The 144,179-nt window shown below is 38.0% G+C and overlaps 3 long non-coding RNA genes across 7 annotated transcripts; 2 read left to right on the plus strand and 1 right to left on the minus strand.

Annotated features, from left to right (window-relative positions):
- Positions 1 to 2,070: 2,070 nt before the first annotated feature.
- LOC131921920 (uncharacterized) lies at positions 2,071 to 10,819 on the minus strand. The gene is made up of 3 exons (XR_009382147.1): positions 10,715 to 10,819; positions 10,101 to 10,411; positions 2,071 to 2,319 (listed from the first exon to the last, which is right to left on the minus strand). It is a non-coding gene; the product is annotated as an uncharacterized LOC131921920 (long non-coding RNA).
- Positions 10,820 to 24,320: 13,501 nt separating this feature from the next.
- On the plus strand, positions 24,321 to 57,291 carry LOC131921743 (uncharacterized). Of its 4 annotated transcripts, none has more exons than XR_009382080.1 (5): positions 24,321 to 24,638; positions 26,930 to 27,246; positions 31,106 to 31,256; positions 33,197 to 33,369; positions 57,092 to 57,291. It is a non-coding gene; the product is annotated as an uncharacterized LOC131921743 (long non-coding RNA). The 4 variants fall into 4 exon arrangements; XR_009382078.1 differs by having other exon boundaries at positions 31,110 to 31,256; XR_009382079.1 differs by having other exon boundaries at positions 31,110 to 31,256; positions 33,221 to 33,369.
- A 5,883-nt stretch (positions 57,292 to 63,174) lies between these two features.
- Positions 63,175 to 80,950, plus strand: LOC131921600 (uncharacterized). 2 transcript variants are annotated; one of them, XR_009382031.1, is made up of 5 exons: positions 63,175 to 63,219; positions 69,045 to 69,190; positions 69,529 to 69,761; positions 72,116 to 72,363; positions 80,733 to 80,950. It is a non-coding gene; the product is annotated as an uncharacterized LOC131921600 (long non-coding RNA). The 2 variants fall into 2 exon arrangements; XR_009382032.1 differs by lacking the exon at positions 69,045 to 69,190.
- Positions 80,951 to 144,179: the final 63,229 nt, after the last annotated feature.

Consider the following 144,179-nt stretch of genomic DNA (forward strand, 5'->3'; position numbering starts at 1 on the left):
CCTAATGGCTGCACAAAAGGGAGTTCAACATGTTTGGAGTCTGCTCCTGCCTGAGGCATTGGCTGAGTAGGGCTCGGTGACAACCCTGTGTGGCCTTGGTCCTCCTGCTTTCTGCGGAAGCACACTCCAGTGGGCCCGCACTGAAGAGAAGAATGGAGCTACAGCCCAGAGTGGGGGAAGTATTAAGTAGACGACTTAACACCTAAATTCTACTGTAAACCATGCGCTCATGTAGTTCAGGCTCAAAATATTTGTACAGAACTTGGAAGAAATCCAGGTGGTCCCCAAACAGCAGCAATGATGGAGAGTCCCCTCGTGATGGACCCCTCAGTTTGTCCCTGTAGAATGTCTGATCAGAGCCTTCCAACAGCTGGGTAGCTTGAAAATTGCAGACATTTTGTGGAGAGTGAATTGCTTGCTTGCATTGCGGCCCTAATGTACTATTTTCCTGGATACTCAGAGTCTGAGATGTGCTAATTCATTGATGTGGATCAAAACGTTAACATTTTAGATTCAGTCATAAAGTGAAACATCTAGGGAAGTTTTAGATTATTTATTTTACAAGTCCTTGAAGTTGATGCTAGAGTAAGGCTTGTTTCGTCCTCATTGTGCCACTCTTTGTCAAAATATTGTACGTAAAGGCACAAGAATAAATGTCCACCACATATTCTTTCATCATCCAACAAAAATTTAGATGATTAGTCCATGTCATCCAAAGACAGTGTTGTTCTGCAAGCATGCTTTGCATTCTACATGCTGTATCAGTTCACTATGATTGTGTTAAAGACGAGGAAGAGAACCATCTATTTAGTTGTATGTATTAGAAAAAACATTTAAAATTTATTTCAAATCTTATTTTTAAATTACTCAGAGACTTGTATGTTTACTTTGCTTTAAATGTATTTTAAATTACTCAGAGACTTTTATGGTTACTTAAAAAGGAACTTCTATGAGAAAAGAGCAGACTGATTGGATTCTTAGCCCAGAGGGAAGAACTGACTGGCTTACAGTGTTGTAGAAACAAAAAGAATGAAAAATTTTAAGACAGGCTTCATGTGTCTATTGTAAGAGATCCACCCCCCAAAACCCCCATGGCCAAAAGCCTAGGAGATACTATGGAGCTATGCACTAGAGATAGACCAGTCATCTGAGAGGCTGCGCTAGTCACACTTTAAAATGAATTCCAAAATGAGAAAGCATCATAATGAAAAACCTGTTCATTCAGCTGATAGCACTCTAGTGGATGTAAGTGTTTTATCCATTTTTTTTTTTTTGGTCTGAAGTAGTGTTTTAATACATCTGATGTTTCCCTACTAAAGAATGATGGTTCAGAAATAACAGCTCATGTTGAATAGAAGAAGGGATTGTATTATGAACCACTCCTTCCTTTGGAATTTTAGCCATGTTTACTCCATAGATGTTTAATCAGATGATATATAGCATCTTGGAGGGCTAACAAAAACAGAGCCATCACTGGGCGGTGGTGGCGCACGCCTTTAATCCCAGCACTCAGGAAGCAGAGCCAGGCGGATCTCTGTGAATTTGAGGCCAACTTGGGCTACAGAGTGAGTTCCAGGGAAGGTGCAAAGCTACACAGAGAAACCCTGTCTCGGAAAAACAACAACAACAAAAACCCAACAACAAAACAAAACAAAACAAAACAAAACAAAACAAAACAAAACAAAAAACTACCTAAAAAACCCCAAACAAACAAACAAACAAACCCCCCGAAAACAAAAAACAAAAACAGAGCCATCTAGTGGCAACTGACCCCACTCAGTCATGTCATTTGAAATGTCTGGGAGCTATGGTCAAGAGTTTGAATGCCTTCTTTAGTGACTTGACCATCACAAGAAAGAGCAACTTAGTATGGTGCCTGGAACATTTGCTGTGAACAACAGTGCAAAAGGAATAGAAACACATTCTACGGTGTTATACAAAGGCTCTCGTATAGACTGCTGGGAACTCCTTGTTCAGTATTGCTTATTTTGGAAATACTCATTTCAGTTAAAGGTTATGTACTTAATCACTGTTGTGTTTGAATTTTTTTCCTCTTGATGTAATAAGCCATTAGTCTTAATGAAGTTTATTCTTAATTTAAGCAGACAGAGACTTCAAAGAGAAGAGGGCGGGGTTGCCAGTGAGTGAGACACGATGGCCAAGTTGATATAAAAACCAGCAAAACAGGGCAGGAAAATATCAACATGTGTTGTGCAATCAATCATTGTACTGCGTCAATAAGAGTGAGTCCATCTTGAATATACCCAAATATAGCTGAAGCAAATATGGAATGTTGTAAATCCCAAATGTAAGTTGTATCTGAAAATAAGGCAAATGGTAATATATTTAGTGATTGAAAATTTGTGCAAATCACAATAAGGCAAAACTATTTTGTGTTGTGGGATATAGTCCGTCCTAAAACTTAGGCATCTGGAATTATTTTTAAAGGACCATACTATTAAATCTTTGGAAATAGAGAATTTTCTTTTTAATGGGAAATCTGTATTTGATTGTAAAGATGGAACATTATGTCCTTGGCCTGGCTGCTTTTGAATTGTAGGCTTAACATATAGTAGAGGCTAGGGTTCCCATAAATTTATTTCAGGCGTGAAAGCCTGGAGGAATAAATGCATACATGCGGATAGAAGAGCATAGTAATGTTATATCTCCTACTATCATAATGAATTCCATATAAGCAACACCTTCAGACTCCCCCCAACCCTCTGCCTTTTGGGTGGGACATTGTGAGTACAATACAAGTCAATGATGGCCGTAATTAGCCACTGGCAGAGCAAGCTGTATAAAGAGATGCAAAATAGCTCGGTGGCAAGTTTATGTATCAAAACAGCCTGTCCAGCCACAATATTTTTCTTTTTCAAGAGAAGGAAATCATGTAACACTCAGACAAAATGAATGTGTAATCCATGTAGCAACTTTAAAAAGAGAGCTGGAAGTTCAGATAAAATTCCATTTTTTTTTAAAAGGCGACTTCTTTTAATTTTAGAAACTTATTTGAGAGAGTAGTACAAGATGTTCAGTGCTGGCCAGTCTTCAATAATGATGGACAAAGATGAACCAGAAAGGTAGCAATAAACACATGAGAATGGAGAATAAGATGGTTATGTCACTGGTCCATGAGTATGTGAACTCTTCCAACTGTTCCCAAAGGTACTGCCTTTCTTTATAGCTTAGGTCATGGTTTTAAAGAAAATATAGGATTGGATTTTTGAGAACTAATGTAGGGTTATTTTTGTTTTGTTTTCTGTTAGAAATTTTCAGTCCTGCTTAACTGAATGTGTCTTAAATCCAATTAGAGAAATGTTGGTTACCATGGTGATATGAGTGCCAGTGTCGCACCCTTAGAGTTATTGTGCCATGCTGGTTATTGTGGTGGTTCATAGGCATCATAGCTGGGTGGGACTGCTGGTTGCTTCCCTCCTATAGATGCTTGCCTGGCACCTTCTGGTATCATGAAAGCTAGTTCTAAGGAAAGAGATCTTCAGGTATGATCCAGCTTGGATCCTTTGAGTCCTATGCCTAAAGTGAATGCATCTTCAGTAACAGGGACCTCTGGTAGGCAACCAAGGGCAGCAGGATTAGCCTATGTTTTGGGAATCTCTTAGACTTCTCTTACCAACAACTCATACTAGGACTTCTCATACCTGGTACTGGGGTTTTTGTTAGATTATCTATGGCTCTTGGGGGGACGCATTGACAACCCAGGTGGGAACATTTCATTTAAGTTATATATGTATGTGTATACCCATATACGTATATGCATTATATGCAAATTTAGGTAAATAAATTATATGATTGCTTATTACTTTTTCAGACATCTTTATGGTTATTTTACCCTCCTTCCTCCCTCTCTCTCTATACACCTTCTTCTTTTTTCCTCCCTTCTATTTTCCCATTTCCCCTTTCATATTACTTTTATCCTGCTGTTTGTCTCTCTATTTCTCCCCCATCCCCAATCATCTCTTTTTACTTTTCTAGCTTCTGAAGTGACTTTAGGGTACAGACTCACATCTGAAGTTGTGGAGTTAGGAACCACAGATGAGATGGAAAGGTAACATTTGCCTTTCTGGGTTTGGGTTACATTACTCAATATGATCTTTTCTAGTTCTATTTATTTGGCTACAGATTTCATTTTTCTTTATTGCTTAATAGTATTTTGTCAGTTGAAGGACTATTAGACTATTTCCCTTTTCTACTTATTCTGAATATATTTGCTATAAACATGACTGAGCAAGTACCTGTGGAGTAGGATGCTGAGTTGTGTGGGCATATGTCGAGGAGTGGTGTAGTTGGGTCATATGGTAGATTTATTTTTAGCTTTTTGAAGGTTGTCTATATTGATTTCTAAGTGGCTAGACAAGTTTGCAATCTCACAGTGCATGAGGGCTCCCTTTCCCTAACATCCTCTCCAGCATTTTTGTTAGTTGTTTTGTTAATCTTTTCCATTCTGAGTATAACAAAACAAATCTCAAAGTTGTTTTGATTTTCATTTCCCTAATTGCTAGGGACCATGAATGTCTTGGGGGATGTTTATTAGCTATTCTTCTCTCTTCTCCTGCTCCCCCTGCTCTTCCCCCTGCTCCTCCCCCTGCTCCTCCTCCTGCTCCTGCTCCTCCTCCTCCTCCTCCTCCTCCTCCTCCTCCTCCTCCTCCTCCTCCTCCTCCTCCTCCTCCTCTTCTTCTTCTTCTTCTTCTTCTTCTTCTTCTTCTTCTTCTTCTTCTTCTCCTCCTTCTCCTCCTCCACCTTCTTCATTTTATTTCTTCTCTCTGTTCAGTTCTGTAGCCCATTTTTGAATGGGTCATTGTTTTTTTTTTACTCTGATTTTTAGTTTTCTATATATTATGGATATTAATCCTCTGTTAGATAGATAGCTGGCAAAGATTCTCTCCTATTCTGTGGGTTTCCTCCTCACTTGATCAATTGTTTCTTTAGCTGAACAGAAAAATTTAATTTTACTAGCTCCTACTTGTCAATTGCTGACATTCTTCCATCTTGGGCAAATGAGGACCTAGTCAGAAATAACTTTTCTAGAGCCACATCCTGTAGAGTACAGTCTATGTTTTCTTATAGCAGTTTTAGTGTTTCAGGTCTGTATTGAGGTCTTTGGTCCATTTCAAATTAGTTATTGTGCAAGATGATAGATATGGATCTAACTTCATTCTTCTACATGTAGATACCTCGTTTTCTGAGAACTATTTGTTTAGGGTGTCTTCATTCCTTCAGTGTATGTTTTGACATCCTTGACAAATATTAAATGGATATAATTACATACATTTATGCTTGAGTCTTGTATTTTGTTCTATTGGTTTACATATCTGTTTTTATGTCAGTACTATACTGTTTTATTACAACGCTCTGTAATAAAACTTGAAAACGTCGTGATAATTCTTCCAGAATTATTCTTTTTCTTTAGGATTGCTTTGGCTATTGGGGTCTTTTGAAGTTTCATTTGAATTTTAGGAGAGAGTTTCTATTTCTGTGAAGAATAAGATAGGAATCTTGATTGGTATTGCATCAAATCTATAAATGGCTTCTGGTAGAATGGTAATTTTTCACAATTTAATTCTACTTATCCATGAACATGGTATGTCTTTCCATTTTCTGGAGTCTTTATATCTTTATTCATATATTTAAAGTTTTCATAGTAGAGGTCTTTTGTGGGTTAGCTTTATAGATACTTTATTTTCTGAAGCTGTCTTTATTCATATATTTAAAGTTTTCATAGTAGAGGCCTTTTTTGGGTTAGCTTTATAGACACTTTATTTTTTGAAGATGTTGTAGATGGGAGTATGTCCTTGATCTTTTCTCAGTCTCTTTGTTGTGGTGTATAGAAAAACTATTGGTTTTGTAAGTTGATCTTGTAGCCTGACACCTTGCCTAAATTGTTGACCATGGAAACATTCAGAAATGTTTTCTGGTAGAATTTTTGGGATCTCTTATATGAAATGTCATCTTCTGTGGTGGTTTAAAAGAAAATGGCCCCCAAAGGGAGTTGTACTATAAGGAGGTGTGGCTTTGTTGGAGGAAGTGTGTCACTGTGGGGGCAGACTTTGAGGCCTCTTCTCTCAGTGTGACAGTCAGTTGATGTCCTGTTGCGTCTGAGTCAAGATGTAGAGCTCTCAGCTCCAGCACCACATCTGCCTGCAGGCCACCATGCTCCCCACTGTGGTGACCTCTGAAGCTGTAACTGTAAATGTTTTCTGTATGAGAGTTGCCGTGGTCATGGTGTCTCTTCACAGCAATAGTAAACCCTAACTAAGACATCTTCAAATAAGGATAGTTTGACCTCTTTTACAATTTGTATACCTTTAATTTCTTCCTTTTGTCTTATTGCTTCAGCCAGTGCTTTGAGTACAATATTGAAAAGGAATGGAAATAGTGGTGTGTCCTGTCTTGTTCCTAATTTCAGTGGGATTGCTTCAGGTATTTTTTCATTTAGAAAGATGTCTGTGAGTTTCTCAAATATCCCTTTTATTATGATGAGACATGCTCTTCAGTCCAACTTTCTCTAGGACTTTTTAATCATAAAGTCATGCTGAATTTTGTCAGAGGTCTTTTCTAAATCTATTGAGATGATCATGGGATTTTTGTCTTTAAGTCCGTTTATGTGATTTATTACATGTACTAACTTGTGTATGTTGAGCCAACCTTATGTTTCTGGAATAAAGCCAACGGTCATAGTGAGTGCTCTTTTTGATGTAAATCTGTATTTAATTTGAAAATATTTTATTTAGAAATTTTGAATCTATGTTCATCATGGACAGTGGCCTATAGTTTTCCTTTTTTTGTGTGTCTTTAGCTAGTTTGGGTGTTAGAGTAACACTGGCTGTATAGAAAGACTTTGTCATTTTCTTTCTATTTTTTGGAATAATTTAAGAATTATTAATCTTTAGATCTGTGGAAGTCTGGTAGAATTCTGTTATGAATCCATATGTGCCTGGACTTATTTTTTTTTAGTTTGAAGTTTTTTGTTTTTAAATTATAGTTTCAATTTCTTCATCTGTTTGCTGTAGGTTTATGTTATTGATCTCTTCACGGTTTAATTTTGGTGACTTGACTGACTGTAGAGATTCATGTATTTCTTTCAGATTTTTCAACTTGTTAGGATACAGGTTTTTTAAATATTCCCTTATAATTTTTTGAATTTCTTTAGTGTCTGTTGTGATGTTTCCCTGTTCACTTCTGATTCTGTTAATTTGGGTCTTTGTATTTTTTCTTCTGATTAGTTGGGCTAAGAGTTGTGGATCTTGTTTATCTTCTCCAAGAACCAGATCTTAGATTCACTGGTATTCGTATTTGTTTGTTTGTTTTATTTACCTAATTTCTGCTTTGATTTTATTATTTCTTGCTGTCTACTGGTTTGGGGTTTTTAAAAAATTTGTTTTTCTCAAGTTTTGGATTGCATCATTAAGTCACTTATTTGTCCTCTGTCTGATTTTGTAGTGTAAGAATTTTAGAGCTATAACTTTTCCTCATAGGACTTCTTTTAATGCATCTCAGAAGTTTTGAAATATTGTGTTTTTATTTTCACTTAGTTCCAGGATTCTTTTTTCATTTCTTTTTCTTTTTGACTCATTCATTGTTAAATAATGAGTTTTTAGCTGGGCGGTGGTGGCACTCGCCTTTAATCCCAGCACTCAGGAGGCAGAGCCAGGTAGATCTCTGTGAGTTCTAGGCCAGCCTAGTCTACAGAGAGAGAGCCAGGACAGGAACCAAAACAACATGAAGAAACCCTGACTAGAAAACAACAACAACAACAACAACAACAACAACAACAAAAATGAGTTGTTTAATACCCACAAGTTTGTGTAGTTACTAGGGACATACTTGCTGTCAATTTTAAGTTTTATTGTGTTAAGGTCAGATAGGAGGTATAGATCTTTTTCAAATCTTTCTGAATTTGCTATGATTTCTTTTGTGTGCCTGAATGTGATCTATTTTTGAGGAGCTAGTGTGAGCTGATAACTAGAATGTATATATTTTGGGGTTTGGGTGGAATATTCTGCAGCTATCCGATCAATTTGATGTATGATGTTTCTTAGTCCTGATGTCTCTTTATTTATTTGTTTTGTACAGGTGACCTGTCTATTAGAGAAAGTGAGGCATTGAAACATTCTATTAATCTGTTGACATTAATCCTTGTCTTTAATTCTGATGGTACACTTCTTATGAAATTGGATGTTCCAGAGTTTAGGACATACTTGTTTAGGATAGTAATGCCATCTTGGCTGATTGTTACTTTGATTAGGATGCAGTATCCTTTATCTCTTCTGATTATTTTTGTTTGAAGTTTGTTTTGTCAGATAATAGAATAATAATGCCTGCTTGCTTCCTGATCTCATTTGATTGGAATCTATTTGTCTATCCTTTCACTTTAGGGTGGTACCTATTCTTAAAGCTGAGCTTCTTGTATACAACAGACTGGTGGATTTTGTTTCTTGATCTACTCAGACAACCTGTGTTTTTTTGATTTGAAAAGTCAAATCAAATATATATTAATATATAAGTAATATATATATTAATATATAAAGTTAATATATAAAGTCACTGGAAAGTGTGTATTGATTGAATTGTGCTGTATGTTTTGCTGCTGATGGTGTGTTCTCAGTGGTACTTTGTGTTTTAGTAATTGCAGCATTATTTGCTTCCATAGTCTCTTGGTTATGCTTCTTCCTTTCTTCAGTATGAAGGACTGCTTCCTATATTTAGTTTAGGCTTGGTTTGATGAGCGTAATTTTTTAAGAATATTCATATCATAGACAGGATTTTTTTCCCCTTAGATTGTGGCAGATAATTTTGTGAGGTACAGTAGTCTAGGTTTGGAGTCATGGTCTTTAGAACTTTGAATGCATTGCTGCAGACTCTCTGACTTTCAAAGTTTCTATTAAGAAATCCGCTATTGTTTTCATGGATTTTCCTTTATATGCAACTAATGTTTTTAATCTTAGCCTTCAACACTCTTTTTGTTCTTGTTCTGTATACTCAGTATTTTAACTATGAAATGTCACGGGGAGTTTCTTTTCTGATCTTGTTTAGTTTGGGTTTTGTGTGCTTTTTGTATCTTAGTTTGGGGAGGTTCTCTTCTATGATGTTGGTCATGATGGAGCCTATGCCATTGATCTAAGATTCTTTCTGCTCATTTATCCCTACAATTTAGAGCTTTGCTCTTTTCATCATCTTTCACATTCCTTTTTTTCTTCTTCTTTTTGTTTTTTACTTTTATTGACTCATTGTGGATTTCACATCATGAATTCTGATTCTACTTATCTCCCTGTCCCCTTGAATCTGCCCCCTGCCCTTGTAACCCTCCCCACAACCAAATTTAAAACAAAAATTCAAACCTAAACAAAACAAAGAGACAAAACAAACCAAAACCAAAATGAAAAACAGAAGAAGAAGGAGGAGGAGAAGGAGGAGGAGGAGGAGGAGGAGGAGGAGGAGGAGGAGGAGAAGAAGAAGAAGAAGAAGAAGAAGAAGAAGAAGAAGAAGAAGAAGAAGCAGCTGGTCATGGAAGCTGCAGTGTGGCTCCTCCAGACACACAATTTACCCTTTAGCCTGTTCATCTTTACTTGCAAGTGTTCATTGCCGCACGTCATTGATCTGGCTTGAGGACTCTGGTTTCTGCTATATCACCAATAATGGGCTCTCCCTGGGGCTCCTCTTGGATATCCTGTTGTCCTGTGTCATGAAGATCCTGCTCTTTTGGATCTGTAGGTGCATCCCCTTCACGTGCTCCAGCAGTTCATAGATTCAGTGGGTGTTGGGGTGGGCCAACTCATAGCCCTGGTTCTGGGCCTGGGTGGTAGCTGGGCTGGTCAGCTTTTAGGTTTGTCACTACCCAGGTGAGTTCTCTAGTACTACCTTGGCTAGCTCACCCGGAGCAGCCTTCAAGAAGGAGCAGGCCAGTTCTGCTCTCAGGCCCTCAGATCCTGGTCCCCCTCACTCATACCGCCAGGACCAGCTCTACTGTTTTGCCCAGGTAAGGTGCAGGGCCCTCTCTCCCGATGGTTAAAGGGAGAGGGAGACTGTGAAGGGGTGGGGTTATCAGCTCTCCTGCTGTCACCTCCTCAGGGCTGGCTTACCTGTGACCCTGACAACGGGGTCAACTCTAGTGTGCTGCCAAGATGGGAAGCAGAGGTTGCTTTCTCACGCGCTACAGCCGGTGAGGGTCAGGGTGAGCTCTCCCACTCTTGCGACGCCAGGGCCAGCTCTCTCACCTGCCTCAAGGGGTAATGGGTGATGTGGAGAAGGACGTCTTTCTCTTATCCATGGCACCACATGGCAGATAGGGGGTGGAGTGGGATCAGTTCTCTCGCTCTTCTGCCATCAGGGTCATTCACCTGCCTCCCAACCACAGAGTCAGCTCTCATGGCTTTCCAGGTGAAGTGCATGCCTATGAATAGTGGGGCCATTTTCCCCAAGTGCAGGGGTGAGTACTTCCCTGAGGGTTAGGACCAGCTCACTTGCTGCAATATTCAGTGAGGAGCAGGACCAGCCATCCCAGGGCCAGTGAAGGGTGTGCCAGCTCAGCACAGCATGGTTCCAATGACCCCAGTGCTAACATGGGTCATGGACATCACCACAGACCCCAGCTGCAGCAAGTCCATGGACCCAGACATGGCTCTTGGCAGTAGCTCAGGCCCAGATGTCACCATGGCCCTGGTGGCAACCCAGGTCCCTCAAATTAGCATGGCACCTGGGAAATCAACATGGTCCCAGGTTTCTGACCAGACCCCGGAGCATCAGCATAGCCTTCAGTGGCAACTGGAGCCATAGACACCACCCTAGACTCCAGACTCCATCCAGGGCCATGAATCCAGACATGACCCTAGGTAGTGGCCTGTCCCTTGATGTCTGCATGGCTCCAGATAACAGCACTAGTCACCCAGATCAGCATGACTCTGGGTGTGCATGGTCCTTAGAACTTGACATTGTCCAAGGTGGCCCACCAGACCCCAGTCATCCACAAGGCCCTTGGTGACAACAGAAGCCCCAGACATCAACTCACTCTGGCTGCTGTAGGGCCCCAGAATCCAGACATGGCCCTCTACAGCAGCCTTGGTCTGGAGGACACCATGACCCCAGATGACAGCACAGGCCACTCAGATCAGGATGTCTATGGTAGCAGCATGGCTCCTGGACACCCTCACGGCCACAGGTTGCGGCCTAGACCCCAGGCATCTATGATCTCTCACATTTCTTATATGTTGCTTTCATGTGTTAATTTTTTCCACACTCTTTGCTTGTTTGATCTAGTTCCTTTACCTTGTCATTATTAGTTCTGATGTTCTATATTCTGCTTGATTAATTCTAGTTACAAATCTTGCCATTAAGTTTTCTAGTTGGGTTATTGGGATTTTCATTCCTATCTTCATTTCAGCTCGTATCTTCTTCAGTGTTTCTGTAGATGTAATTCTAAACAGTCTTATTAAATAAGAAACACAGAGCCAAATAAAGAGTTAAAAGCCCAAGAGGTCAGAGCACTAGCGAATAGCCTTTAGCTTGCCAGTTTCTTAGTTTATTTTTTATTTTTATTTTATTTTATAATTTAATTTAATTTTACATATCAGCCACGGATTCCCTTGTTGTTCCCCCCTCGCGCCACCCCCTCCCCCAGTTTCTTAGTTTAAATCAGCCTTATGTTAATGTTTTTTGAGGGAGAATCATTTAGATGTTTATTCCTTTAAGTTCGTTAAACTGTTTCTTTTTTCAACTCCTAGCATTCTTTGAACAAGTTTATGATTGTTCTTTTAAATTCTTTGTGCAACTAGGGGTTCATCTAGGTAATTCTTATTGGTGAACACTTCTGTAGGACTGGTGGATTTTTGAGGTAGAAGACCTTTTATTTTTGACCTTTCCTGTTGTTCATATTTTCATGATGAGCTCTGGGCATGTAGACTTCTTTTGTTGGTTCTGTATCTCGTACAGACACAGCAAGCCGAGACAGCACACATGTACGGGCTGGGTTGGACTTGATGGTTGCACATGGTTTAGGTGGAGTGAAGTCAGGTAGACACTGGTGCCTGGGCTGATGTACAGAACATGCATTCTGGTGCTAGCCTAGAGTTTTGGGGGAGCAAATATTGGGGTTGGACCATGGTTATGGAAGGTGGGATTAAGTGAACTCAGCTGGCTAGATTCTTGCTCAGGATGTGCAGGACCTGGCTGGGCTGGGAGGCTGGATGAGGTATATATGGGGCCTGTCAGTTGTGAGTGGAAGGAGCAGAGCTGTTCTGATAGGCCAGGGCGCTGGATGTGGGTCCTGGTACAGTAATTAGCTTTTGAAAGTTGTCACTTTAAGCTTAAGAATTTAGGTTTATTCATGGTCAAGAAATGTTTGTCTTTCAAATACCACTGCACATTTTAGAGTCAAATATCATGCAATCTTAAATAATCTTATCAGGCAAAGTGGAAGACAGAGGGTTAAATAGCTTGTCAATGATCATACTGATGGAAAAATAGAAATGTTTTGCAAATGGAGGAAACAGTAGAAAAATAAAGTTGAAGTTCTAAAAAGTGTTTGAAATTCAGATAGTTTCCTTAGAGACATTTTTAAACAAGATTATCAAACTGTAGTCATCTACCTCCTGATAACACAGACTTAATTTTAATATCTTTGCTGCATGGAACTTAGTCTGAAATTCAGATGCTCAGATATCTTGTTCAGGATTAAAAAGAATCTCTTTCAAAAGAATAAGATACAGAATTATAAAGGAGACTTTGGGGGCCATTCTAAACATTTAAATAAAATCCAAATCTTGTAATAATTATGTAGAAAATTTAATGCGTGAAATCATTTCCTTATATGATGAAGCTATTTAGACAATGTCACTCTACAAAATATTCAAAATGCTTTTCATTCTAAGGCTTTTTATTACTTTCTGTTGTAAGCAACAATGACATCAGAACTTAGGAACAGACTTTCCAAAGATTGTCTCTGCACTTTCAAGTCAGCTGAGGAGAAAACACACTTTCCTTTGTCATGTAAGACAAGGTATTTACAGGTTCCAGAGCACCAGGTATTTTCTTCCCCCCAGGATGGCATTATTATGGCTACCATAATTACCAGTTTAACTTCTTTGGTTTATGAGATACCTTCAGTTTCATCACAAATGGAGATGGACCCTGAAAAAGATGAAAATATATGTATAATTGAGTAATTTATGAGATTGGAGAAATGCTAAAATCAGGAACTTTGGAAGAGATGACTTGGGCTGGTATTGGATTCTAGACTAATTATTTAAGTCTACATGGTAAGAGACTGATACTAAAGAAAATAATGGGAGGTGCCATAGTTGATCTATAGCTCACACTTAACTGCTCCTAGCGTTGTAGGCAAAATTTATACCATCTGGGTTTCTCTCCAAACACAGTTCTGATTATACACAAAGTGGATGAAATTTTAAGTCATCATCCAAGTAATCCAGCGGAATTAAAGCCAACCTCTATAGACAAGTCAACTTAAAAATCTGCACTTCCTCTCATCAAACTCTGTTCTTCATGAGCTTCCTGTAGGTTCTGTGAATGAGCAAGACCTTTTATTTCGCACCTCTTCTCATTCTCAGAATGACTTAGCATGCAGAATATAATTTAAAAGTGGTCTAACTTGAATGACTCTTACTTTGATACATATTTTAAAGTGAGAGTATGGAGCTATAGCATTCATTAGTCTGTTGTGCTGATAAGGACATTGTCACAGGTTTAGTGGTTCAAAATAACACAAATGTGTTCTTTAATTCTAGAGATCTGAAACGTGAATACATACATACATATATATGTATATATATATATATATATATATGTACACACACATACACACACACATATATAATTCTCACCAGCAATAGATGAGCATTTCCCTTACTTCACATCCTTGACAACATTTCATTTGTTTTATTGATCTTAGCTATTCTGACAGGTGTAAGATGAAATCTCAAAGTAATTTTGATTTACATTTCCCTGATGGCTAAGGATGTTGAAGTTTTCTTAAAGTGTTTCTCAGCCATTTGAGTTTCCTCTTTTGAGTATTCTCTGTTTAGATCTGTACCGCATTTTTAATTGGGTTATTTGTTTTCTTTTTTAAAAAGCTTATTCTTTTCTCATACATTACATTCTGACCACAGTTTTCCCTCCTGCCTCTCCTCTCTTTCCTCCACCTCCCCTCTCCCCCAGACCTACTCCTCTTCCTTTTCCCTTCAGAAAAGAGCAGCCCTCCAGGGACTTCAACCAAACATGGCATAACAAATTACAGTAAGAGTAGGCACATACTCACAGCCTTTGCTCCCACTGTTAGGAGTACCATAAGAACACCAAGCTACACAACCATAACGTATAATGCAGAGGACCTAAGTCAGACTCATACAGGCTCCCTGATTGTCAGTTCAGTCTCTGTGAGCCCCTATGAGCCCTGGTTAGTTGATGTCTGTGGGCCATGTTTCTGTGGTGTCCTTGATCCCTCTGGCTCCAACAATCCTTCCTCCCCCTCTTCTGTGGGATTCCTGGAGCTCTACCTGATGGTAGTGTAGAATGGATGAACTAGGCTGCTTCTAAGAAACAAACTGTTCTGTTAGAGCCATTGTGTTACATTGGCTATATTGCAGACCTGAATGACACACCAAATAAAATCCATTTCCCTGAACCAACTGCTACAAATGTCACCAAAAATTGTATAATATTTTAAAACAATGGAGGCAAATTTTCTTTCATATCAACAAGTTCTTTAGCCCAATTTCTGTTAATACTATTTTCCCATTGTGCGTTCAGAAAATGTGCAGTGCAGATACACAGCGGGAAATCCACGGCTTCTCACCTTTGTAACTGAGTGCATGACTTCAGATCCTCGACCTCAGTGCTGCCTCCTCTGGAAGCTTGAACAATTATTTAACAAACCGATGTAAAAGCAGATGCTTAATCCCATTGCAGAAGAACAGTAGGATTACAGTTACATTAAAAAAAAAATGTCAGAAGCCTTGGCATTTTTTCCAAGGAAGGAAAGAACATGGTAACTAAAAGAGTGATGGGAACAAAAACCAAAACACAATAAAGAAAGTTAGGAAAAAGACAGAGTATTTTTAAAAGTAAGTGAAAAATGTAAAGATGTGGTGATTTTATCACCAAAACAATGAAGCAGCAGAATAAGTCATAGGAGGCAAATGATAGTTATACAGAAAGTACAAAAATTTAAGAGAGTTTGAAGAAAACCAGATGTAGGAGAATAAAAGTACAAAACCCAACATTGGGCAATGCAAGAGAAAGTCTAGTAAAATGGTGGAGTGAACGTGAGCCAGAAATTCAACGAAGGTTAAAATAATGTTTGTTTTGATTAGCCTTAATAACAGAAAGGGTCTTACAGCCTTCGTATAGTTTTCCATCTCAAACAACCACAACAAATTTATGGCCAGTTCTACAATGCCGAAGACATCCAGCCACTCCTAAAACTTTCTTCTACATATGGAATTGGAAGAGAACTTTGAGAGTTTATTGTTCTATGTTTTCTTGAGTGAGCAGAGATGAGGTATTTTCAGATATATAAAATTAGCAAGCCATGTTCTCTTGGCCCTAAGAAATGGACAAATACAGGGTGGCATAACATTTGGCTAATCACACTGATGGAGATGGGCTGAAAACAGTGAGGCTGCTTGCCTGGAACAGTGGATATGTGCCCTGCCCGCAGGCAGACAGATTAGATGACATTTTTTGGGGTCCTTTATAGTTTTGAAATTACCATTAAGATTGTAATCTGGAAATGGTTCATTTCCCAGCTGGTGGATCAACTGACTATTCTCTGAGTTGAACAAGATAGTTTCCAATTATTTGCATCGATTAGGGAAATAGTGGCATGGGATGAATAAAGCAGCATGCTGGGAACATCCAAGTAGAATTTTATTTTTCTTTGAAGCTGTAGTTAAGTGGTACTTAAGAAGTTCTAAACAAAGATGTCTTTTCAGATTAAACCAGTTCTTTGGTATCACTGACCTTGTCTAACTCTATCTTCATTTATCGGCCAGTATAGAGACTTTAGATTAAAGAAATAATTACTGAAACGAGATTCGAAATGCAGTGCCAAGTCCAAACACAGGGCTTCCCAAACTTTTATCTTGTCCTATTTCTTATTCAAAGAAATTACCAGATTTCTGGACAGAGCCATGATACCTGAAAGACATTGTGCTCATCATCAACATATGGGCATTCAAATGTTCACCAAAATTAATTGGTAAAGAGTTGTTTCATCAGGCTGTTCTTACAGCTTCTATAAAGCAGTAAAAACAGATTTTTCAATAAAGCCAAACGAGCGCAGTTATCTTTAAAAATTTAAAGGGAAGAATTTCACAGTGACGGTTATTTGAGATATATTTGAACTTACATACATTTATGTTCCCAAAACTTGCCAATTAAATAAAAAACATTACCAGGAATTCACATGGTATATTATACCACAAGAGCCAGACTATTTTGGAAAATGAAATCCCTTGCAGGAGTATGTTAGCATACTAAAAATCTTGGTGACCACTGGTTCAGGGAGTCCACTGATTGATGTGCCATACAGTAAGCCTAGTGATGTAATTGCTGCATTGATTACTAGAATTCTTCATGTTTCTCTGGTCCCAGGCTACAATTGCCTGGTCTGTGTTCAGACGCTCCCATGGACATTCTACCTGATTCAAAGCCAAAGCTAGCATTCTTACAACTGTAGGTTACTGTTACTGACCCTTTCTATTGTTGTTCTCTCTTGGCTCATTGTGCTCTAGTTGTACCAGGTAGTTTGCGGTTTCTCACACATATCAAGCATTCCCTTCCTGGAAGGATATGGACATCACTTTCTCCTCACACTTTCTTTGAGGATCCATTCAAAAACATCACATTCCTTAATCTTCCTGTGTAAAAGAATTAGGTGTACCTTATTCAAGGTTCCCGTCATTCTGGTTGAACTTTTGTCTGTGACAGTGACTGATTTTCAGAAGGTAAGAGTTTTATTTGGCTACCTGGACAGCTACAATGCTTAGAACAGTGTGTAGTAAATGTTCTCTCTCTGTATTTATTGAACAAATGAATTCAAGGCATTTATATGTGAAGCCCAAGTGGGAATTAATCATTTATTTATAATGTTGTCTTTATAGATTCTGTGACAAGTCATAGCTATCCTTAAGGAAACGTCATTTTTTTCCATATTGTTCCCCCTGTCAGTGAGGGACCATCCAACCAGTTTCCAAACATTCAGAGTGGTCTTAATATATATATATATATATATATATATATATATATATATATATATATATATTTATGTGTGTGTGTGTGTGTGTATTATTATTATACTACCCTGCATCATCTTGTTCCTTCTTTGTGTTTATGCCATATATGCCATATATTCAGGCTCTTTTATGGTTATGAATCTTGCTTCCTGCTTCTTTTTTACCATAATGTATTAAAGTTGTATTTTATGACCTTGTTTTAACATTTTAACACAGAAAATGTGTTCAAACATATGCACAGAGGAAACCATTTTCTTTCACTTAAAAGTTCATTGTTTAGTTTTGATCTTAAAAGAAATTAAAACATTCTCATAGGCTTAAAATAGCCTGGAATGTAGATGCCGCATCTACTGTGACTAATCTATAAGTTATTACTTGTTTATCAGCTATCTCATTGCTTTGAAAGTTGCCATAATCACCTGTGGCAGTCTAGCATCTCTCAGGCTGTGGGTTCTCTGGGCAAGACTGATGCACACTCTATGAGCATGATGGTCTCTAACTACAGTCAGTCTCATGGTGTATCTAAAAATACTTAGAGTGCTGTAGATTTCTTAACTAAAGCATGCGATGTCCATGCTTATTTCTGAAACTTGCCATCCTGTGAAACTCACAGTTCTCCTTATATTTATAGACCTTTTGTGACAGCCTCTTGGTTAGTAATTTCTCCCAGGATAAATAAGAAACAAAAACTGAAAAAGACTTTCATTCCTGGAAAAAAATGTGTGAACTGGCAAAATGAAGGTTACTAAAGAGAAATGTCCAATTTCCTAGAATTGCTGAAGACCATGTAGTTGGGGCCACAACAATGGTGATAATTAGTCACCGGCATCATCCCCCCACCATGTACTAAGTCCCCACTCTCTTTCAACCACTGGGTTGCTTAGCTCAGTCTTTTCACAAATTGGTCCTAATAGGTAATTGTTATTGTTGATCATCACAGTTGATGGATGAAGGAATGAAAATTCTAACAATGAACTTTTCCACAATCATGTGACAAGACCAGGACCCAGATGGTTTTTGTTCATTGCCATAATGCATGTTTTGAACCTCACTTATTTGCCTTTCATTTTCCCCATGTTTCTTCAGAGCTATGGAAAAGTTTCATAGAAATTTGATAATTTTTGGTCATAGCTATGATGACATAGGTTGGGGGAAACTCCACTGAGAAATGCCATGTGTATTAGATCTTTGAGAGTGCTATGGGAACCTGTCAGAACGTGATGATTTAATTTTCTTTCTCTTGACTGGTTGTGGATTTGCTGAACAAAAGGAGAAAAAAGAATCCCATTTCTTTCATTGTCTGGCCTTGTCTTGCTCCGAAGTCATTTTTTTTTTTTCTAAATATGAACTTGTTTTAATTTTGGGAAAGTATTGTTAGAAATATCTTCCCTAATACGTGACAGTTTTATTTAGACAGCATGTATTTAATGGGAGTCTATGATGTGTATGATGCTCCGCTGAATCTCAGGAGGGACGACTGGATCATGCTAATGTCCCTGTGGTCTGGGATCCATCTCATTTCAACAGCCACATAACCCAACCTCGATGTTACTCAAACATTTCTGGCAGTCGCATAAGAAAATGAAAAGGAACAAATAATTTTTAAGGTATTTATTTATTTCAATGAGTGTGTGTGGATGCAAGTATGTGATTTCCATGGTGCACGTGTGGTTGTTAGTCTCCCTTTCTTCGGCTGTACGATATAGACTAGCTGGTCTATAAACTTCTGGGAGATCCTCCCATCTTTACCTCCAACCTTGCAATAGAAGTCCTGGGATTGGTGATGTGCACCACTACCTCTGGCTTTTTTTTTTTTTTGGAGACAGGGTTTCTCTGTGTAGCTTTGCACCTTTCCTGGAACTCACTCTGTAGACCAGGCTGGCCTCGAACTCACAGAGATCCGCCTGGCTCTGCCTCCCGAGTGCTGGGATTAAAGGCGTGTGCCACCACCGCCAGCGCTGCCTCTGGCTTTTTAAAGATGAGGATTCTGCAGATCAAACTCAGGTCATCAAGCTTGGCAGCAAGAACCTTTACCTGCTGTGTCATCTCACCTGCCCCTCTAATTCAGTTTATATTAATGAAAATCGTATAAAATTTAAAAAGTCACTTCCGTAGATGAACTCATCACATTTCAAGGGCTCAGTAATCATTTATGGCTGGCGAGTATTTCATTGCCCATCACTCACCTTATAACTTCAACATGATTTATGTCTTTTTTAACAAATTTCAACCAAGAAGGCACATTCCACGTCATGATTTGTAGTTTGCCTACAATGGACATATTCTGGATTCAGTATGGTGATATTTCACCCAATTGGTTTAAGTCAGATAGATAATTCTGTTCTTTTGTGTGTATGCTGTGATAGCAAAAGGTAGTTCAAGTTAAAGTATTTATTCTTTTAGAACATTAAGTTTATTTTTAACATTGTTAAAGTATTCTACATTCTTCTCTCTTATTTACCCTAACTCTTTCTACTTCTACATTTAGAAATAAGAAAAAAATAATTATAAAGGGCTATAAATCAAAATAAATTTGGAATGTTTCCCCATCGCTCTCAAAATCTTTTAAATGCCATTGGTAATCTCCAGCCATTAGTAACATAAATATTATCCATTACTAGAAAATGACAGATGTGAAAAAATATTTTCTTAGCTGCTATTCTTTGGGGTTTTGCCAAATGCTACTTTGGGTTTTGGGGCTTGATGTTACGAATATATACGCTCTGTGATTCATGCTTTTTGTGATAAATTTCCCTGGATGATCTTCAAGATGGGAGTCGGGATTACAGGAGACTTGACACAGGATGCTATCTATATATGATGTGGGGAGCCAGACACTGGGATGCGAGCAAGTGAATCTTCCATTTTAGGAAGTTTCTGGAGCCATTTGATGCTTAATTCCATACGGACATTGAACAAAATTTTAATCCTTCTTGCATATATGCAGAGCCTAGAACAGGGTACAGTGTGATTTTTCTCTACCTTCCTTTGGTGGTTGGACTGCCCTTAGTATCTGATATTAGTTTATCACTTTTTTTGAGAAAATCAATTTTGTATTTGAGCTATCTAGGTAGAATAAAGCACCCTGAACTCATTCTAGTTTATTAAGGGACTATAGCAGCACTTCTGTTTCTAAAGAATGATTAAGTCCAAGACAAATTAGGTCCCAGCCTAGTGACATGAACCTTTTTGGTCTGAAATTTGGGCCTTTCTGGTATGAAACTTTATAAACTGAGATGTAAGGTTTTGACAGAAACATTGATTTACCTTGATCCTTTTTTTAAACCTCTGTTGTTTTTTAAGAATGTTAACTATTAGATTAATAGCTAGAGGTAGTGGAGGACTCAGGCAAAACAAGGTATTCTAGACATGAGAGGGGCCCATTGCACGCATCAACCCATCACTCCACATCAGCTCCCAGCATCATCAACAGAAGCAGGAGCTGGAAGAGGTTGAAGTATGTACCCTACATTAGTTGAAAAATCTACCCCATGCAGGAGCATCCATAGACCTGTAACTATTTTCTGCTTATGCTTGGCTGGCGTGTGATCTCTTCTAGATGTAATTAACTTTATTATTGCTGTTATTAATAAAAAACCGCTAGCCATATCACAGTATCAGACCCCATTCTTCATTTGATCTGTCCGAATTACAGCTGTCCCCTTACGTCTTTCTTTCCCAGTCCTAGCCACAAGAATAATTATACTTTTAACTGTCTGAACCGTAAACACAACCTTCTTTGACCTAGCCGGAGGAGGGGACCCTATTCTCTGTCAACACCTATTTTGATTCTTCAGTCACCCAGAAGTATATATTCTAAGTCTCCCAGGCTTTGGGATTATTTCCCACATTGTAACCTACTATTCAGATGAAAAGGAACCATTTGGATATATAGGTAGAGTATGAGCTATGATACCTGTTGGCTTTTTAGGATTTATTGTATGAGCTCACCACATATTTACAGTAGGTCTTGATGTAGACACCTGAGCTTTCTTTACATCAGCTACAGTAATTTTTGCAATTCCAACTGGAGTAAAAGTTTTCAGTTGACTTACTACACTCCATGGAGGAAATGTTAAAGGTTCCCTGCACTGTAATTGCATGCATAAGATCTGCATAAGATCAAGCCTTGTAAAGTCTCAGTGTGGAGAGGGGAGGGGCTTACAAAGTCCCACCATTAGCTAAAATGCTATTGGCAGTTGATACCTGCTGGGGAGCTAGAGTGGAGCCCTATGCACATGCTGGCAGCACTGAGTGGACTTGGTGGGTTTAAAAAGGTATGTAAAGTTAGGAGAGGAAAGTTTAGTGGGTATATGGGAGGAGTTGGAGCAGAGGGAGCTTGGTATGAATTTGATCAAAACACATTATGCTCATGTAAGAAATTCCTAAAGAATACATTTCTTATAAGGGACAAACCTAAAAGGAAATCTCAGCTTTCAGACGGAGTAAATGGGAGTTTAATTTTTTTTCCCATTTGGAATTGCTAGGTACAGTAATACTGATTCCACTCCTCATTGTACTCGAATTATAGACATCACTGGGATGCCACTATGAAATGTCTAAAATTCCTTTCTGTAAGCTCTACCTATTTTTAGTGAAAGACTGGCCTGAATTTCCTGGGTTTCTTGGGTGAAGATATTTGGTGTTCATGACAAAGCTGCTCTTTTTCCAAGCACTTCCTGGGTACCCTCCAGTTTCAGTCTTTGATCGTTGGACGGCTTGGGTCCCTTGTGTTCATCACTCACGTCTCCTTTGAAAACTCTCATCTACTTCCATAGTTTCATACTCGGTGATTTCAATGGAATCTATGTACTAAAACTCATTCCTTATGAAAATAACTAAAAAAAAAAAGGTTTTTGTTTTAATGGAACTGAGCAAATGAAGCCAGAAAGCTTGGTGAGAGGGTTTCACTGTCTTTAGGCTATCTTATGTTTGGATACCTAGAAATTGCAACACTAATTTTCAAGAGTCACATTTTGATTTTTATTGCTTTTTCTTAGAGGTATTGTTTCTTGACCTCCTCTTATTACTGCGCTTCAATCTCTCTAAGCTGCTGAAACCTTAGTTTCTCCATTGAAACCCATCATGTCTTGCATTTCTAACTCATTTAACATGGGACACCCTTATGAAAAAATTTATTATCAACTAATTATGGGAAATTGGCCCATATTATTATATACACAGAGGAAGACCATGATCTTCTATCTTCAAGCTAAAGGTTCATGAGGCCCAGTAGTTTAATTCTAGCCTGCATACGAAGTACATAGAATAAGGCATCCTATTCCAAGGGTAGGAAAAGACTTATGTCCCACCCCAAGCAAGTATGTAAGAAGTGAATGAGTCCTCATCTCCTGTTTTTCTTTTGTAAATGATATTCAGATTCTCAGTGGATTAGATGATGCCCATTCATTGGGGTTGGCAATCTACTGCATATCCTGATTCAAGTGCTCATCTTATAGATGCATCCATAACTAATGTTTTATCTTCATTTGGTTGTTGGTCAAACTAACATATAAAATTAACTGCTTAAACTGACATGAAATTTAATTTGTCACTAAGTAATCTAAATAAGAATATTAGTCTCAGAGTCTCTGTTTGGGAGGCAATGTTTGATAAGACATGGTCATGAGCTTAGACCACTTCTTATTTAGTCTTATGAGTATCATCTGAAATGATTTTTTTAAACTTTTAACTGACAAAGTAAAAATCCACCAAGTTTTATAATTAATTAGCACTAAATATTGATAAAGTTAACCATTTTACTTCATTCTTTTCATGAAAAGACTGAAATCAATATCAATATAACTGAACTGACAGGATTCTCAAGGCACATGCCATGGCATCTTAACATTTCCCATTTGTTTTTATCTTTTCCAGAGATCTGGGTCTAATCTTAGCTATTGTGGAAAAGATAACTTATGACATTAGTTAAAAGTCATGTTTTGTTTCCCATAGTCTTAGGTTGTTTAATGCTCACAAAAGCCCTCTCAAAAACAAACAAACAAACAAACAAACAAAACAAAAAAACATTGTTGACTAGCTAAGTTGATCAATTCTAGGAAAATTGGAAAGAGGTAATAATAAATTTAATTTGTGACAACCACAACAGCCCACTCAATAAAGACACAGGTCATGGTTGAAGGTTCCTCCAATTTTGTCAGAAGACTTTGCTATTGCCTGTGCTTCCAACAGCGTGACAGGGTTCATTAGTTTATGGAAGTAACCCTAGAGGATCAAGGGAAGCTAACTATTGCTACTAAAGGTCTATTTTCACACTTTTCTCTACATTTCTAGAGTTGATTCCCAGAATGCCACAGTGACCATCTGAACAAACAGGTCCACACTAAGCACAGGTGTTGGCGGCTGAAGGCATTTGCCTTAACCTTATCTTTTTTTTTTTAACCTCCTCTTCTTCTACTTCCCCATTATCATCTTCTTCATTCTCCCCCTCCCTTTCTCTTCCTTCTTTTTATCTTATTCTTCCTCCTTGTTGAAGCACTGTATCTTTGGCCAAAAGAGTGCTATTGTGGTTGAGAAAAATCTCAACTGTTGACATTTTCACACTGGCAATCTCCATAAAATATATTGGCTTGATTTTTTCCATTTCAATTTTCTGACAGTCACTGGTTATTTATACGGATCCTAAAATTCTTTACTTGACCCACAAAGAAACTACTTTCTGGAATAGTCTCTTACAACAGTTTGAAAGTGAGTCCAGATGCCTCAGGTTGCTCTGATTATGTGCCTCAATGCATTTATGAATCTGAATTTATTTAATGCCAAAACAATGAAAATTTTGGTTGTAATATTTAAAAATCTCATAAAAATATTATAACTCCTAAGGAGAACATTTAACTATTTCATAAAAAGCTTAAGGCGTGTGAGAAAATCTAATCAAAACATCTAGGTAGTATAAAATTTAGAAGATAAAAATAAAATGCAGCAAAATCTTTGCATTCACTTTATACCAACAATTCAATGATGTATTTTTCCTTTTAATATTTATCTGTTATCTTGTTTTTATAATTTACTTTAAATTATAAACAGGGTAAAGTAACAGACTAGAAGTGGGCTGCATGTGGACTGGTAAGAGAAGAGTTAGAATAAGAAAAATAAAAATGACATTAAGAGGACCAGCTTTGGAAATGGACATGGGTGGTGACGTTTAACAGAAGTGGAGAGAAATGGGCAGGTGCTGCCCAGGAAAGAAGGGAGTCTGGTTCAACACAGCTTCAACTGCAGAGCTCCCAGGAAGGATGAGAGAGAGTGGAAGTCTCAGCTCAGAGGCACACATGTGATCCTTCCGAACAGACTGTCTTATTTGTCCTATCCTCAGCACAAGCCCACAGCCCTCAGTGATTTCTTCAGCAGGTGGGTCAAAAAGGAAAAGGAATCCCATGTCATTACTCTATATGACTTGGAGAACAGTGATCCAGCATCAACTCGAGAGCCTATTGTTTAATACTGAGCTCTGAGGGAACAAGCCCAAGTCTGGGATCCTGAATTTATCCTACCACAGACCCAGGATGTGAAATAACCCTAGGAAGCAGTTGTGGAGAGTAGGAGGGCTGGCCATTGTCAAGATGAAATGTGCCAGGGTCAGGAGACTGAGTTTAGTCAGTGAAATACACAGAGACAGGTCTCATCAATGAAGAATAACCCTAGAGTTTGATAGCCCTAAGCTCAATGCTGCCTGGAGCCACTTATTTATCATATACTACTGGAGAGCCCAGAAGCTCTGGACATCCATGGCTGTATCTCTCTAGCTTGGTAATTAATGTGAGATCTTGAGAGCACAAAGACATATCCTCTACCTGTCTAGATCTCAGAGCTATGGTTACAACCCATCCTCCAGAAAATCTGGGAGACAACCTTCAACCAAAATACTCAACCTAGGAGGTGTGATTTGAGGAGTATTGGGTGAAAGAGACAACCTACTCAACTCACAAATTACAAAGTATGAGACCTGCAGAGGCCCCTGTTACTTAGAAAAGGAAGGACAAGTCTGGTGGATATTAGACACTTGTCCAAAGTAGACACAACAGTAGGAAAGGATAAATTGCAGGCAAGATAAGAATCAACAGTTGAACTGATGCCCCCAAGCCATGCATGTAACTGGAAGTTTCTAGCTTTTGAGGACCCAGAAAGAAACTTCCAACACTTAATATTTCTTTTTCCTTTTTTGTTTCTCTCGGAGCTGAGGACTGAACCCAGGACCTTGTGCTTGCCCTGGGCTAAATCTACCACTGAGCTAAATCCCCAACCCTCTTTTTCTTTTTTCATTGTTGCCTTTATGCCTCTCCTTTTATTCTCCCTTTCCTATACTTTTAGTAGTATTTTTACTCTATTGTAATAAAAATTTAGATTAAACAAATTTCACTTCATACATTCCTCTAATTTTATTAATATATTTAAAAAATACCAGGCAAGCCACTTTTTCTTTTTTATCTTTTCCTTATTTTTTCTTCTTTGGTCCCTGTGTCTCATTCTCTTTTCTTTCCTCTATGCGTTCATTTCTGTATTTTGTATAGTGTGATGTGGTTGCTGCTATAGGAGGTTTCTTCCCCCTCTCTCTCTAAGTGGCCCTGAGGATTGAGCACATAGAGTAGGATATTCAATGAGAAGATCTTCATATAAAACTAGAAGAGATATCCAAACATAATGATGTTCAACTTACCAAACAGAAACATAAGCATCACAAAACAAATTAGACACCGTGATTCCTCCAAAGGACTATAACTGCTGAGTTAGAAGAGTCTGTAATAGATAGCATGTCAGATGAGGATTTTAAAAAACCTACTAGTGAAAAATAATCAACAAACTCAAAGAGGCTATGAATAAGCATACAAATTCAATTCAGAATCTGGAGAGGGAGATCAGGTGAAAAAGTCAGAAAAATGAATAAAAATTCTAACCAATTATAAATCTTGCAACTTATGGTGACTGGCCTGTCCATATATGCCAAATGGTGTAATGTTGGCACTAATATCTTGGAAGTAACCAACAACGTCTGATTGGACTTAAGTGCTATTCAATATGGGGGAACTTATGCCTGGTATTGCAAATCTAGCCAAGAATTTATGACTAAAGAGGTTATCTACTCTACAGGATAAATATGACAGTATATAAAAAAACATAAAGATGAAAAAAAACCCCTCATATTCCCTTAGTCCTGAGGTATAGCCCGTTATGTTAGCCATTTCACATGCACTTGCTAAAAACTTGGAATGTAGCTAGTGTGAAATGAAAATGATTGCTTATATAAAATACTCATCAAACACCACAGACTTAGTTTGAAAAATAAGAGTGCAAAATATTCTACCAATGTTTTACAAATTGATCACAGAGTGAAATAACATTTTAAAATGTTGAGTTAAGTATGTTAACTTTACCCATTAAAACAAATTTTACTTGTCTCTCAGTTTTCAATTAGAGAATTAGATATTTAAAAATTAGACATTAGAAAATTAAAAATTATGTATGTAGCTTGTATCAAGCTTCTACTAGACTGGACAGTGTTGGTTTATAATGGATCTGCACTGTATACAATACATTATATATAATGCATCTTTTCCTATGCATAAGAAGAGAATCTGCAACTACAACTTTATTAAACAAACAATTCCTAACTGCACCCTAAATACTTACCCTTATATCTACAGATAAGTGCGTCTCTCACTCTGCAGCAAAGAAGCCTCTCTATTCTGCAAGCAGAGACCACTACAGAACACCACAACTGGTCAAAATAAAGAGAACAGCTGATCATGGGTTGCCCAGCCTCAAAGGATATGCCAATAATACATTGCAATTCCTGTATCTGAAGCTCAGGGAACCTTGTGGAAGAGGAGGTGGAAAGATAAGATTGTGAGGACCAGAGTACCAGGCAACCTGTTGTGACATTGTGACTCCTAGAAAAGACTGGGATATTTCAATCATGACACCTGAACAATATGGCTGCCTACAAAAGACCTGAACAAAGGTAGCAACATGCTAATGTGGTTGAGGTAGGAGTAGTGTGGGGGAAGCATCCCTAGACAAAGAGCTACAGCTGGCTGAGGAAGGCTGAGAGCTGAGAATTAGTGTTCTTCAGGGATGAGCCTTGAAACTGATTATTCAATACCAAGTGGTCAGCCATGAAATGATATACACACAATGAACACTAAATGGACTCAGCAGGTTGTAGCTACATATTGATGCAATCACACACACACACACACACACACACACACACACACACATGCGTGTGCACACATATAATGCATATGTATGCATTATAATATATATAGTAATTAAAGAAAAGAGGCCACAAATTTGAAAGAGATTGAGGAGGGGGAGATGGTAGGGGTTTGAGGGAGGAAGAGAAAAGAGGGAGGTGTAACTATATTTTAATTGAAAAATAATTAAAAACTTAAAAAATGTTGTAGGCTAGGAACATGGCTCAGTGGGTATAAGCACTTGCTGCACAACCATGAATACCTGAATTTAAATTCTCTCAGGACCTTCATAAAAAGCTGACCCTGACAGTTTGTGCCTGAAACCTCAACACTGAAGGCAGAGGCAGGCGAATATAAAGCTTGCTGGCTAGCCAGTCTGCTCAAAACAGGAGTGTAAGCATAGTTCAGTAAAGACGCTTGTCTCAAGGCAAAAGACTGTCAAGGATGAAGGAAGACATCAAGTGTCCTGCTCTACACTACATGTATTTACCACTTACTCATCAACACATTGATGTACATTAAACACACACACACACACATACACACACACACACACACACACACACACACACACACACTTGTGATTAACCTGTGTTTTAACAACTTTTTTTTTTTTAATCTACAAGATTACCAAGAACATTTCCTAATGCTGCTAAACGATTTTCTTAGGCATCCTTTTAAAGCATGAAAAAGCATTCTATCTATTCCACTGACAGTAGTATATTTAGTCAACAAATTCCTTATTTGGGACATTAAGGTTGTTCCTAGTGTTAACTTCAAGATGGATATGACTGTATGTAACTCTTTCTCTGTATCAGTTTATTTATTAGAAAAGCATTCCCAGACATGGAATTACTGTGAACTTTTTGAACATTTAAAAGTCTTTAATTAATTTTAATTAATTATTAAGGCCAACTTTTCCCTGGAAAAGCTGTCTCTTGGTTGTTATACTCTCAATAAGGACGATGAAGGGTGTTCTTTGTTTCTGCTGCATCCTTTATCTTTTTCAATTTTTCTAAGGGATTTAGCTTGGTTTCAGAGAAGGAGAATTTCACAGTTTCATGTAAAATAGTTAAGTATTTTTAAAATGATTTACGTTTTCTGGAAAACCTTATAGTCTGTAAGATGTTCGGTTATTCTGATATATCTTGTAGTAGCTTGAAATTACTTTGGGTGCAAGTTCTAAGTGGCTAATGAGTTAATGGTGTAGGATGTGGAAGAATTAAGCAAGTCCAATGCCCTACAAAAGATTCTATTTCATATTTCTAAAAAATGTGTTTAAAATAATTAGTCTTTCAAGTTTGAATTTTTTCTTTTTCTCTTCCTTCCTTCCTTCTTTTCTTTCTTTCTTTCTTTCTTTCTTTCTTTCTTTCTTTCTTTCTTTCTTTCTTTCTTTCTTCCTTTCTTTCTTTTCAAGACAGGGTTTCCCTGTGTAGTCCTGTCTGTCCTGGATCTCGCTCTGTAGACCAGATAGATCATACCAGCCTCAGAACTCATAGAGATCCACCTGCCTCTGCCTCCTGAGTGCTGGGATTAAAGGCGTGGGCCACCACCGTCCAGCTGGTAGTTTGGATTTTGAGCAACTACTTCCCTCACATTTTCTGCCATAACCATTCTGTACGGTTTCCCCCCCTCTGAACTCTCAAGCAAAAATGTCTTTAAAAGCCTCTTCCTGTGTTAATGTGCAAAATAAACAGCGCTCCGCTGGAGCTCAGGGGCTGCTGGAGTGGAATTTACACCAGTGTGTTCTCTGAATAGTGGAACATGTGTTTCTGTCACATCAGACGCAGGCCGATCTGATAAGTGTACCCAACTGCTTTGCTGTTTCAGTGATTCTGAGTTATTCTGGTGGACATTTCTCATAGCTGCAGGCAGAAGCAGGGACACAGTTGGGTTTGGCTGTCCTGGCTGCTTCTCACTTCTTACCGGTTTGCCTAAGGTCCTGGAGCACCGTGTGCCTCAGCCGGCATATATAGCAGGTGTTGGTTGTGGTCCAGGCTGAATCCCGTCATCAGAGCACAGGAAATGCAAGCACATATCATGTCTTTGTGCTTGCTGGCTTTGATTTCTCTTTGCCTTCCTGAGTGTTCCTACTATTTGGAGAACTTGAAGTTGAAAATTGCCATTTTGAGGTAGGGATGTGGGAAGAGGAACAATTATTCCAAAGCAATAGTGACCACAGCAGTTTCCAAAAGTAGCACCATTGCTTCTTCGTGCATATGTGATTTTAATTGACTTGTAATAAACTCAACTGCTTATGGGGATTCCTAAGGATTTTGTTGTAGCTGTATGAGATGAGCAGGTATCTTAAAAATGCATTTTGGATATAATAAAAGTTGCAATAGTGACTTTTCACAGGGGATAGAAAGGTACACGTGAAGGAGACATTCATCTTTTCAAGTGGCAAGCCCTGGCCAAACATCCAGCACACACAGCAAAGTTGTCATGCCAGGTCCTTATCTCCTTGTGTTTTTCCCACTGTTCTGTGACACCCTTCTTTTAGAGATGAATTATAGACATGTAGCGATGATTTCTTTTCCTGATGTATTTCCATCTCAAATACAAACTGATAACAAAAACCAGAGAGAAAAAAGTGTCTTGTGTTCTCTGACATGAGCATAGGGAAAAACAGGAAAATTATATTTAATTTAAAAATGTTGTAGTAAAAATCAGCAAAATGGCAAAATCTAATTATCAAGGAACGAAACCTTCTGTGTATCAGTACGAGAGTGCTCACATCGTTGGTTGTGTTGCACAACTTTTAAAAATGTCAGAGTCACTGATTTTCTTCTTTTGCCCGTACTTGTTAACCAATTATTTTTTCAGTCAACTAAGCATTTTTTTTCCTGGAATGATAAACACTGAATATGACTAGCAACAGGGACGAGTAGTAAAAATCAATAAATTCATCAATTCTTACATTCAATGGCATTAAGGATTTTCTGTGGTATATGTCTGATAGGAACTGAGCAAAAACAGTAGGAAACTCTTTTTAAAAAAGATTTATTTATTTGTCTTTGTATATGGGTGTTTTGCCAGAAAACTTTTCCCTATCACATACACCCCACACACAAGTGCACACACACACACACACACACACACACGCACACACAGAGTCATGTGTATGCCTGGGAGTTAAAAAGGAGATGTCAGATACTTTAGAACTGGAAAACTGGAATTACAGATGATTGTGAACCACCATGTGAGTGTTGGGACTAGAATCCAGCTCCTCTGTAAGAGCAGACAGTGCTCTTAACGATTGAGCCATCTCTCCAGCCCCAATAAAAACCAAAAGTGTTATGTTAGCTTTGATGAATTTACAATCTGAACAGAGAAAGTATGATCTTTCAGATCATTGCAAATGATGCTATGTGTGCTAGTTAAACATTTTCATTAGTGATAGTGCAAAGATCAAAGAAACATTAGAAATTACACTCCGAAGGACTAAAAAGATGAACGTCTTTTTACTGTTGTTATGAAAATAGATAATCTGGCAATGGACCCTAGTTGTGTCTATTTAATTACTTATTCCATTAATGCCTCTTGAGAGCTTGTTTGGAGATTTTGGCTGAAGAGGGTAGCTATCTGTATATCTTTGGACTAAGACCAGTTCTCCTCTGTAAGACAGGGACACAAATGGATGGAGCGGTGAGGGAGAAGAGAACACCTTCCAAGCCCTCCAGATCACTGAATCAACCCTGGCAATCAATGGTGTGGAAGGTGTTTCAGCTAGATTGCCTTCATATACTCTATAATATCCCTTTTAAGTTTTCAGGTAAGATATATAACCTTAGTGATTTTGTTATCGTGGGGATTTTGAACTAGGATGTGAATATTATGAATACTTGTGAAGAGACACTGTGACCAAGGCAGTGTATAATGGAAACATGGCTTTCAGTGTTAGAGGGTTAACTGGTGATCAACATGGTGGAGAACATGGTGATAGGTAGGCATGGCACTTGAGCTAAGAAGTAGCTGATAGCTTACATCTGATCTGGAAGCAGGCAGTGGGGATAGAGGGGGAGGGAGAGGGAGAGAGAGAAGAAGGAGAGAGGGAGAAGAAGGAGAGAGAGAAAGAGAGAGAGAGAGAGAGAGAGAGAGAGAGAGAGAGAGAGAGAGAGAGAGAGAGATTGAAAGCATGGACTCCTTAAGACGGTTTTAATGCTTCAATAAATTCTTCAGTTCCAGATTCTCCCCCACTCCAATTTCTACATTTTACTATCTAGGAAACTGAGGAACAAAAAAACCCCCGAGAAACTTTGTGAGGTCCTAGTCAGATGTGGCTGATATTTGAATTAAACTCAGCTCCCAGACCACTGAGCTACTGTAGCTTTCACAGAACAGTTTCAGAGATGGGCTGGTGGATCAGCGTAGGTCTGTACTGCTGGCCTGCCTTTTGTGCAAGATTTTGTTGCAATGCTTTAAGTTTATAGTTGTGATTTCTTGATTTCTTGCTCAAAACTGCTTTATGGCTTACCGAGAGAAGGCATGGACAGTTATGTGGCATTTTTCTGTACTGTGAAAATGCTTCTCAGAGGAGATAGGAAGATTTCGTAACTTAGAAATATGTAAAAGACAGTATATTGTGGTTTGCACCTCTCCCTCTGACTCTGTCCCTGCCCCTCAACTCTATCCTGGGCCTTCCATGGTTCCTGGTGTCCTTCCGGGTTTTTTGTTTTGTTTTATTGTTGTTTTTTTCCCCCCTCTCCTTAAAGAATTCTTCTCAGCAGTTCTCATTCTTGCCTGTGTTTTCTTGACAAAGACTGCTAGGAAAGCAGCATTTGAAAACTTCAGAATGGCCTCCAATCTCCTGCCTTATCTTTGATATTTTGCACACTGAGTTAAAATATTGCTACATTTGTGGCCTGGGATCGTCTCTGCTAATTCCATATGAAGTCAGATTGCCAAAGAACTCTTCGAACTCCCCTAGTGAATTTGCTTGGTGAGCGGTTCTGGACTTGGCGTTTTAATCTCTCCATCAGGATCAATGTGATCCCGTGCTAAAGCCAAGGCCAAATGGGATAAGCCGTTGAACTTTCTCCCCGGTTTTGCGTGGCTCGTTGAAACATGTAACCTTTCTAGGCTCGGTTTCTGCTTTGGAGAGGAATCTGAAGTCCAAGCAGATGTTTCTTTCCTTTTTTTTTTTTTTTTTTTGAAAACTTCTTTTTCATTTCACTAGGCAGAGTGTCAAAAAAGCAACTGGGGGTACATGAGGCAGGAGGGGGAAGGTCACTGTTTTCTTCGCTAACATTGCAACATGAGAGCTTTGGTGTTTGTTTGATTCTTATTTTCTGCCAGTTGGGCTGCTGAGAAGAAGTGGTTGATTCTAAAGACTTCCTTCATGTGTCAACCCTGGCTATAGAATGAAGGTATTTGAAGAAAAAGGCGGCACGGCAGCCACCCCGATCCCTTTAGATTGGGGAGGGATAAAACCTCGAAGCGAGCAGCTGCCACATTTTAGGGCTTTTCTATCTGATGCTGTCGATGTAAATGGGCCCCTTCTTCCAAAAAATAATACTCTGTTTCGTTTTTGTCACTGTAAATTATGAGTAAACAGTAGCCAAGAGGCTGCTCTTCTAAGGCCGTCCTGCTTCTTCTTAGAGGAAGGATCACGCTCACGTTATCTTTAACTGTAGGTGACATTTATAGAAAACTTTATGGTTCTGTCATTTCACATGGCCGGCTAACAAGCCCCTTAAAACACTTGTCCTCTAGTAACCTCCAGCGTTTGGCCCTCAGCTTCAAGACAGCGTGGACAGCCTATCAGACTGACGGTGATGCTGGAGGAGAGGATGCTCTGGGTTGGTTGGAATATGCCTTTCTCTGCCTGAAGACAAACCTTAGAAACCAACCACCTACTCATCTTCTCTATAAACCGATGGACAACGGTAAATAATCCTCTCTCGAATTGTGTGGGCATAAGCGTAACCGTGAAAGCAAAGTATCAAGGGCACGTTTATACACATTTCATGGTTGGGAGGGATCCTTGCTATGAAACTGCCAAGAGTTGTTGGTTATTATGGCCAAGAATCACCACCAAATTTGAGGGAAAAGTAAGTTTAAATTCCACTTATCCCCCTCGTTTTGTCCTTTTCTAGCATCCAACATTAGTTTTTCATCCTTTAGCCATTAGGTGGAGGGAACATTTCTGAATCCTTGACTTATTTGATGCTATGATAGGTACCGGATGTCACAGGGGTTCTGTCTTTCTCTCCGCGTTAGCATCGCGCAGCCAGCATTTAAGACGTCCTGTTAGCAAGGCTTTCTCGACTCTCAGGCTTCTGGCGGAATTGTTCTAAAGGACAAGTTGAGGGAACGACACTGGTTCCTTCTTAAAAGAGCTCCAGGTGATTTTGTGGGAACAAGGTTGAGAACCACAAAGCAGCTGGAAGCTTTCCAGGTTGTTACATACATTAGCCATTTTGATGAGAACAGATTGAGCCCTCAGCTGCCTGAAGGACGGCAAAACAAAAACTTAGCCATCCCCCTTTCAGTAGGCTTTAAATTGTATAGTTTATAAGATGAGAATTTTAAATGAAACTAAGATTAAAAAAAACCCTGTGCTTTATTCTTCGTAATCAAAATGAACAGATATAGGTCACCGTTTCAATTAAGTTTGCTTTCTGGCCAAGATGGCAATTTACAACGGACATAAGAAACTTCTTGTAAATTTGATCTGATGATTTCCTCTCTTTACCTGAGCTAGCTTGAGTTTCTTCTATTATCTGAACTGAACAGATTTCTGCTCAAATGTAAAATAAATACCATGTTTTTTAGACATGAGGAATTGAGGTCTGTGATCAGAAATTCCTAAAGACTTCATCCAAAGGCTGAGTAGAAGAATTTAGATTGATGGGAGACAGAAGAGAATTTTGGTGTAGGAAGTAATTCACCGATTTGTCTAGATACTTTCATAGACAGTGAAGCAAAAATTTTAATTATGAAAATCCAGATTCCTTATCTAAACTCTGTGGCAGGTAAAGCTATAGTAACTAGTAACTATCACAATGTTGTTATTTCTTAACAAGGATTTTAGAGATTGGTGATATGAAATCTGCCTCTATTTTGATCATTTTTATACTTTCAACTATTTAGTTTTATATTGACAATATTAGTATTTTTTTCGGTGATGGTTTGAAATTGTGGATTACTAACTTGAGTTATGAACTCCTTGAAGGTAGTTTTATGTCTTAAATTTGTTTTTACTTTGCAATGTGCTGGGACCGTGCATGGTAAAGTCTTCTCAAATGACTTTTAAATGGGAGAAGGGAGTGAAATAGTGGATATATGCAAGTTGGGAAACTAACTAAGCAGCAATTAGTTGAACACAATATTCACAAGGATGAAAGTGGAATGCTGAGTTGGTACCGTGTCACTCCAAGTTCGGGAAGCCAAGATCTGGAATGATACAGTGAGAAGAACAAGTAAGAGGTTCTGGTAGTCACTGGGAGAGCATTAAGTCCAAACTTCACAGTCTGTCTGAATGCACATTATAGAGTCTAGCCTGTTACCAAAAAACTTAAGGTCTAGACTCAAACATTCTCAGTTTAAATTCTACCTCAGCTGTTCACCAGCATGATGATCTTGAATACGATACCTTCCAGAATCCATTTTATATGTGTAAATGATGAATTTCATCAAACTCATCTAGACCTATGGAAAGATTTTGAGAAGACAGTGTACAGTACATATATTAAGAAGCTATTATTTTTATAATATTGTATAAATTTTATATTATACTCTCATGGATTCCTGAAACAAAACAAAACACAACTTTCAGTGAAGTATTTAATTGAGCAGTCATTTACTCATGTTTTAGGTACACTCAGTCTACTTCTCCTTGGCCCACTGTAAGTTGTTAAAGACTAAAAAGACAAGACACAAAGTGGGGATTACTTAAAGCTTCTTGGTTTTGTGAGCGGTAATATGATGTGGTATAATGAGTGAGGGATTAACATTCTGTGTTGGAGGTTTAAATTCTAGCACAGACATGGATGCCTCCCGTTTTCTTAAATGCCGAGTGTGGGTCTGGATTCTCTATTGGCTCACCTCTCCCAACATTGCTGAAAAGAAACAGTGGTAGAAACCATGAAAAAAGCAATTTCTAAATTGTAAAAAGCTGTCCCACGTAACTATGAAAATGAGAGAGAGAGAGAGAGAGAGAGAGAGAGAGAGAGAGAGAGAGAGAGAGAGAGAGAGAACTGTTTTATTAATCTACTAGATAATTTGGAATCAGAGTGCCAAGGGCCTAATCATTCAGGTCCAGGCCAGTAGCAATAAGTGGACCACGTGATATCGTGACAAAAAAGGTACCTTTCAATTTGCTGTATCTTTTCTAAGGCCTTAGCAATAAACAGTCAGTCTTGAGAAAAACATGACGCTCAAGAGCATTTTTGGATGGACAAGATGACAAAAGCTAAAAAGAATATCATGAATTTATAAATGACATCAGAATTCACACTTGAGAATGAGGGGTTAAGCAAATTATTGCTTTATTTAAAGATGATTACCTACCTTGGGGCTGGTGTGTTTATAAAGCGAACCAAGAGCATTTCGTTTCTGTTTGCTTTTGTTTAGGTTTGTTTTTTCCGTTGTCTCGCCCTGGGTCGAAAGAGAGTCTGCACATAATAGGAATGGCATGGAGCTATTTAAAAAAAAATGTGACCAGAGGAGGAGCTAGCGTTGAAGAGCAGTCAGCACAGAAATAAACAGTATCTACTTTCATGACTTGAGTTTAGTAACAGTCAGATGCACAGAGAGCTTCCCACCCAACACAGGCAGAGAATCACTGCCCCCCTTCACCCCCTAACTCTCTGCACGTGCACCTATTGACACGTGTGTGCCCAGTGACAGCAACATTCACTTTCCACCCCCAGGTTTGGATCCACTTTCTTTCTGGAAATATATCAAAGTCAGTCTTCAGCCTGTGGTTGCAAGTGCAGGAGAGTTTAGTCATAGCTCGATCCAACTTCTGAACAATGATATTAAGCTTATGATTTCTGAAATGTTTACGTTAGCTCTGGCCACGCTGTTTACTGCGATTGTTGACACTAACACTGTTCCGTCCAGATGAGCGAACACGATCGGCAACCAAGATTGTTTTGTGTTGTAAGTTCTCCTTTGCAGATGTCCTTAAGCTAATGAAAGCCAGAGCGTATTTCTTTTTCTAATCACATGATCAGGGAGCCAAGGTTGTTAGGGACTTGTAGCAGAGCTTGATTTCTCAAGGTTAGCAAGTTATGGGGAGAAAATAATGCAAGGCATCCTTAGACATTGCCTTAGTGAATTAAGCGGTAGCTTGCTTTCTTGAGTGTATTCCTAAGAGGCTCCTCAAAACCTGTGTGTAGAAAAACACTGCATTTTTAGCAGTGTCTGCTTTGCTATTTCTTTTTAAACTCCAAGGATAATAATTGCTTTTGGTATGTGAAGCAAGTACTGAATTCAAGTAGTTTTCAATCAGAGGGGGAAAAAAATACTGCTTTATTTTCATACTTTTGGCTCTGGTAGACATGGTTTGGAGCATACACGGCTGGTCTTAGAAACATGCATAGAAAGAGCCTTGCTTCCTTTCTCCTTTTGGCTTTCATTTGTTTAGTATTATACTAATGGATAAGTTGGGCCAACTAAAGAGACAGCAAAAGAGGCAAGTTAAGACAAGGGTGATTTTAATTAACTAACTCTTTCTAAAGCTGCTGAAATTGGCCCCTTGCATTGGCTACACTTTGCCATTAGAACCAGACAGAGCCTCAAAAATCATGAACTTTCTTTTTACACAAGAATTTTTGAAAGTGAGTTTTTAAAAGAAGAAACAGTGTGTTTACAAGGCTATTGTTACTGCCCTTGAGAGATAGGTAGACTGTTTCATCTTTACTTGAAACATTAAACGAGAGTGTTGGAGGACCACATGGACCTTATTCCCCGATGGAAGACAAGATTACAATGGGATCTTGCTACAGAAAACAAAAACAAGTTTTCAATCTTCATTCCAGGGAAATTATTGCTTCATACCAGGATGATAACAATGCACAGGAAGTTGGATTGCAGATTGAGTTCCACTATAAGGGGACTTGAAGCATATACAAAATATGGGTTCTGCTTTGGCCATCGCTTGAAGCAAAGACTGTTGTATGCAACACATAACTGATTCTTCTTTGCATATTACTGTAAAAAATAGATAAGTCTTTTGTGTTGAACCTACTTGATACATCTAGTCAAGTATTTTTTCTCTAAAATCTTTTGTGTTTTAGTTGTTAACATACATGATTTTCTCTCTAGCATATAATGTGATAAATACTTAGAAAAATTGTATTTACTTGTCCTATCAATGGTGTCAGTGTTCTCCAGTGTAAGTGTCTTCATGGGTGAGAATCTTTCTAGGTGCCTAATTGTTACAGGGATACTTGTTACATCACTGGAAGAGTGTAAGGCATTTTGCACATCTGTGGCAAAGGACGAATTTTTTTTTTTTTTTTTTTTTTTTTGGTTTTTCGAGACAGGGTTTCTCTGTGTAGCTTTGCGCCTTTTCCTGGAACTCACTTGGTAGCCCAGGCTGGCCTCGAACTCACAGAGATCCGCCTGTCTCTGCCTCCCGAGTGCTGGGATTAAAGGCGTGAGCCACCACCGCCCGGCAAGGACAAATGTTTTTCTCCCACTTTATTTCCCGTTCTTTCTAGCAGCCCAACAAATTGCTTTCCTTTCCTTTGCTTCCTTCCCTCCTTCCTTCTTTCCTTTCTTCCTCCCTCCCTTCCTTCCTTTCTTTCTCCCTCTCCCACCAGTATTGGAGATTAAATCTAGGGGATTCCTGCATGTTAGGGAAGTGCTTTACCATGGGCTGTATCCCCAATCTTTCTTTGTGATAGGTATTATGTTTTACTATGTCTGTAGATGCAGAACTGGCTCATACATAGGTTTGTGGTTTTTTTCATGTAAAGTGGAACTTAAATTGCTAAACAATGGAGCTGGGTCTTAATCCAAGTTCTATTTGTGGATGCCTCTTTCCCTTGTTCTAATTAGAAAACAGTGATAAGACAGTTCTCATGTAAACTCCAAATGCTGTAGTTTGCACTGTGCAGATCATCTTTTTTGGGTTGAAAGAAATGTTTCTATTCTAGATGCTCTGTCTGTAAATCCCCGTATTTGCAGACTTTTGCTTTCAATTGATGTTTTCAGTCAGCAAAATTACTTATGCAGATAATTTGGAAGGGTTTTCAAAGAAAAAAATGAGCCTTAAGTCATAACCTCAAATGTTTTATGTATATGTCTATATGTGGTTGATGAGATTTATCACTAGATATACATATTTGGTATGGATATGTGAAGCGTGTAAGTGTTCACAAAAATGTTATCATCTATGCTGTTTTTTTTTTAGCTTTAACTAATTAAAACTCATTAAGAGTGACCACTTCTGTTACCGTTTAATATTTTATTTAAGTTTATTTTTCCCTGAAATATTTTATGGTTTTAATCATGGGAAAGCTTCACAGTCATTTTGAATCTGATGAGTTCTGTATTTTTAGATCCCCGCATCTCATTGTCATTCAGGAGGCTGTGGCTTCTTGCATCTATCAAGGGATAGCCCTGTAACCATGCCATGATGTTTGCATCATTGAAAGAGGTTTGAACCGTTGCCATAATATATGCACAATCAAGTTAATAGGCACAGTAAATGCATCACAGGACAATATGGTTTTCAATGTAGAGTCCTGCACCCTCTTTTTTGTTAAAAAAAAAAAGAAAAGGCAAAAGAATTACTACCTGAGCTCTTGGAAGTTAAGCAAGCACATACCCAAAGAGGAAAAACATACTGGTAACTGGAGAAGCCCAAACATCAGTTAGGTAAAAAAATAATATTCTCAACATCCAAAACAAGTAGCCAAAGTGCAGTAAGGCATCAAGGAAGCTCCAACTCTGTATAACAAAATGCCTCAGATTCCAGAGGAAATCCACTTTGGTTATTGTATTATAAAATCACATATTTATCCACTGTTAATAACCAAGTCTAACATTCCACGCTAAGGACCAAAGCCCTTCATTTTTCTTGTTGAAATGTTGGAATGATTTTTTTGTGGGGGGGCACTACTAAAAATGAAAACAAAAAGTGCTTCTCAACACCAGAATGATGCGCCGCTTTCACTCCCTGCAGGCTCCCTGTTAATGCTCAGCATTACCTGTTGCTCTTGACCTCATCGTTCTGAGAGGAGAGTCTAGCTTATGGGCCAAACTTCCTAGAGGAACACTAGGTCCTACTCTTTGCAAATAGAGTTCCATTTAGTCCTGGCAGCACAAAGCTTTCTGGTTCAAAGAAAAGACTCTTCTAAGACTTCTTGGACACCGAGTAACTCTTACAAAACAACATTTTGATGAATTAAGTGTAAATGAATCAGAAACATATGGATTAAATTTCCTTTGAAATATGCATGCCTTTTCTGAATTAGGGGTAAAATGTTTGGCAAAATGTATTTTGCTAAACCCAAAATACTATTAGAACACTCAATATTTTCCTGGGCCCCCAAATTATACTGGAGTCTATTTTCTTTAACAATTAATTCATGTTTAGGCTTAATACCATTAAAAATAATAATAAAAGAAAATAGCTTTAGTGTGATCTCTAGTTACTTCCTTGGGTATGTGTTTTCTTGAGAAATTGATAAAACCCCTCAGAAGTCTGTGTCCAACTTTCTATTTGTATTTTCTTTCGGCAGAAGAAAAATGCATTCTGTGTTCCTGTCACTAATTACGCAATCTCAATTTCACACCTTATTCAAACTTATAAGTACCGTGTAAACTGTCTAGAAATTTCCTCCATGCTGTGGTCATTTGGAAGTTCATAGATCAGAAAGACTTTTGAATACATGGAAGAGGGAGATGTCAGCTCCCAAGTTTGTAGAGGTGACTTAGTGAGGTCCAGTGAGCCTGCGTAGCTCTGCACCCCTTCTGGTTCAGTCAAGATGCCCACTCTTGCCTGTCCTCCTCACTGCCATACAAGAGAAGAGGAAGTCAGCGTAGTTGATTTTACTAAGTTTCAGGATCCTCTTTCTACCTCTGACTTAATCTGTCTCTTTGCAGGAGTTTATGCTGGGAGGGGAAAGAAACATAGGTATTCATTGCATTATCTCTGTTGTGTGCATTGCTGGGTTTAGTCCTGGATTTAAACTACAGAGTTCTACAGTAAGGGCACAAGACTCCCCAGCTTGCTTTGGGTATGCTTTTATCTTTTGTTCTCTAGGCCATAAGCAAACAAGTCTTCTTCATTTTCTCTTGTGAACCAATCCTCCCTCTCCAGGGCCTCTGTACATTCTGTTCTCTTAGCTTAGAACATTTGGTACCTACCACCTCCCAGCCATCCCTGGCTAGTCAAACTTTGCTTGCATGTCCAGTGCAAATGTTACCCTCCAGAAAGGTCTTGCTTAAGCAGATGGGTCCCTCTTTTTTATGGTTGTTCAACTTAGTACTCAACAAAGAACCTGGAACACAGAAGACACTGAATAAATATTTACTGAGTAAATGAGCAAAAGTGAGGCCTTAGGTGGTCTTGTCCTTCTTTAGGGTTGTGGCAGAAGTAAATTCAAGTAAAAAATATGAAGAAATATATAATATTTAGCTCCTTTGTTTTTTAAAATTCTGGTTTACTTTAAGAATTAATTGTTTTATCTTAGCATTTTCCCCAAATATTCCAAAATACAATAAATTGAAATTCAGCTTTTTTTTTTTAAAGCTGATTGTTTCTAATCCAGCTTTACAAGATGTTTTTATTTTGTAGGGCTGAATTTGCAAGTCTGGGACCATATTATCTTGAATGCATGTTTTCTCACCTGAGAAAGCTAAGCAGAATCAGGAATGGTGAGCACTTAGGCGGAAAATTTGAATTTGCAGGGCAAGTGTTTGGAGGTTGTCCATTTTTATGAATGGCTGTACTTAAAGTTAGTAAACTGGTATTTGGTTTTATTTTCCAAGGTATGTTCCATAGGAACTTACTCCTGTGGGATGCTATTGGTTGTAGAATGGCGAGAGATTCTCAATTAAATTGTTTCAGAAAGCTCTGGAATAAACAATGATGAACAGATTATTTTTTCTCCACAAAATTCTCAGCAGATAATTACATATTAATTTCCTTTGCAATTTAAAAAATAGCATAGAGGATGCAGTTTCTTGCATTTTTTGTTTAAATATAAGCGTTTGTGTGATTGTGTGTGTGTGTGTGTGTGTGTGTGTGTGTGTGTGTGTGTACCTGCATGTGTAAGCTGGAAGTTGAGGTTGGGTGTCTTTCTCAAACTCCCATTACTGTACTTTTTGGGACAAGATACTTCACAAAACCTGGAGCCCACCAATTCAGCTAGGCTGGCTGGCCAGCAAGGGCAAGGGATCCTCCCATCTTTACCTTTCCAGTGCTGGAATTACAGGTTCACGTTGCCACATCTGGCTTCTATTCTGGTTATCTTTGCTCAGATTGCACTTGCTTGCACACTAAGCCCTTTATTGACTGGGCTATATCTGCAGCCCCTTAGGACTTTCTTTTAATAGATTAAAATATAGAACATCAAGATGGAGTCAGGACTGCAAAGAATAAACTGGTCAATAGCATGTAGAAAAGAAATAGAGCAGAAACAGAAGTGGTCACTGGTACCTTCCAGAATGTGAAGCCTAGCTCATGAAATCTCTGACAGCTCCAATGAGGAGTCTAGGCCAAAGCCTGCCCATCAGAAGTATCTTAAATTAGGCTGACATGCTGGACCTTTGTGACCAATTAGCACAAGGTGGTTGGCTGTTATTATCCTGAGAATACTGTGACTTCAATTCAAAAGATGAGGCGGATCCAAAGGCATTAGCAGGTATTACTTTCTGACTAGCCACAACCTTAGAGCCAGTATGCATTTCTCTCCTTGCACTGGAGTCTTAGGGTCCACTTCATACCCATTTTGACCTCTCTTCCTATTGATGAACTTGGAAGAGGAGGCATAGAAAGACAAACTGATATTATCATTGTCCCTGGAGCTCTGTTTGCTATCCCTTTCTTCTACCACTGTCCATTCTATCTTCTCTTTGCTTGCATGCCTCACCCCTGGTTATGCAGCTTTGTTAATGGTTCACTTCATCTCTTTCCACCCAGGATTGCTGCAGTTGTCCTCAAAAGACCATGACGGGACAAGGAATACTAAGTACTTGTGTGATATTTTTCTTTGTGTTCTGACAAATAAAGCTTGCCTGAGATCAGAGGGCAGAGCTAGCCACTAGTTAACCATAGAGGCTAGGCAGTGGTGGCACACACTGTTAATCCCTGCACTTGGGAGGAGGAAGCAGGAAGATCAGGAGTTTAAGGCCACCCTGGGCTACACGAGATTGAACCAGTCTAAAGGAGAAACAGCTGGGCGGTGGTGGTGTACGCCTTTAATCCCAGCACTAGGGAGGTGGAGACAGAAATATAAGGGGGGTGGAGACAGGTGCTCGGGCCCATTTGGTCTGAGAATTCAAAGAGGTAAGGAGTTTCTAGTGATTGCTGCTCTGCTTCTCTGATCTTTCAGCTTTCACTCCCTATATCTGAGTCCAGGTTTTAATTTAATAAAACTAATTAGGATCGTGCTTCAAGTACTCAACTAGATTGTGTGAATTCCACAGGTACTCTTCTCTGCATCCGTGGTGTATGGGCTGTTTTCTTCCCGTTGTTGATCAAAATTGACAAATGCAGTTACTCTTGCATTCGATCTGTGGATACAGTTGTGGCCTTTAGTTCTCTGGCAACCTTTGTTGTGACTTGTAAAAGGAAGCCCTTTTTGAGGACCAAGAATTCTAAGGCTGCAGAGTCCAGAGGTATAGGGAACAGAAAATGATCCACTGAATGATGGTAAAGGGTCATTTCTACTTCTAACCCCTGGTATCCATACTCATAAATTGTTTTTTTAATGGGACACAGTATCTCTAATTTAACATATTTTCTTTTTGGTAAATGGTCTCATATGCTTACAGAAGACATTCTGCCATGGTTTCAACAAGTCTTTGTGGTGTTCTATGAGGCATGCTGCCACAGGATGGCTTGGGATACAAACAGAAGAATTCATCACTATGGTCCCATTTCTGCAACTCCTTCACTGTGAAGTGGGGCTCCTGGTCAGGTGTCATGTTGTACATCTATGAAACAGATAATCCAAAAGCCCCAGATAGTAGTATTGGCTGAAGATATGTGTTCAGGAAAGGCTTACAACCGAGATTTTCCCCAGTTCAAAAGGTGACTTCAAACCCTAGGTGACCTCAAACTGGTGATCTTCCTCCCACCTCATCTTCTCCAGCATTTGCCTCCTGGCATGGAATAGCCCAACCATTCTCATATTTCTTTAGTAAATTTTGTAACGAAGAATAGTGGAGTTGGTAAAGTTCTTGGACAAAATCAAGAATGTACATCTTTTTTATTATACACAGATACACGAATATTGTTCTGATATACTTTCTTGATTGGTTTATAAAAGGATATATTTGCAAAGTCAACAGATACATAAAATGCATCTGGGTTTGTGCTCTAATGATATCACACATAATAAATAGTATTTTGTAGTCTATCACTGTTATCCGCGGGCTAACAAGTTTCTGCAGGAACTGGAATAGAAGTCAAACACAAAAATGTTATGGACTTCTAATCTTTCTTTTTGGCACTTAATCTGGTATCATTTTTTTTTTTGCTTTTTTTTTTTTTTTAGAAAATTGGACAAGTAGAATTTTTGCTTGGCTTTCTCAGTGAAGACATATTTTACCTAAATGCCAAAACCCTGTTTTGGATTGGAGGATTATTCCAACTAGTAAATAAGTGACTTTCAATGGTTTATTCAGGGGCCAGGGAAATGTCCAACAATTGTTTCCACTCAATGATATACTCCGTGGATTCGTTGCTTAAGTTTTCTGTCTGTCCATACTGTACAGTCATCTTAGCCATAGGCCATAGGTTCCTTTGAAAAGGACTGAGACAATCACAATAGCACATAGTTTCTGTGGTATTACCTTGTCTTTTCTCCAAGAGACCCAACCACAAATTCACTAGCAATTTTTGTTTGTAGAAATAGATTCAGGTTTGGGAATTAAACAAGGGACCATGACATTTGAATGGGCAATGGTTCTCATACTAATATTTGTTTATTCTTATGAACTTCCTTTGAATGATTATTCTTTTAAGGCAATTTTAAGGTAAAATTTACGTAGTCCTATTTCAAATCTGAAATTGGATACATTTTAATGGTATAAACACCACAATTGTAAGGAACAATAGTACTCCCCAATTTTTTTGAGTTATGTTGATAATCATTCTTCACCCTCATCTTCAACACTTGGCAGCCATTACTCTGCACTCTGTTAGGATAGGTTTCTTTTAAACATGTGTATAAATGGACTATTGGAATCTGCTCATTTTACTTAGCACAATACTTTCTGTACATAAATATATATATATAAGTTGTGGCATGCATCAGTAATTCCTTCATTCCTTTTGTAAAGTAGTGTTCCACTGAATGAGTATTTCACAGTTATAATCCTGAATAAAAATGCTATGTGTTTTTCAGTAAATTTTTGTGTTAAAAAACACTTTTCTGTTCATAGTGTTTGCATGCATGTATGTCTGTGAACCACAGATGGGCAGTACCCATGGAGGTGGGAAGAGGGCATCAGATCCTGTGGAACTGGATTTATGGAAGGTTGTGAGACACCATGTTGGTGCTGGAAATTGAACAGATTGAAACTCTTTGGTTTGTTTGTTTGTTTGTTTTTTGAGACAGGGTTTCTCTGTGTAGCCTTGGCTGGCGGTAATGGTGCACACCTTTAATTTGAGGCCAGTTTGGTTTATGGAGTGGGTTCTAGGACAACCAGGGGTACACAGAGAAACTCTATGTCAAAAAACTAAAAACAAAACAAACAAACAAAAACAAAAAACAACAACAATAACACACTCACTTTTCATCTTTTCTGAATAAATACTTCAAGATAGAATTCCTGTATTCTATAGCAAGTTATGCCCAACTTTATATGAAACCATCAAACTTGTTTTTTCCCCTTCAGCAATAAATAAGTATGGTGATATTTTATTTGTGCTGACATGTGATTTTATTTGTATGTTAACAAATAAAGTTGCCTGGGGGTTAGAGCTAATAGCAAGCCATTTAGCAGAAGTCTGGCAGTGGTAGCACATACCCTTAATCTGATCACATGGCAGCCAAAGTCTGTGTGTTCAAGGACACAGCCAGCTTGGTGACACATGCCTTTAATCCAAGTACCAACCGTAGAGACCTGGAGGTCTGTATAGACAGGCAGTGACAAAGAAGTCATGTGGTTGGGTTTGGAACCAATGAGAGGGCAGAACAGAAAGTTAATAAAAATACAGACATACAGGAAGTAGGTCTCTTTCTCAGGGGAAAGACAACAGCGACAGCAAGGGGTAAGAAGACGGTCTTAGCTCTTGGCTTCTGCTCGATCTCTGGGCTTTTAACTCTGCATTTGGCTCTGTGTTTCTTTTTTAATAAGACTGTTCAGAATTACATTTACAAATAAGGATTCTAATTGTGCTGCATCCATTCCAACATTAGTGTTATTATGATTCTGCTTTCCTGGTGGGTATGCCATGGTATCTCATAGTGATTTTAATTTTTTTTTAAAGGACTAATGAAGCTAAGGCTTTCCCCATGGGCTTCTAAGCCATTTGTGTATCTTCTTTTTCCATGTTTGAATAAAGAATTTTCTGTTTTCATTACTGAATTGTAATAATTACACATTTTGAAACATGGCACTTAAGAACTCATACATGATTTTGAAGAATCTTGCTCTCAGTGTCTTAGATACTTTTCTGTTATTGCAATTAAAATATTCCAAAAAAAGCAACTTAAGGAAGAGAGAGTTTATTTTGGCTCATGATTTCAGGGTACAATGCATTGTGATGGGAGAGTCATCGCAACAGGAGCTTGAGGCTGCTAGTTATACTGTGATCTCAGTCAGGAAGCAGATGGTTTGTGCTCTGTTTACTTTCTCTTTTTCAATGAAGCCCAGGGAATTGTACTACTCACAGTAGGTTTGTGGGTGGGTCTTCCTCCCTCAATTAGCCTAATCAAGACAATTCTCCCGGTATGTCCAGAGGCCTATCTTCTGGCTGATGATAGGATCTTATCAAGTTTACAATGGAGCTTATATGTCACACTTAGTAATTTTGAAAAAGCACAAGATATTATTCATTGTAATGGTCAGTTTATTAATTCATTCTTTTATAATTCGTACTTGCATTGTAGGGGCTATTTGTCAAGGAGAAGGTCATAACATTTTTTCCTTTACACTCTCTTATAGTATTATAGTTTTAATATTTGTAGTTATTATGACCCATTTTCAAGTTACAGTGTGAACTAAAGGTAGAGACTCTTATTTTTATTTTGCAAACATATACTGAAAATGCCAACACAATCTGTTGTGGAATACTCCATTACATTATGTAAAGATATGTCACTGTGATTGGTTTAATAAAAAGCTAAATGGCCAATAGCTAGGAAGGATTTTTGAGGCAGAGAGAATGCAGGGAAGAAGAAGGCAGAGTCACCATCCAGATGCAGAGGAAGCATGACATGTAGAACATGAGGTAACAAGCTATGAGCCATGTGGCAACACGTAAATTAATAGAAATGGGTTAATTTAAGTTATAAAAGCTAGTTGGAAACAAGCCTAAGCTATCGGCTGAGCTTTCATAATTAACAAGTCTTTGTGTTGTTATTTGGGAGATAGCAGGTGGGACAGAAAAATCTGCCTACAACAATCTGTAGAAAATTTATATTGCTATTTTTACATCTATTTTAAATAGTTAGATTCTGGCTCTTAATATGATGAATATAGTCTTGTCTTGTGGTAGATAAGAATACCCTTAACTGGCATTTCTTGCTTTTAAAGAGTTCCATCATCTTCATTAGTACCAAAGAGTCAAATTCTGTAATGGTATCTCTTATCACCAAGTCTTATCTGTAAAGGAGGGCCAGTATGAACTTCTCAATGATAATGGCCTTTCCATCAGTTTATGTAAATAGATTTTGTTAGTAGTATATATTCCAGGACTTCTTACAGTACAGAACCCTTTGATGGATTCTTAGGTCTTACAGAATATAGACGTTCCAACATACCTGTTTCTTGTAAATTTTTAAATCCTTTTCTGTTCCATCAGCTATGGAAATCTAGACAATTCAAATTTGCTTAACATGATCATCTCTTTCTCTGATCTTCCAGGAGCCACCATAGCTACAAATTGACCCTACCTCCTAGAACTCTTCCATAGTGCTGTCTATATCCAAAGGCAGTGTCCCAAAGCCAATTAACATTCAATAAATTTAGTTATATGATCCAGACTCTTTGACCAAGCATCTTCAGAATCCACACAATAGGTTATTGACTTACTGTTGCAACTATTTTTGGATAAGCCCCCCATCCACCTAATACTCTTATTAAGCCAAGTTTGCCATACTGATGCCTCTTAATATGATGTATTCATGTCCTAGCATAGAGAAGAAGAGAGATAGAGTTATTTCTCCGACAGTGTTTTCTGCAAGTTGGTCTTATATGGGTGAAGTCCTGAGTCTCAATAGGGAAGGAGAGGGAATACTTGTATGTTCTGAGTTTAAGAGTAATATGGGGGAGCATCTACCTAGATATTCCCATTTCATGCATCCAGTATCCTCAAGTCAGGTGTATTAATTTTGGCACAGCAAACTTGTCTCGGTTTGACATTCAGTTTTCTTCAAAGTAAGAGACTTCATCACTGAGTTCTGAGTCTGGATGTTAGCTTTTCTTGCTCTCTTACCACAGGGGAAAAGGAATAAGTACCATTTTACAAGCTGCTAAGGAGACCCTATAGATTCCATATTTAATTTCTGTTTTGTTAACTACTTTCCAATTTTTAGTAACTCCTCATAGAGTCAATGTGATTTAATAACTGTCAGTTGGTTCCACTAATTTTGTGTGCATAACTTAGCATACCAGAACCCTACTCTTCACAGGTACAGTTCCTGGAGTTTTGGGCATTGGCACCTTCAGCTAGGGGACATCTACATCATGTATATGACCAGGGATGGGCCAGGCCATCAGTTACTTAGTTCCCAAACTCCTTTTGCTGTTTGCTCTCTTGAATTACTGATTTTTCCTCTTAGTTGAATTCTCTGGGAGCAGATGGTAATCCAGAATTAAGTAGAAAAGATGAATTGGAGATTATCACCTGTAAAAGAAATAGTAAGAAATAAAATTGGGCAGTAGGAAGTAGGATTATGACATAAAACCTGGAAAACTCTCTTAGTTCAGTAAGGACTCTGAAACTAAGATTGCTTTATCAGAGGAACATCCATACTAAGTAAGTCAGTACTTTACAACAGTTTTATTCAACATGAGATGAGAACAATCTGGAGAAAATGCTCATACAATCATGAAGAATTTGACAAGGGTAGGTGTCTTAGGGTTTCTATTGCTGTGAAGAGACATCATGACCATGTCAATTCTTATAAAGAAAAAATTTAATTGTGGTGGCTGGCTTATAGTTCAGAGGTTTAGTCCATTATCATCACGGCAGGAAGCAAGGCAGCATGCAGGTAGACATGGTACTAGAGAAGGAGCTGAGAGTTCTTACATCTTGAATCACAGGCAACATGAAGTGGTCTGAGACTAAGCATGGCTTGAGCATATATGAGACCTCAAAGCCCCCCTCAACAGTGACACTCCCTCCAACAAGACCACACCTACTCCAACAAGGCCCCACCTCCTAATAGTGCCACTGCCTTTCAAACAACCACAGTAGGCTTGTAGCTAACTGCGTTCCTTGGGTCCCAGCAAAGCATTTTTTTTTTCTTGAAATGGGATATGAGTTCACATCCCAAGGCCTTCCATCCCTTCTGGTTTAGTGTCTATGGAATATACTTATATCTTGGGCTTAAGAGATTATAATTCCATTAGTTCTATTCTTTGGAGCAACAGTAAGATATCTTAGCATGTCCATCATAGCCATGATTGATATTAACACAACTTAGAACAATTTGCATAATGGCACAGCTTTTGGGCATAACTAGATGCTTTATGCTTACAGTAAAACTCTATTTTCTACTCAAAACATAAATAAAACTATTTCTTTTCCCTAGTTGCAAATACAGTGCTGAGGGGCCCCTATGTTTATTTATGACATTGTCCTTGAAGACAGTTCTGCCCAGCGAATTTTTTTTTTCTCAGTTTTATTACCTTGTCACCTCAGTGCTGGATCAATATTCTCTTTCTCTTCTGACTTGAAAGAAAGAAATAACTATTGCCAGGTTGTGATTTGGGGGAGATCTTATAATATTCCCCTTGGAAAGCTGTTGGGGTGAGAGTAGGAAGTAGAATTCACTCCACTCTCTGGAAATCATCATGGGACCTCCTCCTGTCTGTGCAGACATTCCTGAATACTTTGCCTTTCCTTCCTACTCTTGTGCTAATCAAGAACTTACTTATTTTGTTATATATGTTTTTATTGGGATTTTGACCTTTGAAAGTCATTCTTATATCATTACTTTTGAGGCAACTATGGTCCTTTTCTGGAAAGAAATTAAAAGAAATTTAATCAGCAATTTAATTCATAAATTTTTTTTATTAAAACCTATGATATTTGAACCTTCATATCAATGACATTTTTGTGAACAAAAAAGAGGTACATAGGGAAATGGGGCACAATTCTGAATCTGGACAATGGAGTAAAGGCGTATTATAATGTTTTGTTTTTCTCCTTACATATGGTTGTTTTTCAAGGCAATAAAAATAATGACTCCATAGCCAGGGGCAGAGTTTGACACCAAAACAAGAATCATAAATGCAGGCAGGAATTTTGAAATGGGAACTGAAAATATTAATGAAACCGAATTAGAAGGTGCAGGGTGCATGTGCACATGTGTGTCATCAAGTTTTAATTCTGAGTCTGTATTTTAGAACTTCTCATTAGAGAATATGCATTCTAACTGTTTTAGATCATTGAGACCATGACATCCTTTTGTTTATTTTCAGTTAACATTCATGTCAAAATAATTGTTGTCTTGCTTTCAAATTGCTTCTAAAATAATTAGGAACATGAGTCATTATTTTTCATTCAACCCTGCAAGAAAAGACTGATATATTTTAGTCTCAAGCTGAATAACACAATGAAAACCTCAGGTCCATGCCAGAGGATTTGTAGGCAAATTAGATCAATAATACTAACTGCTATCTGTTCTTTTTTCTTTCAAATAATCACAATGCTTTTTAGAACTCTGATTATAGTTTCATGATTTTTTTTTCTAATTTTTGTTTAGCAGATGTGCTTTTAAGTTATTCAATATAATTTTAGGCACAAGATGGGAGCTATTAACTAAGTAGGTTTGGCTAGTTAGAGAAATATGGATTTAACTCTTGTTTTAAAAGTCTTTATTTAGATCTTGTGCAAAAAAATCACATGTGCACACATATATATATATACACACAGACACACACAGATACACTAATGTGAACATTTGTTGAAACTCTAATATCACCCTTAATATGATGCTTTTGAATACTTTCTTTTTCTTTCTTTCTTTCTTTCTTTTCTTTTTTTTTTTCAAGACAGGGTTTCTCCATGTAACAGTCCTGGCTGTCCTGGAACTTGATTTGTAGACCAGGCCGGCCTGGAGCTGATCTGCTTGCCTCTGTCTCCTGAGTGCTAGGATTAACTGAGTGTGCCACCACCAGCTAGCTTTTGAATATTTCAGTTGTCTGCATGATCCCTTAAGTATTGACTTTTAGTGGTATAGAACGTTATTTATCTTCCTCATAAGTAAAGAGAATGGCTTTATAACATAGGATTTTCATCAGTAGATTAGATTTTCAAGATGGGGAGCTTTCAGCGTTTTTGTTGATATGTTGGGAAATCTACCATGCTTGTCTTAGTATCTTTACACTGGCTTTAAAGCTAGACTCTGCATAACAACTATGGGAACACTGTTCTCCACGGCTCCTTAGACCCCTGGGAGGCCTGCTCTTCTCTGAAGGGAAATGGAGCAGCAGATCTGGGGGAGAGGGAAGAATGGTGGGGCTGGGAGGGACTGGGAGGAGTGGAGGGAGGGGAAACTACAGTCCTGATGTAATGTATGAGAGAAGAATAAATTAAAAAAAAAGTAAAGAAAGGCCAACTGGACACCTCTATCTAAAAAAAAAAAAAAACCCAAAAACCAAAAAAATAAAAACAACAAAAACAAAAAGCACACACCCCCAAAACAGAAAAACAAATCAAAACAAACAAAGAAAAAACAAAGCCATCACCCCTGAGGACATAAAGTTATCTGAGTAAACATTTTTATCACTGAATCATTCTTTTCACAAAGAGAACATATGCTTTGGTAAATTCTAAGTTTTCTTCAGAGAGCCTTCAATTAGTATTTTGTGAATTAATAATTTGTTGATAACTAGCCTGTCTCTCCATATTTTTACATAATTAAAAAAATGAAATAGTTTTTATTTTTTAATTATGTAAAATTAAATACCTCTGGTCTATCTAAAGGTAAAAGATGTGCTATTTTTTTCCATTTTTGTAAATAAAACGTAAATTTTGGGGCAAGGTAGTACAGCTTCCCTTTTTGGTCCTTTCCCATTCATTCTTTTCTTATAATAAGAATATTTTATTCAGTATGGTGCTAAGGAGCAGCAGGCTGGGCACTGGCTATAATACTGCCTGAGTATTTAAAAAAGTATTTATTTTGCTTTGCTAGGATCTATGAGGTATTTTATGAACTATTTTATCATTGAACAGAAGACCAGAGGCATAACCTCGAGGAAGATGTATATGCATAATTTTACATGGTCAGAGGATAGTTCTATGGTCCAGTTTACATCTCATCTTGATGAGTCACACAGTGCACAGCTTTTACTTTTGTGTTTGGGGGGCTTACTGATTTCATGTAAAGTAGTTGTAAACAAGAAGTAGATTTTTTTAAAAATAAAAATGAGTATAAAGTTAAAAGAATTAAACTATTCATTTAATTTCTATTTCTTTATATATATATATATATATATATATATATATATATATATATATATATATATATTTTAAATTTAGGGATACAGCCCACATACATGTGAACTATTTCCAATACATATTTCTTAAACTTTTTAAAAATTATTACTTAAGAAAGAAAAGACTAACAGGAACATCAAGTTTTTAATGCCTCTGCAATGGTGTTTGTACAAAGAGGGGTGTAATGCCTGTCGTGAATATACAAGGTTTAGAAACTGTGCTATTGCAATGAAGCATGGATGTGTCTTTTTCTTTTTCAGAAAAGCACGCGTCTAATAAAACACAAATAAATTTCAATAGAAACAGTAGTGAAGTAGGCCATACTCTCAGACATAAGAAGATAAAAAGTAGCATTTTATGACTTTAACACATAGAACATTTATGATTAACAGTGTGTGATACGTGTTTAAATAAAATTTTTGAGATAAAGATTTATTATTAATTAATGTTTTCCTTGGTAACATTTAATACTGCCATTTAATTTTGCTTACTCCTAGGTGCCGATATGCTTATTAAATTTAACTTGAATCATACTAAAAAACAACTGTGGATTTGTCTTCACTTCCCTTATCATTTCAAATGTTGTCTCATAAAGTAGATTATGTTTTGTGATTTGTAAGTTGTTTCTTCTTAGTGTAAAATTGATTGTACAGTTTAATTTACATGAAACATATTGTATCCATTCAAAAATATTTTCTAATCTCCTTTTCTGCTTAGTAAGATGTCTCTGTAAATATTTATGAGTTTGCCCTTTAAAGCCAAACAAAAAAGAACTTTTAAAATTCAAAGCAAAACTCAACAAAAGAAACAAATTAGGAAAGTATTTTTTTTTCTTGGCAAGAGATTTCTTTGTGAATTTTTGGCTTAGAATGCTATTGAAAATTGCAACATATTATTCTGCTGGAGCAAGGGCTTCCCTCTTCCTTCCTCCAATGTGCTTCTGGATACTGGTTCTGATCTCTCTGTTTATTTTTGTGCAAAGATGACAGGATGCATTTATATTGATCAACTCATAAACCCAAACAGCAACAACAAAAAACTATTCCTACGCAAGCAGTGGTAGTTTTGTGAACAGTTCATTTTCAAGGCTGTAAATCTGGTTGACTTCTTTACTATTGTGTTCAAATTTCTCATATTTTTACTTTGTCTCACTTCCACTACTCCTGACAGTATTGACTATTAACATGTCACAGGACATGCCTAGTTCATCAATGTTGGAAGCAAGACAAAATCTACTTCACCTATCACGCATCTGCATTCCTAATTCTTTCTGAACTTGGTATCCACAAATGATCTTATACATGATGCTATAACGTCCTGCCAGCTTTTTTCAAAGAACATATCTAATGACTATTTCTGCTGAAGCAATGCGTTATCTTTATGTATCCATCACATTTAGAATTGGTTTTTTGTTGACATGTCATGCCTAGCTGCTATGGTTTGTTTGAATGTGTTCTGTCAAAGGTCACATGTTGCTATCTTAACACCCAGTGTGGCTTTTGGCAGGTAGAGTCCAATGGGAGGTTATTATGTCATGAGGGTTCCAATCCAGTAAAAAGATAAATCTTGCTCTCAGCGGGGTACACATTCTCAGTGGAGTGGATTAGCTAGAACAACTGACCCTTTTTGTCCCTTTCTTTTGTCTATGTTTTCACTTCTACTTTCCTGATTCTCCCCAGTAGCTAAATGGGCATTGTCCTGTTGAGCTCCCTAGTTTCCAGAACCATGAGCCCAAATAAAAACTCCCTTTCTTTATAAATCGTCTAGTCTTGGTATTTTGTTAGGTAGCAGTTGTTTGGCCCTTTGAAGGTGTAAGAAGAAAGGACATGATCTGGAAAGGGGGGTTTATTAAAGAGGAATGAATATAGAAGCCATCTCTAATGTGTTGTGTTTATATAGGTCAGCATGAAAGACCAGGAGCCACAGTGATGCTCAGTGATGCTTAATACCTAAGCTTTCAGAATGGGTTACAGATGTTTTATGATGTCTAAGGATCAATATACAGGCCTCTAATATTTTTGGAATGTTTTTAACTTAATAAACAAAATTCTATGCAAATAGAATTATGGAGCATAAGACACTGTCTTAGTTAGGATTCTATTGCTGTGAAGAGACCATGGCAACTCTTGTAAAGGAAGAACATTTAATTGGGGTGGCTCACTTACATTTTCAGAGGTTTAGTCCATTATCATCATGGTATGACATGGTGGCCTGAAGGCAGACATGGTGCTGGAGCTGAGAGTCCTACATCTTGACAGGCAGGCAACAGAAAGTGCTCTGAGACATGGATGGTTTCTTGAGCATATATGAAACCTCAGAGCCCACCTCCACAGTGACACACTTTCTCCAACAAGATTACACCTACGTCAACAAGGCTATACCTCCTAATAGTGTCACTCCCTATGGGGACCATTTTCTTTCAAACCACCACAGACACCTTCAGGAAGAAGACTCTCTTTAAGTACCATTTTGGAATCTTCTTTCCTGAAAGTCTTTGATGGTATATAAATGGAAAGGCCGAAAAGTTCTTTTAAGAGTTGCAATATATTTTACTTACTGATAATAATATATAGAAATTAAGTAATATAATAATATACTTAAAATAATTCTAAATACTGTAATCATTTTGCACAGTTTTGTTTGGCTGGGATATAAAACATATAGATACATACATATATACATACAAACATATGAACACTATATATATATATATATATATATATATATATATATATGTATATATATATGCTTACACAGACACACACAGTCTCACACACACACATACATACATACATGAATAAAAAGGAGGACATGACTGATCCCAGGTATGGTGGAGGAGAAGGTTTTTTTGTAGATATGAGGAGAGTTCAGCCAGAGGCATTTGGAAGGATCCAGACTTAAAGGGGCCAGCAGAACAGACTGGGCCATAAGCGGAGAAAGGTGGGGGGAGCGAGAGAAGAAGAGAAGAGAGAGGACATTGAAGAGAGGACAGATGGATGAAGAGACAGGCCAAAGGCCAAGAGAGGAAGAGAACGAGGAGGTCAAGAGAGAGCATGAATGAAATGGATGGGTTAGAGAGGAATCAGAGGGGGAGCCGAGCCACAAAGCTGGAGAGGTTTAAGGCAGGGAGTGGGGTGGGAAGTGCTGGGAGGAGTCACGGTGCTGAGTCTTGAATATAGTATCACACACACACACACACACACACACACACACACACACTTTTTTTTTCTACTCTCATTGCCGTCTTTCGACTTCCCACTTTCTGCTGTGCTTCAGGCTCTTTGACGACACTCCTGTTCGATTTAATACAATTTCACTTACATTTATGGACTGAGTCATTGTGGGTTTGTTATCACTGTCTGATTTGCTTCAAAGCTCTTGTCCCTCTCCGCTTTCCGTCATACCCACTCTCAGCACGGTGGTTTGGGTAAGTAGGCTTCTTCACACAAACCCCGCCTCCCTCACTTCCTGCCCCATCTCTTCCTTGATTTACCCATCTGTGTTAATGGAGTGGTTGGAGTGGGACCGTTTCTTCTTACAGGGTGTGCTTGTTGGTATTGTTTTCCTTTCCCTGGTCGCTTGTGTTTTGTTTTTTTTTGTTTGTTTGTTTTTTGTTTTTTTTGTTTTTGTTTTTTGTTTTTTGGCTCTTCTATCCTAGGTATGTGGCTTAATGCCAAGGGGTAACCGTAGCTCCTAAGGAGAAACTCAATCATGTGGGCACTTTCTAACTCAGTTATACTTTTTTACCTGGTGGTCTCAGGCTGGCCTCATAACTCAGGTGCTTCTTTCCTCACCTGCAGAGAAAGCTGACAAGCTTCAAGACAATCCAGCCGTCCCTCTGGGGCTTGCCGCTGTGGACATACACCAGCCACCTATGCCTAGCAGCACTGGGGAGACCGTAGCTTTCCTCTAACGAGTATTACACCTGCTCTAATGTCTGCATTATTTGACACTGGAGCAGATGTCAATCGACATTTTACTCCTGTAGAAGCACCAGGGAAAAAAGGTGGTCTTCTATTAGGAATTAATCACTTTAATCAAAGCACAGGAATGTAGTTAAGTATTCATGCCACCGTATTTCAGTACTGCCCCTTTCTCTGGCTCCCCGCACCTCAGCAATGATTGTTTTTATTCAAACTGAACATCCCAGAACTCTCCATTCCTTGAAGAATTCTGCTTGTGCCAGATTTCTGTAAGGTAGACAAGGATCAGTTCTAAATGAATAAGGTCTATAAAATTGGTCTCAGACTTTTTTTATTGCCTCTTTTAAGCCAAATTACTCCAGGAAGAGCTAGCTAAACTTAGAGTTGCAAAGACTTATTAAGATATGGAAAATATTGCTAAATTTGTGTGTCAGAGGCATCACTGGTGGTGTAGGATTTATGAATGACATAAGTGTCTTTAATCATTTTTATGTTCTTTTCTTCTTCTGAGTAAAATCTTCAGAGATGATAGAAGGGGAGAAATACACTGAAGTCTAGATAAACTTGATTCCATGGAGAGAACTTATTTTCATAAACTAGAAACAAATGGGACTTTCTGTATGGAGTTTTCACTTCTTTCTTTATTATTTATCATGGCAGAAGGACAAAGAAACACAAGCTGGGTAAACTGAGGGAAGAATCACCAATCCAGCTGTGAATAAAGGTGTCATACAGAGGAACTGAACAGCCCAGAGCACATGCAAGCAGTTTACTGAGCAAGTCTACAGATACTGATACTCAAGTGCACTAGGAAGCATTTTGGCATCAAAAGCCAGGACTAGTAGGTGGAATAGGAAAGAATCAAGGTAGGCCTTAATCCAGAGGCAAGATGGAGGATGGCCAGTTCAAGATCCCTAATTTGGTAGGAAGCCAACCAGCATGACTTGCTCCTGGGAAAGGGGGTTAAGCAGCGAAAATATCTCTGTTTTATATAGGGACCTAAGGTGAAAAGGATCATAGCCAGTGGTTCTCAACCTGTGGATCATGACTCCTTTGGGAGTCACATATCAGATATCTTATATATCAGTCAGATATTTACATTAAGAATTCGTAACAGTAGCAAAATTACAGTTATGAACTAGCAACGAAATAATTTTATGGTTGGGAGTCGCCACAACCTGAGGAATTGTACTGCAGTGATATATTGTATCCCCCCAATATATTGTGTAACCTAATAAAACTTATGTGAGGATTAGAGGAAAAAGCCAGCCACTATATTAAACATAGAAGTCAGGCAATGGTAGCACATGCTTTTAATCCTAGCATTTGGGAGGCAGAAATCCATTGGGATCTTTTTGAGTTCAAGGCCACAACTGGGGAGCAGAGCCAGGAATGGTGACACACACCTTTAATCCCAGCACTAACCATAGAGGTCTAGAGGTCTGTACAGACAGACAAGAAGTGATATAGCTGGGAGGAGAGAGGAAGTGAGATGTAGAACAGAAAGACATATAGGCATGGATATACAGGAAGTAGGTCTCTTTGGCTGAGGATTTCCAAGTGGTAAGAACATGGCTGGCTTCTTTCTGCTTTTTTGATCTCTCAGTTTTTACCCCAGTATCTGGCTCTGGATTTTTTATTGATAAGACCATTTAGTAATTTGTCTTACACTGTACTAAAGGGTGGCAGCTTTGGGAAGGTTGAGAATCACTGTCTGATTCATAACTAAGGTTACCATGGAAGGTGCATGAAAGAGTTGGGAATGATCTGGGATGAGACACATGGTCTCATTTCTGTCCAACTGGCATCTTAACTCTAAAGGTAAGGTCTGAGTCTGAGTTGTGCTGTGGGGAAGTCTTGACCAAAGTGCCAGAGCAACAACAACATGCAAACAAGGCTCGTATAAGGAGATTAAATTGCTTTTTCTCCTCTTTACTTTCAGTTTCACAGAATATAATTTCAAAGTGAAAGAGTTCACCAATGCCTGTAATTGACCAGGAGGAAAGACTTCATCTGACTGTAGACGATTAGCTTGTTTTCATTTCCTTAGGAGTAAACAATGTAGGAACCCTTGGGTGACTTCCAGAAAGTGCTAGCGGACAACGAGAGAGGCAACACTTGGAGATGACCAGTTTGACCGAAGGTCCACCATAATAATTCAGTTAGAGAAACAGCTTCCTAGATTCTTATCTGCTTGTTAATGGGTTGGGGTGGCAATACACTGACAGTGCACAATGTGTACCTGCTCAAGAAGAACGTCTTTAGTGAGCACGTTGGCTTCTTTCCAGTTGCTTTTCACCTTCAGTTGGTTAAATCATCATCTCTTTGGATGTTAGCACATTTCTCTTGGCCAAGCGGTGTCATTGTTTCTGTGCATCAGCAGCTCCACCGCCATCGTGAAACTTTCCGCCCCTTTCTCTGTTGTTAAAGGGCTGCTTAGATACTGTCCACTTAGTACGTCATTTCTGTATTAGTTTTGTTCGTAGAAATAAAATGATCAGGAAACTCAGGAGTTAAAGCTGCTATCATATGTCCAAGTTTTTTATTTTTTTGTTAATGTTATTAAGAAGAATATAGTTTTGGTTTGAGTGTGAGATTAGAACAACTTTTATGATTTTTCTGGTTGAAGAGGTAAAAGACTTTTGGATTTAGAACTAATAAATTATTGAAGAAGTTAGCACTTACCAAAGTGAGCACTGCTGGCTAAAAAGTTCAAAGTGCTGAAAGGTGCAATGAAGACTGCTGGGAGAGAAAATTCATTAGCATTCTCATCCAGTGATGGCTCACGCTTGCTTCAACACTATCCTGTTATGTCCACTGGTTTCATAGTGGCAGGACTATATTTGGTGTAACCAATTGCTTTGTGATTGGATTGGAAGTACCCTACCCTCAGATGAGAGGGAATATACATCTGGTACCATAAACGTAGTCAAAAACCTCTGTCTAGGGAGGCCATGGGCCCAAGGGGGAACATATCACCATTATGTCACTAAATGGACATGCTGTTTATTTCTTTCTACATATTTATGTTTATATCCATAGACTAGTGCTTCCATCAACCTAGTAAGCATTGAGAGTTTGAAGATTCCTTCCAGTTCCAGTTCGCCCTCTGTGTGTTGTGTTTACCTTTGAAGATGGGAGCTCTCAGCTTCTGTGTCTGTTGCCATTCCTACCTCTTGCTGCCACGATGGAGTCTTATCCCTCTGGAACTATAAACCCAAATAAACTCTTCCTTCTATAAAATGCCTTGGTCATGGCGTTTTAGCACAGCAACAAAAAATTAACTAACTCATCATGTTTTATATTAGGATCCTTCAAATGATCCCAACTTGATTTCGCTACCATTGAAGTCAGTTTGGGAATGAAGTTATGAGGAGAATTTGACAAATACTTGCCTTTCAGTGATGTCCCTGCAAGCAGGGTGGTAGAGTTAGATGATTTTTTTTTTGAAATTGGCAAATGTACCCCATGGATTCCATGGTCTGTTAGTCATTCAAAGCCCTTAGATTCAACAACATCCCCAGTCCAGTGGTTTATATTCTGCCTGATTTTATTTAGAAAAATGATTTTTCCCAATGGGGTCAATGATGGATTCAAAAATATGTTCTTGGTTGTAGTTAGCATCTCATGTTGGACTACCTGATCTGTTTCTGGAATATTTACTAAAGAATGCATGCCATGTGAAATAGTAATTACTTCATTATCTCACTATTTGTTTTAAATAATCTAGTTATCATTAGGTCAATAAACCAAATCTTTTGACTTAAACATTGTAACTTTAGTTTCAACATTGAATCAAAGTAATTTGATACAGAATCTCCCTAGAACAGAAGTATTTTCTAGAATACTCCCTAATGAAAATAATGTAACCACCATAGTCTGTTGAATGCATACCATATGTCACGATTAAAGTAATTGTTTTGCAAATAATTATTTGATTCTTTTGATACTCCTATGAGTTAGTTACTATTAACACCACATTTTTTTGTTGTTTTGTTTTTGTACATAGCTTTCTTCTTCTTTTTTCCCTTTAATTGAAAATTCATGTATTATATTCCGATCATTGTTCCCCCTCTTCCATCTTTTCCCAGATCCTCTGTACCTCCCCACCCATCTAACTCCAGGCCTCTCTCTTAAGAAAACAAACAGACAAAAATGCAAGCAAACCAGAATTAAAAACAAACATACAAACAAACAAACATAAAAAACACAACACAACACACACACACACACATACACACACACACACAAAGCAAAATCCATAAAAACACAAAATTGAAAACCATAATATACAAGCCAAATACCAGTAAGATGAAAAATACCCAAACAAAGCAATATGAGACAAAAAAATTCTACAAAAACACCATTGAGTTCCTTTTGTGTTGGCCATTTACTGCCAGGCAAGGTGCTTATCCTTAAGTGTGGTTTATCTATCCAACGAGACTCCATTGGAGAAAACTGATTTTTTCCTTTGCAAGCAGTCTTCAGCTGGACATAGCTTTTTGGTTAGGGGTGTGAGATCATAATTCCACATTTTACAGAAGAAACTGAGTCTTCACATAAGTGGCCTGAGATGCTAAGTGGCAAAACCAGAAACCCAATCTTTTCTAATTTTAGGAACCTAAACTCTTACTACCACCCTTTTTACTCTTGTTATTACTTTAAAAAGCCTTTTCTTCTGAATATTTCATTACTAGAGCATATGTATTATTTTTCTGTTGCTACTTTAGCAAATAACTACCAATTAGTGTCTTAACTAACACCCATTTATCATTCATGGGAGTCTGATTTGGTCTTGCCGGGCTAACTAACCTCTTGGGGTCAGCACATCTTATTTCCCTTCTGGAAGTTCTAGGAGAGAATTCGTTACCTTCATCTGGCTAACTTCTAGAGGCCAGTCACACCGAGGCACGTGGCTCCTCCACCTCCAAAGCCACTGTGTCATGTCCCTCTGGCCAACCTTCTGGAACTTTCTTCCTCTGACCACGGCTTGCAGAGGTTTAAGGACGTTTACAGTTGGGCTGTGGATAAATGAATAATACAAAAATCTCCCTAGTTCAAGGTTCTTAGTCACATCTATAACATCCATTTTGACATCTAGGGAAATATAATATTGGTAGCTTCTGGGGCTGATTTAGAGTCTAGATCTCTGTGAGACGTTTTGGTACTCGCTGTATTCTAGGGATCTATTTTTGTAAATAAAATTTCAACAAGCATTAAATTGTACTGCAGCCAAAGCAAAGGGGCAAACAAGGACCTGTGAACCTTCATTAACTGCAAGGCCCTCGGCAGGATTATTATTGACAATTTCCCCTTTAGCACTGGACAGTGGACCTGTGTACGTGGTTCACTTCTCCCTGAACTGTATGTTTCCATTGGTGTTACCATCATCGCTTTCAAAACCACTCTGAAGGATAATTTATATCCATTAATAACCACTCATTTATGTATATACTCCAGTGGAGTTTTATCGAACCTGGTTTATTTCCATATTTAAACATCTAATTAAAATATGGTATACACATAGAAGGGAATATTACATAAGAGTGGGGCTTGAGGAATTTTCACAGACTGAACTCATTGGCATAATGATCCTTCAGGTATTTTCCTTCATTCTCAAAAGGTCCCTCATGGCCTGTTGTGGTCATTTCCCAATCTCCGCCATCGGCCCCTGAAACCATGCACTGATTCTTAACAGTGTACTTCTGCCTATTGAAAAATTTCAAGTATAATTCAACTTTAGTTAGCTGTCATGCTCAGCTACTATCACGAGCATCATGTTTTTGAGATGTATTCATTCTGTGTGTGCCAGTGTGGATAGGTCATAATTTGGTTGTTTGACTAGTAAAAAGAACATGTGGAATCATTCTTTCCAACATAGCACTATGAACATTCTCATGTAACTTGTTAGTACACAGTTTTCTGTTTCTTTTCAGTAAATAAGTATATAGTGATGGAATTGTTCAGTCATACAGCAAGCGTATGTTGGACTTGAGAGAAATCGCTGTTTTCCTAAAGTGTTTGCACTATCCCTAATGTGTCTGAATTCACGTCAGCTGTCATCACCATCCTTGGCAGCATTCAGTATATCAGTCCTTGTTTGGAGCTTTTTCAACAGCATCTAACTGTGGTGGTATTGTGTTCCCCAAAATAATGTGCACGCTAATAAACTTATCTGGGGTCAGAGAAGAGAACAGCCACAATATTAAACATAGAGGATAGGCAGTGGTAGCACACGCCTTTAATCCTAGCATTCCAGAGGCGGAAATCCCTGTGGATCTCTGTGAGTTCAAGACCACATTGGAAACAGCCAGACATGGTGACACACACCTTTAATCCCAGGGAGTGATGGCAGAAAGCAGAAAGGTATATAAGGCGTGAGGACCAGAAACTAGAAGCTTTTAGCTGGTTAAGCATTCAGGCTTTCGAGAAGCAGTTCATCTGAGATTCATTCTGGATGAGGACTCAGAGGCTTCCAGTCTGAGGAAACAGGATCAGCTGAGGAACTGGCAAGGTGAGGTGGCTGTGGCTTGTTCTGCTTCTCTGATCTTTCAGCATTCACCTCAATAACTGGCCTCAGGTTTGATTTTATTAATAAGACTCTCTAAGATTCCTGCTACACCTAACTGTAACTTTAATTTTTCATTTTTCTAGTGAGTAATTATAAGTTATTATTTCATGCATTTATGTATCTCTGATGAATCTTTAATATTGTACCCATTTTCATTTGCATTCTTTTTTCAGCTGAAAGAATTCTCCCGATAATCTGGATTCAAGTCAACTGACAGGTAGGTTTGTTGCAAATACCGTTCCCTATTGTGTGACATTCTTTTCACACTTGAACTATGTATTTGAAGAGCAGATTTTAAAGTTTTGCTGTTCAGTTTGTCCACTTTATTTTATCATCTGTGTTATATCTTAGTTAAGCATTTTTTGCCTAAACCAAGGCCATTAGGATTTCTTCCGATGTATTATAAAAAAATCCAGACTGTTAAATCATATTTACAGGTGTATAACACATTTCAAGCTTTCTTTAAAAAGAAATATTTTAGAAGTTGTATGCAGGTATGTGTCTGTGTATATGTGTGTGTGTGCATGCATGCATGTGTGTGTATATGTGTATGTGTGCATATGTGTGTGAATGTGTGTGCATATGTGTGTATGTGTATGTATATGTATGTGTGCATATGTGTGTATATGTGTGTATGCACATGTGTGTATGTGTGTGTGCACATGTGTGTATGTATGCATATGTGTGTATATGTGTGTGCATATGTGTGTGCATGTGTGTATGTGTATGTATATGTATGTGTGCATATGTGTGTATATGTGTATGCACATGTGTGTATGTGTGTGCACATGTGTGTATGTATGCATATGTATGTGTGCATATGTGTGTGTATGTGTGTGCATATGTGTGCGCATGTGTGTATGTGTGTATGCATATGTGTGTATGTATGCATATGTATGTGTGCATATGTGTGTATGTGTGTGTGCATATGTGTGTATGTGTGTGCATATGTGTGTATGTATGTGTGTACTTGTGTGTATGTGTATATGTGGACTGCAGTTGGCTGCCAAACCTGAGTCAGATTCTCTGCAAGATCAATATGCACTATTAACTGCTGAGCCATTTCTACAGTCATATTTGAGTTATTTTTATGTCCTGAGACAGGAGCCTTCCTTGCTTCTTTTCCCCACCCATCCTTCTGTATCCAAATATGCACACTTTCCCCTCTTTCTTATTGTTATGCAATTATTTTAAAGAATTCTTTGAAAGAATCATCTTTTATATTTTGTATTGTCTTGATGATTTTGCTAAACATTGACTAGTTATATCTGTGATCCCTTATCTCAGTGTGGATTCTTACTGGGTCCTTTTTTGAATGGCCAGCATGGATATAGTTCAGCTGAAATGTGTTTTCTTCCCCCTTGCCTTGGCCTTGCCTGTATCGGGGAGGAGGAAGGACATTGTTCCATTTTCCTTCTGCTTCGCTTTCGGCACAATTATTTTTACTTATTTATTTTAGCCTCCTTAAGAGTTAATTTGTTTTGAGAACTTGGTCAAAGATTTACAAAATTCGTCTTGAAGTATAGCCTGCCTTCAAATTATACTTTGTGCAGGATTTGAGAACCTAAATACACTACGTACCCTATGACATTAGTGTTGTTGGATTCTGGGTGGCTTTGTGTTTCTCTCTGTTTGTGGCTTGTTCTGGGATGCCATTGGGTTACTAAGAGTCATTTTTACTCTTTCAAGACATGTTTCGACATTTGCCAGAGTGTTTCTAAAATGCTTTTTAGTTTAGGATTAATTAGTCTCCATCAGAAGATATTATTTTTTTTTGCATCATTTCATTTTCTCTCTATACTTCTTTGGAGATACTTTTCTTCAGATTTACAAATCTCAGTATCAGTTATTTTGAATCTGCTAAGTTTGAACAATGCATTCTTTGTTTTAGATAAACAGACTTTGTCTTTCTAAAACCTCCAGTCATTACTTTAGAAATATATTTTGTACTACTATGGCAATTCTGTTATTGATCATTTTGTCCATCTCTTCTCCATTTTTTTTTTACATTTATTTATCATAATAATTCTGGAGCACTATGCATTAACTGTATCACTTCAAATACTTCTGTTTCTGGTTTTCTATATTATTTTGTCAACCAATTGCTAGATTATTTTTTTTTTCTGAGACAGGGTTTCTCTGTGTAGCTTTGTGCCTTTCCTGGAACCCACTCTGTAGCTCAGGCTGGCCTGGAACTCACAGAGATCTGCCTGCCTCTGCCTTCTGAGTGCTGGGATTAAAGGTGTGAACCCCCATCGTCTGGCTATTATTTTTTTATTCTTACTGATTCTCAGTATGTTTTATATTTTTTGTTTGTTATTTTGAGACAATGTCTCAGTATTATAGGCTGGTCTTGAACTTCCTATGTAGTGAGGCTGGCCTTGAACTCCTGATGCTCTTGCCTCTACTTCAAAAGTACTAGCATTACAAGCATGTACCTTCATACCTGTTTTTAATTAACTACTATTGTATGTATGTTTTAGGTGGTCTGCTTATGCCATCTTCTGAAGAAGGCTAAATTTTGTTCTGGCAGGTAGTAACATTTTTTTTTTTTTTTTTTTTTTAGATTACCATTGATTTGCTAAGGTAGTTTAAATTTTTGTTAGGGAAAGCCACTTTATTTCAGGGTATATCCCTTATATCAAGACAGTTTATTGTAAGTGCATGCCAGTGTGTGTGTGTGTGTGTGTGTGTGTGTGTGTGTGTGTATGTGTACGAGCTGACCTTAAACTGCTGACCATGTTGTTTTGCCTCTGGGTTCTGAGTGCTAGGATTACATGCCCTAGCTTGATAAAGATATTTGTTTCTCATTATTAGATGAAGCATTTCTGGAGTTCCAAACACCACAGATTCTATATGAACTGTATGGCTCTATAGATTTCTGTTCTGTTCTACAGTGTGTCAGTAACTGTTATTTTTTGCCCTAAAGCTTGTTCCTTCATACATTCATACATGAGTCTTGGAAGTCAATTAACATTCTCAAGGGGGAAATTTCATGCAGACTTATAGGGCTCTCTTATAGCTTTTCCTATCTGAGATCCAACTATTCTAATTTGAATTATCTTTGGCCACCCTATATTCTGATCTCTTTTTCTGCTGTCCAGTGAGATTCATTGTCTTTACTTAGACTTTGCTTCTCTGAGCTGTGGTCTGGAAAATGCTCCCAGGGAGAAATCTTGGGTTTATGTGATGTTTATCTTGTTTCCCTGTTTCTTTCTGAGGACCACAGCCCTGCGTTGGCTGCTACCCAATGCCGGCAAACAGTTGTTATGTATGTTTTGTCTAGATTTTATATTTGTTTATAGTGAGATGTTAAGTCCAATGATCGCCACTCTGTGGTGGATGAAGCTGGAACATGCCCACACTACTTCCTTGAATTTTCTGTACCATCGCTGACTTTCAGAACACCTTTGTTTTTATCATTTCCATAATCAGGACCTCATGAGCTTTTCCTTTTTCTTTTTCTTTCTCAGAATGCCCTTTAACTAGCGGCAACTGTTAAGGGTTCAGTTCCCCAGGCTATACTATTTGGATGTAGGCAATCTAAAGCAGACCACCCAATGAAGAACTTCTATTGCCTTTGAACAGCACTTGTGTTCTGCTAAACTTCTGATCAATGCCAGCTTCGATTTCTTCTGTTTTCCACCATTATTCCTTGCTAATCAAGTTGTTTCTACCTGTTTTGATTTAGTCACTGACTTCTGAGTCCTGATTGATTTCCTAGCTGCTGTACCCTTTTTTTTCATTAAACGCTATGATGATTTGAATGAGAAATGTCCCACATAAGCTCACGTATTTGAACATGTGGTCCTCTGTTGGAGCTGCTGTTTGGAAAGATTATAGAACATTTAAGAGGCAGAGTCTTGATGGAGAAAGTATGTCACTGGGGGTGGTCCTTGAAGGTTTCTCTCTCTCTCTCTCTCTCTCTCTCTCTCTCTCTCTCTCTCTCTCTCTCTCTCTCTCCTCTCCCTCTCCCTCTCCCTCTCCCTCTCCCTCTTTCTCTCCTCCTTGCCCCATCTGCTTCTTGCAAATGGATGAAAAAATGTTACCAGCCAGTTTTCTGTTCCTGCCACCATGCCATCCCTTTCCTACATGATGGACTCTATCCCTAATCACAAACCAAAATACTATTTCCTGTGCTCATGGTATTTCACCATAGCAATGAGAAAGTAGATAATATTGACTCTTGCCCAGCCTTGTCTAGTTTTAGACTGCTGTTTCTACTGTCGTATGTGTTCTCACCATTACTCTGACTTGAATAAGTGAATAAGGCTTAGGTAGGAATTCATGTTCCAAATTATGACCTTGCTTAGACTATCCAATGCTAATATTCAGGAGGGTCTGTGAGGGTGTAAATACTAGGAAAATAAAAATGATTTACTTTTTCATGTAAACAATAAAATAGGCAAAGGAAGGATAAAGTCATTTATAATGTCACAGGAGAAACAAAACAAATAGGAGGTGTGCTAAGTCAGTTACAACTATCTATCTAAAGAACAGATAGATTCTTACCAAGATGAAGTCATAGGGCTGAGTCCATTAAATTTTCCCATGGCGTTAAATTACCATTATTACATAAAATACAGCAATCTGGGGCTAGAGACCAATTTTGGTTGGTGGAATGCTTTTCTGTCATGTACAAATCTCTGGGTTTCCCAGAACATAGTAAAATTGGGTATTTGAGTGCACATCTGCAATACTAGCACCGAAGATGATGTGGAGGTAAGAGGATCAGAAATTCAAAGTTATCTTCCCCTACATAGATAGTCTGAGTCCAGTGGCCTCAACAGAAACAATATGGAATTGTAGGAAAACTTCGCAATGTAAAGGATGACCAAAGTCTGGTGACATAGTTGCTGTTCAGTAATGGCAGGCCAAGAGTATTAAGCTTGAAAGATTTATCTGATACAAAACAATGACCAACCTAACATTTTACCATTCTAGGTATTTCTCTACCCATGATAGAGTCTATTGGTGAAGATCAATTTGGTTGCATATTTTCATTGTGGCTATTTTGTCATATTGAAAACTGGAAAATTCATACTGGAATAACTTTTGTTGTTTTATTGGATAATTCAGTAGGGTTGAAGAGATAAATAATTCTTTGAGAAAAAGCAGACTTTTTTTTTCTTTTCCGAGACAGGGTTTTTCTGTGAAACTTTGCGCCTGCCTGGAACTCGCTCTCTATCCCAGGCTGGCCTTGAACTCACAGAGATCCGCCTACCTCTGCCTCTGTTTCTGAACCTGGTTACATTTTGCCACATCAAGAGTTCAGACATGACCATATTCAGCCCATAACAGAGGTCTAGCACATCATTCACAATAGTATGGACATGTTGTATTAATAAATGGGACCTCCTGAAACTGAGAAGCTTCTGTAAGGCAAAGGACATGGTAATTAAGACAAAATGAAAGCCTACAGAATGGGAAAAGATCTTCACCAACCCCACATCTGACAGAGAGCTGATCTCCAAAATAAATATAGAACTCAAGAAACTAGACATCAAAGTACCAAACAATCCAATTAAAAAATGGGCTAGAGAGCTAAACAGAGAATTCTCAGCAGAAGAATCTCAAATGGCAAAAGACATTTAAGGAATTGCTCAATATCCTTAGTCATCAGGGAAATGCAAATCAAAATGACTCTGAGATACTATCTTACACCTGTCAGAATGGCTAAAATCAAAAACACTGATGACAGCTAATGTTGGAGAGGATGTGGAGCAAGAGGAACACTCCTCCACTATTGGTGGGAGTGCAAACTTGTACAGCCACTTTGGAAGTCAGTATGGTGGTTATTCAGAAAATTGAGAGTCAATCTCCCTCAAGACCCAATGATGCCACTCTTGGGCATATACCCAAGGAATGCTCAATTATGCCACAAAGACACTTGTTCAACTATGTTTGTAGCAGCATTGGTCATAATAGCCAGACCTTAGAAACAACCTAGATGCCCCTCAACCAAAGAATGGATTAAGAAAATGTGGTACATATATACAACAGAGTACTACTCAGCAGTAAAAAACATTATGAAATTTGCAGGTAAATGGATGGAACTAGAAAATATCATCCTGAGTGAGGTAACCCAGACTCAGAAGGACAAACATGGTATGTACTCACTCATAAGTGGATACTAGAAGTAAAGCAAAGAATAACCAGACTACAACCCACAGCTCTGGAGAAGCTAGGTAACAAGGAGGACCCTAAGAGGGACGCATGGAATGCTCTGGGAAGGGGAAATAGATGAGATCTCCATGAGTAAACTGAGGATGGGGGGGGCAATGGAAGGTAAGGAATGGGGGATGGGAGCACGGGGGAACGGAATGGTCAAGCTGGAACAGGGGAGGAGTGGGAGAGCAATGAGGGAGATATCTTGATAGAGGGAGACATCATGGAGATAGGGAGAAACCTGGTACAAGGGAAGTTCCCAGGATTACCCCAGCTTAGACTACTAGCAGTGGTTGAAGGTACCTGTGCTGGTCTACCCTTGTGATCAGATTGGTTAATGCCCTAACTGTCATCATAGAGCCTTCATCTAGTACCTGATGGAAACAGATGCAGAGAGCCACAGCCAAGCATCAAGCCAAGCTCTGGATGTCCAGTCGAAGAGAGAGAGGGAAGAGGGATTCTATGAGCAAGAGGCATCAGACCATGATGCAGAAAGTTACAGAGACAACTGAACCAAGCTAGTGGGAACTCATGAACTTTAGACCAACAACTGTAGAGCCTGCATGGGACTGAACTGGGCCCTCTGCATGGGTGAGACAGTTGTGTAGCTTGGTCTGTTTGAGGGGCCCCTGACAGTGGGAATAGGATCTATCCCTGGTGCATGAGCTGGCTTTTTGGAGCCCATTGCCTATGGTGGGACACCTTGCACAGCCTTGATGCAGGGGGAGGGGCTTGGACCTGCCTCAACTGAATGTACCAGGCTCTGCTGACTCCCCATGGGAGGCCATACCTTTTTGGAGGAGGGAATGGGGGGGGTGTGAGCTAGGGGGAAGGTTAAATGGGGGGGGGAGCAGGAAGATGGATGAGGAGGGGATCTATGGTTGGTATGTGGAATGAATAAACAAATTTCTTAATAAAAAACCCCCCAGTATGGACATGTTGCTAAGTTGCTTTTATTTGGGGATGAGGAAACCCATTTGTAAGTGGAAATAACTTGATGACGCTCTGTTTTAGAGATCTGTGTCCCCTTCCAAAAGCTGTATGTACCAAGCAGAAGTGACAATTGTTTTCTTCTCTGTTCTCTGTTCCTTATAAATGCACAAAGTCTTGTTTAGTAACTAAATGAGTTATTTTTTCCTGATATAAGGGAATTTTTTTTTAAATGTGAACTACCCTAGAATGATTTCAGTATCAGATTATTCTACAGTCTGATGAAAATGATCCTACTTCGAAAGGTCTTTTGACCTTTATATTTAGCTAATTTAATAATATTTAGCTAATTTCAATGCTTTAATTTTAACATTTTTATTTTACTATTTTATTTTCATGTATGGGATGATTTGTTTGAATGTATGTCTGTGCACCATGTGCATGGCTGAGGCCAAAGGGAGGACACCAGATTATCTGGAATGGGAATTATAGATCATGGTGAGCACCACGTGGGTGCTATGTCTTGAACCTCGAACTGGAAGACCAGCCAGCACTCTTAACCACTGAGCTAATTATCTGGTCCTAATATTTATGTTTTAAAGAGAGAAACTTTATTCAGTGAGGTCCAAAATTCAACAGGAATTTATTTTATACAGATTTCAACGGAGAACGAAAAAAAAAAAAACAACTAATGAGCTAGGATATAACTCAGTAGTAGAGATTGTGTGAGAGAGGAGCAGAGAGGAAGAGAGACACTTAGAAATGTACACATGCATGCACAGAAGTGCACACACTTTCAGGTTGCACTGAAGCTACTTGGACATATAGACCCACTCAAAACTTTAGGCTACTCTAACTAGAACATTCCTTTCAGAAGGCCATTCAGAAATGTGTCCATCCACATCTGCTTTATCTGCTTTTTTTGGAGGGGGACTGTCTATAATTGCAGATTGAGGGAGAGGAGTATTTGTAAGAGATTTCTAATCAGGCTCCAGATCATTATAGTCCCCATGGATGAAGCAGAAACAATGGCCAGAGGAACCTATCAGTGCCTAAGAGAGATTTGACCACCACAACTGAGGCCTCAGTTGTGTGTGTGTGTGTATGTGTGTGTGTGTAGGCCTGATTCCTCATTGTGATACATAGCAGCTGTTGTCCTTGTTTGTACACATGTATATACAATAGTCTCTGTATATAAGGCTTGGAATGTGCTTGTACATTGAGTTTTCAAATTATTATTAGTCTCACATGTATCTCCTAGAGAAATGAGGCTTTGTATTTGCTTGTTTTTTTGTTTTTATTTTTTTAATTTTATTTTATAATTTAATTTAATTTTACATATCAGCCACGGATTCCCTTGTTCTCCCCCCTCCCGGACTCCCCCCCCCCCCCCCCCCCCGCCTTCCCCCTAGCCCCCCCCCCATTTCCATCTCCTCCAGGGCAAAGACTCCCCTGGGGATTGAGTTCAACCTGGTAGATTCAGTCCAGGCAGGTCCAGTCCCCTCCTCCCAGGCTGAGCCAAGCGTCCCTGTATAAGCCCCAGGTTCCAAACAGCCAGCACATGCACTGAGGACAGGTCCCGTTCCCACTGCCTGGATACCTCCCAAACAGATCAAGCTAATCAACTGTCTCACTTATCCAGAGAGTCTGATCCAGTTGGGGGCTCCTCAGCTATTGGTTCATAGAGAAAGACAAACATGGTATGTACTCACTCATAGGAGGATACTAGATGTAAAACAAAGATGATTAGACTGCTTTTTTTTTTTAATTTTTATAATATATCTGACCTTTAAAAGTCACTGGTAAAAGAAACCCATTAGAAGGAAAATGATAAAAATGTGTGATGGAATGAGGTTGGTCCCCATGTTAGAGTGCTGTCATGCACTAGGTTGTGTTGTATCTTCCCAGCATGCCTGGGCTGTGGCTGTTCCCTTCACTCCGTGGCTCATGGGAAAGCCTGATGAGAATAGAGTGATCTGTGATGATAATGGTTGTTTTTCCCTTTCCCTTTACAGTAGCTGGGCTGTAGCCTGCAGGAGGTGTGTCTGTAAAATCTAGGCACCGTGGAAAACACAGCAAGATCAACACAGCCACTCAGACATTCTGCATGAAAGCAACATTCACTGATTTTATGCATATGTGGAAGAACCTGTAAAGAGAAACTTTTCTTCTTTTGAGACTAGTGTCTAGATACAAGGCTGTGAGTAGACACCTCTTTATGGAGCGATACAGTTTTGGAATTTGGCTTCATGTTTTCCAGCAGGTTGGTTGGAAAGTCTACATTCCCATTATTCTATATTTTCCATCAGCTGTGTATATTTCACGTCATTGTCGTTTTAGAGGTCGGAGTGGACAGGAGAATGTAAAAGTTGCCTCTTGTTAAACGCAAACACACTGGTAAGAGGTTTATCATGAAATCTGCCACATTTCCCAAAAAAAAAAAAAAAAAAAAAAAAAAAAAAGTGACAGTTCAGAAGGAGGTGAAGAGAGTAATTCTGACCAGGACATCCTATTCTGTTGGTTTGGCGGCTCTAATTAAAACCTCCTGTGAAGCAAGCGCCTTGCGTGATAGGCCCAGACACTAACCAAGACAACGGCAGTATGTTGACCCACTAAACAAAAAGCCCAGCAGTCCATAACTACGAGCAGATACAGTTACTCCACTGCTGTTCCAAACTGCGACCTCCACCCCCACCACCAAGGGGTTGCTATAGCACTGGCTTCTTTGGGGCACATGTAAGTCCCTCTACGGAAAATTACAAAATCCCAGGAACCCCCACCTGTGAATGATTGTAGTGCTTAACCCTGGGGTTAGTTTCCTCTCATGCTCACTCCATGAAAAGCTGCCTTCCTCCCCCATCTTTAGCAGTTAGTTTGTATAAGACAAGCTCGAAACCATAAGCCCGAAAGACCACAGTTTCCCCCAAAGGCAGTATTGCCAGGGACACACTGTGAAGGCAGCAGGGTTAGCAGGGTTAGACTCATAACTCAGAGAAACTGAAAGTGGCCTCCAAATATGATGCTATCGGCCACGATAACCTTGGGGCTCTTTGAACGAGTTTTGTATGTGACATATGCAACCAAATATATGACAGAAGTCGTTATTATACTCTGTTTCTGGAATAGGTATTATATTCATATTCATATTTTGAAAGCCCAGACATTGGCTTTGTCTAAGCACGAGGCAGGTTAAGTGAGCTGTTCATAGGACAGTGTGGCACTCTACCGGTCATGTGCTTGGCAAGTTTGTTCAAGGGAAGTCAGATTCAATGTTTTTTTCATTATCCTTAATTTTTTAAATCATAGTTTTATACACCAGTGTTTAATCTGTCTTTTGGTGGTATAGTATTTACAGCAGAAAGGTTGTATGTTGAACGGATGGCTTTTCAGGCGATTCAAACACCTGGTTAGCATAAATCTCCTAACAACAATTTTATTCTACTAACTCCTTCATTTCCAAGATTAAAAGAAATTTGCTTTGCAAAAAAGCTGGTGAGTGACTAGCCATAAAAATATAAAATATTACATAGCCATGAAAATTGATAAATGTATTCAACATTAGCATATGGAATGGTCTAGAATAAAATTAAGTTGTTTCTGGACTTCAGGTTGTTAATCGCATTGTCAAATAGTATATTTAGGTTATAACTTCATTTCCCCGGTTCTGAATTCCATATTTAAGTCTACTAATGATTTCCATATTGGAAGTAATTTCTTGGATGGAAGAAAATAGCTTATCCCATTATAAAAGATCCATAAAAAATAAAAATGGAAACACAAGGAAGAGATATACCTAGGGAAACAATTACTTACATTTTTATTCTGTATAAGATAAATCAAATGTATATGAAGTTAGACTGGAGTATGAATTTCTGTAATCTATTGTAATAGGCTACAATGCTTTACAAGATGTTAGTTAAATATTGTTAATTGATTTAGCCTTGTAATGATGAATATGTACTCTGTTGTAGATATATTCACTATTGAGGGTAAATATTGAAATGAAAGTTGATAGCATTCTGGCAAAGAACTTTAATAGTAAAGGAGTAGGAATTTAGGAGTAATTTGAAGCAATTTCATTGTTAGTTATTTATAAATAATACACACACATAATATATACAGACTGTGTTATGGTATGAACTATAGTCCTACATACCCATTAATTAATTAGCTGACCTCAAAATTTCTCACCTCCCTCTTTTTTTTTAGACAGATTCTTATATAAGCTCAATATAGTCTCACTATGTAGATGTAATAACGCTGAACTTCTAATTCACTACCTCTTGAGTGCTAGGGTTACTGGCCTGTATCACACCAGGTGCTGGCAATCAAACCCAGAGCTTCTTCAATCATGCGAGGCAAGCACTCTATACGCTGAGCTATGCCCCAACCCAAATTTCAGAACCTTTTACTTTCTGTATGTGTTTTTCAAAGAGTTGTTAATTAATTTTAAAATGGAATATCAAGAGCTTAATTCCCAGTATCATCATGAGGGTGGCAAATATTAGAAGGAATACTGAATGCTTTTTGTTGGAATTAACATCCTTGGTCGAAGGGTCTAGCTTGCACTTAAATAGATGTTTATAGTTCATAAAATCAGGGGCACCCTCAGATTCTAAGTCAATAGAGCATTTGGAGTACTCTCTGTATAAAGCATTCTTTTTTAATATTAGTTTTTCTTTTTATGATTAAGTTAGAAGCTCCATGATATTAAAGCATAGAAAATTAGAAACAATTCATATCAAGTGTCATTCTGATATGCATCTCAGCTAGAGATACAGTCTAGACTCAAATTTAACCCCTACAAAATGAATATATCAGTTATTTTCATATGAGATAAATATGTCAGTTATTTTCAGAAAAAAGTATGTTCCGATGGGCTCGTATTCTATTTATGTGGGCCAGTTAATAAAAAAAGTGATGATGTACATGCATAGCTTCCCTTGATTTTTACTGTGCACTATGCTGTTAGGAACACCACTTTAGGGATTCCATAGTTGTGTTTGAGATGTATGGTAAGTCTACAGAGAGTGGCAAAAACAAAGACGTTTGTGAAAATATCATAAATTTAGAGAAAATATGTATTTTAATAAGGTAGAAATGCTACCTTACCACAAAGGCAGAATCCATTCATTTGCCGTGGGGTATTTTCTCTTCCATTTACTCTATGGAACAGTGTTGGGATTGAGGGTTGGTCTTTGTTACTGGACAATAGAATGTTTGACAATAGCAAGAAAATCCTCATTGAGCTTACTCATCACTCCCTGACACCTTGTCACCAAATTTTCATTAAGCTATTGAATATACAGAGTAGACTTCAGAAGGAGGCAAGCTGAAATTAAGCTGGTCATCTTGTCTGCCCAACTACTAAGAACTCACTCTTCAAGGGTCTCTGTTTAGATGTACATCTGCTACAGAACATTTTTTTGTGTGTTTATTTCAAACACTCTACCCATAAAGTTGTTTTGTGACAAAATGTACCTACACATCTACTCATCACAGATAGGGATCTCACAATAAATCAAAGTATGGATATCACAAAAGTCCAACTTGGTGAACCAATGAGTTTTTATTGGGATTACTTGCAGTAATATGAGTGAAGGATTACTTACCGGAGCAGAAATGATTCAAAGACAGCATATCACCAAAGCCTATCCCAGCATATGTGAGAACTCACAAAAGCTGGGAGCCTAGAACAGACTGCACAGACTGAAGGCAGCTAGACATGTTGGAGAGTGTCCTTTTCAAGTGACTGGTCTAAAACTTCCAGGCATCCTGGCTGATTTCTGCAGGTCTGGTCTCAGAATCTTCTTTGCAGCTCAGCTTGTCTGAGAGTGACTCTCAGCAGCATGACTTCTTTACTCTGGGATGGAGAGGGTCTAGTGAATCTAGTCAGTTTTAGAGAATTCCTGAAGATACTTTGAATTCTTCACCTTCCTACTTAAGGAGCTTTCATGCAGGATGGAATGTTTCAATCTTGGAGGAAACTATTACACAACAAAGTACACTGAAAAAAAAAATCTCATCAATAGTCCTCTAATATTGTTCTTTCATGTGATTGGCTCATCAATTAAACATTTAGCATGTTGGTCATGGTGCAAGTTTAGCACTTAAGAGGCTAAGGCAGGAGGATCATGAGATAGAGGCCAGAGTTGGCTATATAGCAAGATTGCATCTCATAAACAAACAAGAAATCAAACAAAGAAGCAAGCAAAAAACAATGAAAGAGCACTAGCCAAACAAACCTTTATTTATGAACCTGAAGTCCATGCATACCTAGTTTTTTGAAGATGGTACTTTTAAGTTCTTCAATTTTCAAAGCCAGTTATATGTAGCATTGTATTTCCATATCAAGACACTTTCAAGTACCATCAAAGAAGTGGAGATATTAGACTTTGAGTACCTGATGATGAGTTATAGAGATAATCTCATGAAGCATTGAGAATAAGCTGAATCATGTGGTGCATCTCATAAGTGGGTACATACAACATATAAATGAGCTGTCTCTAGACCTTCCTGTGTTTGATGGTGGAATGTTGCTTTACTGTTTGATTTGATAGTCAGAATGTTCAGAATATACTGTGTGTCACAGACTGGTAGTTTTCTTCCAAAATCTATTCTACATTAATATGAATAGCATTTATTAGTCACATGACATTTTTAGCTATAGAATACATTTTCAACCATTTTTTTTTTTTTGCAGCTAATGTGGTCTTTATGTGTGTGTGTTAATGCAGTGTGAATGGAAGTCCTGGTGTATACTACTTTCTCACAAATAAACCTTTTGTCCCAGACTCATTTTTCTGGTTGCTTCTTTCTTTATGCTGGCCTGTGCATATAGAAGTAAACCAGTTTTGGTCATGCTATGGTCATGAGCACTGTATTTTTTTTTTCTTTTCGAGACAGGGTTTCTTTGTGTAGCTTTGCGCCTTTCCTGGGACTCACTTGGTAGCCCAGGCTGGCCTCGAACTCACAGAGATCCGCCTGGCTCTGCCTCCCGAGTGCTGGGATTAAAGGCGTGCACCACCACCACCCGGCCGTGCACTGTATTTTGGAGGGTGTTAGAGAAACAAGTTAGTAAGAACTTTCTAGAACAGAGATACCTCTTGAGCACAACACGCTTTTAAATACCGTTAGATAAGGCTTGATAATTGTGAGAGAAAATAAGCCACTAGCTTTGTATTTCACTGTTACCATGATTGCTTGATATCTATTATATAGAAGATAGTTCACTTTATTTTTATTAACTTTATCACCTGACCACTTCGTACCTCATAATTTCACATCTATATTCACTAGAGTCCAATAGTTAGTCAGGAGATGTTTGGAAAAACATACCTATTTGATAAATAGCATTGTCTAAAGACAGAATATGTCTAAATGACAGAATAGTCATTGCTTCATAGGGACTTAGGTTTTGCCATGGGCAGCTTTCAACATCATATTATTATTGACGCTGGAGCATTATTCTGTGGGAGTTCAGGATCATTACTGTAAGTTAGAGAAAGTAGTAAGCAGAAAATAGGTGCATATGAAAAAATTAGGGGACTTACAGAGTCAGGGAGAGGTAGGGCAATCAGGCTTGGAAAATAGGGAAGTGAGGCAACAAATATTAACTGATGTTATAATTTGAGGGGGGTGATGGTTATATCACTATTTTTTTTCTCTTGCTGGACTCTATCTTCCACAGACATTTAACAATATCTCTGCCACTGAGGTCTCTACTACAAGTCATAAAAAAAAAATTGTCCACAGTGGGTACGCATATCATTTTGGCTTTATTGCCTTAGTTTACCCAAACTAACTTCAGGGTATTAATATCTTTATGTCTTTGCCTGGAAGCTTTGTCTGAAGCCTAAACTTTGTCTTGTGGTATTGAAAGGCTCCAGAATGTTAGGACACACCCAGCATATTTTGTATAGTCACCCATTGGTTTGTCTTTCTCTTCCATCATTTTTTATTGCTCCTTTAAAGTTTATTTGACTCAAGACTCGATCAACATGGTGTGAATGGTTTGCAACTGTACAGTGCTCCTGCCAAAAGGGATGGCATCTTCTATGCCCTGGTGTTTCTTCGTGGAAATCTGAAGAGATGCTCTGTTTTCAATTCACCTCTTCCTCTTTGGAAAAACAGAAAAGGCTGTTCTGTCTAACTCCTTAAACTAACACTAGATTAAGATGGGCGACTAGATGGCATTCCAGGGAGCAGATTTCACTAAACCTTGTTATTTGGACTCTGCCCCAAGAAAATTGCTTGTGGGAGGTCCTTCACTGTGTGGGAGCTTCTAGCACCTCAAAAATCACTTCCAGAACTTTATTCAGGCACCAGATTTCACCTGGTATTTATCTCCGTTGTTCCCTTCAGGAAAAGCAAGTCATTAAGGAGAGGATGGGAGTGGGAAGACTATACAGGGAAACATATGTGGGATGCATGTGTTTGGCACGCGTCTTAATCGAGAGGAGCCACGGACTCAGCCTTTTATGTGTATGATAGCTTTGTGTCTAGTGTGCTCATATATTCACCCATCCATCCATTTATCTACGTATTCATTCACTGTACATTTGTGTGTGTGTGTGTGTGTGTGTGTATGTATGTATGTGTATGTTCACGTTGATGTACACACGTATATGTGTGCATGTGTAGTCAGATGTTGACCCTGGATGCCTCCTTCAATTTCTCTCTTCCTTCTTGTTTTAGATAGGTTCTCTCATTGAGTTTAGAGCTCATTGCTACTACCAGGTTTGCTGTCCTATTAGGTCCAGGAAGCTGCCTGTTTCTGCCTTTTTAGAACTAAGAACTACAGCAACATTTCATCATGGCTGGCATTTTTATGAGGGCCAGGGATCCTTATCCTTCACAGTAAGCATGTATTTTTTCAGATGCACGTATTTTCTGCTTAGCCAACTGCACCATGTCTCTAGTCCCTTCATTTACGTTGTCTTTTGTTGTGGAATAACTACTATGGATTAGCCATTTTCTATATGGCCTCAAGAGTGGAAAACATACCACCAGGCTATATTTACATTGCACAATTTTGGCAAAACATTTCTATTAGTTTGATAGGAACTTATCCATTAATAAATACTGCATAATCAGTTTTTCTTTCTCACAGGCCTTCCAAAATGATGAACTCAGGGTCAGTGCCAGAGTTAATGCATGAATACTGTTGGGGAATAAGGCTGAGGAGATACATAAAACCTATTCTTCGCCGGGCGGTGGTGGCGCACGCCTTTAATCCCAGCACTTGGGAGGCAGAGCCAGGAGGATCTCTGTGAGTTCGAGGCCAGCCTGGGCTACCAAGTGAGTTCCAGGAAAGGCGCAAAGCTACATAGAGAAACCCTGTCTCGAAAAACCAAAAAAAAAAAAAACAAAAAACAAAAAAACCTATTCTTCTTGGTTGAGAGTAGTGGAAGGCTTCCATTTATGTTCTGATGATGCCTATGCTCGCTTTCGTGAATAGCAAATCTCTTAATCTATCTGCATTTATTTATCACTTTGAAATAGTCAACTCCACTTTGACCTTTTAGAACTTACAGAAAATAGACCACATGAAATACTTACTCTTGTGATATTGGTACTACTTCATGGTTCAGGAGATTTGGACAAGGAAGGTTTGTTTATGAAATCAGTGAAGTGATAATGGAGGCAAAGGCAAGAATCTCGCCATGGACTTAGGATTACTTTTGTTCTGTTGGATGCTAAATGTTCTGTTGGGTGCTAAGAGAGTGAACAAGCAGACAAGAGGTGCTTTATGGATCTGGGTTTCTGTGTAGAAAATAAAAAACCCAAACACAACTTATTTTGGTGTTGAGAAAGGTAAAATATTTTATTTCAAAATAAATCCATTTGGAAACAAGGCTCCTTCTGGAGCAAAATATTTGACCCTGTGGTACTACATTCTTCGATTTGGCATATCATTCTGCTGCTATGTTTGGTTTCTTAGATACATAATAACACAAGATAAAAATAATCCCTTTCAATATGATTTTAATGAATAAAAGGGCACCTGCTTTGCATGTGTCAGATGGTGAGAAGAGATGGCCACACATTCTTGACTATCACTGCAGCCTCCAGTTACATCACAGTTAATAAATAAGAGCAATATGCATCATTGCGCCCTCCTAATGCATCTTTGACTCATTGATGTCACACATTCAAGTTTTACTGGCCACTTAAGTAGTTACATATTTTAAAGTGGAACTGTGGTGAAGAGTTGTGAAAGCGTTTTGAACTTGGATAAACTAAGGCTTGATTATTCCTCTGAGTTTTTATTCTTCAGGCCAGACAGTTGAATATTTTGATAAACTTTGAAAACAGCTGTGACTTCTTTGGGCCAAGTACAAACATGGTTTTCCCAAATGTAATTTTATGATCACTATTTTAGATTTTGTAATTGTCCTGTGCTTTTCCACTTGTGCATTTTATTGACCTTTTTTATGAATTGCAAAAATTTAAAAAGATTAATCTATAGTTGAAAAGTACGTGAGCAACATTAACCCAATTATTGTAAGAAAAACAAACCTTTGGTGATTATTTTCTTTGACAGTATAGTTTCTTAAGTACATTCTAAATATTTTTCTTATACCCACAGATAAGTGCAGCTCTCATCTCTCATTAAAAATCTCTTTACAGCATATGGAGACCATTACACTGGACACCACTGGACAAAACGTGGGGATCCCAGTCCCAATGGATACAACTATAGTGGAGCTTCTGCATCCATGGCTCAGGGAACATTGTGGAAGAGGGAGCAAAAAGATCCTAAGAACCAGAGAGACAGGAAGTCTGCATTGACTATCACTACACTCTCCAGTTATATCACAGTAAATAAATAAGAGCAATGTGCATCATTGGGTTCTCCTGTTGCATTTTAAAGCAGACTCATTGATGTCACACATTCAAGTTTTACTGGCCACTTAAGTAGTCACATTTTTAAAAGTGGAACAGTAGTGAGGAGTTGTGGCTGCCTAAATAAGACCTGAACAATGACAGTATTGCTAGACATGTTAACATGGAAGGAAGAAAATCTTACAGGATCCCACTCTTAGACAAAAACTACAGGCAGCTAATGACTGTGGAGAGAGGGAGAATTAGCCTCTCCCAGGGACAAAGCCCCTGAGTAGTTGTTCAATACAGAATGGTTAGCCCTTGAATCCACATACACATGAAGAACAAAAGTGGACCCAGCAGGTTGTATTTATATAGTTTTGCATCTCTCTCTCCATATCCATAGATATGTGTATATGTATTAATAAACAACTATATATAATAGTAATAAAGAAATGGAGGACATCAGTTTGAGAGTGGGATGCAGCAGTGGCTGGAGGGAGGAAAGGGAAGGGGGTAAATAAGGCAATTATATTTTTAAAGTATTAAAAATAAATACACTGAAAAATATGAATCTTAATTTTTCCCTTACAAGTTGTTTTGAATTATTTAATGGGATGAGAAACATACAAGTAACATTGTACAGAATGAACAGGTTGTACTTATGTGTTTAGAAAAAATACAAACACACACACACACACACACACACACACACACACGTGTGTAATAATAATAATGAATGAAAAGAGGCCAAGGATTTGAAGAAGAACAAGGAGGGGTATATGGGAAGTTTTGAAGGGAGGAAAGAGAGAATGATGTAATTATATTATAACCTCAAAAATAAATGAAATGATATTAAAATAATATATTTTAAAGAAAAAGTATAATTGCTCTATTTACAAAATATCTTGAAGTATATTGTCTGACTATACTATATTTTTAATTTAGACTTATCTATCCAATCTCAACTCACTTTTTATTACTTTTTGACGTTATATTATGGTTTTAATGGACTTTGGATTTATAATTTGCTAAAACATCCAGGCTTTCCTTTTCTAAGGAACTCAACTTATCTCTTCTGGGAGATGGATATACAATTAGCAATTTATTTATTTTTTTGCAAATATGAATAAGCACTTGAAGTAATGTAGCTGCAAGTTTAGAGAAAAATAAAAACCACTTCTTATACATGCTACAGTATGCATAGACTCAGATTTAAATGAGAAATAACTTAGTCATTTATGCTCAATTTTGCTTCCCAGGCTCCTTACTCTACAAATAAATGTTGTATTAAGTCCCATAGAAATTTACGCAGGGCAGTTTTATGACTACCCAAACATGAATTCCTATTTTTGATGCCAGGCAACAATATAATTGAGTAGATTTTCATGATTATTTATGTGCCTACTTTTAGTCATTTGAAAATAAAAGTTAGAGTATAAATGGAAAAGTGAAATATTGGATGTGAATACAGAAATACGGCTTATTTTTCCAAACACATGGCAATGGTAAGGTATTTAAGATGACTACAAATTTTTCTCCTTTTGATTATGTCTACATTTAACTTTTGCGGCTTGAAAGAAATTGCGCTTTCAGAGAAAGAGGGAAGTGACTTAAAGATCTGGTTGGATGTATTGTACATTGGCTATGCGCTAGGAACTGGGAAAAACTTTGTATAAACTTATTTCTCAGTATGGCAGTCAAAGTGCTGGTCACAAATGAAGAACCTGAGGCATGGTGAGGGCACATTTCCTGGAGGACATGTTTTGCACTGTCCTGAGAGGTAAAAAGAGAGAGAAGGGAGGTAGGGAAATCCCAGTGGTCACCAAAGACGAACTGTTTCTCAAAAATACCAATATAGAGAGACGAGGACACATGAGGGAATATTCCACCGGAGCTGTTGGCTTTCACTTCTGCTCGGCTTCAAGCACCAGACGAAACAGTTAGTGTTCTATTTCTGTTGGTCCAGTGATGCCTTCTGGAGTTTAGAGCTGGCTTGTGTTGAGCTGTCCTAGAATATTGGGCTAGGATTTATCACACAGAATGGAGAAGTCCTGGAATATTGGGTTGGGGGTGGATTTAAATCCTAGAGTAGAGAAGTCAGAGTCACACTTCAAATTGTGTGTTGGTGTGTACCCTGCTCAGAGAGGAGGCCAGAGTGAGACACCCAGGACAGGTGTCAACATGGGATGGAACATGTTTTGAGCCTTCTTTTTTGGAAGAACTTCCCCTTGACAGGCACCCATGTAATGGCTGGGCCTTGCTTTCCTAGCTATCCTGCTACCTTTCTGACTGTGAGTTTTCCTTTGGAAGCTCAATTTTTTTTTTCAATTCTAAGGAAAACTAAAATCAGTTTCCTGATTGGTGCTGGTGATAAAGAATACACTTTAAGTAGTTATTTCTTGGCATATTTCTGAGACAGTCTATAGAACAGAAAGCATTCCTTTTCATATTGCCACACAAAGAGATGTGCCTATGTTCTTTTTTTTTTGCCAGAGGGAATAAAATCTTTACAATAGACTGGGAGGAAATCTTTTAAATAGCTTAAAGGCAACATCAAGACTGTGAATATCTGACTGAGTGTTCAGTGGAACACATCATTCGTTGAAGTGCACAGCAAAGCAATGATTCTTTCTGGATTTTATTATGGGTTTTCACTAAGCAAGACAGAAGATATGAATTCACCAGAGAAAACTTGGTCAGGATTCCTGCCAATGTGGCATGTATATTTTTTTATTACATATATATGGTTTCTCAGTATAATCTGAATTTCATCATCTCTGAGGATCACAGCCCTATATATCGGAAAAGTACTATGATTATGCTAGGAAATGGAAGAAAAAAAAAAACAATTCACTAAGTCTCATTCTGTTGATTCAATGAAGCCTTTCAGAATTTTTGGCCAAAGTTCCTCAGGCTCTCATGCTAGGCTTTGAAATTGGATTCACATTATCCATCATGATGGATAATGAACCCTGTCGGCACACTGTTGTGTGCTTTATAAGTATTTAGTGTGGATTGCTAGGCAGCAAGGATTTCACTTACATGTAGAGATAAGGATTCTCTGAACTACACATTACTTTGAAAGGATGGAAGTTGGAGTGACTTGTATTTGAACTTACTGCAAACGGCCTTTATTTTTATTTGTTCAGAGAAACCCTTCTTAAAGGAGTAAGAGTGAGAGTGGAACTCCAGGTATTGACTCTCTGCTAATTCTCATACTTGAGAGAGCACCAGATTTTCAGGGAGAGAGAGAGGGACACTTAAAAACACAGACTTCTGGACTCATTTTTGGAAGTCTTGGGTAGAGCTGGAGAAATCATACTTTAATCAAGTACCTATATACCCATAATGCCTTTGAGCACTGGGTCACACTTTGAAACCTCATGCCCTGTGAGAAACCGGTTTTAATTTAAATAAAATGACCTTTCTCTTCATTATCTTTCCTTCCTCCAACTTCCCCCATTTCTTTTCTACACTTGCTACCTCTTAATTTCTTGGCCTTCTCTTCTTTAATTGTTATTTTTACACACACACACACACACACACACACACACAACAAATGCACACATGTAAGTATGCACACACACATAAGTATAGTATATAAATACAATCTGCTGAGTCTATTCAGTGTTTCTTGCATGTACATAATTTCAGTTCAGCTGACCACTTGGTACTGGATAATGAATTAGAAGGCTTCTTCCTGAGGAAAGATGTCTTCTTCTATTCTCGAATCCCTTAGTTGCCTCTAGTTCTTTGTCTAAAGGTGGGGCCCTGTGAGATTTCCTCAAAAATATTAGCGTGTCTATTGGTGTTGTCTTTGTTAGGTCTTGTTTATGCAGCCAAATTGGTGAGATATTTGTTTTTTTTTTTTATTATATCCTTATAAAGAATAGGTAGAAACAGGAATATTTAGTATTCACTGGGTAAGATGCTTCCAACCACAATCAGTTACTTCCCTGGTCTCAATCAGAAGACAGAGTGGCCTTTCCATGGAAGATAAAAGACCCCAAAGATCCACAAGATGCACAGTAGCAATCTGTCTGCTTATAAGGAGTTCATTTTTACTTATTTTGTACCCATTTGTATATACTATGAACTTTGTTCATCTATGTCCTTATTAAAATTAAACTCCTGAGGCCCTTAATAAACTTTTATCAATAATATATTATTATAATATAATGATAAATAGTGTTGATAGAATTTGCCATGTTTTCTTGTTGCTCCAAAGATATAGCCAGTTATATTAGGAATATTTTAGTTTAATGTTTAAAATGACTTAGAGTATGTCTGTGGTCCAAAGGAAATCTCATTTAGTTCAAATAGATGAGAACAGCAAAGGGAAAGACACCTCTTCACATTGTAGAGAAGCAAACTGTGTTTTCTTGTACCTGGCATTTAATCCAACCATCAAACTCAATGGGCATGAGTTTCTTCAACTTGAGTGAAGTGATAACTAAACATTTCAACCCCAGACTTGAGTGTTTTGGTATAACATACAAAGTGCAGTCAGCCGAGACCCTAATCTACAACATTCTGCTTTGCCCCCCTTGATTTATGTTTAGTTCTTTGTTAGAAGGTTCCTTTTTCATCCAATTCTACATGGATGCAATGATTCCTGTCCTGCAGCCAAAGTCAACCTTTTAAGGCCTGTGGGGGTGTTGCAGGCGTATAAAGTAACAATGTGGAGAGAATTCAGGAATTCAAGGCCACATGCATTGACAGCAGTAGCTCTAGAACCACACAGGTTGGTCAGTGTCCAGGAGGTCAACAGGAGGGGTGCTGAGGGGAAAGCCTGGGGAACACAAGAGATGCTAAGCGTGTGGAAACAGGTTTCCTTGCAATGGAAGGAAAAAGAGACATCACTGTAATCAGTGTAGGTTAAACAGACCTGGGATCTATTAGTCATGCATCCTTAACAACAACAACAACAACAACAACAACAAAGGTGCTTACACAATGTGCAAAAGAGTTTTCTTCAACTATATTTAAACTAAAGCTTGGCATCCTTTAGATGCCAAGAGGGCTAACTCAGAAGACCACAATCTTATACAAGGTTTTGTAAAAAGTATTACCCGTGCTGACAGAGATTGGAATATTGAATCAGTGCTATGGGAGAGAGCTTTGGGTGAATCGGGTTCAATCAAGTGGCTTTTCTAGTTTCGTGTAATTATTTCTTTCTTGTGGTTGTGAAGATTATTGATAAAAACTTAACTTCTAAAAGCTCTTCTGGCTTTTTGATTATATTCTTATTAGATTTTTCCAACATGTCCAAAATTTCCACAGCGCGCTGTGTGCAATGGTTTATAAACAAGGCCTGTTATTGTAGATTCAGAATAGGAGGCAGCAGATGCAGTCGATAAACAATTTTAACACTTTTGAGAAAGGAAAAGAACTTTCTGCCACACAATTAAAAAAAGTCACAACAACCAAAGAAAAGTATTCATGAATTCAATGAAAGTTATGTATAATCCATAAATAATCCTTTTGAATTATCCTCTGAAGACTCATTTAATTTAAAAAGAGAGGAAACGCCTTTTCTTAATGTGTGCCATTCTCCCTTCCCCGCCCTTATCAAGAATGTTGGGATCAAAAAGTAGAAAAAGGAAGACTGGAATGTTTACTATAATATATCCAAGTGTTTGCAGGGTCTTACCGAACGCAATGAAACTGTCAACATGGCTCCTTATAAGTTCATTATGCGTCTGTGAACTGCCACGTGTTGAACATTTGTTGGGAACTTTCATATGTTCGCTTCTGGAGTCCCTTTTGCTGTAAACAACTTGGAAAAGTCCAAGTCCCAGGAACTAAAACTAGGCCTTTTACTAGTCATGATGTGTCTACTACTTTATCAAAACTGAATCTATCTGCATCTTTAACTAGTCAAAGTTAGTGTTTCAAATTTTCCAGAACATTTCTCTTTAAATTTCTCTATTTCCTTGAAAAATCTCTGACATTCCTTTTAAGGAAGCACCATGTAGATTTTAAAAATAAAGGTTGAAAAATATGCAATCTTATTCTCTAAGTGTCTCTGCAGTTCCCCTCACTCTCTGCTCCATATATTTATTTCTCTGCATGGATAGTCATCACCTGGGCCCTTGGTCTCTTCCACAGAGACAGTGGTAATGGTTTAATAAAGACTAAACATTTCTTAGTTTAAACATATTTTACCCTAGGGGGGAAAAACTGGGAAGTAGAAAACTGATCTTGTATACAATCTTCCCTTTCTCCACTTAGAAACAGCTATACTATTCATCCTCCTGTTTCTCAGTCTTGTTCTGTTCCTGCCCAAACCCTTTCTGCAATCATGCAGATATCTAGAAAATTATTTCCTCTTATACTGATGTGCTAACGGTAGTAGTCTGAATAATAGATACAAGTAAGGAGATGGAACCCGGAGTCTTGGAAAAAAATGTGTGTGTGTGTGTGTGTGTGTGTGTGTGTGTGTGTGTGTGTAAAAATAAGATAATTATATTGCAGTTAAAGAAATACTTGTTGATTAAAATCCTTCCCCCCTTTTTTAAAGACAAGATTTCTATCATAACCCTGGTTGTCTTGGAACTTTCTATGTAGACCAAGCTGGTCTTGAACTCACAGAGATTTATCTGGTTAAGTCTTCTGAGTGCTGACATTAAAGGCATGTGCCAACATGTCTTACTTTTGTATTAAATAAGGTGGTTATTTCAATATATTCCAACAGGTTTGGAAATGCCATGGTGGTGCATTTCAGGTGTTCTAGCATCTTCTATCATACTGCTCAGTATCTTTAATATATCTTAGCTACCTTGATGATGATTTCTAAAATGATGCCAATTTAGAGATGATCTTTTGGATTAAAACATACTGTCACCTATCAAAAGAACTGTATTTTGTGATGCTATCAAATACTACCTGCAAAATGAAATAGATCAAATTGGGTGTTATAAACAAGTATGAAGAGAGACCTGTGGCCCTCTAGGGAAGAAATGTCTAGACTGAGACTTGAAACAATGAGCAGCTGTTAACAAGAGAACTCCAAAATATTCTGTATTTCTCTGTATTACAGAATCAGAGTCAGAAGTCAGACTTATGAAGCTGGTACATATCAGGAACCATGTAGTTTTCGTATTTTGTGTTAGAGTTTATTCATCCTGACCGAAGCCACTGAAGAACTTTCAGCATGAGTAGTATGCCTAGTTTGCACTTCTAAAGACTACCATATGGACACCAGTCATAAACATTGTAATGACGGTCAGTTCATACTCTTTCCTAAAATTTCCATATATTTTGCATTATTAATATAGCATCAAGTTCTGGAAATTGTACAGAAAAAAGCTGAACGATGGCTTTGAGGGCAATAGATGTAAGAAACATGGAGGGAGACAGAGATAATTGAAACTGGATGGAAAGAAAAAGGGGAGGGAGTAAAAGAAGGAAGGAAGAAGGCAAATAAACACATGAGCAGACCAAATTTGCTGAAAACTCACCGAAGCCTCAAAAGTTCACTTTGTGAAAGAGAAGAGTAGAATCCTAAACAAGCGAGAGCTGAAGAGAAGTGAACTTGTCTTGTGTCACACAGAAGACGGCAGCATTGGAATTTTAACTTGGATTCTCCCACTTCTGTCCAATGCCTTTTCTGAGAGAACACCTTATCATCAAGGAAGGAAACAATGAAGAGTGAGATGAAGTATAGTCTGGGTATTAAAATATAGTTTACATTTTATCATAATTCCACCAAGTGGGAGATGTGAATGATGTTCTGTGGGAATGGTTGTTGGATTGCCAAGGTAAGAGATGGTTGGTATTCCAATGTTCTTTCCTTCTAGGGATCTGCCTATAGAATACTATGAAGATTGTCAATTGCTGGACCACTTTCAAAGTTTCTTTTTTTATCCAGTAATTTGGTAGTCTCTATAATGTCTTTCACTCCGTGTTTACTTCAACATCAAGATGTACATTTTCTCCAAGGAATATAGAGCTCAGTGACTTATTGTCCATTGCCATCATGTTTTCTGTTTCTGTTATTAACAATACAGTTGTTTTACTTTGTCTTATATAATCCATAACAAGGGAGGTTATCATTTTGGTCTACTTACTTAAACATTTGTTAAACTTGTGTGTTCTTTAGGGAATACAGGGCCAGTTGGGGTGGGTACAGATGACAATGACCGAGATGGGTAGACTATAGAAAGTCTTTTCTCTTTAGATCAGTTGGGGAAATAGAGGGCTTTAGTCTAGAGAAGCAATGCATCATTTTCATCTCTCTGAATTGTTTTTATGCAGGTTACCTCAGATCACTTTAGATGACAAAATTTGGACCAAAAAGTAGCAACTATAGAAAGTTTGCATTGAGCACATTTAAAGCACTGATTAGCATGTGATGATTTTGCCTGTTAAAGTATGGAAACAATTATGTTGGGACCACATTCCCAAATTTAGTAGCCATTTTCACTCATGTAGAAGCTCAGAAGCTGCCTGACCACTTGGCCAGGTGATGCTAAGTAAACTCATGTGAGGTTGGACTAGACTAAGTTGAAGTTTCTTGTGCAACTCTGAGACTGTGTGGGCTGATGATTCCTATTCAGCTGCCTTGAACAAGGTACTAAGAGACCCATGATCTTCACTCATGAGTTCTTAAAAATAAAGACACCCAGAGCTCCTCTAGATGTTCACTGATAAAAAATAAAATGTTGGAGGAAAGGATCTCATGAGACTCCCTTGAGGGATATTGTATTCACTATACAAAGATGGTTGTTTGAGATGTATTTATAAAGTAAAAACATAATTTTTTAGACAGTGCTTCTCATTAATCATAATGAACAGCTTGCTTTCTGTCTAATGAAAGTAGCTCATTCCTACAGTCATGTTTCTTATAGTGTGTCTGACACGATCATAAAATGAGCCTAAATGTCTTAAGACACTTCCCACTGCAAATCCATCTGTTCCTTTTAGTGCTCCAATGGCTTTCAGCTGTAGTCTTGATTCTGAACTCATTCTTGTTTTAGTTTCATCCCTGTTGCCGTGACAAACACCCTGACAAAAAAGCAAGGAAGGAAGAAAGGGATCCTTTGACTTACAGTCTGTTATTGTGGTATAGTCAAGGCAGGAACTTAAAGCTTCATGCCCACAGTCAAGGACAGAGAGAGAATAAGTGCCCCAAATCCAAGTATGGATCCTCACTTACTAGCTTACTCTCAGTTTTACATTGCTCTAAATTAGCCTAGCAAATGCCACTGCGTACAGTGGATTGGACCGTTCTACATCAATTGATCTATAAAAACAATCCTCTACAGGCCAATTTTGCAGTAAGACTCTCTTCCAAACAGGACCCCAAGAAAGACACAGGGATCGCCCAATGACAGAGAAATGGAATGAGATCTACATGAACAGCCTGGACATGAGTGGGGGTAGTAAAGGGCGAGGGTCGAGGGAAAGAGAGCTTGGGTGAGTGGGAGATCCCAGCTGGATCAACAACAGAGAGGGAGAACAAGGAATAGGAGACCATGGTAAATGAAGACCACATGAGAATAGGAAGAAACAAAGTGCTAGAGAGGCCCACAGAAATCCACAAAGATACCCCCACAACAGACTGCTGGCAATGGTCGAGAGACAGTCCGAATTGACCTACTCTGGTGATGGGATGGCCAAACACCCTAATTGTCGTGCTAGAAACCTCATCCAACTACTGAGGAATCTGGATGCAGAGATCCATGACTAGGCCCCAGGTGGATCTCTGGGAGTCCAATTAGTGAGAATGAGGAGGGTTTATATGAGAGAGAATTGTTGAGACCAAGGTCGGATAAAGCACAGAGACAAATAGCCAAACAAACGGAAACACATGAAATATGAACCAATGGCTGAGGGGTCACCAACTGGATCAGGCCCTCTGAGTGGGTGAGACAGTTGATTGGCCTGATCTGTTTGGGAGGCATCCAGGCAGTGGCACTGGGTCCTGTGCTCATTGCATGAGTCGGCTGTTTGAAACCTGGGGCCTATGCAGGGTCGCTTGGCTCGGCCTGGGAGGAGGGGACTGGACCTACCTGGACTGAGTCCACCAGGTTGATCTCAGTCTGTGGGGAAGGCTTTGCCCTGGAGGAGATTGGAATGGGGGGCGGGCTGGGGGGAAGGTGAGGGGGGCGGGAGGGGGGAGAACAAGGGAATCTGTGCCTGTATGTAGAACTTAATTGTATTGCAAAATAAAAATTTAATAAAAAAAAAAAAGACTCTCTTCCAAATGGTTGTGCCAAGTTGATAGTTGAAACTAACCAACACAACTCCTAAAAGGATTTGGATATGTTAATATCTTTGTTAATAAGCTATATGTTGAGTTTTAGAATTATACATTTTTTTTCTATTTGATCTTTCTGATAGCTTTTTAAGCTAATCACATAAACCAATTCTACTTTTAACTAAATTTTAATTTCCAAAAAAGCACATTACTTTTTGTTTGTTTTTTATAAATGGCTATTTGCTTTTATGTAATTATCTCCCTGCATTCCTTATGAAACAAACTTGATCCTCCTTGTAGTGATCCATTGGAAAAATTAAAGCCAAATATTTAGATAATTAAAATACCTAGTTCACTGTAGTTTAGTTATTATATTAAAGTGCATTTATCTGAAACAAAATTTTAAAAAGTCTTATAATAAATTTAATTTCCCACCCTTGCAAACGCTGTAGAGCATATAGCTGTAACCTCAGACCTCCTGAGGCAGAGGTAGAAGGAGTTCTGTAAGTTTTAGGTAACCTAGTATAGTAGTGTGTTCTGGTGGATCTGTGATCTACAAGCTATTATATAAAATATCTGCTATTACATATAAATATATAAGATATTGATTTTTCAGAATGGTTTGTGCTATGATTCAGTTTCTTCCTTCCTTCGCCTCCAAGTGTTGAGATTAAAGGCTGGAATCATCTTACACTTACACATAGCAGTCCCTATCGGTCATGACAAAAGACAGTCTTCATTAATGTTATTTCATTTAGTTACTTGTTTTCCTTCCTTTCTTTCTGTTCTGCCCATGATCTTTCTTAGGAATTCTTAGTAAGTAAATGACGACAAGACTCAGGCATGGCTAGACTTAGGCATCATTGTTCCTTTGATGATCAATTATTGGAAAATTCACACATGTATAATGAGTACGTATATGTGCATTAGTTCTTAGCAGAATAGAAGGATACTTTGCAGGTGTTACCTGTGATTAGCTAAAGAATTATGAAGAGCAAGATGGACTTTCAAGTTTGTTTGCTATTCTTGTTTTATTTGGAATTTTAACAATAATGCTATTTTATAGTCTGTAGGAAAATTAAAAATATTTTAAATAATAAATATACACAAAACTAGAAAAGAGTCTATAAGGTTAAGTAGAAAGATTTAAATATAAATATTTATGTATATTTTAAGTAATGCCTGTTGATTTTGCTTTGAAACGATCTGTGGGCTTAAATCTCGTACTCTGCTTCTCTGTCTCCCTGTCTCTGTCTGGTCTCTTTCTCCAATACATATGTAAATTCTATTTATTATATGTAAATCATGTATATTATATAAATATTTTTTAACATGACCATTTCCATGAAAATATATTTCTAATGTGTTTGCTATACAGAGTTCATTACTATTTTGTTTGTCACATTGATGTTCCTAATGTAATTTGCTAGTTGCTAACATAATTTGCTAGTGACTTATAGATCCACTTACCAGAATGCTGTCAGTGTCTATTCGATGTTCAATACATTCTCATTGAATAAATGAGTAAGTTAAATGTTCTCAAAAGATCCATTTCTAAATCTTAATATACATGGATTTTTTTTGTGTCTTCTCTTTTATTGGGAGACATGTCTAGAAGATTTTGTTTTAAAAAAAATATGCAACTAGGTACTTGGAAGAGCATGGACACTCCTGTTCCCCAGTCTTAGTTATGAACTCTATCAGCATAAATCCTTACGGGTTAATCTTACCGGTAGTTCTTACTCCCAGTGGTCTTAGTATCTCCGACTTTACTCACAACACTCACATCTCCCCAGATGCTTTGAATTTTCCCACCGGTTTGATATAATCTGTTTTGTATCTTCCAAGAAGTTCTCAGTGCTCTTTTGCTGTTGGCATCGATATTCAGTACCATTATCAAACCACTCAGGGCCTTCTCATTTTTGCATTCATATTTCCTTGAGGGTAGGTGGTATTTTCTTATATTAAGTCTTTGAATATTTTATTATGTTTTTTTCATTCAGGAACAAAAATGGGCTACATATGTCAACATATTTTCCATATAAGTCACTTATTCTTTATTCTCTGTTACTGTTCTATCAATTTTGTTGTTTATTTATTTTTGAAAACTTTTAAAACTTTTCTTGTATAATTTGAATTTGTGAATATTTAGTTTGTCATCTTATCATGCTTTTCTCATCTTCTCTGTAGTCTTCATAGTAAATTCAGCTTTGATCTAACATTTTCTATCCATTTTCTATCCATTTCTTATGGGTAAAGATACTTTAAATCTGACATTTTAAAAATAATTACAGTTGCCACTACTGAAGAGCTGCTGGGTAAGTGCTGATGGGATTTTTTAAATGTATTTTTTTCTTTATCAGTTTATTTATTATGTGTTCTGCCTGCACGTGTTCCTGCAGGCCAGAAGAGGGCACTAGATCTCATTATGGATGATTGTGAGCCTCCATGTGGTTGCTGGGAATTGAACTCAGGACCACTGGAAGAGCAGTCAGTGCTATTAACCTCTGAGCCATCTCTCCAGCCCCTGATATGTGACATTTTTAATGTTCTAAATTATTTTCTGTTGATTGCAGATTTTTTAAAAAGTGAATATAATACAGTAAAAAAAGTAATTAAACTTAATATACAATATAAATATTTCTGTATCCATTTTTGTCCTGGAAGAAAGCCTTCTTGTGCTTCTCTTTACCCTCATATCATGTATACTTTCAGGGCTTGGGTGTAACTCAGTGGCAGAGTGCTTGCTTTGCACACACAATACCCCATGCTTATCAGTACCATACACTCATGCAAAATGACACACCACCTTGTCACTAACTGCCTAGATCTTACGCAGGGGTAGGATGACATAACTCTATGCTCAGTAGAATATAGGATCCAATACCATCAGGTTGCCAGAATCAAGTTATTCATAAATGTATCTTTGCCTTTTTATTTTGTAAGTGAAGCCAAATGAACACATTAAACCTCAGCTCATCATCTTTCCTCTATGTTTTACCTTCTGTACCCTCACTTCCTAGTGCCCATTCATCTCCTCCTATATTTGCCCTTCACTATTGCTTAGTGACCGTTGTTCTCTTTTTCTTTCTTTTTTCTTTTTTTTTTCTGATTGGCTGGGCATGGACATGAGGAAGGTCATGGTTAATATGGGGTCCAGAAGTGTGTGGTTTATGGTCTACGGTACTAAACCCTTTCCAAAGCTAGAATAATCATAATGGAGATAGTGGGCCTGTGAGGAGAGAGTGATATACCCACGCTAATGTGGAACACGGTGTGTTGCTGGAGCAGTTCACAGATGGGGGCAAAGTCAAGAGTAAATGGATTATGTATGAGGAGCCATGTGATCCAGCATCCCAGAGAAACTGTGAAGCTCTGAACTCATTGAAATACTGTCCTCTTCTCAAAGGGAGTATAATATCAAAAACAAACAAACAAAAGACAGAAGAGAAACCACCACAACAATACAGCCACCTCAATGCAGTTTGCAGAAGTACCCACTGAAAAATGAAAACTTTTTCTATTTTGACAGCTCTGAAAGGACCTTTCCCACACCTTTTGTTCTTGCTTCAAGAAGTTCTGTGCTTGATTTTGCTTGTGGATATCCTTGGGAAACCTGCACACAGGTACCCAGAACTTCGATAAGAGGCTTAGTGGTGTATGTTTTCATTTATGTAAATTCATTCTTCTTACTCAATTATGTGGATGAAAGGAACAATCCCAAGGGTCTCTGCTTTTATACAACAGAAGTCTTGCTGTTGAAGTCACTAGCGTGATCACACTCCTCCCTGTGGAATGTAATTTATTAAGCAGTGGTTTAAGAAGGAAACACCGACTCACATCTTCATCATTGAGACCTCTCCCCTTCTCTGGGATGAGTTGCCATGGGAATGAAGCTATAGGGAGGGCAAGCCCATCACATCCTGGCTTTAGTGGTGAGAGAGGTGGCGCCTTTTCTCCGGAAGCTAGGTTAGATATTGTTGGCGATTGTGCAGGTAGTTTTCAGCAGAATGGCTAATGCCTCTTGTACCTCACGTCCCAGAACGCTTGTTAAGAATAGGGATCCAATTTCTTTCCTGAAGAGATGCTTCATGAGTATTCAGAGACGATCAGAACACCTTGACCTCTCGTACCCTCTTCCAAATACAGCACGCAGTCTGATGCTATTCCTTTGCAGTTTAATCTCTCACCTCTCTCAACTGGGAGTGTATGAACGAGATACAACACATCTTCCTCATTTTCTGCAACACCACACTGAACTCCCAAGGACACTGATTTGGTTAAAATTATACGAGCTAAGAAAGGAAAAATTTCAAAGTTTCAAATACGTAGTTGTTTAGTATCCCTTATGCAAAGCCATTTTCTTCCCTTCCGATTTCTTTGTTAAAGGATGCTATTAACCTCTTAGTTTGTTGCTGTCTTTTTCTGAAATCCTGTCCACTTTTATGTAAACCTTTATAAATATTATGCTAAATAGCCAAATAATAGTCTAATTTCCTCCATATACTTAATTATTCTCTCCTTACTGGATGATGATTTATCAATTATTTTATTTTTCATATCAATTAGTATTGTAGTAAAATATTTTTTAAAGAAATTACTGCATTCTAGATTCTTTCTTCCTTGATGTTACCTGAACCATAGTGTGTGTGTGTGTGTGTGTGTGTGTGTGTGTGTGCATGTGTGTGTGTGATTTTTTTGTGTGAATGTGTGTGTATGTGTAGCACACATGTCCTGTTTATGGCCTAGCACTCTGTTACTACATTTTCTCTGTACTGTATTCTGTTGTGAATCTCTGTATTTACCACTGTCTAATGAAAAATGACTATTCTCTGATGAGGCTTGAGAGCTGCACTAATCTATGGGTATAAAGATAGGTATTTATAGAAGGCATTTTGATATTATGCCCATTTATCAAAATAATAGTAGTAGGTCCTTCCCTAGTTCCTATGACCTCTCCAGCCACAAATTCTTGCCCAGTTTTACAGTACCAAGCATGAGTTTCCTCCAGTGCAGTGGGCATTTAAATCCAAAAAGACAATTGTTGCTTACCCCCATAATATCATGCTTCTATAGCACCAATGATTATATTTTGCCAGGCAAGTCAATATCATAACTTGCTGGGCTCAGACTGAATATAACCATTCATGTCTTTTCTTTTATCTTTTCTTTTTTTTTTTCAAGACAGGTTTCTCTGTGTTGTTTTGGTGCCTGTCCTGGATCTTGTTCTATAGACCAGGTTGGCCTTGAACTCACAGAGATCCGCCTGGCTCTGCCTCCCGAGTGCTGGGATTGAAGGTGTGCGCCACCACCATTCATGACTTTTCTACGATGGCACCTTGTGTAGCTCCTTCTGGCACTTTGAAAGCTGCTCAGCAGCAAGGAAGCTTGTAGGTCAGTATGAGTCTGAGTTCTCCCCTTCATGTTCTTTGACTAAAGTGTACCATGTCTTCTGTAATAAGGTTTTATCATCAAGTTGTGGTGAGAAACCAACTGTTTAGGGATGGTCTCTGGGACCTCTTTGATGAACAACTTAAAGGGAGATACACCCGACCCGGTACTGAGACTTTTGCTTAATAATGTATGGCTCCTGGAAGGAGCATTATCTTTCTAGGACTGTTACCTCCATGCAAACTACTTCTTGTTAGTTTTTAGTAAGCTTACAAAATGGGTTCTTTTCTTCTTTCTCCTTTCCTTAATGGTCTGCACAAATTAATTGCCAGTTATATCTGTGACGCAGAATATTTTCTGAGGTGTAAATTTAGTTTGATAGGCACTTGTGATGAGATATTTAAATGACTAAGGAATATGTACAAGGACATATACATAATATTTAATCAAAATAAGCACAATTGTATTTATTTTTCTAAGATTTGTTTTTATTTTTTAATTTTGTGTGTGTGTGTGTGTGTGTGTGTGTGTGTGTGTGTGTGTGCGCGCGTGCGTGCACACATGTGAGTACATGTGACAACAGAGTCCAGAAGAGGGCATCTGATCCTCTAGAGCTGAGTTGTAGGTGGTTATGAGCTGTCTGAGGTGGGTGCTGGGAAGTGCAAGAACAGAACAGAACATCCAACTGCTGAGCCATTTTCCCAAGCTCAGTAAGTCCACTTTTACACCATGCTGATTACTTGACCTGATTGTTAATCTCATAGACATTTTGGTCTGAAATCCTTTCTGAAATCTGTTACCTATGGTACGAGTGTTAAATATAGCTACAATTGTTATGGAGACAGGGTAAAGGAAATGGGCTAAGTTATTTAATATTAAAGAAAAAGTGAGGAAACATAATTTTATGAACTGGCTAATCAAGACTCTACTTTAGAATCAATTTGTGTTAAATAAACTCTCTTGGCAGAATTGATGTATTCAAGAAAGCTTCAACTTCTGGTATCTTTTATAAAGAACCCGCCTACACATGAGATGCTGAGTAGCAATTCTTTAAATTAAAGAGTTTTCAAGTTCAGTTTTGTTGTTGGTAATTGAGATGTTTAAGCAGCTATAGGTGAAATAAAATTTAGACTATTTATAAAAAATAGCTCTCATAACTTTTTTTTGTCACACTGAGGAAGAAATTTTAAGTTTGCTCCATTCACACAGTTTACTGGTGCAGTCTTGTCTGAACTTTAGTTGACCTCATCTTACATGGAATGGACTATATAGGAAAGCAGCAAAATAATTTCAAATAAACATCTCCTAAAATGCATTTTAACCTTGGATCTGGAGATCTATAAAAGAATACTTTTTTCAGTACTTTGATAACATGGAGAGAATTCCTTACAGCTGAAAATTATGGTATTTAAAGGTTTCAAGATGTCTTTCCAGGTTTTGTGTTGGCAGCCAGCCAATGTCTGAATGGCTGCACTTTAAAAGCCCATCTTGCTTCCACATCCTTAGGTTTTTTTCCATTTTTTACATCAGTGCTTGCTCCCAGAAAACATTTAATATATTCTTTAAAGCTCATTCATTTTTCTATTGCTGTAGATACAAATTTTGCCTCTAAAACAAATTTTAAAACCAAAGTCGATGGCATAACAAATCTCTAGGAACCTGACCATCTTTAAAAGTATAAGCATAAACATGTTGGCTTGATTCCTTATAAAACTTAAGTAAATGTTTACATAAGAATCTTAGTAGAGATCATTATTTTCAGATCAACTTCTAAGTTGGTTTGTAACAAACACAGCTTTGTTTGTGTGTGCATGCGTGTGTGTGGCTTGCTAAACAATTTCAGTGGTTGAAAGCATTTGCGCTAAATGTAATTTAAATACTTTTGAATTCTACCCCCATAACCATCGATTGACCACATAATGGGGGCTTCCAAACCCCAGTATTTTGGACAATGCTCTATGACCCATTGTGTGAACAGAATGTGGCTATAGCCTATTCAGTATAGGATTCCACTGGGTAACCACAGGATAGATTCAATAGAAAAGGCTATGAGAATTTTAGAGTAAAATGAAAGAAGAGGTGGTATTTATTACAGTTAAGAAAAATGGAAGCATCAATGATTTTTATTTTACCATCAGACTTTGTGGTGGTGAACCCAACCACTTTTGATCCTTTGACTGCCCCCCAAGTTTTATTGACTGTGAATGAACCTTGCTTTCTGTGTTCATGTGTAAATGAAATCTAATGCAAAGAGTATGCATATGAACCTGCCTCTGAACAATTTATACAACATATCAGTAATAGTAATAATAGTAATAACAATAGTGATAAACAATGATGGTAGTAGCAGTAGTGTATGTATTACAGCCTTATACAAGTAACCATGAAGAATCAGAGGTAAATGAGGTTTCCTCATTCAAAAGTAAAGAAAGATGAAATGATAAGAATAGATGTTACATCTGGTGCTTGGGAAAATGGATTGCCTTTCTAGGTTGGAAGTTGAGGTTGAGGAACCCAGTAGCTCTTTGTTGTGTTGGGCTTCACTTGCATCTTTAGACGACTATCTCACTCCAGCTAGCACAGAGCCAGACTTTCTTTGCATCTGTTAGGTTTTACATGTCCTTCCCTTTGTGTAAAATTTCCTCTTCCCTTATCCATAAAATTGGGCTTAATGTCCCTTTTAAATTCTCCTTAAGCTACCTACTTCTGCACATGTTTTATTAATGTGGCACACCTTTGCCATTGTAGACCTGTCTCATTTCCTAGTTATTGTATGCTTTTATAATTTATCCTACAGCTCAGACTTAACAGGGAGCAAAGTCTCTCTTATTTTCTCCATTTCCTTATTATTACCTCATACAATAATTTCCCCATAGTTAGGAATATTTAACTATGGCATTGGTTATGTTAAATAATTCAACTGGGCATATTATTTCTCTGATGACATTTTGGATAAGGCAGATTTTTGTTGTATGAGACTCCTCTTGTTGCTGCTCCTGACCCACACTGCAATATTTTTAGCATCCTTTTCCCAATACTGAGAGTTCTAATACCTTGTTAAGTCATTCAACAACCGAGGATGTGGTGTAGAAAAACGTTCTCATCCCAGTAGAGATTCAGTTCCTTCCATAAAACTTAACACAGCCTGGTGTTATTATATTTCTTGCTTGCTTTATTTGTACCTTTTAAATACAGAATGAAACATTTGTGAGCACAGATACTGGTTCTTTTGGTGTTATTCATTGTACATTGTAAAACAATGTCAACATATGGTAAACACTCAATAAGTTTTGGAATAAAAATATACCAAAGCCATTTAAAGGATATTTGTAAACTATTGAGGGCAGCAAATTTTTTAAGTAACTACTTGCTAGCTAATCCATGGATGGTGTGAGTTAAGACACATCTAGTTCAATGCACAGGTTAGTTTAGAACATGGCTTCTATTACATTTTATCTCTAGCAAGTTATTCATTTAATGCTGCTTTTTCTACTTCTATAATGAGACAATTAATAGCACTTACATTTTACCTGTGATAGTCACTGTTAGGCCAAAAATAGTAGTCTCTATCAAGATACCAAAAAGAGATTCATTAAGTACATAACAAAGTCTTGATGGTAATTGCCATCTAACAAGGTTCAGTATGGCCCTCTTTTGCACTTGAAACACAAGGTTAAATCCACATGGCCCTCAGTGATATACTTGAGTATCCACATACAAGGCAAGATGAGAGTTTATGGAAGAGAGCCTGTGAGCAGAATGCCCATCATTAGGCACTAAGCTAAGGTCATCAATGCTGCCCATATGTAACATTTGGGCCTTGGTTATTTTCTTCTTTTAACCAGCTTGCTTCTCAGATCTCAAGAATGTCAGTCGAGGAGTTAAATCAACATTATTCTTCATCTATATCACATTTGTCACTTTGAAACATAAGGAAGTTCTGCTCTCTGGGCACTTTTCAAAGATTTATCCAAGTGTAAATCTTCCTGCTGGTTTTTTCTGAAGCGGGTCCCAAAGCTAACCCAAGGGCAGAATTCATTCAAGATGCATCAGGCTCTTTCGGAGCATTAGCTTAATTTTCACCAGTTGCACAGATTCAAGGACTAGTAGCTGTTTGAGTTTGCTGGTAGCTTGGCAGTGTTGTTATTTCCAGCGTTTTATTAGGCTTACTATTTTGCTGAAGGCTTAACAGGCTCATTTTCAGATTTTTAATCAAGAACAAGTTTAATGATTGGAGGTAATTATCTCCAGATTAGAAAGGCTTTTAAAATTTTATCAGCATTCCAAAATTTAACAAATAGCTCTCTGATAATCTAATTAAAATCTTACTTTTGCTGCCAGACTAGTTCAAGCCAGACACACATTCAACCTCTTGTAGGAAATCGTTATCCATTTAAGCCATTTCTGACATGTCAGACGTAAAAGTTGACTGGCGTTAATATTCTAATGGTTCTCTAGAGGTGGGTGAGGTGTGATGACCGGGGCTACCTTCTTATTGATTTTTTTTTTTAAAGAGAGGTAAATAGCCCATTGGCTGTGGAGTACTTCTGTGTGCAGAGCACATAGCATTATGTCCAGCAGCAAATCAGAATCAGCTGCTCTGTATCATAACGAAAGGCCTTTCGCTTGCCATTGGGTTTGCACCTGAAAGGGTAATTACGCTTAGGGACCGTATTGTAAAGGAATTCAGCCTAGTTTGAACTACGGAGCTTCGATGAATAATGAAACACAAACAGAAAATCCGACCCTAGTGCTGGTGACTTAAGTTAATATAAGCTCGAGGCAAAATTACTTTTTATAGTTCGGAAAATAATTTGGACTTTTAAGCTAAAGCCTTATTTACCCAAGGATGCCCCTTAACCTGTTAGTAGCCGGCTGACGTTTCAGAACAAACTTGACGTTTGGGTTCCAGCGACGGGAGCTGACTGCTATTAAAGTATTCATAAGGGTCTCCGTCAAGGTCAAGTGAAGACGGGGAACATAGTCGGTCAGATAACCTAAGACATTGTTTTCATGTCTGCTGCTATCCAGAGAGTTTTGGTTACTATTCTGCTTTGGCCCTTCCTGCTTTTCCAAGGGGGATTTATTGTCAGAATTGGAAGTGGGTGAGGCTGAGAGACAACGGACTTAAAGAGAGGCAGCAGTTTGAAACCTTGTTTCCGCACTGATTTATGTGCTTCCAATTATCAACGTGTGGGAGTTTTGTCTAAAAAGCTGGGCCTGAGGTCCCTTTTGTTCTTCAGTGTCTATTGTGGTTTACGCTTTAAATGGGATGCAAATGTGATTTATAGTGCATGGCTTGATGCAGTTAGAGAAAATTGGGCTTTACAAGGCAGTGCAAACGAGTAGGGAAGGGCCACGCGTGAGCAACATGTTCCTGTGGGTGACAAAGGAATACCCCAGTGCGGCTTACGGGGAGACTGGAGAGTAAACAACATGTGAAAGGCTGTCACACTCGGGGAACATGGCTCTCTTCCCTGCGGTCTGGGAGAGTGGAACAAAGTCTCTTAAAACTGTTTAGAGAGTTGTTAAAGTAGCATTTCCATGCGGTTGAGAAAAGAACATACACAATAGCAGTGTGTTTCCATTGGGCAAGACCGATCCTAGCAGACACCCAATGTACTCCTTTACGACAATTCCACAAAGTCACACCAATGATGTCTCCGCATTAGCATTTTGCGTGCCATATTCTTCAGGACTTCTGACTGATCAAATGACCATGACACATACACAGCAATTGTGCAGGTGGAGTAGCCTGGAAAGTGCAGAGTTTCATGTAATCAACTTGGCCAAATCAAAATTCCTACAGATATGTAATGAGAACAAATAAAATTACTTGCATAATTCATTCAGTCTCTCAACAAATCTTTCCTAAGCATTTTCCATGACCCATTTTCAACTTAAAAAGCAGCATGGTTATGAGAAAAAGAATTCAATTTTAGTTTTGTCTATATTTATGTGAGTCTTATTGTAACATCACAAACACATTATAGTTTATAGCATTTAAAACCTGTCTTGAACAACCATAAGAACAACTGATGCTGACTTCTGGTTTTCATATACATGTACACACTTGTACCCTTTCCACACGACAATATGTACACACACACACACACACACACACACACACACACACACAATTAACTACAACCCATTTCAACATGTTTAAATGGCATGTTTCTTTGAATACATCTCTATGAACTTAGACTATGCATTTTATCTATAAGATGAGGTAATTGGGTTAGTACTGTCTATCAGGGAAATAGTTGTGTTTCAGATGCCACCACTGCTGTTTAATCTTTATGGAAACACCAAAGAATATTTAGCATCTCTAACGTTCTGTTTTTCCACTCCTAAAATCCCACATCTTCGGCTGTCATTGTAAGGGTGTTGATGCATGTAGGCCCCTTAAAAGAAGTGATGGCCACAGAGATCATTTGCACTGGGTGGATGTAGTTTTTGTAAATGCTTCTCATGGGGTAGCTTTTCTGGTTAAAAAGGGCACAGTGTGCATGGTGGTGTGTATGTTTACTGATGGCCTTCCTGCTGGGGGCGGGGGCATTGCAGATCAGGTTTTTATGGAGGCTCAGGGAGAGGATGAACCCAACCTCTCTGTTCTTTCTCATGGATGTTACTAGGGAGCCAGTGACTTACAGTTGCAGTTCTCAGTATTTAAATCACGGATCTGAAAATATTCAAACTGTGACTGAATCTCCATCATTGATTGAGGAATACAAGAACAAAATTCAATTTTGAGCTTCAGTCTTCATCCAGGGACACTGGTGCCAGGTATTTTGGACTCAGTGTGCACCAAGAGAGATTCCTATCCAGAAACTCCATGTCATCCAGAAGCAGCTGGAGCAGGCTTTCAGAATAAAAGAGCAGAGCAGGATGGTTTAGGAAGACAGGGGAGATGTAATCTTAGAATAGCACAAAGTCTAACACACAAAAAAAAAACCATTTTACGGACACCAATGTGCTGATAGGAAGTCATCTGATTGTTGTGAAGGGAAAAGTGAGGCAAGGATAGGAAGCAAATGTCACTTTGTCAAGGACACCAGCTTTAAGGGGAAGGGAGAATGGCAGTGATGTCGCTGAAGAAGGTACACAATGACAGAGGCACCGAAGAACTTTATCTCTTTCCAAAGTTCCTTCAGGCTTCTCCCTGGAGACTTTCCTCAGCACGCTTTTATTTTCCCTTTTCTTTACCCTGTGAAATGAGGAAAAGGAGGCCTGTCCTCAGGAACCTGGTCTTCATAGTACTAAGACAAGGAGGGGCTGGGGTGGGTCATATGCTGTCTTGTGTTTGTCCTTGTGGCTGGTTTGCTGGACACAACACAGGAAGACCACCATGTTATGGGTCAGGTGTGCTCTATGCTTAGGGCAGACAGTGCTTTTGCTTTGGCTTATATACTAGGACATAATATTGGTATTTCGTGCAATTCTATTGAAAAAGGTTCTTTTTTATAGCAAGTATTTTAATAATGTTTGGGATGAGAGGAAAGGGTATAGGAGCGGGAGGGAAGGTGAGCAGTCCTTGAGCCTATGGTTGGTTACAGAAAAGGTTCACACCACCTACATTGATTCTGTTCTCATGTATTTCCTTTCCTCCTCCTCCCCCATTTATACTATACATTAATTAGTCTGTTAGTATCAAATGGAACAGTTTACCAGCTATATTTTGATGTATTACTAACTACTAAATTATTTCCTTTACTAATGAATCATTGAATTCTTTTCTTCATGCTTTCTTCTTCTTCTTCTTCTTCTTCTTCTTCTTCTTCTTCTTCTTCTTCTTCTTCTTCTTCTTCTTCTCCTTCTTCTTCTCCTCCCCCTCCTCCTCTTCCCCCTCCTCCTCCTTCCCCCTCCCCCTCCCCCTCCTCCTCCTCCCCCTCCTCCTCCCCCTCCTCCTCCCCTCCTCCTCCTTTCCTCCCCTTCCTCCTCCTCCTCCCCCTCCTCCTCCCCTCCTCCTCCTCCTCCTCTTCCTTCCTTCTTCTGACTTCTTCTTCTGACAGACTCTCCATATGTAGCGATAGCTAGCCTGGACTTCCCTATCCAGAGCAGTCTGGCCTCAAACTCAGATTTCTTTGTCTCTGAATCTCAAGTAATAGGATTAAAGTCATGCACCACCATATCTGGAAATCGGAGGTTTTTTTTTTCCTACACAATTGGATTATTTCTATCAGATAAATATTTATCACTCTGAAAGGTAAACATTTATTTAAGTAAAACACAAAAATTTCCACAAAGTTACTCTAAAACTGAGACAGCAAGCCTGGGAAGACTGCTACAAAGCACTTGCCATAAGAGCATTAGGACCTGAGTTTGAACCTCCAGAATCCATAGAAGTGACTGGTAGGTATGGCAAGCTGCCTGTAACCCCAGCCTTGGGATTTGAAGATGGGGTCAAGTGAGAGACTCTGCTTTATAAGGTGGAGAGCAATAGGGAAAGATGCCCACCAAACTTCTGGCCTCCACCAAACTTCTTGCCTCCACATGTATGGTCACACATGTGCATATGCACCCACACATATATGACCATACATATATGTATACAAACTCATACAAAGAGAGAGAGAATAGATTTCCTTTATACATACATACCACACAGGTGAAATTCTTTATTAATGACTCCTTGGCTCTCATCATAAACTAACATCAACTTCTGTAAAAATCTATAGTGAACATTCTACAAACAGGAAAAAATGTCACAATGTCTCAGATGATAGTTTCTTTAAAATATTTTTAAAATAAATTCTTGTATGAAGAAATATGTTTACAAAAAGAAAGGTAATAAGTTAGTCTTTTTTTTTTTTTGCCTAATGATCACTGCAATGATTCTTTTAAATTGTGATAGAACTGACTTTTTGTTGAAGTAGGCTTTGAAACTGGAAGGAAAGAGCAAAAGCTCTTAGGCTATGATACCAAAGTCACAGGAATATCACTAAAAAGGAGAACTATTACCGTAGACTGCAGCATTGAAGTATTTCTAGAGTGGAAGCTGGTGACTGGGCAACTCATAAGAACACGGCTCAATTTTCTTTGTTTTTGTTCAAATGTTTTTATTTCTCCTGTTTTGTATCTTTTCTTCTTATAAAATAAGATCATCCTCTGGTCATCAAAGGCTACTCTAATTACATTGCTTTTAGAAATTTTACAAGGTTTGAAAGGAAAGATCAAAGTTGAAAATCATCTTTTTTGTTGACATCACTGTTTTTACAAACCAAACTCCAAAATCAGTGTCAAAAACAAGCAAACACTCCAAACCACCAAGCAAATAAACAAAAAGATGAGACATGAAATCAAGTTGTAATTCTTCAGGACAGCCGGCAGGTTGCTCTTGATAGACTGAATGGGACAGTTCCGGTGGCAGCATGGAGATGGTTGGTCACCATTTCCTACGACTTCCTGCTTTCCTGAAGACTGTCTGAGGCTTCTTTATGTGGTGGTCTTGAGTCTCTCACATCTCAAAAAGTAGTAGAAGGGCAGACTTTCCCATGCGAGCATTTATTAAGCCGTTGCCTGCTTCACATTGACCAAGCTTATTTTCACGTTTAGGTTGAAAGCCAGGAGGGGATATAACTCAAGGAAAATTGAAGGAAAAGGCATTTATTGTGGGTTTTTTTGCAAATACTGTGTAAAAATAAATTTAGTGTATTAAAGACCTTAATGTAATAAGACATAACTCTGAAATAATTAAAGAAAAATAGAGCATAAGCATTCAAAATCTTGGCATAAATAATAACTTTCTTTCTGAATAGATATCTAATAGCTGAGGAATAAGGGCAATGAGATCACATAAAAAAACATTGTTCACAACAAAAGAAACAATCAACAAAGCAAAGAAAGAGGCTGTAGAATGGGAATAACTTTTACAAATATTTACCAGACAGGGAGTCCATATCTTTTGTGGGGTACTCACCAGAGAAGACTGCTCAGACATGAGCCAATACAAAGTCTTTAACTGGTGACTACACGGGGTGCTCAGGGTCCCAGTGTAGCATGGAGTCTTTCTCAGGGTGAGTTTTTAAGCACAAAGCCATGTTTGGGGTTGACATACTTCAGGTAATAAGAACAGTTAGCCAGAAGTGGAACAATAGAAGACAAAACGCAAGATTAGAACATTTAGAGACTTTCTCAGAACTATGGACTTTGATGGATTCAGTCTTTGTTTTACATTTTGGCAGGTGGTATTGTCTACATGCTAAGTTTCACAGCCTGAATGGCACTTCCATCATGGAGTCAGTTGTGCTAAGGTTTGGGGCCTATTAAGGTCTGGGACCCTGTTACAATATCTAGTAGATATAAATAACACACACACACACACACACACACACACACACACACATTGTGAGATATTTGTATACCGTGTGAAGATGTATTGTTGTGATTGGTATAATAAACAGATGAATAGCTAAGAGCTAGGCACAAAGTATAGGTGGAATTTCTGGGCAGAGAGAGAGAAACTGGGAGGAGGAATCTAGGTGAATGATTTTGCCGGCAGACTTGGAACAAGTCAGATGTGCCATACTAAGAAGAGGTAACTGAGCCATGCAGCAGAATATAGATTTAAAAATTTGGGTTAATTAAGTTATAAGAGCTATTTGTGAAAAAGCTTAAGTTAAGGCCAATCTTTCATAATTAATAATAAGTCTCCGGGTCATTATTTGTGGGATGGTGGTCCAAAGATAGTCTGTCAAGAAAGCTTACTGTATTTGGTGCCCAACACATAGCATGTAAACACACAAAGGGCCTGAGAAAGCTAAAAAAAAAAAAGTTCCAAGTAGGCTCAGAGCTTGCAGCTCTTTAAAGAGGCCCTGATACTAAGCACTTGAATGGGGTTTATGAGTGGAGGGTAGTGCACTCCTCAGTGGCAGAAAACTAGGTAGAAGTGCTTACCAGAGCTGGGCTGACAGATCAGCTCCAGGCTGGGGCCTGCAGTCATGAGGCTCCACTCTCACTGACCTGAAGAATGGAAAAGGCAGATGCCAGGCAATGTGTTAAGCAGAGCCACATGGTGGAGGGCCTAGCAGCCTCTTAGCAGTTTAAAGTTTGGCTCACGTGGTCAGAGAATGCTGCAGAAATTCAAAAAGGTCCAGACTGAGAAAATCCCTAAACAGATGTAGCAGGCTTAAAAATGTGCTTAGATGCTGAAGAAAGAAAAGAAAATGGGTATATGCAATCATGGAAAAACAATAGAGAGTAAAATAATATAAAAGGAAAAAGCCACATAAAGATGGAAAATACACACGGTGTCTGGATCCTGTATGGTGCTTTGAATTTTTTAAATGCTAATGAACAAAAATGGTAACTGCTGAGAGACATTGGAACTGCTAAATTAAACCAACTTATATATTTTAAGAATGTTTTAACTTCAGAATGGAAGTCAGAAAATACGTTGCATAGGGGGAGAGGTTTCGCTTGTTTCCACAGGAAACAAAAAGCTATGAATTCCTTCAAAATTAATAAAGATCAGATTTGACTGAGGAAGACCTACTGAGTATCTTGGCTACAGACATGAGGGAGGAAGCCAGGAAAGAGTACAGGACATGTGACATATAATGCTGATCCTTCTGCATGGGAACAGCTATGAGACTTGATGAAACATGATAACTCTTGTTGGCTACAGAATCCACATGACTTATAATTACATGGCATCCTTTCATATGGCAAGGTTAGAGGTTTGGTTAGACAGTCCAAAAATACTTATAAGTTGACAGATGCCTTTTGCTTGCTCAAACATAAGACAGAAAATCATCATTAGCTGATTTGTACACACTGTGATTCCATACTTGTGTTAATGCAGACCTATATTTTATCTTTAAAAGTTTGTGTGTTTTCAGAACAAAAGGACCAGACACCAATAAAGACAATTAGCCCAGGTGATCCAGCCTCTCAAAATGCCTCTGTTGCAGTCTCCTCAAAATTCTACATCCAGAACAACTTCAAAGCTGCTAGCTAAGATAGTTCAGCCTCACACAGTACTCCAATCAGGATTCCACATAGGCTCTGCACTTTCCCATCACACAGAGACTAAACAAAAAATATTACAGCTAGCTCTCCCAGGGCTTGACCATTATCCCAATTTTCTCAGGGTTCTCTAGAGATGCTGTCACATCCAGAAAACAGGAAGCAGTCTAGAGAACACAACACCCACATTCTCAAGAGGTGGAGTGGGTGGTTTTGGTCATTCAATGAATTATGGTTTATCATTATTTAGGGGGATTGGTTGCAAATTGTGGTTGGTCATGGTCAAGAAAAAACTGAACAAAGGAAATTATATTCAGGGATCTATTTTTGAAAGGAAAAGGATATGTATAGAAATGATAGGAAAAAGGGTAGAGGGTTGAATCTATTTTTAAACTAAAAAGCAACTACTATTCTTAAATATTTTATATTGGTATGGATTTTTTTATATTGATACAAATTTAAGATTACTTTTGTTATATTGCATTTATGTTTCTACTCTTGTTTAAGGTATTGTACCTATGTAGCACATTTAACAATGTAATGTAAATTTCTTACCCTTGAAAGTTATTATTATTATAAATTATTTAGGAAAATTAAGAGATGAGACTAGTAGTCATCTACAACAATCACACTTGTAGTCATGTTTGGTATGTTTTCAAGGTCAAACAAAGATATTTCAGACAGATGGTCTTCAAACACTTCAGAAACCTACAGAATATGACATTTAAGAAGTTTTAATAATCTAAGGCTTTCCATGACAGTGAAACATGTCTGTTCCTGACAGTACCAATTTACTTCAAAAAAAAATGATGGGTATTGAAGAACCTCTATATGGAGTTTACTTTCAGTGTGACAAAGCTAACCATTTGGGCAAGAAACTGCCCTTGCCTCAACTTCTGACAATATGCTGTCCAAACTGGATAAGCAGGGCACAAAAAATTACTGCCAAACTTTGCCAACACAAGGTAAGACAGCCCTTCAAAATTCATGTTTCACAGAAAAGTCTATCAGATATGTAGGCCAAAGATGGATGTCTCAACATTACAGAGGAACCTGGGGGTAACTGTCCAGGCAGTCAGATGTCTGTCATTTCTATAGTTTTGGAAGTAGTTCGCTTCGCAGTTCCTGTTTACTCAGGGATATTTTATCCTTCTTGGTTCTCTGATGGGGATTTAAGACTAGATAGTCATACAGTTATCCTTGTTACCAAATTAAAAAAATTATATAAAATATGTAAAGTTTATAAGGTTGAAAAACATAAAAGCTTAAGTTGTTTATCTAAGAAGATTTTTTAAGGCCTAAAAAGATACTTTTGGATGATGATAGAAATTACAATAAAAAGTGACTTAGGTATAAAACTTTAGATTCATCAAAATAGAATAGAAAATAGAGTATTTTCTCCAAATTTACAAAATACAAATGGATTGGACATTGGGAATGCAATTCTTACTTGATAATTGTTCATATAGAATATAATTTTACTGTATTAGAGTTTAAACCTTTCCTTTTTATTTAGAAAAAAGGGGGAAACGTTGTGGGATATTTGTTCACTGTGTAAAGATGTTTTGCTATAATTGGTGTAATAAAAAGCTGAATGTCCAACAGTTAGGCAAGAAGTATAGGCAGGAATTTTGGACAGAGAGAAAGAGAAAAATTGGGAGGAGGAATCTAGGCATGATTTTGCCAACAGACTTGGAGCAAGTCAGATGTGCCATACTAAGAAGAGGCAACTGAGCCCCGTGGCAGAACGTAGATTAAAAAAATGAATTAATTAACTTATAAGAGCTATTTGAGAAAAAGCCTAAGCTACAGCCAAGCTTTCATAATTAATAAAAGTCTTTGGGTTATTATTTGTGGGCTGGTGGTCCACAGATAGTCCAACAAGAAAGCTTGCTGCACACACACACACACACACACACACACACGCACGCACACACACACACACACACGCACACACACACACCCCCGCACACATGCATGCAGGCACATAAAGGAACAAATGATTCAATTAATAAATGTCTAGTTGAACTGGAAAAGAAACCCTTTAAATGAAGAAGTACAAATGGCCAATATATACATGATAAAATGTTCAACGTCCTGAACCATCAGGAAAGTATATATCAAAAATAATTTGAGATTCCATATCATCCCAGTCAGAATGGTTATAAAAAGCAACACAGGGCTGGTGAGATGGGCTGGTGGTTAAGAATACTTGTTGTGCAAACCTTGAACATGAATTCGATTCCTAGCTCCCAAGGTGGAAGGAGAGAACAATTCTTGAAAGTTGTTCCCTGACCTCCACATTTAGTCTATGACATGCATACATCTGTTCTCACATACATCATTGCACTCCCCAAATACACATGCATATATGCACACGCTGACAATAATAATAATAATAATAATAATAATAATAATAATAATAATAATATAAAAATTCAGCAAGAACAAAGGAAATGGATAAAGGCTGGGGAGGATATCAGGAAAAGAAGGCACAAGTCTTACTTGTTGTTGATGGAAATGTAAATAAGTCCAGCCACTATAGAAATTCATATAGAGGTTCTCCAAAACCCAAAAATAGGACTTCCATGTGATTCAGCCATCTACTTCTGTGTTTATACCCCCAAGAATCAAAGAGTCACAATAGCCAATTTAGGGAATCAGTGTAGATATCTAGAAGAATAAAGACAATGTGATAGAAAATATGATTATATACATATATATATATATATATATATATATATATTATACTGAGTCTTGAAGAAAAATTTAATTACATTATTTTCAGGAAAGTGGGTAGAATTAATTAAAAAAAGAACGGTAGACATTTTCTTGACAGTTTTTCTTTTACTTTTGAGGTTATAATATAACCACACAATTTCTCTCTTCCCTTTCATTCATCCAAACTCCCTTGTACCCTTCCTTGCTCTTTTCAAATTCCCAGCACAATCCCTAACTCCATTCTAAGTATTTGCCCTTATGTTCATAGGTAAGTGTAGTCCTCACCTCTCATCAAGGAAACTTCTCTTTGCAACAGACAGTAGATACTTTTAATATTTAACATTTAAAGAAAGAAAGACATGCAATCACTATGATTTGGGTGCATAGTTCTAATTTGATTTGTAGAAAACTCTTGCTGTAGATTGCTAAACTACTATCCATCAAAAACTGCATTTATAAAGAGAATGGTGCCGTTTCTTTACAGTTACACCTTTTGATAAGTAAGTCTGTTAAGATAATTATTTTCCCAAATGCTTCTTCAACCTGAAAAGGTTGAATATTCAAATATTCCCAACAATAAACAACTGGCTCTCCACTACAAAAGTCATAAAATAGTGGTAATAAAATATTTTCTCAATGCGAAAACTCTTTCATTCACATTTTCTTGCCTGTTTATTTTGTCAGTGTGATAGGTCTTAAAAAGCAGATATAATAACAACATTCACTCTAAAGAGTGACAATAGCTTCAAAGAAGGAAAATAAAGACGATAAAATTAATATTTTGTAACCCTAACAATAAACCACACAAAGTCTAGAAAATATAAGAAGTAGAACAGTATGGACTTTGTTAAACTTTTAAACCTATCATTGGCCTTTTGGAATCTTTGTTCATTTATTTCCTCTCTTCCTCTACTCCTTATAACCATTGTATCAGTATTAAGTTTCAGTGCATTTATCAGTACCTTAAAATGAATGAATCAGATTAGAGAATTTAGCTCTCTGTCATACACGAGACAGATGAAGACAGTTCAGAATTGACATGACAGCTCATCAGCACCCCTTGTCCACATTCCACCATTGTTGACATACAGTTTCTGTTTTTAAGATTGCCCAGAGCTTGAAAGTGTGTGATAGAAATCCATTCATCCTACCAATTGGCAGGAAGAACGGAGCATAAAAAAATAATAACAGGCCGGGCGGTGGTGGCGCACGCCTTTAATCCCAGCACTCGGGAGGCAGAGCCAGGCGGATCTCTATGAGTTCGAGGCCAGCCTGGGCTACCAAGTGAGTTCCAGGAAAGGCGCAAAGCTACACAGAGAGACCCTGTCTCGAAAAACCAAAAAAAAAAAAAAAAAAAAAAAAAATAATAACAGCACCAATGAAGCACACAGCAATTGCCCACTACTACCCTTTAAAGCAGTTTCCTAGATGACAGAAAATTATTTGCCTTTATCTCATTGAACAGAAACTGATACTGGAAATATGGGAAGGCAAGGGAAGTTTGTCTACAAATGCCATTGATGATGAATATGAAAGCAGAGAATTTCACTTTTGCATGAATATGAACATAGAAAATATTTCATAAGTGAAAAGGAGATGAAGGCAGAGAGAAGCATTTGTTATTTCAGTTAGAGTTATAGATGAAAAGTTTGTGTTTAAGACCTTGATGCTTGTAGCTACTAAAATCAATAGCTTCAACAAACTCTTGCACCAGAACCTATTAAGATTCCTCATTGCCTGCTGAATCTCAGGTCCAATCCTAATTTTAAATTGCTACACCAAACAGCTTCCCTTGTCACTTCTGAAAAATATTTGACTGCTATTACGACAACGTCTTAGAGCGTAAATGGTTGCTTCCACCATGGATGTATTTTATTTCTGAAATTCCCCCACACAGTGTCTCCTGCAGCTTCCTTCTCTTTGTCAACACACATTTCAGACACATACTCTCAGATCTTGATAAAAAGCAATTTGTTCCAGAAAGGCTTTGAGAATTAAATTAAGTTCGTGATTCCACTAGTCTATGTTTGACTTCCAATTTATTAAATTGCATTTATGTGCGTAAGTACTCTGTGGCAATCTATCAGAGCACCATTTCATTGATTTTGAAACAATCAAGCTTATGTGATTCTCTTAAACATGATCCTTCTATTACTTCCCACCAAGTAATGTGAATCATCATTTGTTTTGACCATGTTTCAGGACTAGAGAGATTTAGCAGTTCTTTAGGACTCAGAAGGGTCTCAGGGTCACAGGACTTGTGTAAACCCTTTTATCTTCAACTTAAGACCCTTATTATCTATCATATCCTTTGCCAGATTCTTAAGCCATTCTCAAAATTTATTTCAGATCCTCCTTGAAGATGGAGATACCTAGATCATCTGCTAATCCTCTTTTGATCACTATGAATTTATTTGTATGCAAATGTCTTGTGTGTATTCATTATCATGAGAAGAGATACAGTAATGCAAGCAACTGGGAATTGTATGTGTGTAGGACAGTTTTTATCTTTATTGCATGGGCTGCAATAATTGGTTTAAGTCACTGTTACTCTGTAGGAAGTTTTGTCCTGTTTAATGTCCTTCGAGGCTGCTCTATCTGTTTTTGCACAGTGTCTGGCCACTCTCTATGGGCTTCTTGGAATTCTTTGACTTAATCACATTCTGCAGCTTTGGTCATTTTCCCCCCTCTGTTCATGGTCTCCCAGTCAGATCCTACCCCACTGCCACTTGATCTATCTCTGTGATTTGATTCTGATCCTCAGCCTGTGAGCACGGTCTTTTAAAGATATCAGTTAAAATAAATCAATGGCTGGCATTAGTTCCCTCCTTTTTCCATTCATGATGCCTGAGAAATGGAGACAACTGGAGTTTTGAGCCAAGAACAGCAAAGTAGAATATGAGGGTATAGGCCATCTGTGTGCTAAGAACTATTCACTCTTGGATTGTTAGATGAGAGAAATACATGTAATCATTAAGCTATTGTTTTTATTTGGGGAGGAGAAATGAATGAAGGAGGAAGTTGCTAAGGGTGATGGATGTAGATTAAGGCTTCTGCCATCGAGTCTAGCAACCTGAGTTCCATCCCCAGGATTCACATGTTGGAAGGAGAGAACTGATCCCTGCAAGTTGTCCTCTTACAGACACACCCACACCATGGACATAACCCTCCACCCGCCACACATAAAATGAATAAGTGAATTTAATGAAAAGGGGAGCCTCTGTCTTTCTCCTAGTAGGCATTGCCTTTATCTTAATGATTACATTTCTATAATATAAGGCGCACACTTGCGTGGGTATACACACACACACACACACACACACACACACACACACACACACTGGAGTTCTTTTCATCCTTAAAGAAGAATTAAATTATGTAATTTGCATGAAAATCACTAAGAAGCCAGGCTAAGAAAGACAAATGCATGGTTTCTCTTTGTGTGGAATCTATAATTAAAAGACTATTGTACTTGAATTGTAAAATTATAAATACGTACACACAGATACATACACACATGTATCTGACATGAATATAGAAATCGGGGTATATGAAAGGGCAGGGAGGTAAGGAATATAAAAGGAAGAGAAAGAGGGATCAAATAAATATTAGGGGAGAGAAAGGAAGACAAATATATCATTTTCTTTTATATATATACAATCATGATTTAGTTACATATATGTCTTATGCATTGCAGGAAAGCATAAAGAAGATTATTAGAGATGGGGAGAATAGGGAAAATGGGTGGTCAGACGGGACAAGGGAGTTGGTGGGGGGTTGAATATGAACAAAGTATACTGATGTATATGCATGAAAATTTAATAATGAAATCTATTATTTTTGCATGTTAACTAAAAACAGAAGCAAAAAAAATAATGATTTCTATGTTAAAAGGCAGCTGTGAAAATCAAGTGAAACAACATATGTGAAGTTAACTATTTAAAAAAAGGAATGTGGAATAAATATAGCATGAGCCAGGCTTTTACTAAGAAACATGAATATTTCAGTGTTTTCAGAATAAATAAATAGTCTCATTAGCATATAGAACTCTCTATAGTACTGTGTTAATAAAACTTGAAATGAATGCTTAACCTACAATTCTTGAAAACTTAATTGAAAATAATGTCTGGGTGGCCTTAGTCCCAAAATGACAATCTCAAACATAAAGCTCTATATTGACAATTTGGGGACCTGATTCTGTATTTGATTTGGGGATGAATTTATTGTTTCCTTTCTTGCTGTTCTCATCTCACATGAGAAATCTCACAATTTTTTTTTTTGTCTAATGAATAACAAACATGATTATAGAGCTTCAGCTATATGGAATTATCTATAAGCTAAAATAAGAACATATGTAAAGCATATTAGGACATTGTTTGTTCTTAAGATATGTTATGGTTCCATTGTAGAAGGGAAATTTATTGGACCAATCATCATGCTTTTGTGTGAGTTCAAAGACTTACCACCACCTCATTGACGATTGGGAGACACATTTTCATTTAAGTGACTTTTTCACTTGTGTGGTCTCTTTCTCTGACTGTTCTTTATTCTCGTGTATTTTTTTAGTACTACCAAACATGAAATATTTTTTTTTAATTATTTGAGTTTGTATAACTATGTTCATTACATTTAGAGTCTGTTCATGAAAGCTAATGGCTTATTTGGTATCATTAAAATTTTAAACTTTTTCTATTAAATTTGAGGGTTATCTTTCTTTTTTTTTTTTGGTTTTTCAAGACAAGGTTTCTCTGTGTAGCTTTGCGCCTCTCCTGGAACTCACTTGGTAGCCCAGACTGGCCTCGAACTCACAGAGATCTGCCTGGCTCTGCCTCCCGAGTGCTGGGATTAAAGGCGTGCGCCACCACCGCCCGGCTGAGGGTTATCTTTCTAATCTTTATCTCAACTAAATAATCAGTTCTTTGCACTCATCAAGATAAGAGTATGTTTCAAAATATACTTTTGAAAATCTGTTGCCAAAAAGCTTTAAGAATGTTATCAAGAAATAATATTTGAATCAATTATTAACATAACCTATGTAGGCCAACTCTAAAATTTAGAAACACATCGCAGGTGTAAAATCATATAGATTTTAATGATAGTGAGCATTAGTGACTATATTATAATGTAGATCATAGAATAAGCTTGCGTAACCATTTCTGCACATATATTTAAAGATTGCATAAGTGTAACTAATTAGAAAAGTTGTAACATTGATATATTTCTTTCATATCTATCTGTGATTGTGGGTTGAATGATGTATTGAAGACCTAATCTTTCAAAATATGATTTCTTGGATATAGTGTCTTTACAGAAATAATTGAGTTAAAATGAAGTCATTAGGGTGAGCTGTAATATAGTTTAATTCTGGTATCCTTACGAAAAAGAATTTGACACAGAGATATGCATACACATATGACAATGTGCAGAATCATAGATAGAAATGACCACATACCAGTAGAAGAGGTCTGAAATAGATTTTCCCTTACAGCATTCAGAGGAATCAACCATGCCCATAACTCCACTTTTCCCTATATCTCCAGAACTGTGAAAATATATTTTTGTCATAACCACACCAACTCTGGTACTTTGTAATTATAGCCATACCACAAAAATATAAGTATGTGCATAAAATACGGTCCTATTTCATAGAGAAATATAAACACAAGAATCTCAGTGGTTGGTATCACTTTCGATATATTTGCTCAAAAAACTTGGGAGACTTTCTTTCCAATATTCTTTTCTTTGCATCTCATTTCTAAACTGTCACCAAATATTTCTCAACTATCATTGCTTCTTTTTATTACCATGACTCTTAGAATGTCTAGACCATGATAAAAATCTTGTCTGGTTTGTCAGTTTGAGTCTTCTTTCTCTTCTACAGGCCATTCTTGAAGCTGGATGATAGATCATATTAGTTGCCTTGGACCTTGACATGGATTTTCTTTGGTCATTGAATAAAGACAAGACATCTCATCTGGTTTACTAGTCTCTGCAGGGTCTAAAATTTCATGCCTTTAGAACACAATGTAAGTGACTTCTGCTGAAGGAGTGAGGGGACAACCAGCCCTCAACTCTGTCCTTTGCCATACCAAGAAGCTATAGAGAATATGATGTATTTACTTTCTGCTGTTTGGCCTCAAATAGTAGGGAGCTCAGATCTCTGTAAGGAGGGAAATAGGCTAAATTTCATGACTGTTTGGCTTTTTACAGACTGCTGTTTTTGAGAATGGAGATTAAACAGTACCCAACAATCTTACCGAGATTAAGAGTGATCAGAGGTGCAAGTTACAGAGGTAGTGAATACTGATAAGATAAGGAATTTTTTTAAGAAGCCATAGAATCTGCCCAGGGCAGCCACTGAAGTCTGGCTAGATATCACATGAATGGTGCAGGTGAGAAAGAATGAGGCTGAGGAAAGAGAACACTATTGAATACAGAGAAGCTACTTGGGGTAGATCTTATAAAATACTAGATGGTGCTCAACTTCATATTAATGATAATAAAGCATCACTATTAAAAATCTGAGCTTTTAGTAGAGCTCAAGAAAAATCAAGTCTAAAAAATAGGGCAGCCCTAAAGTAAAAATCTATTTAAGAGTTACATAAACAAAGTAAGAAAACAAACCTTGAAAAGATCAAATTGATGTGCTGGCAAATTTATAATTTGCAAAAGCAAAACATACTATTTACAGCATATATGTCAAACACCCAACAACTACAGAAACACTACTAGATAGGAAAGAAATTTCTGACTCTTAATCAGGATTAATATCAACCAATGAAGATTAGAAATAATGAATGGCCCTATTCCTCATACTGGGTCACCTTGCCCAACCTTAATACATGGGGAGGTGCTCAGTCTTATTGCAACTTGATATGCTATGTTTTATTGATACTCATAGGAGACCTGCCCTTCCCTGGATGGAGATGGAAGAGGAGGGGATTGGGGGTGGGAGGGAGAATGGGAGGGGAGGCTGTGGGGAGGCTGCGGTTGGGAAGTAAAATAAATAGATGAATGGAAAAAAAATAATGAATGAATGGTATGTGGAGAAACTAGAAGATAACGAGGAAGCACATGTGGAGTCGCAGCAGAGAACTAGGTACAGATATAGCAAAAGAACTCCGTCTAAACTTTAGAGCCGAAAACGTCATGTCAGAGTTCAAGTGTTCACTATACTAAACATTGCAGAACACTAAATAGGCAGGTAGTCAGTACAAACTGTTCAAATAGGATAAGTGAGAGCTAACAGGCAAACAAAAACAAAAATCCCCAAGACAAAACAACAAACACAAACGAAAGGAAAAGCGTAACAAAACCTCAACATCTCACAGAGCATTGCCAATCAAAGTGGATCACCGCAACAGAAAATCTGCAGGGAGTGAGTGTTTTGAAGAAACAATGGATCCACGAATCACATCCTGATCAAATTATTGAAAGTCAGTGCAAACAAACAAAAGTAGAAAGGGAAGTCCAACATGGCACACACAACGAAACAGGAAGAATTGTTGCTGCTACTTCACCAAAATTATGTGCAACCAGAAACAAACAAATCAATATGCATTGCCGCTCAGAGTCCTGGGCTGGCCTAGCAGTTCTGCAGCCTTAGCCTCCCAAGTGCTGGTATTTGATCCCTGAGTATCAACACCAGCAGCAACTTGTTTCCTGTATGAATACTCTAAAAAGGAATGTTAAAGGAACCCTGGCTAAAAGAAAAATTGTATGAAAAATTGTACCATGCATAAAAGAATAAATCTAGAAATGTCCAATATGCGTATAATAAAATATGTTTCTGAGTTACTAACTTAAGAGATAATTGATTGTGACACAAAATAGTAAGTTATAGAATTTATAACATGTTTGGAAGAAAATTTATGAAAAGTTTATCACAGAATATGATGGTGATAAATGGATGGAAATGTCCTATTAGAAAGTTGTTACTTTATGTGTGGAATGAAATACTTGAAGGTAAGTTATGAGGAGTTTAGGATACATGTTGCAAAAGTCAACACAATTGCTAAAACAAACAGAAAAAAAGTGCTACACTTTGAAAGTCAGTAAAGGATGGAAAAATCACATATTAATAGTCAATTAACTATTAATATTCAGTTAATGAAGGGACAGAAAAGATATACAAATGCAAAGGAGAATAAATAGGAAAATTAAAGGTAAATTAGAAGAGAATATTGCTTAGATAGATGCTAGCAGATGCCTTAAATGTGACTGATGTGGCCATTCTTATGAAGAGAAAGATATTTTCAATATATAAAAAAGACCCTATTGTTTGCTAGTTGTAAGAAAACCTTTCTACGTCAACTGTCACGTTAACAGTAAAGGTAGGTAGGGCTGAAGAGATGACTCAGCGCTAAGTGGCAGCTCCTCCACAGAATCTGGGTTTGAGTCCCAGCACCCACATGGTGGCTCACAGTCACTGTAGCATCAGTCCCAGGAGATTTGATGCTCTCTTCTCGTCTTCATGGGCACCAGGCATACATGCAGATAAAATACCATAGACACATAAAAAAGAAAGAAAAAAAAAGCAGACAAACAAATACTATGATAATACTGAAGTTGGAGGGGAAGAGAGATATGATCCAAATATGCTGACTGCATGGTTGTATGAAATTTCCCCAAAATAGATATGTCTTTTACTGTAGCCCTAATTCACCCTGAACTTCCAGTGATATTATGTGAAATTACTGTGTCAAAATAAAATACCACCACCAACAAAAAAACACTGAAAGTAACCAGCAATCAAACAACACACACTTCTCAAAAACAAAACAACAACAACAACAAAAAAAAAACAACTCAAAATATTATGTGAGATTTAAAGATATGGTAGACCATTTTCATTTGATGTGTGTAGGTCATTGTTGTTAGCCATAAAACATCTAATTCATTAGTGCTTTTTATGATAATTTATATTTGTTTAAAATTTTATACATGCATATGATGTTTTTAGTAAATCCACCCCTCACTTCCAATTCCTCCCGTATACCCCCACCATGTTGCCTTCTTAACTTTATGTGCTCCTTTTTAACACACAGTGAATACACTTAGTATTACCTGAATGGGCATAGGCATGTTTAGCTTCTTAAAGCCTGCAACCCTGAAGGAAACTGACTTGCTCCTCTTGTAGTCATCAGTTACCAATAGCTCCTCAGATAGGGGTGGGGTTTCATGAGCTACTCATTCATCTCTCTGGGACTCTGACCTTGTGTGGGTCTTGTTCATGCCATTACAGAAACTGTATGTCCATGTTTATGGCCCTGTCGTGTTTGGGAAATACTGTTTTGCTGCAGAATTCCACTACCTCTGATTCTTACGATCTTTCTGCTCCCCTCTTCAGTTATGATCCCTGAATCTTGGGGGCAGTGGTGTGATACAGATATCCCTTTTAGATCTGTGTACTTCAGTCTTTTGTTTCCTGCACATTGATCAGATGTGAGTCTCTGTATTAATTCCCATCTACTGAAAAAAGAAGCATCTCTGAGTTGAGAAATGTACTAGTTCATGAGTATAAGGAAATAACTTAGGGGACAGTTTATTACTATGTCCATTTATCAGAACAATAACACTAGGTTATTCCCTGGGATCTATAGCCTAACCAGGCACAAGTTTTTGACAGTTAAGGCAGCAGGCATGAACACTGTCTTACAGAGCAGGCTTGAAATTCAGCCAAAAAGTGCTCGCTCGCTCTCTCTCTCTCTCTCTCTCTCTCTCTCTCTCTCTCTCTCTCTCTCACACACACACACACACACACACACACACACATACACACACACACCACCACCACCACCACCACCACCACCACCACCACCACCACCATTGTACCAGTGGACACACATTATCAGGATAGCTATTAATATAACTTTTAGGGTTCGTGGCTGAGTAAGATTATTCACCCCCTAGTAACATTCATTGGTACTTCCAGCACTATGAAAGTGAGCAAGCAGACATGATATTTCCAGGCTGGTGTAAGGTTAATCTTTCCATGTCCATTGATTCAAATATGTGGCATTTTCAGCAATAAGGTCTTGCTATTAAGGGTCTTATTATTAAGGTCTTGGTGGTAACTAAGGTCTACGGTAATAGCCTGTAATGTTTAGAAGATGTCTCTGCACCCCACTATCAACAACTGGGAAAGAGGTAACCATACATGACACTCAGCCACTATGGAGATAAGTATGAATGTTGATCAAAAAGATAGAAATAAATATACTATATGATCCAGCTATTCTACTCTGGGCATTTTCCTAGAGACTGTATAATTTAATACAGAGATACCTGACCATTCATGCCCATTGTTGCTGTATAACTAATAACCAGTAAGTGGGATGAATGGATAATGAAAATGTGGTATACATATGTTATATTTGGGGGGGGGGCCTGCCACCCAGCTCCCAAATAAATCACACATGGAGGCTTATTCTTAATTATAAAAGCCGGGCGTTATCTTGGCTTGTTTCTAGTCAGCTTTCCTTAACTTATCCCATCTACCCTTTGCCTCTGGGCTTTTCCAGTTCTCTTACTTCTGTAAATCTTACTCTTACTCTGTGGCTTGCAGTGTAGCTGGGAGACTGGCCCATGGAGTCCTCCTCCTTCTCTGGCTCCTTCTCCTTCACTCCTCCATCTCTTTTCTTCTCCCTCCTCCCAGATTTCTCCTTCTATATATTCTCTCTGCCTGCCAGCCCTGCCTATCTCTCTCTCCTGCCTTACTGGCCATCCAGTTCTTTATTAGACCAGTGTTTTAGACAGGCAAAGTCGCACAGGTTCACAGAGTTAAACAAATGCAACATAAACAAAAGTAACACACCTTAAAATAATATTCTACAACATGTATAAATAAATTTCTTCAGCTGTAAAGAAAAGTGAAGTTGTAAAATTCATGAGTAAATCTATGGAGATGGAAATAATAATTTTTTTTTTTTTTTTTTTTTTTTTTTGTTTTGTCTTTTTCGAGACAGGGTTTCTCTGTGTAGCTTTGCGCCTTTCCTGGAACTCACTTGGTAGCCCAGGCCGGCCTCGAACTCACAGAGATCCTCCTGGCTCTGCCTCCCGAGTGCTGGGATTAAAGGCGTGCGCCACCACCGCCCGGCGGAAATAATAATTTTTAATGAGGCAACCCAGCCCCACAAAGACAAATGTTACATGTTCTCTCTAATATGTGGATGTTAGTTTGTATCTTTAGATATGTGTGTTTAAATTGAAGTACCCATAGAAGTTGGGAAACTAGTAAGGGTCCATATAGGGGATTTCCCAACTAAGGGGCATATATCAACACATGTGGTATGAAAGCAGAAAGGGAAATAATGGAATAGGGGGTTAATGAGGTAGAGGGTGCAGAGGAGGAAGTATGGAGAGGGATAACTTACATTAATATCTTTGAACGCTTTATATGGAAACTTACTGTAGAAGCTTCCTAAAATATAAACATATATACATGTAAAAGGAATTTAAATGAAATTACCCCACAATGGAGGGACAATGCCTCTCCTGGACACCACAAGTTACCAAATAAAAGGCCCATTAGTGTGTTTCATGAAGCTGTCTTTTTTAAATAACTGAAGGTCACACTTTCTAAGAATGACCTTCAAATAGCAACCTAAAGACACCATAAAAATATGACTTTCAGCTTCTTTCTCTGTGAGTTGAAAGCTTACTATTTTTAAGATATTCATTGAAAGAGTGGACATTACAGTGAAACACATGTTTTTGATTTTTCTTCTTAATAATTCAAAGTAAACTGTATGTATAACAAGGATAGTCAGTTAAACCCTAATTGGAGGACTTTGCCACCATGTTTCAAATGTGTAGGCTACTATAAAAGTATAAACTCCATAATTATATAATACATACGCTTACACAATCCTGAAGAGAATCCAAAGTACAAACGCATGAACTTCATATATTGAAGGAAAAGGCTATTTATTAGTATCTAAGAGATCTATGTTTACCAAATTTTCATGTTATATAATTACCTGGGAAACCAGTTGAGGAAAAATAAATTTTAATATGTAATATTTTCATTAATTATTAATTCTGTTAGAATTTCATATATGCATAAAACAGGTTTTGATCCCATTTGCTCCCCACTCCACCCCCAACTCCTCCCAGATTCACTCCCCATTCCACTCCCTAATTCCTTCCTAATTAACTCTCTACTCCCCATCCCCCTCCAAGTCAATGTTCTCTCTTTTTGAACCCATGAAGCACAAATTTGTGCTATCTAGACATTGGTAGGTGAAGGTTCATCCACTGGAGTATGATAGGCCTACCAGGGGCCATATCCTTAAAGAAAACAGTCTTTCTCCCCCAGAAGCCATCATTTCTCAGTAGCTCCTCAATTAAGGTTGAGGGCTGGAGAGCCCCTCTGTCCATGCATATCATAGTTTTGAAAGTATCGTTTTTATATAGGTTTTATGCAAATAGCCCCAGATGTGTGAGTTTATTAGTTCAATGGTCCTGCCATGTCTTAAATAAATGTTTTTATTTCTCTAGTTCTCCCCAACATTTCTTACAGTCTTCCTGTCTTCTCTTCCATGATGGTTCTGAGCCTTGGGAAGTGGGTGTGATATAGTTGTATTATTTTTAGCTGAGCAGTCTGTAGATACTTATTCCTTACACTTTGAACAGCTATGAGCTTGTTTGTTAAATACTGTTCACTGCAAAAGTAACATTCTTTGAGATCTGCATTAATTTATGAGTATAGAAATAGATGGAATATAGATAGTATATAGAGAATAGTTAGATGCTATGTCTATTTAGCAAAATAATAATACATTTACCACTGGGACCTCAATTATAGGGTCTTGGCCAGATTTATGGTATTGGGCATGTGCAGTGAGTAGCTGATCCAGATTTGACCTTGAAGCACTGCCCCTCATGAGGCAAGGGAGGTAGTCAGTAAATGCCATGCAAACCTATAACCTGCCACTGGAGTGTGGCCAAGACGGGAGCCCTTAAGACCCCAAATGTGTACCTGCTAGCTCTCTTGGCTCCTTGTGATTTTGGATGCTGGATTGCAGACCAAGTCAGAGTTCTCCAGAGAACCACGCTGGACTGCATGTCACCTCTCCTGGATCCTGTAACTGACCCCTTTACTGGTTGTAAGTTACCCCGAAATAAACCTCCTTTTAACTACCAGATAAACTACATGAAGTTGCCTTGTTAGTTCACCACTTTAGGCATTTTTCCCCCCACGGAGCAAGCCCTTAATCTAACCACAATGTACTCGGTTACCCCCGTAACATGTGTGCCACTGTTGCCAGCACAGTGTACTCCCACTTAACACTCTGATGGTTATTGTAGCTCACAGATCTTTCTTACTCAGCTCAGAAATCAACCCCAAATAGATCAAAGATCTCACTAGACCTGAAAAGTCTGTACATTCTAAAAGCCTGTGTAGAGAGTACTCTTAAGGATATAGACTCAGATAAAATGCTTTCATGTATAGGACTCACCCAGGAAATAAGACTAACAATTAGTAAGTTGGATTTCACGAAATTGAAAAACTTCTGTACTGCAAAGAAAATTGTTAATTTACTGAAGAAGTACCACACAGAATGGAAAAAAGCATTCTTTGCCAACTATATATCTGACTGAAGATTAGTATTTAGATTATACACTCAACTCAAATAAAACACCAATTAAAGCAAATTAAACTCAATTAAAAGGTGAGCTATGGAACTGAATGGAGTTCTCAGAAGAAATATAAATGGACAAGAAATATTTTTTAAAATATTCATTACTATAGCCACCAGGGAAATGCAAATTAAAACTACTTTGAGATTTCATTTTACCCTAGTCATAATGACTAAGATTAAGAAAACAAAATACAATGAACATAGCAAGGATGTGAGGAAAGAATTTTCCCTTCTCGCACTGTTGGTATGAGCAAAACCCAGTGCAGCCACTGTAGAAATCAGTGTGGTGGCTCCTCAGAAAACTAGGACTGATATACCATATGACCTAGGCATACCACTCCTGAGTATATACCCAAAGAACTCTATTTCCTACTGTGGTTGTGCTTATCCATACTCATCCCTGTTCTATTTATAGTATCTAGGACATGAAAACAGTCTAGATGTCCATCAACTGATGAATGGATGATGAAAATGTTGTGCCTATACACAATTGAATTTTATTCAGCTGTAAAAATTGAAATGATTCAATTTGCAAGTGAGTAGATGGAGCTGGAAAACATTATACTGAGTGAGGTAACACAGACACAGGATAGCAAATGTTTCATGTTCTCATTCATATGTGGATTCTAGTGCTGAATCTCTAAATTTGTGTGTTTAACTTGTATCCATACAATCTAGGAAACAAAAAAGGGGCCATTTGTGGGAATAGTAGAATAATTTTCATTAGCAGTTTACATACGTGCAAATGAAGACTGAAATTCTCAGTCCACATAATAAGTGTATAAACTTTTTGTATTGATGCTACAATAATACGACATAGTAAATCACAGATACTATGAGCCAGAAAATTTGACTGCAAGATCCACTTATGTACAGACAATGTGAGAAGCTTACAGACTCACTTCCCAGTGGCAGTGTTGGAAATCATTTTGAAAACATCCTTCAGGCGTATAGCAAATGAAGCGTGAACATTGAGATAGAGATGGTTGCCATCTGCCCAAGAGGGAGAGTAATTTCCCTTTGAGTCTCAGAAATCACAATTGTCAGGCCCAAGTTTGCCTTACAAACACCAGATAATCAATTTTTAACTTCCTGATAAAGAGTGTTGTTTAGAAAGAACGCTGTGTCAAGATGCCAGATAGTGGCAATTTCCAGCCCTGGGACTTTCGCTGACTTGCTGTTTCAGAGGTTTATTATTTACTGATAACCTTCACGTGATAGCCCTTCAATGACCAATCATGTATAGCTTAATGTATGAACAGACACCAGCACGGGTCCAAATTCATTTAAAACAACTGGTGTAACTAACAGGGTCAGAAGAAAAGCTGCTAAAAGCAAGTTATTTCACTTCACCCCGTTTGTTACCTCATACCTCTTAAAAACCCAGTAGTGCTTGAACATGATAGAACATGGGTTTAGTTTCCTACTGAGCTCTATGCCTTCCTACTGGCATATCGAGTCTGTCCATGCATAAAACTGTCTTTGCTTTTATTTTAGCCTTGTTTAGTGTTTCTTAGTTTACAGAAACAATGTCTGCTCAAAACAATCTATTGAAACTCAGTAAACACAGCAAGTATGTGACATTTGAACTGCAACCCATTTCCTCCTTCCCCTCTTTGAATCCAAAATAAAGGAAACTTCACTCTAGGCAGATGCAGCCAAAGAATATAAGTTCTACTTCCTACAAGCTGTCAGTGGACACATGTGGTACCTTCCTGGGAAGGGCAAAAACCAGACCCCCAATAGCTCTTTTATAGGCTAGATTGCTAGATGGTAGCATCAAAAGAAGTGTACTTCCTCCTTTTAGCGGTCCTGGCTCAGAGGATGGAAGCAGTATCCTGGGCACAGATATGAAATTAATGGCCCTTTCTTTCCCACACAGGCTTGATGTGGAGTGGCAGTTTCTTGCTGGCAGAAGTAACATTAGAAAATGCAAGGCTTACCAACGTTGGTTACCCAGTAAATGTCCAGTTCCTAAAACTGGGATGCTACTCAGAAAGCTAGTGTGACATTTCCCCCCAGTTTTATATTTGTGAGCTGGGCTTTTTTTTTGGCATAGAAAGTATGGCAAACCATAAAACAATTCCTCAGACATTCCCAAAGGAAAGAACTTTTTCTTTTCTTTTTATTTTCTGCAAGAGCATATGTGAAAAGTTCAAGAGTGTAAGTATTCCCCTAAACACTGAAGGTCATGTTGAAAAGTATGAAGACATTAAAAAAACCAGAGGTGGTGGCACATTCCTGTAATCTCTGCATTCAGGAGGCAGAGAGAGGTGAATCTGAGTGTGAGGTCAGCCTGGTCTACAGAGTGAGTTTTAGGACAACCAGAGCTATACAGAGAAACCATGTCTTGAAAAAATAAATGAGAGGGGGGAGGAGGGAGGAAGAGACATTGACAGAGAGAGAGAGAGAGAGAGAGAGAGAGAGAGAGAGAGAGAGAGAGAGAGAGAGAGAGAGAATGAGAGAATGAATCAGATTCATTCAAGATAAAAGGCAAAGATAGTAGAAAACTTGCTGGACAATACCAGGGAAAACCACAGCTAGAGGAGCCCCTTTTGGAACAGAATAAATCTCCATAGTGATTTAAAATAACCCTCAAATTACTTAGATCAAGATCCAATTCTGTGTTTTTTATAGGAGGCCCACTTTAGAGTCAAAGACACAAATAAATTGAAAGTAAAGAGAAGGGAAAGAATTAGCATGCTTTGGCAATGCTGGGAATCCTGGAATGCAAATGATAGCTCATACTGGTGAGGATGTGGAGTAAGGGGAACATTCCTCCATTGCTGGTGAGAGTGCAAACTTGTACAGTCACTTTGGAAAACAATATATTAGTTTCTCAGAAAATTGGGAATCAATCTACCTCCAGACCCAGTGACACCACTCTTGGGCATATACCCAAAGGATGCTCAATCATACCAGAAGGACACTTGTTCAATCTTGTCCATGGCAGAATTATTCATAATAGCCAGAACCTGAAAACAACCTAGATGCCCCTCAACTGAAGAATGAATTAAGAAAACATAGTGCAATTACACAATGGAGTATTACTCAGCCGATAAAAACAATGATATCAGAAAATTTGCTGGCAAATGGATGGAACTAGAAAAAAATCATTTTGAGTAAGATAACCCAGACCCAGAAAGACAAGTATGGTATGTACTCACTTATAAGTGGCTAAGAGAAAATACAAATGTATGCCACATACAGTGATACTGAGTGAATATCAGATGGTGTGGGAAGTGGATGTCATTATTGATCCTGTCACAGTAATATGTGATAACTTTCTGGCTAATTCTGCTTATTAAATAGGACAACAGGCCTATTCAATCAATCACACTTGAACATAAGGATAGTCAATTGGTTTATTTTAGTTATAGAAATTTCCTTGCACTCATATGTCAAATCATATCTTATGAATTAGTCTAACAGAGGAATATTTTAAGATTTTAGAAATGCCAACAATTTTTGTTAATTGTAAGTAATGATATTTCTATTATATTGGGATAGTTAGCCAGAATAAAATTAAAAAAAAATAGCCTGAAGAGTGAAAAGATAGCAACCACTATAGTTATCTTTATGTTCATCAAAACATCTCTCCTGGTTTTTAAAATTATCTTTTTTTCTGTATATGAATATTTGCTACAATGTATGTATCTGCACAGCTGTGTGCCTGGCCAGAACAGCACATTGGATTCCCTGGATCTGAAATTACAGATGGTTTTGAGCCACTATGTGGATGCTGGGAACTGACCCTAGCTCCTCCGCAAGATCGGAAAATACTCCTAAGCATCCAGCCATCTCTCTAGTCCCAACACTGTTGTTTTACTCACCTTTCAAATGCAGACTCCTAGTGCCTTGGCAATGTCATTCAGTAGAGAAGGATTTAGGACACATAATCTGGCCTCTGTTATTTAACAAGTATGCATCAGAACACTTACCATATATAAAGAATCCCACTTGGAAGAGATGATTTGATGGAAAAACAAAACCAGTAATAACTTCTGATACATTAGTGTCTAATAGAACTACTGAAATTATTGCGTTGAATATATCTTCAAAGAGGAAAGTATAATGCGGACAGCAATGGACAGGGAGCATCATCAAAGAAGGTTTTCCCACGACAGATACAGCTGAACTGAGAGTTGAAGGAAGAACGTGAGAAGATTCTTGGAGTGTAATGGCCACTCTAAAGCTGGAAGGAGGAGTATATCTGGGGGTAGAGGATCCCATTTGGCAAGCTCATCTAGTTATACAACAAAAGTCAAATGTTCCTCTTGCAAAAAAACAAAATATCCCCCCCCGCCCCCCCCAAAAAAAAAACAAAACAAAACAAACAAACAAACAAAAAAAACCTCCTTTGGTTCCCTGTTACGAGGTTTTTTTTTTTTTTTTTTTGGTTTTTCAAGACAGGGTTTCTCTGTGTAGCTTTGCACCTTTCCTGGGACTCACTTGGTAGCTCAGGCTGGCCTAGAACTCACAGAGATCCGCCTGCCTCTGCCTCCCGAGTGCTGGGATTAAAGGCATGGGCCACCACTGCCGGCCAGAGTTTTTCAACTAAGACAGTATGTATCTATAACTTGAATTGCTAAATAGTCTTATTAAAAAAAAAAAACCCAGAACCAGATATTGAGGTGAAAGCTGAAAGATGAGAGGGATAGAACAAGCCAGCCACTCTAGGAAATCTTCAGCCCAAGAGAGAGCTAGTTCCTGTTGCCTCAGACTGAATGCCTTTGGGTCTTCACCCCTGAGGGTCTCAGATGAACTGCAGGTAAAAAGCCTCTAGTTCCTGGTCCTCACGCCTTATCTACCTTTCTGCTTCTTGCCATCACTTCATGGGATTAAAGACATGTGTCCTTCCCAAGCAAAGTCATGAGATCTGAAGTCCTGGGATTAAAGGTGTGTGCCACCACTGTCTTGCTCTGTTTCCAATGTGGCCTTGAACTCACAGAGATCCAGACAGATCTCTGCCTCCCCAGTGATAGGATTAAGGGTATGTGCCACCACTGTCTGGCTTCTATGTCTAATTTAGTGGTTGTTCTGTTCTCTGATCCTCAGTTTTATTTGTTAGAGCACAAATAAAATATCACCACATTTTAAAATTCTTTATTTCCCATGTCATTCTACTTCTTTGTTATTGCTTTGTAGATATCACCTTCGGCTTTAAAGTTTTCAGATTAAAAGTGATGATTGAGAATGAGAGCATACTGTCCTTTAAACCCTCCCAATTAAGAATCTAAAAAATATTTTTGTAAAATTTTTGTTGTACTATGGAAGATTATTATGTAAATATCATCAATACACAATTCAAATTGAAAGAAAGTCCAAAGTTAGGCGTTTTCACACTACAATTGAGTTTCACTAAATCTTTGATGTTCTCACCAGCATCTTATTTTAATATACTTTTTTTTTAATCTTTGGCCAGCAAATGCAGAACAGCTAAAACACAATGTTAAAGGCTCAGCAGTGCATATCTGATTGAACAACCAATAAACAAGATACAGTGTTTCATTTTCCCTGAGACTTGGGCCTCATTTCCGCAAAGACAGATTGTGGAAGTAAAAATTTCTCATCCTGAGCAAACTAGTTTATTTTTTGTCTCTGACCTTCTCTAGTTCCCTATAGGCCTTTGTCATGCTCTCTAAAAAAAGTGGGTGATCCTAGGGAACAAAACATGAAATTTTCACTCTGTGTTTTCCACAAGCTAGGAATTTATTTCCCTGAGGGAAAAAACATGAAGTAAATGGATTACTTTATATATAAATCTGTAAGCAGGGGCCAGACCTCTACCTTTTGCCATGTAATATATAGATTGTGTTAGTATCAGTGGAAACACTGATTCATAGACATGTGTTGCAGAACTCACAACATGATTTAATTTTTTGTTAATTAGTCAGCACTCAAAATTTAGGTGTTAATAACATAAAGCTTGACATAATAAACAAAGGAAACTATATATTAAGGCAAGTCTGACAGCTCTGAACCCACGGTGACAATTATCAGCCTTTGTTACCATGTCTATCTGACCTTCTGCATTTAAGTATTTTGTTGTTTCAACAGCTGCATTGTTCATTTATTCGTTATTTCGTGTGTGAGAAAGTGATCGGACACATCGAGAGTTGTGAAGAGCTTAAGGTATTTTCCCTACTTGCAAGTTAGAAAGGTGTAGACACCCCGCAGTTTCATGGATGCTAATAGAAGACATGGAACTCCTGGATCAACAACAAAGGGAGCTTTTAGTAGCAATAGCCATAGTCACCAGTATGTGCTAATAGCAGTCCCCAGGAGTGTAAATTTCTGTAGGGGGATGTGTAGCTAAAGTTTTCCTGCCTGGCCCACAGTCAGGACAAATCTCTGTCACCTGCCAGTCCCACAGCCGCTCAGACCCGACCAAGTAAACACAGAGACTTATATTGGTTTCAAACTGTATGGCCGTGGCAGGCTTCTTGCTAACTTTTCTTACAGCTTAAATTAATCCATTTCTATAAATCTATACCTTGCCACGTGGCCCGTGGCTTACCGGCATCTTCACAGGCTGGCAGTGTCTCTCTGACTCAGCCTTCCACTTCCCAGCTTTATTCTCCTCCTTGTCCCGCCCATACTTCTTGCCTAGCCAACGGCCAATCAGTGTTTTATTGACCAATCAGCAACACATTTGCCATACAGAACATCCCACAGCAGGGATGTGATTAAGGTCCATGACAGCTACACACAAAGGGTTAGGTTACACGGGAGAAACTCGGAGTTCATAGCAGCAGAGTCTCTTGTGTTAGGTGTAAACGTTCTCGCCGACTGCCTCCAAGTAGCCCCTTGTCTTACTTGCCACACCTCAAGTGAAACTGCCTTTCTGTTCTTGGGATGGGCACTCTCCTTACTCTTACAGGCTGCCCACTGTACAAAGTCTGGTAGCACCAGTAGGTGGAAGATGTGCACGAACACGGGATGAAGGATGATTGCCTCCCGGGGGAAAGACTGTTCGTTCAACAAGGTTCCTGGAGAGGTTCCTCCTAAGAGAAAACTCTCTTACTCACAGACTGTGCCTTATGCATACTGAAATCTTTCAGCTTGTTCATGAGTAAGCAGAAATTTTTTTGACTCTCTGTCAAATGGTATTTAGGACAATTATTGAACTCGCTTGTTCTATCCACTGCTTTCTCTCACCAATCCTCCTATTTTTTTTTCTTGTTGTATTCTATTTCAGAAACCATAGGTAGTTAGCTATATTGTAAGACTAAAATATTAACATTGTTAAAGTATTTCTGTTATCTAACTTATTTCTTTAACATCTTTGGTCTGTGTTGGCTGAGTTAAAGGTATAAAGGAATGTTATCTTTCCCTACGTGCAACACACAAATCTTACATGACTTTAAACTTGTCTATGATTAAATTTTATCAAAATGATTATATTAATTGTTCTTTTCCAAACATAACTACAGAAGTCTTAATAACACATACAAATTTTACCAAAAAACCCCAAATCAGATTTAACTATGGTACACTTACATACCTTATCAAATTTTTTAAACTTACTTTTGGGGATTAAATAGTCTTCACCTCTCATCTTTTTTCTTAAAATACTTTTAGATTGTTATTTATTTTACTTTATGTACTTGAGTGTTCTGTTTGCATGTATGTATACTACGTGCATGCCTGGTGTCTACCTTGGAAGTCACGTGAAGCAATGGTTCCTGTGGAGTTGGAGTTATAGATAGTTGTAAACCACCACACTGGTGCTGGGAACTGAATCCAGATCCTTTGTGAGATTAAAAAATGTTCTGAACCACTGAGCAACCTGTCCAGCCTCTTCTTTCCCCTTAACTGCCTCTAAAAGTGCTTGGTGTTCTTGAGACAGAGACAGAGGCAGACACATAGGAAGAGACAAATACACAGACCAACACACAGGATTCCACAGCAGATGCTTTAGGAAAAACATTAAAAATTAGGAAGAACTTTTTAAAACACCACTTTATGAAAACAAATAGATGAAGATGTCTTTTTTTTTTAATTTACAACTTTGAAATGTGATAAACTCTAAATTCAGAGATTGCTATCAGTGAGCCTCATTAACTCCTGTATTTTAAGAAATACTCTTTGTTGTGTCAACTAAAACATTCATGCTACCTTTTTAAACTATGAAGTCACCATGACCAAAGATAATAGATTTAATAGGAAGAGAAATGTAAACGTTGATACTTTCTAGTAACATTTAAGTATGGTTTCGAATAAAATCTAACTGGTAGGCAGAGTCTGTCCTTAGATCCCAGAGTAAGGAAAAATTAAATAAATTATGACCGAAAGAAATTGAGGATTTTGAATTAGAATGTTGAGAGTAAAGTGAATGAAAATTCTAAGCATTTCATTTTAAGTACAAGCCGGGGAAATGTATTTCTCTATTTGTGACTTATATCTGTTTTCAACTTGAAAAATATGTTTTAGAGGTGATTTTTAAACTTTTTATTTTGAGATAATTTTGGTTTTATAGAAGAGTTGAAAAATAATATAGAATTTCTGAACACTTTTATCATCTGGCTCCCACTTACACTGATGTTTTAGATAACCCCAGGACTTTTAAAACAAGGGAGTTCATCTTGGCATAAGATTATAATTAAACTCCAGAATTTACTCATATTTCACCAGCTTCTTGAATACCTTATTTCTATTCCAGGATCTGTTCTGAGATTCTGCCTTATCTTTTATTGTCCTAATCTCTAAACTTCCAGTTTCTCAGTCTTTCTTAAGTAGAAAATTGGGCATTTATAGTTTAAAATTCCCGTGAATTTGTGTTTCTCTGACTTCCCCTCAAGTCTGGATTCAGCTTCCATTATTAAGTATTCCTGTGGATCTGTCACAAGAGGTGAATGGCTGCCTGTTGCTGCTTTGGATCTCTGATGACATTAACTTGAGGCAGAGCTGATGTGATGATTGCCGTGATTCTCTAATGTTAGCATCTCGTTTGTTGTGTTTTTTTTCTTTCTTTCTTTCTTTCTTTCTTTTTTTTTTCCCAAGACAGGGTTTCTCTGTGTAGTTTTACGCCTTTTCCTGGATCTCACTCTGTAGCCCAGGTTGGCCTCAAACTCAGAGAGATCCGCCTGCCTCTGCCTCCCGAGTGCTGGGATTGAAGGCGTGCACCACCACCTCCCGGCTTTGTTTTTTTGTAATTACTAAATTTGAGAGAGAGAGAAACTTTGGGTTTTTATAGACACTCCTTTTCTGTTTAAAGTTCTGCTTATTAATTTAAGGCTTTTGTTCTTAGCATTGGTTATTTAGGTCTTATTATTGATATTCTCATTCCCTAACTCCTCCAACATTTATTAATTAGAATCCTATTAAGAATAATTGTTCATTACTCTTTTTTCTTTCTGAGATAGGGTCTCACTATGTAGCTCTGGCTGTCCTGGATCTCATTCTGTAGACCAGGCTGGCCTCAGACTCACAGAGATCTGCCTGCCTCTGTCTCTCGGTGCTAGGATTAAAGGTGCGTGCCACTACTCCTGGCCATAAAGTTTTGCTTTTGATGAATATGTCTTCAGGCAATAAGATGAAAATTTCTTAAACTGAAAATAACAAAATAAATACATCCCTCATATGTGGCTGGCCATTTCTGTTTTCTTACTTATATGATTTTATGGATGTTTTTAGAGTGTAGTATTTTATTGGTATTGTTACTTATTTTGTTACTCTATTTGTTTTAAGGTTGGTCACGGGGGATATTGTTAGGTTGGCTTATACGTCCTAAATATGTGCTGTGTTTTTAATTCATTAAAAAATATATTTGTGGAACACTTCCTACCTTCATAATTCTGTTGGTGTCCAGAGCCTAAGGAGCATCTTCATGTTGCCTCTAGGGTTTGCCATTCAAAACAGTCTGTAGGAGAAAAGATTTGAAGCATTTCCATGCCCTCTAATCCCTTTAACCCGAGGGCTCCCTTCTCCGCCATCACCCTTACTCAAGGTCTTTGCCCATGCTCTGCCATATCTACATTTCTACCTGATTTCCGTTAGTAACCAGGCAGATGGCTTCAAGCCCCAGTGATGGGTCGGTCATAGTGTGGGAAAATGATGGTCGCTCTGTTCTGAAGGTCGTATCGTCCCCTCCCCCTGAGTTCTGTGGCTGAAATCGAATCATTGATGCTCACTGGAAGCACTCCAAAGAGTCCTCAAAGTGCTGCCTTGTCACTTCTGCCCTGCAGGGATGCAGTGAGATGCTGCAAGGAGCAGAGAGCACTTTCTCACCATGCCCTGAACCTGCAGACAGCTTGATCTTGACTTTGTTTCTTTCCAAACTGAATGACTGAACTCCTGATGTCTATAATCTGCCTAACTGTTGGCATTTTATTAGAAGAGAGAGAATAGATTTAGAGAAGTTTCCGTGGCTTGTTAAAGACTTACTTTCGAATTAAAAGGGGCATAAACTGCTGTAGCATGAATCTTAGAGAGTCTTATTAATAAAAATCAAACCTGAGCCAGGTATTGGGGTGAATGCTGGAAGATCAGAGAAGCAGAACAAGCCACAGCTAACCTCACCTGGCCAACTTCTCAGCTGGTCTTGTTTCCTCAGATTGGAAGCTTCTGTGTCCTCATCCCAATGGCTCTCAGCTGAACTACTGCTCAAAAGCCTAAAGGTTAACCAGCTAAAAGCTTAACCAGCCAAATGCTTCTAGTTCCTGGTCTTCACGCCTTATATATCTTTCCTTTCTGCCATCACTCCCTGGGATTAAAGGCTCACTTCTTGGGATTAAAGGCATGTGTCACCATGCCTGGCTGTTTCCAATGTGGCCTTGAACTCACAGAGATCCAGAGGGATTTCTGCCTCTGGAGTGCTAGGATTAAAGGTGTGAGTGCCACCATTTTATAGCCTTTGTATCTAGTGGCTGTTCTGTCTCTGACTCCAGATAATTTTATTAGGGTACACAATATTTTGGGGAATACAATACCACCACAAACTGCTGCTGCTGTTATAAAGTGAGGCAGCGTAAAGAGTGTATTACAGTTTGTTAGGTCTATCTGAACACCATTCAATGAGCAGTGAAAAAAACATTACTATCCTAAAGTGAATTTGTTTCTTTTTTTCCCCTCTTTCCTTTCTTCTCTCTCTTTTTTTTAAAAAATTGAAAATAGATTCTTATTTCATACAACGCATCCCAACCACAATTTCCCCTCCCTACACACCTTTCAGCTTTCCCCTCCCCTCCCCTCTGCTCCCCCAGATCCACTCTCCCTAAATTTCCCCTGAGAAAGGAGCAGGCCTGTAAGAGATGACAACCAAACACAACAAAACAAGACACAAAAAGACGACAAGGCGAAAGCTCTCATATCGAGGATGGACAAGGCAACTCCATAGGAGGAAAAGAGTACCAAGGGTTGGCAAGAGAGTCAGAGACGCACCTGCTCCCATTGTTAGGAGGCCCACACAAACACTAAGCTAGCAGCCAGAACGTTGATGCAGAAGACATAACTGATGCAGAAGACCTAGTTCACACCCATGCAGGCCCCATATGCTTGCCTCTTTAGCTTCTGTGAGCCCATAGGCACCCTGCTTAGTTGATGCAATGGGCCATGTTCTCCTGATGTCCTCCATCTCCTTGGACTGCTACTATTTTTCATCCCCCTTCTCTGCTGGATTGCCCAAGCTCTGAGGGGAGGGACCCTTCATTTTCCATTCCTTTCCCCACATTAATTTACATCTAGTAAAAATAAGGAGAGAGACTAGAGATCTAATGAAAAAATGAAAACATCTGATGTTTTCCATGATGGTGGACGGAGAATAGAAAAATGGGTAATTCTATGGTTTGTGTGCAGACATACATTGGCTTTGTTGAATTCTGTCTCATTAAAAGATGAGTAAAAAAATGGTACATCAGGAATCATGGGAAGAAACAATGTATAATGAAATAAATGGCATAAATCTTCCCAGGAGTGGTTGCAGCACCAAAAGACTATTTAAAGAATTCCTTTTGGATACAAGACTTCAAAAAGAGAAGCTAATAAAATAAAAAAAATGAAAAAGTTAATATGGAAAACAGAATGGAATAAAAAATGTCAGAGTTAATATTGAAAATACCATTAAGATTTAAAAATACCTTCAGAAATGGTTTCTTTTATGAAAATAATACATCTACTGAAAATAAAGGAGAAAAACACAGAAGTACAAATGATATTATGAGAAATAAGAATGACAACATAATAAATATGTTGAAATGGTAAAAATGTATAGTAGAGAAATTTAATTGATATAGTTGATTTGTAAAAAAAAAAGTATGGGTGAGATAGTTAAGTAACTATAGTTAAAATAGAAAATGTGAAAAACTGGTTTTCTTTGAATGGAGATATAATGAAGAATTTCGTTTCTTATTTTGTTATTGTTCATCTGCATTTAGTTGTTTTTATTAATACATATTAGCAGTTGATTAAATATTCCAGACAGGATAGCTCTTAGATGTCTGCCAGATTCTGACCACAAGATTTTCCTCAGCTGATCATAATATGGATTTGCTTTATGTGTGATTTTTGTGTAAAGGACCTTATTTATTTTTATTTATTTATTTATTTATTTTTTTTGTTTTTCGAGACAGGGTTTCTCTGTGTAGCTTTGCGCCTTTCCTGGAACTCACTTGGTAGTCCAGGCTGGCCTCGAACTCACAGAGATCCGCCTGGCTCTGCCTCCCGAGTGCTGGGATTACAGGCGTGCGCCACCACCGCCCGGCAGGACCTTATTTAATAAACATTTATTAACGTTGAATTTAAAGGGAAATTCTCTCATAACTGAAGTAAGCTTCTTCAACCTCCTTATTTGGGGTTGGAGAGATGGCTCAGTGGTGAAGAGCATTTACTGATCTTGCAGGGGACCATGGTTTAGTCCCCAGCACCGACATTGGATGACTTATAACTAGTGTACCTGTATTTCTAGGACATCCAACTCCTTTGCCTTCTGACCTTTGAGGGCACTTTAATACACATGTGCATAGACATGTACATACACACACACACACACACACACACACACACACACACACACGCACATGTACACAAATAAAATCTTTAAAAATATGTGCTCAGAATTTCTCATTAAAGTACATAATAACATTTTTTATTTATGAACTCTGTGAAGTGCTTCATGAAATGTTTGGAGGCATTTTCAACATCAAAACAACAACAAAAGCAAAAAGTACACCTCACCCACGAAACAGACACCCCTAAGTAAACAAGTTTACTTTAAAAATATTACTTATTCAAAAAAATTTTTGGAATAAATATAATTACATCATTTCCCCCTTCCCTTTCTTCCTCTTTAAAACCTCTCACAGATAAGTGTGTAGTTCTTACTACTTATCAAAAAACTTTTCTATGCAACAGACGGAGATCATTATAGAAATGCACAAGCAATCAAAGTTCAGAGTTGTGGATCCCAGTCCCAACTGATATATCTACAACACAACTCCTGTACTTGTTTACTTTTGAAGAGCTAAAATAAAGCAGACTATCGCCTTGTCTGACTTCAGCTGGGAATGTGAGCATGAAACATTTCAAATGTTTTGCTGATAGGAATAAGTCTACAAATGTCATCGTAAGTATTCTAATTATTGATGTTGGGGTTACAAGTACACAATTGCAATTGTGAAATCTAATAAATAATTAGGATAGATTGTACTATGACAATTCCACGACACATGTTGATCTTCATATTCTTTTGGGGCCTCATCAATTAGCAAATCATAATTGGGGGAGTTTCTCAATTCGTCTTACTTTTCCTGGGAATCCTAGTGAATGTTGCAGTCTGTATTGTTATAATGCCTTTGTTTTCAAGAGTTCATTATGTCAGTCCTGTTATTGATCCTGACTCCAAAAGAATCTTAAAGCTTTACTGAGAAAACCAACCAACCAACCAACCAACAAACAAGGCAAGACTGTGCTTTGAAGTTGAAAGTTTTACACGTCCTTTACTGTGTGGGAAAGGTTGGAAAATAGAGTGCTAACAATGCTTTGAATAGCACTTGGATCAGTGGTTCTCCACCTGTGTGTCACACCTTTGGCAAACCTCTATCTTTAAAAATATTTACATATCATAATTCATAGCAAAATTACAGTTATGAAGTAGCAATGAAAATAATTTTATGTTTGGGGGTCAGCACAATGTGATGAACTGTATTAAAGGGTCACAGTGTTAGGAAGGTTGAGAACCTCTGGCTTAGGTACTGAAGTAAATTCACCTTCCTTTTCAGAACAGAATGATGAAGCAGAACTTAAAGGAACTTATTTAAAAAAGCCTCTGAGGTTATGCGAAAATAGACAAACAACAAAAATCATGTAACACAAAAGGAAAAAACTAGGTTAGTTTCAATAGCTCATTTTATTGAAATTGCTCCAAGTTATAGGCTCCATTCTGTGAAATATCAAATTGCAATATTGTATTTAGTAAAATAATTGCTCATTTTTAATTATGAAAAGGTTCAAATATCTCCTCATCAAAAATTTCTAGTGTTAGTCACTGCACTTGAGTGTAAATTATTTGTGGTGCACAATGGTGCAGGATTTGCTTAGCATCCTTTGATCTAATTTTGTTTTTCTCTGTCACTTCCTGTACCACAAGATTGAAATAAGATCAAGCATATCTCTTAAGTGTTTCCACCCTCTAATTCTTATATATTTAGAAGTGATTTTATTAGTAAGCAGTTAGGATATACTACAGAAAATGAAAGTCATTTCCCCTCAGAAAACAAACGAATGGTCTACATTTTTTTTTTCAGAAAATGCTGTATCCATTTTTTTACACTAAGGATGCCTGCAGGATAAATGTGTTTAGTGGTGAAATGCAAAATTCATTTGTTTGCTCTTTATGAAATCACTTTTGGATTTGTTTTTAAAGTGTTCTTTAATTACTAGTCATGAACCATGAATGCTTTAGGAAGGAAAAGATCTGGGCTAAAAAAAAAAATCCCTGGGAGATGAAGACTAAATCAAGTAGGCTACCCCAGGTCAGTTAATTACTATCGAGAAGTGCTAAGTAAAGCTTTCAAGCAGAGCATAAATTAGTGTCTTTGCCCCAGAACCTAGTGTTCTTTTGTGTTGGTTTAATGTAGCTCTGGGAGGTGAGAACACTATTCCTTCCCTCTCAAATATGTAGAGAGGACATACAAGTATCTAGTAGATGAGAAAAACAGTTAACATCTTTACATAGTCATTTAATTTACTCTAGTTCAACTAGTATTTTTACAAATTAAATGGTGTTAGCTTTTAACAAACTAATTTATTTAACATATTACAACTTTTAAAAATCACAGAAATGCTTTTATTTAGAACATTGGTTGCTTTTTCTCTCTTGAGTGCTTGTCTGATGAGTTGAAAAGGTTTTCCAGAGGACTGGGAACAGATCTTACCAGCAGCTTCCAAGTCTCTCTTGATCCTCTTGAGTGTTGCATACAAAGAATTAGGTATCCCTGGATCCCATTCACAGTCTTGCTTTACTTCACCACCAATTGGGAGGGGGTCATGTGAGATGCTGTCAACACTAGCAGGACCAATATATCATTGTGGAATAGGCTTATGACCTTGGTAAACTTTTCTTGGCAGTCCAACATTCTCAAATATCTGCCAGATTGCAGGTCTACTGATGTGCCAAATATTTTCATTATGTCACACAGAACTCTGGGTGATGTTCTTTGTATTGGGCTACAGAACTCCCATTTGGAGTCATACACAGAATGTGAGACCCAGAAGAGGCCCAAGAAATGGCCCGATCCGAGTATCACACTTTTATGAGGAAGTGGAGGTCTCTTTGGGGGAGAGTCAGTTGCCCAAAGTCACAGAACAAGTCAGTCCTTTGGGCTTTAGTTCCTTCAGTGATGAGTTTTGTACTCTGTAAAAGTCATTCAACTTTGTCAAAGTGGACAGAGACAACAGAAATGATGAACAAGTGCAAGGGCCAAGCAGTGAGACATCATCTATTATTTTTCTTCCTTAAAACATGCCTTTAAAAGTCCATTGTTCTTCAGCATTTTTATGACTTTGGTTAACATTTGTTCTTCAGTGCTTTTCTCTGAATAATAGTAATACAGTGAAATGGAAAGATATTAGGCATAAAGGCTGGAATTTGTTCAAGCACATACATTTATGCATTGAGATGAGTCAAATCCAGAAAGGCATGGAATGTTTATCTTACCAAAGAAAGCTAGCTTGTGCCTTTTGCTATAAGTTCATATCCTGCTTTGGTTACTGTCACTGTTGATTGCTTTTGTCTATTTCAGGGTTGAGTGTAAATGAAACTACATTATTTAGTCTTTTATGGTTGGCTTCTGCTTAACAAAACGTATTTGAAATTCCTTGAATTGATACTGTTTCTAGTTGGTTCACTATCATTGCCATGTAATATTTCTACCACTGTTAGTTTACTCATTTTTCAATTGATAACTATTTGTACTATGAACATTCTCATTCAGAGCTTTTAATTGCATACACACATGTTGTTTTTAGGAATATATGTAGGAATAGAAATGATGCCACAATGCATGTGCTATTTGACCTTCTTAGATATTGCCATTCAATCTTCCACAATGAGAATTTCGATGACTCCATTTTTGTTCAAACTTGATATTAATCTTAGTCTTAAATATTCTCATTGGCATGTGTCAAGAGCTCATTGAAGTTTTGATTTGCATTTTTTTCATATGTAATAATGTTGAAATCTTTTTATATTTTTGCACATTCATTTGGTACATATATGTGGCATATGTGTGTATTCTTGTCTCTCTGTGTGCATATGTACAAGTGTTCTATTCACTGACTGTTTTTTACTTGTTTTAGGGATGTATATTTGTGTGTGTGGTGCATGGATCCTGTGCATGTATTTATTCATGTATGTGGATGTCAGAAATCAAGATCAAGAGTTATTCCACAGGAACTGTAGAGACAGGGACTCTCACTGGCACCTTCTACTTGAGGATTAGACTTGGGTGGGTGGCCAAAGGATTTCATATGTCCACTGTGTCTGCCTCTCCAGCACTGGGTATCAATACCCTAGAAAGCTTGGATTTTTACATGGTGCTGGGGATCAAAGCAGGTCCTCTCATTTGTATGGTAAGCACTTTACTGACTGATCTAATTTTTATTTTATTTTATGCTTCTTACTCTATATTTTAAGACAGGCTCTCAGCCAGTTGTTGAGGAAAGCTATGAAATTAATCTGTCAATCAGGCAGATCTTAAATTTTTGATCCTTCTGAGTATCTGAAGTTATTTGCTTGTGCCTACCATGTGGGTGCTGGAATTATTTTAATAGCTAGACTTGGTGTTTCTCATTTGACTTTTGAAATTGTGTACTTAACCTACTAGCAATGAGGCAAAATGACTTGCTCTTCACAGCTGTGAGAAAACTTTGTATTACTTTACACGTTTCTCTCTCTCCATCTATTTTCTTATGTTATTTAATATGTTTATATTGAGCCTATAAGATGAAAATCAAATTGGATTATTATTCTCTACATGTATAGTTGAAACCCAATTCTATTCTACTTGGAATTTCTCATGACTTTGTAGAAGCCTGAAATCTCTTGAATAAATTCTTTTGCCCTCTAAACTGCTCTCTGACAACAATAGGTATCTACATTCATTCTCTGCTCTATATGATCAAATCTTAATAAACCAAATATTCTGTAACCTTTGCACGCAAGTAATAATTTTTCATGTACCTGAACTTTTTTTTTTTAAATTATACTGTTTTAGAATGATAAAAATGCTCATGTTATATGACTTGAAATATAAAAAAAGAGAAAATTTAAAGTAAATGCAATCTCATTCACCATTTAGATACACACTGTGACTGTTTTTTTTAACTCATTAAATATTTGTTTTGCAGAATATTTACATTTACTTGGGAAAATGGCATTGAGTATTGTGAGGAGGAATTATCGAGAGAGGAAACTGCAAAAACACAAAAGAAGAAAACCTTAGATGCAAGCACCATGTTGCATTTCCAAATTCACTCAAAGACTTCAAATTGTAAATGAAAGCAGCAGATGCTAAACTGTGATAAACTGGCTGGGGATGAAGTAGGCAGAGATATCGTCAGCCAGCAGGATTTTCAACCTTCACTTGACTCAGGGAAGCAAGTCAATGCATGTGCTTGATTGAAAGATGGTGAAATAGTCTTAGTACTGAAGACACAAAGAGAATGTGGTCACTAAGAAAGGAAACAGCATTACAGTTCTCCAGTCAAGAGGTAGTAATGATTAATGAAATTGGATGTAGAGGCATACCACTATAACAGTCTTGACACTTGGAAGGCAGAGAGGCAAGAAGATCATCAGTTTGAGACAGTCTTAGGCTTCAACAACAGAAACAGCTGTTGGTGTGGGACAACAAAGAAGGAAGAAAGACACTATGATTATTTCAGATGATTTAGGGGAAGAAAATGAGCATAAAATATGCTGATTCACGTAGCAGGAAAAGAAATACAGGAGAAAGGGAAAGCTGAGGGGGGAAATATTTAGTTGAGAAATATGCTGGACTCCTACTATAGATTTGTTAATGTTCATATTGTCAAAGTGCCTTCTAAAGACACATACTTATAGCACAGATTAATTCTGTTTCAGCTTTTATCGGACAAACTTCTTATTGCAGGCCACGGTAGCTAATGCAAGGCTTACAGCTAGTCAAAATGTGGAGAATAACAGACGTGAAGTGCTTGTGTCGAAATGAGACATTTATATCAACCCTCTCCAAGGGGCAGAAAGAATGGAAGACCCAGAGAATGGGAGGAATCGAGTAGCAGACATGTTCTGGACATGATACAGCCGTTATACTCAAGCTCCCTGCGGCTGTGGTTACTTGCACAAGATCCACCAAAGACTGGGAGTGTGAACATTTCACAAGGGCCAAAGGGGAGCCTATGGCCCACCCTCCAGGGTCTGTTGGCAGCCATGGCTACTGGGGGTGGTGGTGTCACTTTCTTCAAGGTTGTGGCCATTGATAGGTTGCCTATGCTCAAGCAGATAAACCCCCAGCCATGTTCATGCAAGCAACTCTACTTAAACTGAGTGAGTGGTTCACGCAGAGAGACAGAAGAGTAGAAGAGAGATAATCTGGAAAAGAAGGATTTCATGTGAGAGGTAGAGGGGATGAAGAGGGTAATCGAGAGTGAAAATATGTATGGAACTGTCAAAGAATAAAAATAAGAGAAAATACCTCATTTGGGGGCAAGATAAACTGTGGACCAAGTGAATCTCACACAGATTCTTCACACAGCAACCCTTTAATACAGTTCCTCATGTTGTGGTGACCCCTCAACCATAAAATTATTTTTGCTGCTACTTCCTAACTGTAATTT

The sequence above is a fragment of the Peromyscus eremicus genome, chromosome 11 (assembly GCF_949786415.1).
Source record: "Peromyscus eremicus chromosome 11, PerEre_H2_v1, whole genome shotgun sequence".
NCBI classification, from domain to species: domain Eukaryota; kingdom Metazoa; phylum Chordata; class Mammalia; order Rodentia; family Cricetidae; genus Peromyscus; species Peromyscus eremicus.